The sequence below is a fragment of the Lemur catta genome, chromosome X (assembly GCF_020740605.2).
Source record: "Lemur catta isolate mLemCat1 chromosome X, mLemCat1.pri, whole genome shotgun sequence".
Lineage (NCBI taxonomy): Eukaryota > Metazoa > Chordata > Mammalia > Primates > Lemuridae > Lemur > Lemur catta.
In genome coordinates, this window is record NC_059155.1 from 6,055,265 (window position 1) to 6,193,777 (window position 138,513).

The 138,513-nt window shown below is 56.3% G+C and overlaps 5 protein-coding genes across 5 annotated transcripts; 2 read left to right on the forward strand and 3 right to left on the reverse strand.

Annotated features, from left to right (window-relative positions):
• Window positions 1–30,919: 30,919 nt before the first annotated feature.
• On the reverse strand, window positions 30,920–33,376 carry LOC123628831 (paraneoplastic antigen Ma6F-like). Its single transcript, XM_045538791.1, has 3 exons — window positions 32,989–33,376; window positions 32,202–32,547; window positions 30,920–31,961 (listed from the first exon to the last, which is right to left on the reverse strand). The coding sequence occupies exons 1-3, from the start codon at window positions 33,374–33,376 to the stop codon at window positions 30,920–30,922; spliced, it is 1,776 nt and encodes a 591-aa protein (XP_045394747.1).
• Window positions 33,377–51,915: 18,539 nt separating this feature from the next.
• ZFP92 (ZFP92 zinc finger protein) lies at window positions 51,916–67,228 on the forward strand. Its single transcript, XM_045538163.1, has 6 exons — window positions 51,916–52,085; window positions 52,363–52,410; window positions 59,217–59,267; window positions 59,533–59,659; window positions 61,029–61,133; window positions 61,503–67,228. The coding sequence occupies exons 3-6, from the start codon at window positions 59,235–59,237 to the stop codon at window positions 62,498–62,500; spliced, it is 1,263 nt and encodes a 420-aa protein (XP_045394119.1). The 5' UTR covers window positions 51,916–52,085; window positions 52,363–52,410; window positions 59,217–59,234; the 3' UTR covers window positions 62,501–67,228.
• A 9,222-nt stretch (window positions 67,229–76,450) lies between these two features.
• On the reverse strand, window positions 76,451–78,212 carry TREX2 (three prime repair exonuclease 2). Its single transcript, XM_045538164.1, has 2 exons — window positions 78,179–78,212; window positions 76,451–77,426 (listed from the first exon to the last, which is right to left on the reverse strand). The coding sequence occupies exon 2, from the start codon at window positions 77,391–77,393 to the stop codon at window positions 76,683–76,685; it is 711 nt and encodes a 236-aa protein (XP_045394120.1). The 5' UTR covers window positions 77,394–77,426; window positions 78,179–78,212; the 3' UTR covers window positions 76,451–76,682.
• A 1,560-nt stretch (window positions 78,213–79,772) lies between these two features.
• HAUS7 (HAUS augmin like complex subunit 7) lies at window positions 79,773–97,228 on the reverse strand. Its single transcript, XM_045538165.1, has 10 exons — window positions 97,097–97,228; window positions 96,041–96,156; window positions 94,284–94,351; window positions 91,727–91,788; window positions 89,814–89,905; window positions 89,172–89,330; window positions 88,945–89,041; window positions 88,278–88,487; window positions 87,092–87,206; window positions 79,773–80,012 (listed from the first exon to the last, which is right to left on the reverse strand). The coding sequence occupies exons 1-10, from the start codon at window positions 97,202–97,204 to the stop codon at window positions 79,942–79,944; spliced, it is 1,098 nt and encodes a 365-aa protein (XP_045394121.1). The 5' UTR covers window positions 97,205–97,228; the 3' UTR covers window positions 79,773–79,941.
• Window positions 97,229–120,651: 23,423 nt separating this feature from the next.
• BGN (biglycan) lies at window positions 120,652–134,469 on the forward strand. Its single transcript, XM_045538166.1, has 8 exons — window positions 120,652–120,871; window positions 129,510–129,761; window positions 130,095–130,207; window positions 130,739–130,952; window positions 131,467–131,577; window positions 131,721–131,814; window positions 131,929–132,067; window positions 133,198–134,469. The coding sequence occupies exons 2-8, from the start codon at window positions 129,521–129,523 to the stop codon at window positions 133,393–133,395; spliced, it is 1,110 nt and encodes a 369-aa protein (XP_045394122.1). The 5' UTR covers window positions 120,652–120,871; window positions 129,510–129,520; the 3' UTR covers window positions 133,396–134,469.
• Window positions 134,470–138,513: the final 4,044 nt, after the last annotated feature.

Genomic DNA, 138,513 nt, shown 5'->3' on the forward strand with positions numbered 1-138,513 from the left:
CCCCCACATGTTAGATTGTCAGCTCTTAGAAGACAGGCGTGGCCCTTCATGTCTGATCCCCTACCAAATCTAGCACAGTGCCTTGCATCAAGTAGACTTCAATAAATATATGTTAAATGGCATTGGTCTCCTTGACTTCTTTTGTCAACACCTCATTTATCAGTTCTTCCCTCTCTCCTTTCTCCACGCCATGGAGTTCTGCACTTGTCCTTACACTTGGAGAATTGCCTCCTCCTGGGGTCCGTGTGCTGCCTCTGTCCCTGCTGGCCTCCCTTAGCCCTGTGCTGGCTGCACACCTGGAGGGTGGAGGAGGTACCCTGATGAGCTAGGCGGGTGTGCCTGGAACTCTACCCCTGCCTCAGCTAGGGCTCCCCTGAGTCTGGATTCCAGATTGGAGCAGAAAAAATGGCCAGACCCTGAGCTCCTTTGAGGGACCAGAAATAGGATGACAAATGGCCTCTGGGACTTGAGAATCAGCCCACCTCTCCGAGCTGGGCGGGGCTGGGAGCTGGCTCAGTGCTCCTGGTGACCACTGCCTCAGAAAAGGTGGGAGTGGGAGCAGGCCCCTCGGTTTCCTGACTTTTCAGATGCCAACAAGGCTGTCAAGTCAGCTGCCCAGCCGTTAAAGGACACACACAGAGGGCTCTAGGATGTGAGCCCGGACAGGGAGCCCAACAAGAGGAAGGGCCTTTCCTCGTCAAGGTGCAGCTCTAGGCACCCCTGGGGGCTGCTTTACCCGCTAGACAGGGCAGCCGCCTGCCCAGCCCTCCATCCCCAGATCTCATGCCTGCCCCACCCCCAGCCCCACCATCTCTGTTTGCAAGCTGGTTAGTTGTCGGGAAAGTACCATGATGTACTTGTTAACTGAGAATCCACCTATTCTGGAAATGTGTGCAAGCTCTTCCAGCAAGCCTCAACCGTGCATGGTTCTGTTTGCACAGTTACCACTATACCCAAGGGAGAGGGGACAGCCTGGGGCTTCCCCCAGGGTCCTGTGGGCCCTGGCAGGGGTTTGGGGGTATTCCTTCCTGCCCCTCGCCTAGTGCCCCTCTCCTAGTGCCCCTGCCTTCCTGGGCCCTGTAGCTCATCTAGCACCACCTTTTGCAGAACAAACAAGAAGGTGTCTGAGGAAATGGGACCTGCTGCTTCTTGTTCCCCTTTGGTAGAACATTCAAAAATCCAGAGGTCCCCTAGAAGTCTTTTGCTGGCCTGAGAGTTCATGGTCCCCAGACCTGCATCTCCTGGGCCAGTGACGGGACACACCTGATTTCCTCTAGCCCAGGTTCCCCACCACACCCCTCTGCCCCGGGACACCCGGCTCAGCTAGCAATGTGGGCTTCTGCTTTGTTGCTCACTGCGTTTTAGCTCCCCCGGCAAAGTCTCCCAACCCATTTTCCTGAAGCTTCCAGAGCCGTGTCTGTCCACCCTCACTAGTCCTTCCAACAGACACAGCACCTTGCGTGTGCCAGCCTGGGCCGGCCCACGGCAGCACGGGAGTCCTGTGCTAAATACGTTTCACTCAACAGCTGACTGCACAATAAAAAAGAGGGCCCCCGATTTTTTTCAGGCAATGCAGGTCAGAAAAACCTTCTGCTCCCTCATCCCTTTGACCTTTATTCAAGAAGCATGTATTGAGCGCCTGTTGTGTGCTGGGCCCCAGGGATGCAAAAGCAATGACAAGGTCCCTGCCCTCAAGGACAGAATGCCAGAGAGAGAGAGAGACGTGTAGCCCTACAGGAACAGTCACCAAGCTGTGCTTCCAGGATGCGGGCACTTTAGTAGATGCAGGTCACACTTCAACTAAAAACACTAAGCCACACACACACACACACACACACACAATATTAGCAAGTGAGTCTTCTCCCTCATCGTCAAATTCTGTTTATTTTACGTCCCTCTGGGGCACCTCCCCATCCGTGCCCTGTCCCGGCCTCTGGTGGCCTCATTGGCTCTCTGCACCCAAGGTGAGCTCTCTCCTGCCGACAACCTGGGGGAAGGCAGGGCCAGGAAGCAGCCCCACTGGGCTGGTTCCCACCTGAGCGCCAGAGCTCCATGCTGCCCAGCAGGCCCCACTGTGCTACAAGGACAGAAAGGTCTGAGCACTTTCGAAAGTGGGGCCCTGCCCCGTGCTGTGAGCTACATCGCTCTGGGCTATGGTGCTGCTAGTTGTCTGTCCACCCCTCTGCCCCAGCCTCTTGGACAAGCCAGCTTCCCCCCGAAAGTTCCAGTCTGTTCATCTCTTTCTTCCATGCTGTAAATGCTGTGGAGTCCAGAGACCCCATGGCTCAGGGGCTTCTGGCAACACTCCCGCAACTTAATACACTGTACTGTCATGTGTCTACAGTTGTCTCCCCTCCCCCCAGAAATCTCCTTCACGTCTGACCCCCCATACTGCCACAGGGGTCCTGGGCAGAAAGGGCCTCCCCTCTCCTGCCCCCACCCCCTAGACTGAAGCGGTGGAGATGATGGATCAGATCGTCCACTGGGTGCGTGACGACCCGTCGGGGCTGGGCCGGCCCCAGCTGGCAGGGGCCCCGGCCTCGGAGCCCATGGCGGTGCCCATGATGCTGCTCAACCTGGTGGAGCAGCTCGGGGAGGCGGACGCGGAGCTGGCGGGCAGATACGCCGAGCTGGGGGACTGGTGCGCCCTGCGGATCCTGCAGCACGTGCAGGTGGGGGTGCCCCCCACTGCCCCTCCCCCCGCTCCCCCGGCGCCTCCTCCGCCCACACCCACCCTCCAGCCTTACAGACCCGGAGCCGCGGGGAGGCTCGGCCGGGGTGAGCTGCGGCCCAGGCCCCTTGGGAAGGTGGGGGGGCCCAGGGAGCCCATGGCAGAGAGAGCCCATGGGGCTGAGGGCGGGAGATCCGGCCAGACCCAGGCCCCTCCCAGGCCTCTGTGGGCAGCTGCTGGGGCAGAGGTGCTGGCCTTCTGGTTACAGGTGGCAGCTAGGGGTCAAGGTGCCTGGAGGATGAGGATGGGTGAGGCCTCAGCCATGGCTCAGAAGGTCCCAAGGCCAGGAGCTGCCAAATGGGAAGGGTCAAATGGTGGAGGTTGGGGAGCTGTTGACCTCAAGAAGCCTCACAGCACCAAGCCCTCTTTGGAAGGGCATCAAAGACACATTTGGCTTATGCCAAATGGCCAAGGCCAGAGCCCAAATTTCACCATCAGGGAATGAATCTCCAAGACTTAATAATAATTCTGAAATTTATCTCAAAACATAACTGTTACTATAATTTTATCCATTTTCATCCTCCGACTTTCAGAGCTGGCCTTCTGAAAAGTGCAGGAACCAGGGCCTCTCAGTGCTGTCGCCTACAGTTGGCTCCTGGGGACACTAACCACTGCAGGATACCTGGTGCTTTTCTAGCAGCCAACTAGGTTTCAAAAGGAAATTTTCAGCGGTATGTTTTCCAGAACGAAGTTTGTGCCTAGGATTAACAGTTTGGTCAAATCTCGAAAACCCTTTTCCTTTAACTACTGAAAACCGTTGGTGTCTACAGCAGTCATTGTGACAAGACTTCCTTTTTGATTTTTTGAGACAGGGTCTTGCTCTGTTGCCCAGGCTGGAGTGCAGTGGCGTGATCATAGCTCACTGCAACCTGCAACTCTGAGGCTCAAGCAATTCCCCTGTCTCAGCCTCCCAAGTAGCTGAGACTGCAGGTGTGCACCACCATGCCTGGTTATTTTTTGTTTGTTTTTTTTATTTTTTGTAGAGATGGGGTCTTGCTACATTGCCCAGGCTGGTCTCAAACTCTTGGCTTCAAATGATCCTCCCTCCTCAACCTCCCAAAGTTCTGGGATTACAAGCATGAGCCAGAACGCCTGGCCAAGATTTCAAGATTTTCAGCAATTGTTTTTCTAAAGCATTTTATAAAGTCTTTTGAAGTTTCTTGAGATAAAAATGTGTTTGAGAACCTCATTTTCCTCTTACACTTAATTCTTTTTCTCTATATTTTCATATTCTTTTTTATTTTGGGATCAGAGACAATTTATCAAAGACACAATTGTACATGACTTTTCGGTTTTTCCTCCTGGAGGGTCTGCTTGCTTTCTTTCTTGTGAGATGAGAATTCCCCAGGGGACTTTTTCTGAAAACACTCATAACCTAAACGGAGTCAAACAACTAAAAATTCAACTCCATTCTTAAAGTTCCTTTATTTAATGCTATGAATGCTGGTGTACCAAGCCATTGAGTAAAATTATCATTCTGTTTTGTATTATTACTAAAAGCGTTGAGCATTGTCTATTTTATATTCTTTTAAATTTATTCTTAATTACACAAACAAAACATGAATATAACCTCATTTAAAAATATTAAACAAATGTGGATAAAATAAAAGCCCCTTTTAAACATTCTCTGGCCCCTCCCAATCCCCGCCTTTCCAAGGGGATCCGTCCTGCCATTTTGCTGCATATTTACATCATACATGCACACAGACAACGGAGTTTATCACACCATCTGTTCATTCTGCAAGTTACTTTCTCTCCATAGCTGAGCATGCCTGGGGGGATGTTCTTAACTACAGCTCAGTATTTCACAGCATGGATGTAGCAAGGCCTACCTGACCCTTCCCTTTCTCAGTCTTTTCCAGGTTTTGCTGTTGGAAACAATGCTGCATGGGCAGCCTTGCCCCAGCCCCTGTGCACAGGTGTGAGCTGCAGGACAGGTGCTGAGTTAGGTAGGGTGAGGCTAGAAGGCGTCAGCAAAGAGACCTGCAATAATGCAGGGGCTTAGAGGAAGGTGAAGATTGTGTCTGATCAGTCTGAGCCGAGCAGTCCAGGACAACGGGGCAGCTCCGCTCCGCACAGTCACTCAGGGACCCCAGCTCCTTGCGTCAGCTCTCTCCTCTCTCCCCTAGGGCAACGCTTCTCAAACCATCTATGGTGAAAAGACCAGTTGACTTCCTCCCAACCCATTGCGGAACAAAATTTTTCTAACACACAATAACGATCTCGTGGCAATACTGAGTTGCTATAAAGCTTCAAAAGTCTCCCTCTCCGTACCCGCACTATCCTGGTCGTGGATGGCTGGCAAATAGCTGCGGCTCTGCGGTGGTCCGGGGACCTGCTCCAGTAGCTCGGCTCCAGGGCACCACCTTCACCACCAGGTCGAGCCTCCACACGGGCACATCTGTGCCCTGGCTCCTCTGAAGTGCGAGGGGAAGAAAGGGGCCCCTCCAGGACAAGCGCTTTCCCTCCCAAGCAGGTGAGGCAGAAGTGCGACACATCCCCACTACTCCATTCCACTGGTGAACTACACATGGGCACCCCGCCTACCCCAAGGGAGGCTGGAGGCTTAGTCCAGCTGAGCAGCCCTCGGGCAGGGGCAGTGAGCCATCTCTCCTGCAGATACCCAGAAGGGTATTTACTGGGTTCGAAGGATACAGGCATTTTTTTAAAATAGGTACTGTCAACTTTCGCTTCAAAGGAGCTTGTGCCAAGTGCATTTTACAAGAGCTCCCGTTTCTCCACCCCAGCCAACAGCCATGGGCAGAAATGCTAACTGTCGTGTTGTTATTTGCATTTCCCTCATTACTAGTGCAGTCAGGTGGAGCATCCTCTACAGGCCATTCCAACGGACTCTTCTGGGAACTGCCTGTCCATGTTCTTCCCTGTTGACTTGCAGTTCTTTTTACACGCTTGATAATAACCCTTCGTCTGTTATACATGTTACAAATACTTTCTTCCACACTTGTTTTTAACTTACTTTATGGTACATTTATTATCATGCAGAAGTTGTATTTTTCATTGTTATGCTGTCAGATGTATTGGAGTTTTCTTTTATGGTGTCTGCATTTTCTGCCTGGCTTAATAACATCCATATCTAAGGACCAGAAAGATATGTTTCTCTAGTCTTGTTTTTATAATTTTGCTTATATAGTTTTTATGTTGAGATTTTTTTAACCACTCAGGAATACTTTCTCACCTATGATATCTAGTTAGAATCTATGATTTTGTTTTCCTTACACAGATAGCCAGTTGTCCTAACACCACCCTTTCCTGGATTATTTGAAATGCCAGTTCATCGTGTAGAATGTAAGCTCTGTGCTTCCATGAAGGCAGAGGCTTTGTTTTATTCACCCTTAAAACAATGTCTGGCACATCATAGACAGTGAGTATTTGTCAGCTGAACGAATGAATGAATACTAAATAGCCAAATTTTCATGGGTGTGTTTCTGGAATTTCTGTTGTGTTAACAATTAACATACTGATTCTTGCTTCAATACTCTACTGTTTTAACTACTTTAGCTTTGTAATATGTTTGGATACCTAGTAGGTTCTTCTTTTTTTGGCCAATCTTGTACATTTCTCTTCCAATTGGATTTAAGAATCAGCTTGTTCTGGGCATGGTGGCGCATGCCTGTAGTCCCAGCTACTCGGGAGGCTGAGGCAGGAGGATCACTTGAGCCCAGGAGTTTGAGGTTGCTGTGAGCTAGGCTGATACCACGGCACTCTAGCCCGGGCAACAGAGCGAGACTCTGTCTCAAAAAAAAAAAAAAAATCAGCTTGTTAGTTTTCATTAAAATCCTCTTGGGATTGTCAATGTTGAGTCTTTCTATCCAAAAACATGATATATCTTGTCATTTACTCAGGCTACTTTTATGATCTGCAGAGAGGTGTTTTTTTTTTTTTTTTTTTTTGAGACAGGGTCTCACTCTGTTGCCCGGGCTAGAGTGAGTGCCGTGGCATCAGCCTAGCTCACAGCAACCTCAAACTCCTGGGCTCAAGCGATCCTACTGCCTCAGCCTCCCGAGTAGCTGGGACTACAGGCATGCGCCACCATGCCCGGCTAATTTTTTCTATATATATTTTAGTTGTCCAGTTAATTACTTTCTATTTTTAGTAGAGACGGGGTCTCGCTCTTGCTCAGGCTGGTCTCGAACTCCTGACCTCGAGCGATCCTCCCGTCTTGGCCTCCCAGAGTGCTAGGATTACAGGCGTGAGCCACCGCACCTGGCCTGCAGTGAGTTTTTATACTTTCCTTCACATCAGTCATATGCAATTTAACATGTTTTAGTACAAAGCATTTTATAGTTTGCATTTATTTGGGGATTAGGAGTTTTTAAAAAATATTATGTTTGTGAATCAATCATTGCTGAGAAGATAGAGCTTGTGAAAACCTCTTAGATGGGCTCTAAGGATTTGTCAGGTACTTCTTTTAGATTCTTCAGAAAATAAGCATAGCATATCTGAATAGTTATAGTCTTTTCCCTTCCAATATTTTTATGCTCTTGCCTCACATTGATCGGGATGAGTTCATTACAGAAGATTGGCAAGGACGGCATGAATAGATGTTGAATTTTATCAAATGCGTTTCCTGCATCAATTGAGATAGTATATTTATGTTTCCCCTTTAACCAGTAATGGAGACAATTACATTAATAATGCTGTTCACATTGGTTTGTTATTGCATTCTTGAAGAAAACCATACTTGGGCATGACAAGGGATTCTAGCAATGCCCTCATGGATATGATTTAGTCTCTGTGTTTTTATTCATGAGAAAGATTGGTCTACACAAGTGCTGTCACTGTGCTGTCTTACTAAATTTTGGTATCAGGATTATAATTGCCTCATAAAATGGATTTGTATGCTTTCCATCTTTCCCAGTGCAGAGAAGGGTTTGTACTATATGAGAACTACCTATTTCTTTTCAGGTTTAGTAGAATTTAACCATAAAACCACCTGGCCCTGATGCAGTATCGAAGGACAGATCTTTGACCACCTTTACATTTCTTCTGTGGATTGGTTTATTCCGATTTTCTACTTCTTCACCAATTATTATAGTTTATGTTTTCCTAGGAAGTTATCTATTTTATCTAGATTTTCAAATTTATTCCTACAAAGATGTATATAGTATTCTGTTATAAGTTTTAGAAAAATTGGCTCTGCATCTGGAGTTACACCTTGTCTTGTTTCTTTACCTTCTTTTCTCCTCACCAAAATTGCCATGAGTTTGTGCATTTTTTTATTTTGGTCTTTTCAACTATTCTGGACTTTTTGCTGTTTATTTATTTTGTTAATCATTATTTTCAGTACTAGGGGCTTTCCTTTGGTTAGTAATTTCTTATTCTAATGCTTTGGATTCAATAAATATGAAATCTGCCTTTGAACTTGTTGAGATTTTGTTTGTGACCAAATACAGAGTCACTTTGGGATAATGTTTCACGTACATTTGAGAAGAATCTGTATTATCTGATTGTCACACGCAGTTATATACACTGTATGTCTGTTAGGTCAAGCTCCTGACTCGTGTCATTCAGATCCTTTTTATTCTTAATTAGTTTTGTCCATCAATTACTGAGAGAAGTATTAATACAGTAAGTCTGTTTCACTCTGTAAATTTGTCAATTGCTTTTTGAACTTCTATCAGTTTTTGGTTTCACATATTATGAAGCTATCTCGGGCACAAAGGTTTATGCCTGTCATACCATCATTGAGCTTGTGTCTTTTACATACAGGAATATTCATATTTGTCCCTTTGGAAGATTTTTGCTTTGGGTTCTATTTTACATGATAGAAATATTATTGTATCTTCTTTCTGTTAGTATTTTCCTGGGATTTTTTATCCATTTATTTTGACCCTTATCATTATTTGTTTTGCAAAAAGACCCTGAGTTTATTAGGGGTAGCAGTGTTGCAAGTTTCAAATCTATATTTCCAAGCCTCTCTTACAGATAAGGGTAGCCAATAAAATGAGAGTGAAAATCACTGGGGGGGGGCTCCCAGAAAGTTCTTTACAGTGGGCTCAATTAGTGGGAACTGCCTCCTTTTGGTCCCCCCACCCCTTTCTCTTTCTCCTAACCTGGAACACATGTTTGATGGCTGGAGCTTCAGCAGCTATATTGGTACAGTTAGGAAAGTGCAAAAAAAAAAAATTGTAAAGACCTTTCTCTTAACATCCTTGAGCAACTAACCAAAGCCAGTAACTTCCAAACATCTCAATACATGAGAAAATAAACTCTTTGTGTTTAAATCCCCATTGTTGGGTGTCTGTGACTCCATTGAACACAGTTCCTAATGAATGCATTACCTGTGGAGGCAACCAGTATTATCAGTTTCTTGTGTATCTTTCTAGAGATATTCTTTTTACTGTCATTATATTAAGTATATTTCTAACTTTTTATTATGGTAATTTTCAGACATACACACAGAACCACAAATACTATAATGAACCTCCACATACCCATCACCCAGCTTCAGCAATTATCCATTGATATTCTATGCATGTACATGCACACACGTACACACATGCCAGCACTCTGTGCTTTGCCTTTCTTTCTTAAATTAACAATGTACGTTGGAGATGATTTTATATCAGCACCTAATTTCTTCATTCTCTTTGATGTTTATCTAGTATTTCTTTATCTTTTCACACACGTGCAAATATATTTGTAGAATCAATTCCTAGATGTGAAATTGCTAGGTCAAAAGGTACACGGATTTGTAATTTTGATAGATGTCACCAAATTACCTCCACAGAAGTTGTACCAGTTCCAACTTGCAAAGGCAATGCATGGAAGTGCCTATTTGCCCACACTCCTGCCAGCATTGAGTGCTTTTTCCAATTTGATAAATGAAAACAAGCATCTCACTGGAGTTTTCATTTCAATTTCTCTTAATTACAAGTCATCTGTATTTCTCTCCCGTGAGCCATATTCATAGTTTTTGCCCCTTTTTTCTATCACATTGTTGGTATTTTTCTTACTGTTTTATAGAAGTCATTTATATATTAGGAAAATTAGCCCCCTTGTCTCAGATATAAGTTGCAAATAATTTTCCCTGTTTACCGTTTGCCTTGGACTTTGCTAACGGTAATTTCTGTATTGAAGAAACTTTTTGTTTTTGTGTATTGACTTAATCAAGCTTCTCTTTTTGTGGCTTCTGAGGTCTATGTCATGGTTTGAAAGGTCTTCCCTGCTCCAACATATTTTAAATGTCCCACGGTTTCTTCTAGCATTTCTATGGTTTCATACTTTTAATCTTTAAATCTGATCCACCTAAAATTTAGTTTGTTGCATGTTGTGAGGTGAGATTCGACTTTATATGTTTCCCAAATGGCCACCTAGTTGTCCAAACATCATTTATAGAGTAACCCATTTTTCCCCAGGGAGCTGAAATAACATTTATATCATACTCTAAATTCTTGTTTGCATGTATTTGGCTATATTTTAGACTTTCTGGTTTTTTTCTATTGTTCTGTCATTCTGTTCATACACCAGTACTACATTGTTTTATAATTACTGTAAACTTATTATGTTTTAAGAGTTGGTAGAGCTGGGTGCAGTGGCTCCTGCCTGTAATCCTAGCACTCTGGGAGGCCGAGGCAGGAGGAGCGCTTGAGCTCAGGAGCTCGAGACCAGCCTGAGCAAGAGCAAGACCCCGTCTCTACTAAAAAAAAAACAGGGAAAAAAATTAGCTGGACAACTAAAAATACAAACAACAACAAAGAAATTAGCCGGGCATGGTGGCACATGCCTGTAGTCCCAGCTACTCGGGAGGCTGAGGCAGGAGGATCGCTTGAGCCCAGGAGTTTGAGGTTGCTGTGAGCTAGGCTGACGCCACGGCACTCTAGCCAGGGTGACAGAGTGAGACTCTGTCTCAAAAAACAAAAAATAGTTGGTAGGACTAGTGCCTTTCTCTTTAGTCTTCCTTTTCAGATCATTTCTGGCTATTTTAACTCCTTTAGTTTTCCATACTAAGGTCAGAATAATCTTAAGTTCCAAAAAATTCTGTCATCATATTTTGGGGATCATATTTGATTTATAGATTGAGATAGGGAGATTTTGCCTCTTTATGAAGTTAAATTTTTCTATTTGAGAACACAGTAGACCTTTCCATCCATTCAGGCCTTTTGTGATGTCCCTCAGGACCATTTTCACATTTCTTTACATAGATCTTGCATATTTCTTATTAAATTTACATCTAGGTAATTTATCTTTCTTGTTAAATGGAGTTTTTTCTTTTATTATGTTTTCTGATGTGTGGTTTGTCTAAATGATTTTGTACTTAACAAACTTACTGATTTTTCCTTACTCTTTGTAACAACATTTTTTACTAAATTTTCTTGGATTTTCCAGATGTAGAGGCGTGCCATCTGCAAATAGTCATTGTTTTAATTCTGCTTTCTAATGCTTTAACTTTTTGAATTGTGAAGTCCACACAGACACAGAGGAGGGTGTAAATCATATATGTTTGGCATGAATTTTCTGCACTTTATAACTCTGCAGTTAGAAAGTGAACATACTCACCTAACCACCCCAGGTCAAGGGTGAGAGCCCCCCATCCCGGAGTGTGTCCCTTGCAATCACCTCCCTATCGATCCTTAACTTTTGTGGTAACCATTTCTTTGCTCTTATGCACACATCCATTCATAAATAATGAGGTTCAATGTTGCCTAGTTTTGAATTTTATATAAATTCAATTATATTTATGTATTCTTTTGTGTCTTGCTTCTTTCATTCAACACTATGTCTTTAAAATTCATCCATTCTGTGGCATATGTTGAGATTTTATTCCTTTTTATTTCCATAGGGTATTCCATTGTATAACTTTACCATGGCATATTTGTCTATTCTGCCTCACATTTGGTTTGTTTTCAGAGACCAAATGCAGTAATAGGGCATCGTACGAGTTTCCTATGGCTCCTGTCACAAAGCACCATAAATCCGGGGGTTTACAACAGGACTGTATTCTCTCACAGTTCTGGAGGCCAGAAGTCCAAAATCAAGGTGCCCTCAGGACCACACTCCCTCTGAAGGCTCTAGGGGAGGATCTTTCCCGCCTCTTCCAGCTTCTGGTGGCTCCAGGCATTCCTTGGCTTGTGGCCGCATCACTCCACTCTCTGCTTCCGTATTCCTCTGCTATCTGTCTCGAATCTCCCTCTGCTTTTCTCCTATAAGGACTCTTGTCATTGGATTTAGGGCCCACTTGGATAATGCAGGATGATCTCATCTCAAGATCCTTAACTGAATTACATCTGCAAAGATCCTTTTTCCAAATAAGGTCCCTTTCACGGGGTCCAGGGGTTAAGACGTGGATGTATATCTTTTGGTGGTGGTGGGGGTGGGAGGGGGCCCCATTCAACCCACCGCAACTGCCTACACTTGTTCTCTCGTGCCCACATACACAAGCTTCTCCAGAGTTTGTCTACTTGGCAGCACAACTGCTGGCCATGCGGGGAGGGTGTCCTCAATTTTACAACAGGATGCCAGCCCTTTTCCCAGTGCACACGTCCGTCAGCAGTGTGAAATTTCCCATTGCTCCGCCAGCTTGCCAGCCGGGAACTGTCGTCCTTGCTCAGTTCCCAGCAATCTGGTGTCCCGTGGCAGTGGTGACCGGCAGTTCTGCAAGGGCAGGTGTGGCCGAGCACCTTGCCTGTGCGTGTGTGCCATTTGGCTTTCTTCCACTGTGAAAACGTGTGTTCAAGTCTTTTCCCATTTTTCTATGGTGTTATTTGTCTTTCTCTTGTTCTTTTGTTCCTTCTGTCTTCCAGTTATGAGAACTTTGTCGGTTGTACCTGCTTCCCTTCTTGTCTCCAAACCTCCCATCAGAATCTCGCATGGGGCCCATGTAACTGAAACCCGCAGGAAAGGGAATTCTGGCAAATGCAGTCCAGGCCAAGTTGACAGGTTACAAAGCTACCCCATCCCTTTATTTAACGCTGCTCGGATTACTTGGTTTGCATGTGCCATCTGCCTCCTGTCAGCCAGCTGACTCACACAGATGGACAGCATTTTTTATCATTCAGTAAAATATTTCCTAATTTCCATGTTACTGTCTTTGAACCGAGGATTATTTAAATGTGTGTTTCTTCATTTCGAAACATGTGGGGATTTTTCTAGTTGTCTTTTTGCTGTGCTGATACCCTCCTGCCAAAGACTCCCAGGACGTACCTATAGGGGAACACACTGGGCTTGTTCCTCTCTGCAGTGGGAGACACATACCACACGGAGCTGCGGAGCATCTCACAAGGGTATGTTAGAAAAACCCTACTGAAGATTTGGACCTTGGTTAGGTATTTTGGGGAGGGTCCAAGGAAGCTGGGGTTTGCTCTAGATGCTGTCAGAAAGCAAGGACAATTCTATTGAGTATTTCAAGAAATCTCCCTAGGGAGGGCAGACTAGAATGAGGCAGCCAAGGTTGTCATTGGTAAAGAAGCCACACTCACCCACGTTCTGCAAGCAAGACGGGGATGTTTGATATTTCGTAGGTTGTACACTGGCCTTGTTTCTATCTGTGCTTAGACAAAATAATGAAGTGGCCTTGTTTTGTCTCATTTTCCCATGGTCTCCAAGTAACCTTGTCCGAGTTGGTATTCTGTGAGATGCTTTATGTGCTCTCGGAGAACAACATGGCCTGGCTGTGAGTGCCAGGCCAGCTTCCAAATGTCAAGGCCTGCTCTGCTCATCCTCCCTTTCGCATGGCTTTCTAGCTTAGTTACCCTGCGGTCAGAGACCATGCTCTGAATGCTTTTAACCCTTGGAAATGCGGGAAGACTTGCTTTAAGTTCCAGTGTCAGTTGGGTTTTGTGAACATTACATGTGCGCCTAGGAGAACGTGCAGCCTGCAGTTGGGTGTGATGTTCTGTGTGGCTTCATTAGGTCAAGCTGCCAATCATTGTTCTGGCATTTTGTCTGCTTGATCTACCAGTTACTGAGAGAAGTATGTTAATGTCTCCCAATACTACGTAGGAACTAGTCTTGCTAAAAAGCAATGAACCCAAATCTGATGAACCCTCTCGATCCAGCTCCCAATGCAGAAAATATGGAGTTCAAAGGAACCCATTAAACTGCTCCCACAGGGCTGCAGCCATCCACATCCACAGCACAAGTAACATCATTTCTTCAACAAATAAATGTCAAGGGAAAAAAAGATATAGAGGGAAAACCTGTAGACTAAAAGACACTTAAAAACATATCAATCAATGTATGGACCTCAGTTGGCTTATGATTCAAACAAACTGTAAAGAAAAATATATGACAATAGAGAATTTGAACCCTGACCAGCTATTTGACAATATTAATGATTTATTGTTAATTCTTAGTGTGATAATGACATTGTAGTTATGCTAAAGAGTATGTTTTATAGGTCCATACAATTCATGAGTGAAATACTAAGATGTCTGGAATTGGCTTCAAAATAATTCAGGAACTTCTGGGCAGATGACAGTGGCACCGTTCTTTAGTCTCCCCAAATCCTCACCGAAAACAGAGAACCAGATGGCAAAACTGAAACTCCATGGGCGACATTTACAACGATGCTAGGTAGAAAGGCCTTCCTAAAACATCTGGATTCAGGACTTCCGGCCTCCTGAACTGTGAGAGAATCCACCTCCGTGCTGTTTAAGCCCCCAGCGTGTGGTGCCTTGTTATGGCGGCCAGTGTGAGGGAACGAACTGAGAGCATGCGGGGTGGAGTGCAGGATCTACCTACCGGAGGTGCCACCCAGTGGGAACCTGCAGCAGGCAGAGGGGGTGAGAGCCAGTCCGGGGAGGGACAGGCTGGGGACACCTACAGGGAGGTTGCATGAAAGAGGTAGAATTGGGCTTGATGCTGAAGGAAGGAATGCTTTGAACAGACAAAGAAGTCGGAGCCAATGCCGAGTTAGGCAGGTGCAGGGTGTGTCCAGAGAAGATGCGTGGCTCACTGTGGTGACTTTTGTGCACCCGAAGGAGGGTGCAGGTGAGGCTATGGAGGAGTCAGGCGTGGCCACGCTTGGCCTCTCCCCTGGGGCCACTTTCAGCCGGAGAGGGCAAGATGTAGGAGCATTTGTCAAGGTCTCTCTGGCTGGGGGAACAGGGTTTGGAGGGGCTGGCCTGCAGACGACTGTGAGAAAGCAGTCTCCGTGGGCTGGAGGAGGAGGACGGCCCAGGATGGAGACCTGTGGCCAAGTGGAATCTGCCATGTGGCGGGAGAGGAGGTGGGAAAGCAACCCTCAGGCCCACAGCCCCTATGGACAGAACGTGGGGCAGCTGGGAGAGATGCGGCCTGCAGTGTGCACGGCGCCCTTTCAAGACCAGGGGGACCTCGATTTTGTACTGAAGCTGACACTGCCTACTGTTTACTCATCCAAAGTAAGCAGAGAAAGCAACTCAAACAGCAAACAGGGCAGTTGTGAGAGTGCTCCCCACCCTGTACTCGGCTGAGCCCTGGGGTAGCTCCCAATGGACCAGTCAACCCGCCACCTTTGCACTCCCAGGGAAGTGCCGTGGCCTTTCCCTCCGGGCTCTGATTCAGGCTCAGCGGCTCCCAGCTGGGCCGGGGCCTTTCCGATCCTCCTCTGTTCCCAAATAAGCATAATTAAACTCTGGGTACATGAGACTCGCTGTCACAGGGATTAAACCTTCCAGGCGGGCTTCCCACTTCTTACATTCCATTCGGATTGTGCCATAAATCCCTTCAGGGAGCAGAATTTTCCAGAGGGGGCAGGCTCAGCCCTGGCTCTGCTCCCAGGCTTCTGTCCCTCCTGTACTGCTCAGGGTCCATGGGGCCAAGTCCGCTGGATATGTGGTGGCCCCCAAAGATGTCCATGTCCTAATCCTTGGAACCTATGAATGTGACCTTATATGGCAAAAAAAAAAAAAAGGACTTCACAGACAGGACTTAGTTAAGGACCTTGAGAGCCGGGGAGATTATCCTGTGCCGTCTGCGTGGATCCTACATGCAGTCACAGTACCCTTATAAGGGGTGATCTGAAAGACAAAAAGAGAGAAGCCCAAGTGAAGAGGCAGAGGGTGGAAGATGGGGAAGCAGCCAGGAGCCCAGAATGCAGGGACGCAGCCCTGTGGCCAGGCGCTGGAAGGGATCCACCCCGGGGCTGAGAGTGCGGCCCCACACACACCTCAAAACTGATTTTGGACTCCCGAGCCCCCCCAGTCGTGTAACTTCAGGGCCCCTCACTCACAGAGGCTCTTTTTCTTAAAGAGGGCCCTCCAAATTCCTGAACTTCAGGCTCCACAAACCATGGATCTACCTCTACCCTGCGTAAACCACCCACTGGCAAATAGAATGAGACCCCCACAAGAGGCTGAGGTTGTCGGCAGGATTCTAAGATGGCCCCCAATTCCTCGACCCCCGCGGTTCCTGCCCGTGTGATACCCCAGCCTGTGAATCTGATTGGCCATCACCCCGTGATTGGGTCATGTTATAAGACACAGGTGACTTTAAGAAAGGGAAGCTCTCCTTGGTGGGCCTGACCTAATCACATGAGCTCTTGCAATCTGGGTCTAGATGCCAGAGACAGGGAGGCCGGAGATTCCAGGTGAGAAAGGGATTCAAAGAGAGGGAAGCTGGGGAAGCCACATGGCAATGAGTGCAGCAGCCTCTGGGAGCCAGGAGCCCCCTGCTGACAGCCAGCAAGGAACCGGACCTCAGTCCTAGGGCCACACGGGAGCTGAACTTGCCCAACAACCTTAATGAACTTGAAATTGAGCTCTCCCCCAGAGCCACCAGATAGGAATGCAGCCTGGCAACACCTTGACCATCAGGGCCCTGTAGGACCCTGAGACGAGGTCCCAGTCAAGTCATGCCCGGAGCTTCTGCCCAGTGAACTTCTGCCCTACAGAGTTAATAAGAGTGTTGGTGAAAGCTGCTAAATTTCTGGTAATCCGTTGTGTGGCAGTGCCTAACCAATACCCTTACCCATGGCAATTCAACTCCTGGCTGCAGGGCCGAGCACATGGCCACAAGATGTGGACCCTGCCAACGAGGGAGACAGAGGGAGGGGGGAAAGCTGTGGGTTGGGCAACAGAAAGAATTCACCCCAAATGCATATGGGACCACTGCAGGTCACAGTGCAAATGTCACTTCCTCAGGGGTCCTTTTCTATCCCCTCTCCTCCTAGACCACATCAGGACCCTTTCTGCTCTCAGAGCACCCCTCATTGGCCTACCCATCACTATCTCCATTTGTAATCGTCATGTAACTGTTGCATGCACAAGGACGGGAGGCTGGTTGATCTGAGCTAACTGTCGGGGTGCAGGACGCAGGGGCATGCTGGCAGGAGTGGACAAGGTGAACCAGGTGGTCCTCAGCTGTAGTTTCGTGGAGCAGCCACGTGGAAGGCAGGGGTGCGAGGAGCAGTGGAGGTGTGAAAATGTGGTCAGGGGGCAGGACTGTGAGGGGCCGCAGCCAAGGCAGGTGAGGGCAGGGGCTGGCACTCTCTCCCATCAAGGTCACACGAATGTAGAGGAGGACAGGAGAGGGTGGCTTCCACTTGGACAGGCCACTGGGTGTGAGAGGTCGAGGGGGGTCAGGTCCATGGTGTGCCTATGAGAGCAGTGGACCAAGAGGACACCAGAGATGGGTGTGACTAAATGGGGAGGAGTGCAGCCACAAGAAGTGACACTGTAGGGCCAGGAGGGTGCGGCCTTTACTCCCGCCCCCGGTGGTACTTGGAGAAGTGGACCCTCAAGGCGTCCAAGTGTCACATGAAGCAGGAGGGGAGAGCAAAGGCGAGCATGCCAGTGTGGGGAAGGAGCCCCACCCGCCAAGGGTCTGGGGGTGAGGTGGGGAGATATCTGGGGTCGCCTGCGGAACTGGCCATGGCACACCAAGTGGGAAGGGTGGAGTCTGCAGGGAGCTTTCTGTCTCCCTCGCTAAACCCTGAGCTCCACGTCTGTGCTATGGACCTCTAGCCCGTGGCTGGCCCAAGTGGGTGCTCCACGAATGTCAGCGCTGTTGAGCGATGCCCACTGTGCACAGGCGAAGGGCTAGGAGCTACGGAGTCCTCAGGGAGCCCTTGTGGAGTTTGCAGTCTTGAGAGGGAAAAAAATGGGATCATGCCAAGAAAGAAGTGAGTCTGTGAAGTACCTGTTCTGGTGATGGGAGCCCCAAGGAAAGCAGGACTGTCACCAAGTCCCACATGGCAGAGCCACTCATTGGTGCTGTCTCAGACTCACCATTCAGCAATGTGAGCCTTGGTTTCCTGATACGTCCAGCAGTTTCAACCCTGCACACTGCACAAGGCCTTGGCACCTGTCCCACTTCCCAGGAGTACTCTCCTGCCCCCTTTGGGCTTCACATTCAAGGTCGCCTGCTCAGAGTGCCTGCCTCGGGCCTGATCCCCGTTCATCTTTATCCTGTTTGTTCACTTCACAGGACTCCTTTCTAATGGCCACCTCCCCACGTCCCCTGTGCTCTCCAGAGCCACATGTGTCCAGCTTACCAACCCCAGGAGCCCGGCCTTGTGGAAGTGGTGAAGGGAGCGGCTTGTGACGAGGCGATGAGCCGCAGGGAGGGAAATGCCCGGCACTATGGCTGCTACAAAGTGCTCCTGCCATTTCCTCGAGCCACTGAGGTGCAAACAGAATGTGAGTTCAGGAGAGGCTGTCCCAGCAGGCCACGCAGGTTGCCTCCGGCCCTTCCCAGGCAGCCGTGACAGCACACGTTTCCCTCGGTGGAGCTGCCCATCGAGGACGGCTGCCCTTGTGCCCACCAGCCACCCTCCCGGCTGTCACCCTCAACGGCTAGGGGCTCTGTGCTAGAAATAGGTCCCACAGCTGGAAGAGAGGTCAGCTGGGCTCCAAGGGGCCTCAAGGGAGGCCCTCAGGGCAGTGGGTGAGACAGAGGTGGCCTGAGAGGTCACCAGCAGTAACCAAGGCAAGAGCCTTTGGAGGGCGTACCAGAGGGTAGGGGTCCTATGGCAGGAAAGGGCTCTGGGTCTGAAAGTCTCAAAGGCCTGAGGAGGCGAGGGCGCCAGGCAGCCAGTGGGCCTGTGCATTGGGCGGTTTGATTCTTTTGACAAAATATGTCACCTGGCTCCTCTGGGCCTGAGCAGAAGGTGAGGTAGGCGTGGGGGGTGATCTCTGGCTCCTTTCTGGCTGGATAATGGGGACATGAATACAATGGAGCCACCCAGAGACCCCATCACCTCATCTGGGAGGGGGACTTAAAACTGACCTTCAAGGCCTCGGGCAGGCACAAAGACCTCCTCACTTAGGTGGTGGGGTTGGGGGATACCCAAAGGAGACGGTTCTAGGTGACGTTCACCTTCATGAGGACCTCAGCCCACAGGTGTTTGGGACTCCCAGCTCCCTCATCTCAAGCAGGGGCCCTTGTGGATGGGTGGGTGGGTGCTGTGCTCAGACCCACAGACCTCATAAGGGTGCCAGGCACACGCTTACGGAAATAGGGAAGGCACCGCCACCTCTCTGATTCCAGGGGGGCCAAGAACAGAGGCATGGGCTCGGGGGTGACTGACAATTGGCCTTGGACCAAGAAATTAGGAACAACATCAAATCCTAATGTTTTGTTCATTCATCTGTTCATTCATTCATTCATTCATTCATTCAATGTTTTGTTCATTCATCTGAGACCCACAGGGAGGCCGTGGCAGAGTTCATCGAATGCTTCCATTGGTTTGGAGCAACAGAGCTTGTTTAAAGAGGGAATGCTCCTGCACAGGGGTCAGGTAGAACGGCTCCTGTTATGACACGTTTGTTTACCACTGGCATCATCTCCCTGGCTGGCTCTGTCTCAAAAATTACATATGTTGAACTACAAGGGACCCTGTGCCTCTTGAGCACGTGGATTCCAGACTCCACTGGAGTCAAACCTATTTCGTGGTGCAGAATCGCTGGGCAACCAGCAGTCTGCATGTGGTTTCCATTGCAAATCCCATCTCCTGTGTCAGATAAGTAGTCTGCTGTTGCCGTGGTGAATCGGTATTATCCTGTGACCTTGATTCCAAGCAGAAATGTACGTTGCCTTGACCATGATTACACAAAATGCGTTGTCTAGGAAACAGCACAGTTCCGAGAACAGGAAGGGCTAGATAATTCTTGGCTTTGACTGGAAGCCACACAGTGTTACCTTGTACCCAGCGGGGTCTCAGCTTTGGGAAGGAGGGGAGAGCTCCACTGGCTTGGTGTTTGTGTGTGCGACACAGACTGAGAGAGCACAAGCGGGGACAGATGGGAGGGAGAAGAGTGCTCCACATCCCCCTCCCCACATAGGAAAGTCACTGAGCCCCAGCCAGAGCACAGAGGAGCCTCTGCAGCTGCTGTCTGGAAGTGTCGCTACCCCTCCCATCTCTCCATCGCTGGGAGCTGCTGCGGAGGGGGCTCTACCTCCCCCAGCACTCCCACTCCCCAGCTAGGGGGGAGGCGGGGGGGGGGGCCACGGGGAGTCGGGGGGGCAGCCGCTGCCTGTGCCAATGCTGGCTGCACCGAAAGCATGGCCTGGCTCCTCTACGGCATGCTCCTCAAACACACGCAGGCACCGCACACACAACACACAGCACGCACTCCACACACTCCACACTCCACACACTCCACATACCACGCACTCCACACACACCACAAACTCCACACACTCCACACACACCACACACCACACACCATGCACTCCACACACACCACACACCATGCACTCCACACACCACACACTCCACACACTCCACATACCACATGCTCCACATGCTCCACACACCACACACTCCACACACCATGCACTCCACACACACCACATACCCCACACGCTCCTCACACACCACACAACCCACACACTCCACACACCCCACACACACCACACACCACACACCACACACAACACACACCCCACACACTCCACACACTCCACACACACCACACACCACACACTCCTCACACACCACACACCACACACAACACACACCCCACACACATCATAGACCCCCACACATACACACACCACACATACCACACAGTGTGCACGAGCATGTGCGCGTACACACACACACACACACACTCTGTGCCAAAGGCAAAGTGACAGAAGAGTCACTAGTGGGGCCTGGTGTCTATTTCTCTCCCAGTGTGAACCATGCACTCTGTCACAGCTCCCCCGACAGCCACGTGAGCCACCTTGACCTAGAAAGGCAGGGGAGGCTGGGCCCAGCAGAGGAGAACGATGAGGGGGGCCTTGGGCACAGGCTGCTATCCCTGCGACTTCCGGTCCCACAGCCCCCTTGCCCCCTCCACCAGCACCCTTCCACCCCCGACAGCCCAAGAACAGCCCAGCTGCTCAGGCTGGACCCCGGCATCCTGCAGACAGAACATCTCGCCTTTCCTTAGGCACAGCCCCGGGCCGTGGCCCTCTGTCAGGAGCTCGTCTTGTCTCAGCAGACCCCGCCATCCACCGCTCCTCTCCACACTGCCCGCCTCCTCCTCAGCCCAGGCCCCCAGTCCCACTCGCTCGCCAGCTGCACACAGGAGCGCCGCAAATACTTGTGGAACCAGTAACTGAGAAACAGAGAGAGATCACCATGGGGCAACTAGCCAGGAGAGAAGAAGAGAGAATACACGCTGGCAGGAAAAGTCACATATTACAGATAAGTCCAGAGACAAGACTGAGGCTACCCAAATCCCAGCACCCAGACATACCCACCATCAACATCATCCCAGACCCAGGAGCATGAAAGATAGAGAGGTGGGCAGGTGCAGGAATGGGTGGGTGAGACGAAACTATTTCCCCCAAATGGGATCATCAAATGTGCTCAGTGAAAGAAGCTAGACACCAAGGTCTGCATATCGTGTAATTCTATTTCTATGAAACGTCCAGAGGAGGCCAATCCGCAGAGATGGACATAAATAAGTGGTTGGCAAGGGCTGGGAGGAGTGAGGAGTGACTGCTAATGGGAACACCGTCTCCTCTGGGGTGGTGAGGATGTTCTGGGAGTAGATAATGGTGATGGTTGCACAACTTTGTGAATATAATAAATACCACTGAATTGTGCACTTTATAAGGGTGAATTTCATGATATGTTTATTATATCTCAACAAAAATAGGATTATTATATATACATTGCATTTAATCTAAAGTGTTACACTTACAGAATGGGGAAAAATTTTCGCATGCTACACATCTGATAAAGGACTGATAACTAGAATCTATTTAGAACTCAGGAAAATCAGCAAGAAAAAATCAAACAACCCTATCAAAAAGTGGGCAAAGGACATGAATAGAAATTTTTCAAAAGAAGATAGAAGAATGGCCAATAAACATATTAAAAAATGCTCAACATCTCTAATCATCAGGGAAATACAAATCAAAAGCACAAGGAGATATCACTTAACTCCAGTGAGAATGGCCTTTATCAAAAAGTCCCATAACAATAAATGTTGGCGTGGATGCAGAGAGACAGGAACACTGATACACTGCTGGTGGGACTGCAAACTAGTGCAACCCCTGTGGAAAGCAATATGGAGATACCTTAAACAGATACAAGTAGACCTACCATTTGATCTGGCAATCCCATTATTGGGCATCTACCCAAAAGAACAAAAGATATTCTATAAAAAAGACATCTGCACTCAAATGTTTATAGCAGCACAATTCACAATTGCAAAGATGTGGAAACAACCCAAATGCCCATCAGTACATGAGTGGATTAATAAAATGTGGTATATGTATATCATGGAGTACTACTCAGCTATAAGAAACAATGGTGATATAGCACCTCTTATATTTTCCTAGATAGAGCTGGAACCCATTCTACTAAGTGAAGTATCCCAAGAATGGAAAAATAAGCACCACATGTACTCACCATCAAATTGGTTTCACTGATCATCACCTAAGAGCACATTTAGGAATAACATTAATCCGGTGTCGGGCAGATGTGAGGGGGGAGGGGATGGGTGTATACACACATAATGAGTGCGATGCACACTGTCTGGGGAATGGACATGCTTGAAGCTCTGACTCGGGGGGTGGGGGGGCAAGGGCAATATACGTAACCTAAACTTTTGTACCCCCATAATATGCTGAAATAAAAAAATTAATACATAAATAAAGTGTTACACTCATTTTATTTGTGAACAAATAAAAAGAAACTGAAATAAGGCTGAAAGAGTTGTTGAACTTCTAATAAATGTTTCTTCAAAACAAGTATTAGTTCCTAAAAGGCACCACTAAAGTTAAGGAATCAATGAAAAATGCTAAACTATTTGAAATATTATGTTTAATTGCGTATTCCAACACAGTATCTACTGACTTCTTGCTTAACAGATGAAGGAATCATTACACACTTCCTCCCACCGCCTCAGTCCTCCACCTTGGATTGTTGTTAATTTTATATTGTCAAGGTTTCTAACATTTATGTTCCATGGTAGATGTGAATGTATAATTGCACAGTTATTTAATATTAGTTCTGTATATAAATGGGTTCAGTGTGCATGATTGTTCTTCCATTTCTGAGTCCTTTATTTGGATACATCTTTTAGTTGGCTAGATTTTATTGTCCAGTGGTGATTTCTACTTTTTGCTTTTAGGCTTGGAGGACAAGTTGGACAGATGTAACACTCTTGAAGCAAACTGTCATTTACTCAGCAGTTTGTAAGCTTGTCCCACTGTCTTCTGGCATTGAGAACTGACGTGAAGAAGGCTGAGCCAACGTGACTTTTTCCAAGACTGCTTTCTTAAGTTATTTGTCCTCGTGTTCAGGGCACCATTTATATGTGTGTTGTGTCTCCTTTTCTATCCCCCGTGGCTGTCATCTTGTCTCCAGTCCTGGGATTTCTTCAAGTCCTGCCATTAAGTCCCATATGTCCAGTATGTATGTGGCTTCCTTGGTCATGTTTCCTCAAATTGTCATTGCTTTTAATATCACTTTCATCTTGGTAATATTTTTATTTTTCTCTTCCATTTTTTTCCCTGAACTCTGCTACCTTAATTTCATGTACGCATGTTTCCTTATAATCTCTTCTTTGAGCACTGCATCACTTCTGTAAGTGCTCTTTGGTCTTGAGAAATCATGTTTTCTGGAATTTCTCTGAGTGTATGGTGAATTTCTTTTTTTTGTCTACAGTCTTCGTATATTCTTTGTGTAATTCCCCTTGCAGGGTGTTTTTCATCTGCTGTTAGCTTCTCTTCCTTTCCTGCTCTTATTAGTTTGTAATTGTTGCTGTTGCCATTTTCTGTGTGGAACCCACACTGGTCTGTGAATGCACTGCACTGCACCAACATCTTGATGTCCCTCCCACTTCCACATCATCTCACTGGGATGCTCCACAGCTCCAGTGGCCACTGGTCTTAAATTTCATTAATCTAATCGACTTTTCTATGACTTTTGGGACCGTGCCTCTTAACTTGGCGGCAATCCGATTTCCGCAGCAGCCCTGAGGAAGCATTGTTGGCTTGGCTTGCTCCCTGCTCCCTGGCCAGACTTAGTAATATTTGGCTGGGCCGCTGGCTTATTTGTGGTTTGGGGGTGTAGCAGTTTCTGATGGTATTTTTCTCTTTGAAGTTGTATTTGAAGCAAGGCCAGCTCATCATTTTGCTGTATAACTGGAAAGGAAAAAGAGCCCAAGGCCTTGAAGGAATGTGCTTTCTTAAGTCTGTATCTTTTGCAGGTGGATAATATCACAGGCCATGAGCCAGTGCCCCAGCTCCATCTGTCCCCAGGCCAAGGCAGCTACTGGGAGGAAAATTACAGGGAGCCCCTGCTTGGAGCCTGCCCCAAGCCAGGAAGATGTAGCCCATTTGAGCCAGGGCTGTCTGTGGAGAAGACTGAGCCCTGCCCTCTGCCAGGGTCATGCTTGTGAGCGCACATCCACTGTCATCAGTGCAGTGCTCCAACTGGCCTCTGGGCTAGGGCTCGCAGTGCAGCGGGAGCAGGCGAGCTGGGAGCCGGTCCTCACCTGACTGGCCTGAAGAGGCCTCCCGAGGGAGATGAAGACAGCGCAGAGATGGGGGTGTTCTCATCTCCCCAAGTGTCACTGAAGTGACTGACATGCAGGGCTGCGCAGATGAGGTTTCTTGGGCAACTCTTAGCTGCTCCTTAAACTGGGCCCTGGGACACTTCTCAGTCCCTTGGAAAGAAGTTAAAGAGAATGTGGCCTGAAGTAACCCCTGAAAGGCGGAGCAGAGCCAAGTGCCCTGCCTGCAGGCGGCTCAGAGAGGGAGAAACGATGCACAGGAGGCACAGGCAGCCCCAGGCTGGCATGGCCAGGACAGGGCAGTCCCCGGCGGGAGGCCCTGAGGGTGAGCAGACAAAGGCTATAGTGACACAGATTACAGCCACCGAGTTGTGGCTCTGTGCCTGCTGCCGAGAACCAGAGCTAGCAGGTGCGGGTGGCTGGGAGGAGTAGGGAGAGCCACAGGCCGCATCTGCCTCCTGCCACCTCAAACCACCATGACGGGGCCTTCCCCACCCAGCCTCACCGCAGAGTCCTGGCACTCCGAGAGGCAGGAGGTGATTTGGTGGGAGCAGCGGTCAGGTGAGGTGGGAGATCCACGGCGCCAAGGACAGTGGCAATGGCTCCTGGCCTACGCCACCTTCAGAACATTAAAAAAAATGGCTTGGGCTTCATCTCTTCCTTCCAAATCTCATGCAAATTTCTCCTGTGGTCAACCCTAACCCGGGAACATAAAGGACAGGGAATCCTGCGAAAACTCATCCCAGCCTAGCCCGATGGACACAGTGCACATGAAGCCTGTGGATGCCCCCTGCTTCCTCCCCCCTCCCGCTATGCACATGCACCTGGGGACATCGCCTTACCCTTCGGAGGCATGCACTGCCCCAGCCCCGCAAGCCCCCACGGCCCTGTGGGCACCTTGCAGGACACGTAGCCTGCTTTGCTTGGCTGTGCCACATACGCCTCTCAGCTGACAGCCCAGGAGGGCAGGGCTGGACTGATGACCCTCACCCACCCAAAGAGGATCCAGAGTTCTTGGGGAGCCACTGATGAGGAGCTGCCCAGGCCCAGGCCTCTTGGAGAGAGAAGCCGGGAAGACAGCTTGAGCGCTCACAGCAAGGCTGGCACTTGTCCGTTCTGGGAGCAGGGCTCTGGCTGCTTCTCCAGCCCTAAACCCTCTGGAAGATGTGAGCTCTGGGGCCTGCAAGGTGGTCTCTGGGAACACCAAGCACTCCCTCCAGGCCACCCTGAGCCCTGAGTGTGCCTGGCTCACCCAGAAGTCTCTGGCTCCCTTTACTTGGCTGCTAAGAGGGTCTCTGGAGCCCCGCTCTGGTGCACTTGTCCCCCACAGCCCAGTGTGGCCTCCGAGTCAGCTCGCCGAGCAGCCTCTCTAATTGCTCAGGGTCTCTCCATAGAGGGGTCCCAAAGGCCATTTGCTGAATAGAATCTCCCCCTCTGCAGACAGGAGCCAGGGAAGGCTGTCCACTGGGCACTGAGGGGCCTGCCACGCTCTACGTGGTGGCCTCTCTGCCTGTGTTGGCCTTGGCATCTGGCACTGTCGGTGGACAGGGTGGGATGGGTGGGGTGGAGGGGCCACAGGCGGGGGCAGGAAGGGGTCACGTGGACATGAATGTGGACCTCGGACCCAGGTGGAGGGCACAGCAAGGAGTCTGAGAAGGAAACACGAACGGTATCGTCATGGCCTGTGGGGAAGGCTCTGACCTTGTCTCCACTCCCAAAAGCTTCTGGTGTTTTGCTCATGTCCCAGAAGCTTCAGGAAGGGGAGACAGGGTGGGGAATTGGTGACAGAGGTGCCCCCAGCGGCCAGTCTACTCTGCCCCTCAGTTGGCGGAGCCTTGCAAGGCAAGTGCAGCCCTCGCCCGGGCCAGAGTCAACTGATGTGCTTCCTTCCACTCGTGGGCAGAGGGAAACCGCTGCGGTCTCGAGCTCCCATCAGAGAAGGGGAGGTTGCCTGAAACAGGAACTGCCCTGCCCCACGTGCATGCGCACCTGCACCACACTCGCACCCGTGTGCCCGTTCTGATGACACACGCACAGCTCAAGGCTTCGCCAGGCAGCCCTCTCCATGAGCAGGCGGACCCAGCTGGCGGGAAGGTGTCAGCTTTGACTGGGGCTGGGAGGGCTTCTCAAAGCCTGGCTTGCTGCTCAAGCCAGGTCGGGAGCTCCCCTCTGTCTGCCAGGCTCCCCCTCTTAGCCTTTGGCCAGAGCACCTGGTTCCAAGGGACAGGAGGCAAAGACCCACTCCCCCAAGCCCTGTCCCCCCACACCTTAGGCCCCTTCCGCAGCCTGCTTCCCCAGACCCGCCCACCCCATGGGCCTGAGCACCAGCGTCCCACACCAGGCCACGGGTGAGTAGCCGTTCTGCAGTCCACAGTGGCCTTGGGGTGGCTGTTTGTCCAGATTCCTTCCAAGGCAGAGGAAAGTGGGAGGAGCCAGACCACCAAAGGAATTGAGTTGTTCTTTCTTTTCTCTGAAAGGGTGAACTTGGGCATAGGTGGGGCCCCAGACTTGAAAATGGAGAACTCAGCATTGGCTCTGTCACTAGACTCATCCCACGGTTTGAGAAGTAGAGACCCCACATAAAGTAGTAGAGATGATTGTTGTGAACTTGGTCGTGACTAGGGGATGGGGGGCTTACCCATCCCCCAAACTTATTCCCTGGCTGATTGGTAATACTCCTGTGGAAGGCCACTGGGGAACATGTGGCACTGGGGGATAGAAAGGTGGGGGACCTGGGCCCTAGCATGGCCCAGAAAGAGGGCAAGACAGGGGAAAAAGTTGGCCACATGGCTCCGAATGAAGGCCATTAAAGGAAACAGTATTGGAGGACCTTGGCAGCCCCAGGGATACCTGTAGCCCTGGAGGCAATGGACACAGGGGCCCTAACTGCTGGCCGCTGGGAAGAGCTGCAGTACCGGTGTCTGCTCCTGTGGGAGGCGGGTGCTATCTTCTGCAACAGTCATGAGAAGGCCCCTGTGGTGTGTGGGGTGATAAGCAAACACATCTCACTATGGCCGATGGCAACACAGAGGGAATTACCTAGAGGGCTGGAGAACCAGACTTGGAGGCTTTGCACAGAGGAGCAGGGTTCCAAATTCCACCAGAGTGCTGGGCTGGGGGCTCCCACCGATGACTGGGCACAGACACTGTAGGACTCAGGGTGCTGCCATGAGAGCCACGCCTACCACTGCTCCTCAGGAAACTGGTGGCACTGCCCCTGCTGCCAGCAGCCCAGCCCGAGTGGGATCTGTGAGGCCCTGCTTCTTCCCAACTCGCCCTGAGACTCAGTTGGCAGTGAGTGCATCTGACTGCTAGAGCCCAGGTCACGTGCCTGTACCCTAGCTGCAAGGGAGGCTGGGCGAGCTCAGACCTGGCATGTTCTGCCCCTTTCATGGCAGGTGGACTTAACCTCATAAAGTGGGAACTTCCTGGAACAGAAAGATTGATTGGTGCCCGCCAGGTCCAACAGCATCCTGCTGCCCTTGGCATTAAACCCAACTCCTCCCCATCCCCGCAGGGCCCAAAAGGTCTCATCTTCTGCACCCTATGTCCCCAGTTTTCAGTACCACCATGCCAAGCTCCAGCCCTTCCAAGGGCCAGGATACATGCTATGCTCTTGGCCTTGTTTAAAAACATTCATTAGGAGATCACTAGCATGAGACAGCTCCACTGCCTTGGAGTCTTGCGTAAGCAAACTGAAGTCCAACGTAAACACTAAAACAAAACGTAAGCTTAACCAATCAGAAACTGCCAACTCACCTCTGCCTAAGGACCTTCCACCAAGTCGTACCCAATAAGGCAAACACCTAGCTGTAGCCAACTGAGTATTTCTTTACCTTGCTTCTGCATTCAGTCTCCGAAAGCCCGCTGCTGGCTGCTGCCGTGGAGCTCTCCGAACCTCTTCGTTTTGCACAATGCCCAAAGCATGAACCCTTTAAGGCTCGGCTAAACCTTGTCGAATCCATTTAGTCGAAAGCTTTTCTTGGAACAGGCTGCTACTCCCACTCGCAGCCTAAATGTCACCCCTTTGGAGAGCACACCCCCCTACACACACACCAGTGATGACAGGCCCCCTTTCGTTGCCCCCCTCCCTGGCCTGCTCTTCTGTTCTTTGAGAGAAGTGTCACTTTACAGGTGGAGGTTGTATGGACATGTGTGTGCCCATCCTCCTAGAAGCCCCACAGGTGTCAAGAGATTTTGAGTTGCTCATTAAGTTGTTCTCATTACTTCATGGTAAATTTTTCAAGACTAAGATTTCTCAAATTTAAAAACATTTGGGGTTTTACAAAAACCCTATCACTCTAATATTGGCTTTCTCATCAGAGTGTTATTGGCCTTGTGGACAGGACTGTTCCTTGTTGCATGGCCCCACCGCATCCATCACACGCACTCAGCAGCCCTGAACCCCAGGCACTGCGTGCTGGTGGCACCTCCCCCAGTCTGGGAGACAGCCAGCATCATCTGTACGAATGTTTTAAAGCCCCAGGGAACAAGATGAGCCAAGTTTAAGGACCACTAAGATCTCAAAACATTACAACACACCTATAAAATATAAGAAATGCAGTCAGACATGGTGGCTGATGCCTATAATCCTAGCACTCTGGGAGGCCAAGGCAGGACGATTGCTTGAGCTCAGGAGTGCGAGACCAGCCTGACCAAGCGCCAGACCCCGTCTCTACTAAAAATAGGAAAATTAGCCCAGTGCCATGGCACACACCTGTAGTCCCAGCTACTTGGGAGGCTGAGGCAGGAGGATCAGGTGAGCTCAGGAGTCTTAGGATACAGTGAGCTATGAACACACCGCTTCACTCTAGCTGGGGGAACAGAGTGAGACTGTCTCACAAAAATTGAAAAAAAAAAAGAAAGAAAGACAGAAAAGCCCTCATCATGTCATGTCATGTCCTGGTGGTCAAAGTGTTCACCCTCTCACTGGAGATGCCTCCCATGGTTGCTGAGCAGGGGTCTTACTTGTCCCCTCCACACCCCAACCATCCCCAGCGGACAGCCCCCCTCAACGGCCCAGAGCAGAAACAAGATTCAGCTGGAACATGCAATGAAATTTATTGAACAGAAACATTTACTGCAACCACTGGAGAGAAGGGAATGACAACAGGGACAGCAACTGATGACGGCCACTGGAGGCCACAGGTCCCAGGGCCCTCCTCCTGGGCTCCCTGGCCAGGTGCCTCCTCTGCCAGGTCCCCGCTGTGGCCCTCCTGCCATGAGCTTCCCTCCTGAGGGCCCCCGCATCTGCCCCTGGCCGGGAGGCTGGACTCTGGCAACGTCCACTCCCTTCAGGGACCCCCTCCGGTCCACCCGCTGGGGCGTGGCCCTGCCCTATGGCCGGCAAAGCACAGTCACGGGACACTGGAAAACACAGCAGGACACACCCCACCGCATCGAGGAAACTGAGTCACAAGGGACAGCAGGGGTGGACGTCAAAGCACAGTCCCTGGTCCGTCCCTGGTCCAGCTCTTCTCCCCGAGGTCACGGGGTGCGCGTCCCTGCTGCCCTGGTCATCGTCCTTCCCGCTGCCTCCGGGGACTGTGCTCCGGGTCTCCGGGGAGGAGCTGCTCGGGTAAGAACACACACATCTCCGCGAGGACAAGCTGCGGTAGGCCTAAATCTACTCGGAGAAAGCAGAGGCTGAGCTCACGACACTGCACGACAGCGAGCAGAGCCCGGGCTGGCACCGAAGCCCACAGCACGTGCCCGGGGCCGAGAGGCGGCTGGCCGGGCAGGCCGGGACGTGGCCCCCGGGGCTGGCGCACACACAGCGGCTTTGCACAGGAACGGTGGCTGGTGGCCGGGGGGCGCGTGTGCTTGACACGTGGGTCGCTACGGGGCCTACACGGATAAGGGTGGGCCTCCCAGAACAGGGCTCGGCCTGTCCCGGGGATGGTAAACGGGGGGGCCCCTCTGGGGAGGCCCAGGCAGCCGGCACCCTTGAGACGGCCTCTGTCCCTCTAAGGTCTCCCGGTCCAGTGCGGGTGGCAGACGTCTTCGGGTGCCCTCACCCAGGCCGCTCACGGGTGCTTCCAGGCCGGCTGCCCGAGTTGGCAGGGTTTGGGGCTGGGGCCAGGTGCTGTGGTGTCACGGCAGGGGTGGCTCTCCCCTCCCCATTGGGTGGCAAAAATTGTCATTTGGGATCACCAGGAACAATGGGGGATGGCCGGGGATGGTGGCTGGGGCCCCTGGGGGAGGTGGGAGGCCCCTGGGCCTTCTGAGCCTGTTTGCCTGAGGAGGACTTGGGGCGGCTCATGTCCCCTGCCCTGTCCTCCTCTCCCTACTCCTCCCCATCCAGGGGGGCCTCGTCGGACTCCTGGTCTCCCGCCTGGGCCCGGCTCTCGGGCACCCGGCCAGGACCTCCTGGGCTCGCCCCAGAAACACTGCATATGTGGGCTGTGGGGGGAGTCCCAGGGGCCTCAGTGGGTCCTGCCTGACCCAGGCCCGCAGGGGCAGGGACACTGTCGTCTTCCTGAGCGGCAGGGGAGGCCTCGGCGACCTCTTCAGGGGCAGGGGAGGCCTGGGCGGCTCCCGGGATACCGGCAGTAACCTGGGCAGCATCTGCACGGACAGGAACAGCCTGGCTGGCACCGTCACGGGCTGGGGATGCCTCAGCTGCGCCTCCCGTGGCAGGGGCGGCCTGGGCGGCCTGGGCGGCAGCTGGGTCTCCACCATCCCCAGGGGTCCCTTCCTCTTTTGTGCGTAGCTCCTGCTCCATCACATCTAGAACCGCCTCCCAGGCCTCGGTCTCCCGAATGAGTCGCAGCAGCCCTAGGAAGCCAGGCGGCCTCCTCTCTAGCCGCATCCTCCGCAGCTTGTCCCGCAGCGTCGCGTTGGGCCGGGCCTGCAGCAGCACCTGCCGGGCTCGCACCTGGTCTGCGATGGCCGGGTGGAAGGCCCCCTTCTCTATGGCCTCATGCAGCAGGCGTTCCAGGCGCACCACGTAGGCAAACAGATTCTCCTCGGGACGCTGCGCGCAGGTCAGGAACATCAGCCGTGCCCTTACCCGGCTGTCCTTGCTCCCAAACACCTGCACGAGCTCGGCCAGGCAGTCCTGCACTGGGGTGTCAGGATTCTCTGCCAGGAGGCCACACATGAGACCCAGGGCAGGGCCCCCCAGGCTCTCCATCAGCCGCCTCCTCCTCTCCCTTTCAGATATGTTGCGCCACAGGTACAGCATGTCCTTGGCATGGCTCAGCCAGCTCTCAAAGAACTCTTCCCTGCGGCCTGGCTCTTCCATTCCAGTAAAGGTTCTCAGTGGCTGGTAGGGCAAGTTTTCCAACATAGCCTCCAAAGCCTGCCTCAAGTGCTCGGCCCAGCTTCTGGCCCCATTTGTTTCTTCTGCCAAGTGCAAGACTTCTACCTCACCTAGAGCTCCTGCCTCACCTGCAGCCCCTGCCATACCCACAGCTCCTGTCACACCTGCAACTCCTGTAACACCTGCAGCTCCCTCATCACCCGCAGCTCCTGCCTCTCCTGCTGCTGCTTCTCCACCTACACCTGCTGCCTCTCCTACAGCTCCTCCCTCACCCGCAGCTCTTGCCTCTCCTGTAGCTCCTGACTCTCCTGCAGCTCCTGCCTCTCCTGAAGCTGCTGCAGCTCCTGCCTCACCTGCAGCTCCTGCCTCTCCTGCAGCTCCTGCCTGACCTGCAGCTCCTGCCTCACCTGCAGCTCCTGCTTCTCCTGCCTCTCCTGCACCTCCTGCCTCTCCTGTACCTCCTGCCACTCCTGCAGGTCCTGCCTCTCCTGCAGCTCCTGCCTCTCCTGCAGCTCCTGCCTCACCTGCAGCTCCTGCCTCTCCTGCACCTCCTGCCTCACCTGCTGCTGCTTCTTCACCTGCTGCTGCTTCTTCTCCTGCAGCTCCTGCCTCACCTGCAGCTCCTGACTCACCTGTAGCTCCTGCCTCACCTGCACCTCCTGCCACTCCTGCCTCTCCTGCAGCTCCTGACTCTCCTGTAGCTCCTGCCTCACCTGTAGCTCCTGCCTCTCCTGCAGCTCCTGACTCTCCTGTAGCTCCTGCCTCACCTGCAGCTCCTGCCTCTCCTGCAGCTCCTGACTCTCCTGTAGCTCCTGCCTCACCAGCTGCTGCTTCTTCACCTGTAGCTCCTGCCTGTCCTGTAGCTCCTGCCTCTCCTGCTACTGCTTCTTCACCTGCAGCTCCTGCCTCTCCTGAAGATCCTGCCTCTCCTGAAGATCCTGCCTCTCCTGCACCTCCTGCCTCTCCTGCACCTCCTGCCTCTCCTGCAGCTCCTGCCTCTCCTGCAGCTCCTGCCTCAACTGCTGCTCCTGCCTCACTTGAAATATCTGCCACAACTGCAGCCCCTGCCATGCCTGCGGTTCCTGCCTCACCTGCCCATCTGGCCACTGCTTGACCCTGGGGCCTTGCAGGGAAATCGGGTCTGTCCTGTAAGTCAGCATCATGGGCCTGGGGCAGGAAGATCACAGTCCAGGGTCCCCCCTTGCCTGGTATCTGTCGCGGGATCACACTTCGGTTTAGATAGTCTGCAAACTCGACCAGGGCTGCCCTGGCCCCCAGCTCCTTTCTGAAGACCTTGCCGAGCACTCGGTACCTGCCCAGGGGCCACAGCGCAGCCTGCACGGCCTCCTGGAATTCGTCCTCCCGGCAGTCGTCAGGGATGCCCAGGATGAGCAGGGAGCGCTGCGCATTCACGCCCAGGCAGCGGCACCAGTCCTGCAGTGTCGCCAGCGCCATGGCCAGGGACTCGGGGGAGTTCATGGTACAGAGGTGTGTGCTGATGGTTGCTGACTGTCTGTCGCAATCTCTGTGGAGGCCTGAGTGTGCAGGGGAGAGAAGCATGTCTGTGCCACACACCCACTCCTACTGCTCAGCTTCCCCCTACCTAAGGGAGGAGGAGCCTGCAGCGTCTCCCCACTTGTTTTATTTTGTTTCTTTGATTTTAGGGAACTTTTAAAATAACAAATTAAACTCATTTACAAGATATAGGGCAGTTATATTTTCTGTTTTATGTGGTGTCAGTTCTAGTAAGTTGCTTTCTGTCCCCCAAAGGTATTTGCAAGTTTATCTACATTTTCAAAAGTTTGGGCATAAAGTTGTTCACAATTATTCCCTCATCTTTGTAATGCCTGCATGATCTGTAGAAACGTCCTGTCTCTCATTCCTGATATTGATTAGTGTTCATTCTCTTTTGTCTTAACTAGGCTTGCTAGGGTTGATCAATTTTGTTACTGTTTAAGAAGAGCCAACATTTGGGTTTATTAGTTGTCTCTATAGTTTGATTTTACCATTTCTTTCCCCTCTTATCTCTATTATTCTTCATTTGCCTCAGTTAGTTTACTTTTGCTCTTCTTTGTCCAGCTTCTTCAAATGGACCACTAGGTCCCTGATTTTCTGCCTTTCCTTTTGTCTAATATAAACATTTAAAATAAGAAATTTTCCTCTGATTGCTTCTTTAGTGGCCTCCCAGTGGTTTGGGTAAGTTGTATTTTTTTAAATTCGTTTTGAAACATCTTCTAAGTTCCTTTGTGATTTCTTCTTTGACCCACACATTTCAAAATACTTAGAAATATTTATCATCATTGACTTCAAATATGAATGCACCACGGTTAGAGAACTCAGCGTAAAAAGCACAGTCCTTTTAAATTTACTAACACTTTTTAATGGCCCAACATGGCCTATCTAGGTGAATGTCTACTTTTCCCTCGTAATGGATCTGTATTTTGTGAAGAGGCCACGGCCCTGCCCCCTCCAAACCACTGCAAGCCTGTGGCCACCACCCACAGAGGAAACCTGAAGCATCTCCAGTTCCAACTGCAGAGGGCCAGAGCAGCTCACCGAACGCCCCCACCCCCTGACTCGCCTTGGTGGACAACCACCGCTAGGGGGCCCCCGTCATCACCTCCACCCTAGGCAGCCGGGGGCCTCCCCTTCGGAGCCCCCTACACCCTGGTTGGCAGCCATCCGTTCCAGCCCAGCCCCTTCTGGCCGCAAGGCGTCCTCCCCTACCGGGCGCCCCAACACACAGCTGGCGGCACTCCCCTCTAGCCCCAGGAAGCAGGGTGCCTCCACAGCAGGGAGCCCTCCGCCCCTGCCCCCACCCCTCATGCGTGCCCCCCGGAGCCCGCCCCTTCCACACCGCAGCCGGGCGCCCCACAACCCGCTCCCTCCCCCCACCTCTGCTCCCACGTTCCCCACGGCCGGGAGCCGCAGCCCACAGCCCCAGAGGCCACGCGCCCGCACTGCCGCGCGCCCCGCCTGCGTAGAAGCTAACCCTCCCCTCCCGGCTGCCCACACCGGGCAGCCACCCTTCCTGCAGGTGGCCAGGCTGCCTTCCCCTCCAGCTCATCCCCCATGGCGGTCCTACCGCACTCCTCCCATCACCCCCCCCACACGCGTGCGGCCTCGCTCAGCTCACGCGGGCCTGCCCAGGAGCCCTCCCTTCCCTCTCCGTCTCTTCTAGTCCCCCACAGGGGGCGCTCCCTGCCCCCCAACCTGCTCCCTCCCCCTCTACCTCCACCGGTACCCCACTGACTCCCTCTCCGTCCCCCACCCGATCCCAACCTCCGCCACCCCTTCCCCCACCCCCGGCTCCCTGCCCTTCCCCCCACCGCTCCCCCACCATCTCCCTCTCCCTCCCCCCACTGCATCCCAACCTCCGCCACCCCTTCCCCCGACCCCCGGCTTCCTCCCCTTTCCCCCACCGGTCCCCCACCCTCTGCCTCTCCCTCCCCCCCACCCGATCCCAACCTCCTCCACCCTTCCCCCCACCCCGGGCTCCCTCCCCTTCCCCCCACCGGTCCCCCACCCTCTCCCTCTCCCTGCCCCCACCGGGTCCCAACCTCCGCCACCCTTCCCCCCACCACCGGCTCCCTCCCCCACCCGCTCCCTCTCCCTGCCCCCACCGGGTCCCAACCTCCGCCACCCTTCCCCCACCCCCGGCTCCCTCCCCCCCGTGCTGCAGGTAGCCCTTTCCTCTCAGGCCCCCCAGCCAGGACCCTTCCCTCCGTCCCCACCCAGAGGCAGCCGGTTGCCCTGCTCTCTGGCCCCCACACCCTGTGATGCTCCTCTGTAGCCCTCCTCTCATGCCGCCCACGCTTAGCCAGTGGGCCCGTCCTCCCGTCTCCCCACACCGGAGCACCCCCCACCAGTCCCCGTTCCCTCACCCCTCCGGCCGCCCCACGGTAGGGAACAGTAGCCTCTGCCCTCCTCTCCGGCCTCCCCTCACAGTGGCGCCTTCCTCACAGGCTTCCGCAGCCTAGAGCCGTCCACTACAGTGATGCCCACGCAGAGAGCCGGGACCCCCCATCCGCTTCCCCACAACCACACAGGGAGGCCCTCCCCACTCCCTCCCCCCACCTCTGCCCGCTCCCCCCACGCCGGCTCCGGCTCCGCTCCCACCCAGGCAGCTAACAGGCCCCTGTGCGGGACTTCCTCCTGGTAACTGTGGGGCCTAAGTCCCAGCCAAGCCCCGGCTTGCTCACCTTCTCCAACTCCGTGGGCTGCTCTGGAGTCCCACCTGGAAGGGTCTGAAGGACTCCGTCAGACCTGCATGCCTGGAGCTCTGAGGGGCTCCCAGTTCCTCCGTGCTCAGGCACGCGGGCTCCGGGAACCGTTGTTCTCCCAGAATCCCCAGGTGAGGGAGAAAGTTCTTGGCGCCTCCGTGCGGGGACATGATTGGGTGGAGGAAGCACGTGATGCGAGCACAGGAGGCGGTGCCAATGACCAACCTTACTTGAATGGCAGGGGCTTGGTGCGGCAAGGCGTGGAGCCTCCCTATTGGCTCTCCACCCACAAAATGGCCTACCAACAAGGAAGTAGGGTTGGGGAAGTAAATTGGCGGAGGAGAAGTTCATTTTGTCAGATTGCTCCAATTTGCTCTACTGTTTGCTTTACATTGTAGTTGATAATGTCCAAAAGGTGCTATATATGTTTACTGATTTCTTCAATAGTATCAATTACTGAGGCAGGATTGTGAAAATCTCCAACTATGATTGTGAAATTTTCTATTTCTCTCTTAATTTTTTAAATTTTTAAATATATTTTGAAACGGTTACTGGGTGCAAACACATTTACGAATTCTATGTGTTCCTAATTAATTGACCTTTATATCATTATCACCTTTTATTTTAGGTGATACTCTTTGTCTTTAACTCTACTTTGTCTGCTTTTAATATAGCCATCCTGACTTTCTTATGTTTACAATTTGCATGAGTAAACATAAGCACATCTCTTACTATCAAGCCACCTGAGTCTTTAAATTTAACTTATGTCTCTTCTAGGCAGCAAAAGCCTTGGTTTTTTAATCCATTCTGACAGTCTCTGCTTTTTCATTGGAGTTTAGGACATTTACATTAAATGTAATTTTTATGTGGTTGGATTTAGGTCTGTTTTTTTACTGTCTGTCTCATACATTTTCGCTCTTATGTTCACCCTTTCCTGCCTGGGTTCATCAAATATTTTTTAGAATTCCATTTTATTTATCTATTGCCTTTTTAGAAATACCGTTCTAAATTGATTTTTTGTGATTGCTCTAGACATTAAAATATATATATTCTTTACTTTTTACTGTCTACTTATGGCTTATATTGTACCACTTCACATAAATTTAAGAATCTTTTTTCACCATATTGATTCATTCCCTCTCCACCCCATCTTTTTATGCTGTGATTGTTGTATGTATTATATCTGTTATAAACCCTATAATGCACTATCATAATTTTTACTTTAAACTGTCATAACTATTATAAAGATTGTGTTCTTCATTTCTATCCAAAGATCAAGGTTTCCCTACTCTTCTGAGAAGTGTTATCTTCGTAGATGGCACCAAAAGTCACCCAGTGAGGCATCATCTGGTGGGGTTTGAGAGACTGTCATCTATCCGACAGGTCATATGAAGTCTCTAAACATTCATAACTGTGAACAGACACGAACCACAGAGGAAGAATGGAGTAAGAAGAGCCAGCAAAGGACTCTGTGCAGAGCAGCCCCAGTTCTAAGAAGCAAACCAAGGGCCAGTGGTGTCCCTGAGCCTGGGCAGGGGAGCCCCTGAAGCAGTGCGCAATCAGACATCATCTGCAGAGACCCAGTCCATCGGGTGGGCCCTGCTTCCCACCTTGGCTTCAGACTCAGTTGGCAGTGGGTGCATCTGACTGCTGGAGCTCAGGTCACGTGCCTGTACCCCAGCTGCAAGGGAGGCTGGGCGAGCTCAGACCTGGCACGTTCTGCCCCTTTCATGGCAGGTGGACTTAACCTCATAAAGTGGGAACTTTCTGGAACAGAAAGATTGATTGGTGCCCGCCAGGTCCAACAGCATCCTGCTGCCCTTGGCATTAAACCCAACTCCTCCCCATCCCCGCAGGGCCCAAAAGGTCTCATCTTCTGCACCCTATGTCCCCAGTTTTCAGTACCACCATGCCAAGCTCCAGCCCTTCCAAGGGCCAGGATACATGCTATGCTCTTGGCCTTGTTTAAAAACATTCATTAGGAGATCACTAGCATGAGACAGCTCCACTGCCTTGGAGTCTTGCGTAAGCAAACTGAAGTCCAACGTAAACACTAAAACAAAACGTAAGCTTAACCAATCAGAAACTGCCAACTCACCTCTGCCTAAGGACCTTCCACCAAGTCGTACCCAATAAGGCAAACACCTAGCTGTAGCCAACTGAGTATTTCTTTACCTTGCTTCTGCATTCAGTCTCCGAAAGCCCGCTGCTCGCTGCTGCCGTGGAGCTCTCCGAACCTCTTCGTTTTGCACACTGCCCAAAGCATGAACCCTTTAATGCTCGGCTAAACCTTGTCGAATCCATTTAGTCGAAAGCTTTTCTTGGAACAGGCTGCTACTCCCACTCGCAGCCTGGATGTCACCCCTTCGGAGAGCACACCCCTCCACACACACCCCAGTGATGACAGGCCCCCTTTCGTTGCCCCCCTCCCTGGCCTGCTCTTCTGTTCTTTGAGAGAAGTGTCACTTTACAGGTGGAGGTTGTATGGACATGTGTGTGCCCATCCTCCTAGAAGCCCCACAGGTGTCAAGAGATTTTGAGTTGCTCATTAAGTTGTTCTCATTACTTCATGGTAAATTTTTCAAGACTAAGATTTCTCAAATTTAAAAACATTTGGGGTTTTACAAAAACCCTATCACTCTAATATTGGCTTTCTCATCAGAGTGTTATTGGCCTTGTGGACAGGACTGTTCCTTGTTGCATGGCCCCACCGCATCCATCACACGCACTCAGCAGCCCTGAACCCCAGGCACTGCGTGCTGGTGGCACCTCCCCCAGTCTGGGAGACAGCCAGCATCATCTGCACGAATGTTTTAAAGCCCCAGGGAACAAGATGAGCCAAGTTTAAGGACCACTAAGACCTCAAAACATTACAACACACCTATAAAATATAAGAAATGCAGTCAGGCATGGTGGCTCACGCCTATAATCCTAGCACTCTGGGAGGCCAAGGCAGGACGATTGCTTGAGCTCAGGAGTGCGAGACCAGCCTGACCAAGCGCCAGACCCCGTCTCTACTAAAAATAGGAAAATTAGCCCAGTGGCATGGCACACACCTGTAGTCCCAGCTACTTGGGAGGCTGAGGCAGGAGAATCAGGTGAGCTCAGGAATGTTAGGGTACAGTGAGCTATGAACACACCGCTTCATTCTAGCTGGGGGAACAGAGTGAGGCTGTCTCAGAAAAATTGAAAAAAAAAAAAAGAAAGAAAGACAGAAAGAAAAGCCCTCATCATGTCATGTCATGTCCTGGTGGTCAAAGTGTTCACCCTCTCACTGGAGATGCCTCCCATGGTTGCTGAGCAGGGGTCTTACTTGTCCCCTCCACACCCCAACCATCCCCAGCGGACGCCCCCCTCAACGGCCCAGAGCAGAGGCAAGACTCAGCTGGAACATGCAATGAAATTTATTGAACAGAAACATTTACTGCAACCACTGGAGAGAAGGGAATGACAACAGGGACAGCAACTGATGACGGCCACTGGAGGCCACAGGTCCCAGGGCCCTCCTCCTGGGCTCCCTGGCCAGGTGCCTCCTCTGCCAGGTCCCCGCTGTGGCCCTCCTGCCATGAGCTTCCCTCCTGAGGGCCCCCGCATCTGCCCCTGGCCGGGAGGCTGGACTCTGGCAACGTCCACTCCCTTCAGGGACCCCCTCCCGGCCCACCCGCTGGGGCGAGGCCCTGCCCTATGGCCGGCACAGGACAGTCACGGGACACTGGAAAACACAGCAGGACACACCCCACCACATCGAGGAAACTGAGTCACAAGGGACAGCAGGGGTGGACGTCAAAGCACAGTCCCCGGGGAGCCTCGCACAGCCGCCCCGTCCGTCCCTGGTGCAGCTCTTCTCCCCGAGGTCACGGGGTGCGCGTCCCTGCTGCCCTGGTCATCGTCCTTCCCGCTGCCTCCGGGGACTGTGCTCCGGGTCTCCGGGGAGGAGCTGCTCGGGTAAGAACACACACATCTCCGCGAGGAGAAGCTGCGGTAGGCCTAAATCTACTCGGAGAAAGCAGAGGCTGAGCTCACGACACTGCACGACAGCGAGCAGAGCCCGGGCTGGCACCGAAGCCCACAGCACGTGCCCGGGGCCGAGAGGCGGCTGGCCGGGCAGGCCGGGACGTGGCCCCCGGGGCTGGCGCACACACAGCGGCTTTGCACAGGAACGGTGGCTGGTGGCCGGGGGGCGCGTGTGCTTGACACGTGGGTCGCTACGGGGCCTACACGGATAAGGGTGGGCCTCCCAGAACAGGGCTCGGCCTGTCCCGGGGACGGTGAACGGGGGGCCCCTCTGGGGAGGCCCAGGCAGCCGGCACCCTTGAGATGGCCTCTGTCCCTCTAAGGTCTCCCGGTCCAGTGCGGGTGGCAGACGTCTTCGGGTGCCCTCACCCAGGCCGCTCACGGGTGCTTCCAGGCCGGCTGCCCGAGTTGGCAGGGTTTGGGGCTGGGGCCAGGTGCGGTGGTGTCACGGCAGGGGCGCCTCTCCCCTCCCCGTTGGGTGGCAAACATGGTCATTTGGGATCACCAAGAAGGGTGGGGGAAGGGCCGGGGATGGTCGCTGGGGCCCCTGGGGGAGGTGGGAGGCCCCTGGGCCTTCTGAGCCTGTTTGCCTGAGGAGGACTTGGGGCGGCTCATGTCCCCAGCCCTGTCCTCCTCTCCCTACTCCTCCCCATCCAGGGGGGCCTCCTCGGCCTCCTGGTCTCCCGCCTGGGCCCGGCTCTCGGGCACCCGGCCAGGACCTCCTGGGCTCGCCCCAGAAACACTGCATATGTGGGCTGTGGGGGGAGTCCCAGGGGCCTCAGTGGGTCCTGCCTGACCCAGGCCCGCAGGGGCAGGGACACTGTCGTCTTCCTGAGCGGCAGGGGAGGCCTCGGCGACCTCTTCAGGGGCAGGGGAGGCCTGGGCGGCTCCCGGGATACCGGCAGTAACCTGGGCAGCATCTGCACGGACAGGAACAGCCTGGCTGGCACCGTCACGGGCTGGGGATGCCTCAGCTGCGCCTCCCGTGGCAGGGGCGGCCTGGGCGGCCTGGGCGGCAGCTGGGTCTCCACCATCCCCAGGGGTCCCTTCCTCTTTTGTGCGTAGCTCCTGCTCCATCACATCTAGAACCGCCTCCCAGGCCTCGGTCTCCCGAATGAGTCGCAGCAGCCCCAGGAAGCCAGGCGGCCTCCTCTCTAGCCGCATCCTCCGCAGCTTGTCCCGCAGCGTCGCGTTGGGCCGGGCCTGCAGCAGCACCTGCCGGGCTCGCACCTGGTCTGCGATGGCCGGGTGGAAGGCCCCCTTCTCTATGGCCTCATGCAGCAGGCGTTCCAGGCGCACCACGTAGGCAAACAGATTCTCCTCGGGACGCTGCGCGCAGGTCAGGAACTTCAGCCGTGCCCTTACCCGGGTGTCCTTGCTCCCAAACACCTGCACGAGCTCGGCCAGGCAGTCCTGCACTGGGGTGTCAGGATTCTCTGCCAGGAGGCCAGACATGAGATCCAGGGCAGGGCCCCCCAGGCTCTCCATCAGCCGCCTCCTCCTCTCCCTTTCGGATATGTTGCGCCACAGGTACAGCATGTCCTTGGCATGGCTCAGCCAGCTCTCAAAGAACTCTTCCCTGCGGCCTGGCTCTTCCATTCCAGTAAAGGTTCTCAGTGGCTGGTAGGGCAAGTTTTCCAACATAGCCTCCAAAGCCTGCCTCAAGTGCTCGGCCCAGCTTCTGGCCCCATTTGTTTCTTCTGCCAAGTGCAAGACTTCTACCTCACCTAGAGCTCCTGCCTCACCTGCAGCCCCTGCCATACCCACAGCTCCTGTCACACCTGCAACTCCTGTAACACCTGCAGCTCCCTCCTCACCCGCAGCTCCTACCTCTCCTGCTGCTGCTTCTCCACCTGCACCTCCTGCCTCTCCTGCAGCTCCTGCCTCACCCGCAGCTCCTGCCTCTCCTGTAGCTCCTGACTCTCCTGCAGCTCCTGCCTCTCCTGAAGCTGCTGCAGCTCCTGCCTCACCTGCAGCTCCTGCCTCTCCTGCCTCACCTGCAGCTCCTGCTTCTCCTGCCTCTCCTGCACCTCCTGCCTCTCCTGTACCTCCTGCCACTCCTGCCTCACCTGCAGCTCCTGCCTCACCTGCTGCTGCTTCTTCACCTGCAGCTCCTGCCTCACCTGCAGCTCCTGCCTCACCTGTAGCTCCTGACTCACCTGCAGCTCCTGCCTCTCCTGTAGCTCCTGCCTCTCCTGCAGCTCCTGACTCTCCTGTAGCTCCTGCCTCACCTGTAGCTCCTGCCTCTCCTGCAGCTCCTGACTCTCCTGTAGCTCCTGCCTCACCTGCAGCTCCTGCCTCTCCTGCAGCTCCTGACTCTCCTGTAGCTCCTGCCTCACCAGCTGCTGCTTCTTCACCTGTAGCTCCTGCCTGTCCTGTAGCTCCTGCCTCTCCTGCTACTGCTTCTTCACCTGCAGCTCCTGCCTCTCCTGAAGATCCTGCCTCTCCTGAAGATCCTGCCTCTCCTGCACCTCCTGCCTCTCCTGCAGCTCCTGCCTCTCCTGTCCCTCCTGCAGCTCCTGCCTCTCCTGCAGCTCCTGCCTCAACTGCTGCTCCTGCCTCACTTGAAATATCTGCCACAACTGCAGCCCCTGCCATGCCTGCGGTTCCTGCCTCACCTGCCCATCTGGCCACTGCTTGACCCTGGGGCCTTGCAGGGAAATCGGGTCTGTCCTGTAAGTCAGCATCATGGGCCTGGGGCAGGAAGATCACAGTCCAGGGTCCCCCCTTGCCTGGTATCTGTCGCGGGATCACACTTCGGTTTAGATAGTCTGCAAACTCGACCAGGGCTGCCCTGGCCCCCAGCTCCTTTCTGAAGACCTTGCCGAGCACTCGGTACCTGCCCAGGGGCCACAGCGCAGCCTGCACGGCCTCCTGGAATTCGTCCTCCCGGCAGTCGTCAGGGATGCCCAGGATGAGCAGGGAGCGCTGCGCGTTCACGCCCAGGCAGCGGCAACAGTCCTGCAGTGTCGCCAGCGCCATGGCCAGGGACTCGGGGGAGTTCATGGTACAGAGGTGTGTGCTGATGGTTGCTGACTGTCTGTCGCAATCTCTGTGGAGGCCTGAGTGTGCAGGGGAGAGAAGCATGTCTGTGCCACACACCCACTCCTACTGCTCAGCTTCCCCCTACCTAAGGGAGGAGGAGCCTGCAGCGTCTCCCCACTTGTTTTATTTTGTTTCTTTGATTTTAGGGAACTTTTAAAATAACAAATTAAACTCATTTACAAGACATAGGGCAGTTATATTTTCTGTTTTATGTGGTGTCAGTTCTAATAAGTTGCTTTCTGCCCCCCAAAGGTATTTGCAAGTTCATCTACATTTTCAAAACTTTGGGCATAAACTTGTTCACAATTATTCCCTCATCTTTGTAATGCCTGCATGATCTGTAGAAACGTCCTGTCTCTCATTCCTGATATTGATTAGTGTTCATTCTCTTTTGTCTTAACTAGGCTTGCTAGGGTTGATCAATTTTGTTACTGTTTAAGAAGAGCCAACATTTGGGTTTATTAGTTGTCTCTATAGTTTGATTTTACCATTTCTTTCCCCTCTTATCTCTATTATTCTTCATTTGCCTCAGTTAGTTTACTTTTGCTCTTCTTTGTCCAGCTTCTTCAAATGGACCACTAGGTCCCTGATTTTCTGCCTTTCCTTTTGTCTAATATAAACATTTAAAATAAGAAATTTTCCTCTGATTGCTTCTTTAGTGGCCTCCCAGTGGTTTGGGTAAGTTGTATTTTTTTAAATTCGTTTTGAAACATCTTCTAAGTTCCTTTGTGATTTCTTCTTTGACCCACACATTTCAAAATACTTAGAAATATTTATCATCATTGACTTCAAATATGAATGCACCACGGTTAGAGAACTCAGCGTAAAAAGCACAGTCCTTTTAAATTTACTAACACTTTTTAATGGCCCAACATGGCCTATCTAGGTGAATGTCTACTTTTCCCTCGTAATGGATCTGTATTTTGTGAAGAGGCCACGGCCCTGCCCCCTCCAAACCACTGCAAGCCTGTGGCCACCACCCACAGAGGAAACCTGAAGCATCTCCAGTTCCAACTGCAGAGGGCCAGAGCAGCTCACCGAACGCCCCCACCCCCTGACTCGCCTTGGTGGACAACCACCGCTAGGGGGCCCCCGTCATCACCTCCACCCTAGGCAGCCGGGGGCCTCCCCTTCGGAGCCCCCTACACCCTGGTTGGCAGCCATCCGTTCCAGCCCAGCCCCTTCTGGCCGCAAGGCGTCCTCCCCTACCGGGCGCCCCAACACACAGCTGGCGGCACTCCCCTCTAGCCCCAGGAAGCAGGGTGCCTCCACAGCAGGGAGCCCTCCGCCCCTGCCCCCACCCCTCATGCGTGCCCCCCGGAGCCCGCCCCTTCCACACCGCAGCCGGGCGCCCCACAACCCGCTCCCTCCCCCCACCTCTGCTCCCACGTTCCCCACGGCCGGGAGCCGCAGCCCACAGCCCCAGAGGCCACGCGCCCGCACTGCCGCGCGCCCCGCCTGCGTAGAAGCTAACCCTCCCCTCCCGGCTGCCCACACCGGGCAGCCACCCTTCCTGCAGGTGGCCAGGCTGCCTTCCCCTCCAGCTCATCCCCCATGGCGGTCCTACCGCACTCCTCCCATCACCCCCCCCACACGCGTGCGGCCTCGCTCAGCTCACGCGGGCCTGCCCAGGAGCCCTCCCTTCCCTCTCCGTCTCTTCTAGTCCCCCACAGGGGGCGCTCCCTGCCCCCCAACCTGCTCCCTCCCCCTCTACCTCCACCGGTACCCCCACTGACTCCCTCTCCGTCCCCCACCCGATCCCAACCTCCGCCACCCCTTCCCCCACCCCCGGCTCCCTGCCCTTCCCCCCACCGCTCCCCCACCATCTCCCTCTCCCTCCCCCCACTGCATCCCAACCTCCGCCACCCCTTCCCCCGACCCCCGGCTTCCTCCCCTTTCCCCCACCGGTCCCCCACCCTCTGCCTCTCCCTCCCCCCACCCGATCCCAACCTCCTCCACCCTTCCCCCCACCCCGGGCTCCCTCCCCTTCCCCCCACCGGTCCCCCACCCTCTCCCTCTCCCTGCCCCCACCGGGTCCCAACCTCCGCCACCCTTCCCCCCACCACCGGCTCCCTCCCCCACCCGCTCCCTCTCCCTGCCCCCACCGGGTCCCAACCTCCGCCACCCTTCCCCCACCCCCGGCTCCCTCCCCCCCGTGCTGCAGGTAGCCCTTTCCTCTCAGGCCCCCCAGCCAGGACCCTTCCCTCCGTCCCCACCCAGAGGCAGCCGGTTGCCCTGCTCTCTGGCCCCCACACCCTGTGATGCTCCTCTGTAGCCCTCCTCTCATGCCGCCCACGCTTAGCCAGTGGGCCCGTCCTCCCGTCTCCCCACACCGGAGCACCCCCCACCAGTCCCCGTTCCCTCACCCCTCCGGCCGCCCCACGGTAGGGAACAGTAGCCTCTGCCCTCCTCTCCGGCCTCCCCTCACAGTGGCGCCTTCCTCACAGGCTTCCGCAGCCTAGAGCCGTCCACTACAGTGATGCCCACGCAGAGAGCCGGGACCCCCATCCGCTTCCCCACAACCACACAGGGAGGCCCTCCCCACTCCCTCCCCCCACCTCTGCCCGCTCCCCCCACGCCGGCTCCGGCTCCGCTCCCACCCAGGCAGCTAACAGGCCCCTGTGCGGGACTTCCTCCTGGTAACTGTGGGGCCTAAGTCCCAGCCAAGCCCCGGCTTGCTCACCTTCTCCAACTCCGTGGGCTGCTCTGGAGTCCCACCTGGAAGGGTCTGAAGGACTCCGTCAGACCTGCATGCCTGGAGCTCTGAGGGGCTCCCAGTTCCTCCGTGCTCAGGCACGCGGGCTCCGGGAACCGTTGTTCTCCCAGAATCCCCAGGTGAGGGAGAAAGTTCTTGGCGCCTCCGTGCGGGGACATGATTGGGTGGAGGAAGCACGTGATGCGAGCACAGGAGGCGGTGCCAATGACCAACCTTACTTGAATGGCAGGGGCTTGGTGCGGCAAGGCGTGGAGCCTCCCTATTGGCTCTCCACCCACAAAATGGCCTACCAACAAGGAAGTAGGGTTGGGGAAGTAAATTGGCGGAGGAGAAGTTCATTTTGTCAGATTGCTCCAATTTGCTCTACTGTTTGCTTTACATTGTAGTTGATAATGTCCAAAAGGTGCTATATATGTTTACTGATTTCTTCAATAGTATCAATTACTGAGGCAGGATTGTGAAAATCTCCAACTATGATTGTGAAATTTTCTATTTCTCTCTTAATTTTTTAAATTTTTAAATATATTTTGAAACGGTTACTGGGTGCAAACACATTTACGAATTCTATGTGTTCCTAATTAATTGACCTTTATATCATTATCACCTTTTATTTTAGGTGATACTCTTTGTCTTTAACTCTACTTTGTCTGCTTTTAATATAGCCATCCTGACTTTCTTATGTTTACAATTTGCATGAGTAAACATAAGCACATCTCTTACTATCAAGCCACCTGAGTCTTTAAATTTAACTTATGTCTCTTCTAGGCAGCAAAAGCCTTGGTTTTTTAATCCATTCTGACAGTCTCTCCTTTTTGATTGGAGTTTAGGACATTTACATTTAATGTAATTTTTATGTGGTTGGATTTAGGTCTGTTTTTTTACTGTCTGTCTCATATATTTTTGCTCTTATGTTCACCCTTTCCTGCTTGGGTTAATCGAATATTTTTTAGACTTCCATCTTATTTATCTATTGCCTTTTTAGAAATACCATTCTACATTGATTTTTTGTGATTGCTCTAGAGATTACAATATATATTCTTTACTTTTCACTGTCTACTTATGGCTTACATTGTACCACTTCACATAAATTTAAGAATCTTTTTTCACCATATTGATTCATTCCCTCTCCACCCCATCTTTTTATGCTGTGATTGTTGTATATATTATATCTGTTATAAACCCTATAATGCACTATCATAATTTTTACTTTAAACTGTCATAACTATTATATTATTATACTATTATATTATTATATTAGATTGTGTTCTTCATTTCTATCCAAAGATCAAGGTTTCCCTACTCTTCCGAGAAGCGTTATCTTCGTAATTGCCACCAAAAGTCACCCAGTGAGGCATCATCTGGTGGGGCTTGGGAGACTGTCATCTATCCCACAGGTCATATGAAGTCTCTAAACATTCATAACTGTGAACAGACACGAACCACAGAGGAAGAATGGAGTAAGAAGAGCCAGCAAAGGACTCTGTGCAGAGCAGCCCCAGTTCTAAGAAGCAAACCAAGGGCCAGTGGTGTCCCTGAGCCTGGGCAGGGGAGCCCCTGAAGCAGCGCGCAATCAGACATCATCTGCAGAGACTCAGTCCATCGGGTGGGCCCTGCTTCCCACCTTGGCTTCAGACTCAGTTGGCAGTGGGTGCATTTGATTTGTGGAGCTCAAATGGGGTACTGGTGTGCCTGTACCCCAGCTACAAGGGAAGCTGGGCGAGCTCAGATCTGGCATGTTCTGCTCCTCTCATGGTACGTGGGCCCTCCATCAGGTGAGAGAACTGCATGTGCAAAGGTCATGGTGCTAGAAGGAACATGGTGAATATTGGACTTCAAGAAAGCCAATGTGGCTAGAGAGGCCAGACTGTGCAGGAAAGGGTTGGTCTTTATCCCAAAAGAGTTGGGAACCCATTGAAAATCTTTAAGCCAACACATACACATGTGTTTCTGTGAGTGACATGATCTTATTATATTTTTGAAGAGCTTTCTTTGATTTCTTTGTGGAGAAATTACATGGGAGCAGAGTGGATAGGGGAAGACTAGTGAGGGGTGCTTGAGGTTGCCCTGTAAGAGATGATCATAGCCTGGACGATAGTAATAGTTAATGGAGCAGACAGGGCAGATTTAACAAACCTAAAACGTGTGGAGAACTAACACAAGTCCATGAGTGTTGGGATGTGGAGGGTGACCAAGGGATGCATCTCCGTGTTCTGGCCTTTGAACGGGTGCATGGAGGTTCCAGTCACTGTAGCTGTGGGGTTAGGGACCAGCTCCAGTAGGAAATTATCAGTTCAGTTTTGGCTGTGTGCACTGGAGCATCCAAGTAGAGGTGTGAAGAAGACAGGTGGATACAAGAGTCAGGAACCCTGAGTAGTTGTCTGCACTTGGGACAGAAATAGACATTATGGAAAGCTCCAGGTGTCCCAAGGAGGAATGTACTCACTGACATGCCTCACTTGCCCTTCCTCCCCAAGCATGGATACAGGCCAGGGGAACAGGGGAACGTCGCCACTAGTGGGGACAGGCCGTGGGGAGAGGTGCAGCCCAGCTCTGCATGGCCTTGGGCTGGGCAGCTGTCCTGACTCACTGGACGACTGAGCCTTTCCCTCTGTCAGGAAGTTTTGGCAAGGCTGTGGTCCCTGTCACCTAAGCAAATGCCTGGAGACTGAACACTGCTGGCTGCCCTTTCAGCAGCCATCTCCCCTTCTTCTTTGCTAAGAGGACATATTTTTGTTCAAGCGTCTTTCCCTCCCCCATGTGGGGCATGGTAACCCATCCACAAATCAAGAGACAGCTCCTGAATGGTTCAAGTGCAGCTGCACGTTGTCGTCCGTGGGTTAGTGATCCAGGCAGCCCATGGCCCAAATGGCCCAGTCGGACCAAAGGGAAAGATCCCGACTCTGCCCACAGAGAAGAGGCTTCTCTTTCCTTGGGCAGGAACAAGGAAGCCTGTGGTCTCGACTGACGCTGACAGACACTCTCAAGTGCATGGGGGCACATGAAGCCAGAGCCACGGCCTCCTTGGGCCTGGCTGCCCCCCACTGGCTCATACCCTCTGCGGGGGGGGTCCATCACTTCCCACGGGCGGCATGGCTTCACCCTGGACCTCCCTGCCAGGGCCCCTGGGGACCTGCTGCAGCTGCCCTGCGCCGGGCAGGGAGCTGTTTCTGTCCCAGCCAGCGCCCAGCACAGAGGGCAGCTCCACGGCCGTGGGACAGTGCCCGCTCCCCTGCACCCCAGCTACCTCGCCTGCCTGTCCCAGACCAGCCTTGGACGAGGAGAGGGCAGGACACCGGAGCTGGGGGCAGCCAAGCCAGCCAGAGCAGGAGACGGTCAGCTGGGGAGCCAGGGCTCCAGGGAGGAGAGGGGGACTCCCCCTCCCAACCCCCTAGTCTTCCTCCCCAGTTTCTGAATCTGGGTGTGCTGCCCTGGAGGCCCTGTCCCTGCCTAATGCAGATGAGGATGCCTCTCTCGGAGGAGGTCCAGGGCCTCCTGGCCACACAGTAAGGGGAGGTGGATGGAAGGAGAAGGGGAGGCAAGGTGGCCCTGTGGACATCGCTGTTGGTGCTGACAGGAGGTTCGTGCACTTTCACCCTCTCCAGGTTGGGCGTGTGTTTCTGTCTGTTTTCCGTCCCTCTAACAGAGTACCTGAGATGGGGCAATGTGGAATGAACAGAGGTTTATTTAGCTCACATTGCCAGACCTGGGAAGTCCAAGAGCACATCGCCAGCGTCAGCAAGGGCCTTTGGCCCACATCATCCCGCGAAGGCAGGGGAAGGGCAGGTGGAAGAGCAAGACAGCACGAGCAAGAGCACGATGGCTGGGCTCACTGTTATTTCAGTCTGCCCTGAGGTCCACTCCCGAAATGACATTAATCCATCCCTGGAGGCTGCGCCCTGGCGACCCAATCACCTCTTATTACACCCCACCTCCCAACACTGTCACATTGCAAGTTAAGTTTCCAATAAGTGCATTTGGGGCGACTTATTCAAACCATAGCAGCACATGTCTGAAATTCTTCATCATAAAAAACTGAAAAAATTCTAGAGGGGAGACTAATCTCCCAATATAATTGTGGGCTCATCAACATCTCCCTCATTCTGCCTTAGGTCCGGGGTGCTCCAGACTGACCACTACCACCCCCAGTGTGGGCAGCGCAAGTGGTCACACGCAATCCTGCCCACAGTGTCCCCTGGGCCCCTGGTTCCAGGCTTGTGTGGGACCTGCATGCTCGGCACACAGCCCCCTCCTGCAGTGGGTGTGGGGTGCACACCCAGAGCCCCCGGCCTGAGGCTTTCACTGCCCGGCTCCCGTGAAGGGTGGCTGCTTGCTCTCTGGGGACAGCCCAAGGCCAAAGGGAGCTGCCTTCCCAAGGTTGCCCCAGCCCCCGCCAGGTCCCAGATGATGTGGGTACACAGCACCCCCCACCTCAACTGGCCCAGAAGGACTCCGGGCTCGGTCTGTTCCCCCGTGTGTGTGAACGAGCGTCCTGGGGCTGCCACGGAAAGTGACCACAAACAGGTGGCTTAAAACAGCAGGAACTTATTCTCTCAGTTCTGGAGGCCGGAGTCCAAAATCGAGGTGTTGGCGGGGCCTCGCTTCCTCCGAAGGCCCTAGGAGAGGGTCCTTCCTGCCCCTTCCAGCTTCAGGGGCTCCCCTGTTCCTCGGCTGTGGCCACATAGCTCCAGTGGCCACCTCCCTCCACACGTGGCCTCCTCCTCCGTGTCTCTCTCTTCTGTCCCTTACCAGGACACCTGCCATGGGATTTAGGGCCCACCTAGATAATCTAGGATGGTGTCATGTGGACATCCTTAATTCAAATACGTCTGCAAACACCCCTTTTCCATAGAAGGTCATGTTCACAGCGCCTGGGTGTAAGGACGTGGATATATTTTTTAGGGGGCTACCATTCACCCCACTGTAGCTCTCTAGCCCAGGCCTGCCCAGCCAGAGCACCAGTGAGAGGACAAGGTCGGGCATCGGGGCCCACAGTCGGGGGCCACAGGGGCCTCCTCGCCTCTGCTCCAGGAAGGGGCACCGAAGCTGTGCCTGAACTTGGCCCCCTGGGAACCTCGCTCCCCTGGCCAGAAGCCCCCTGCGTGGGTGTCCCAGCCCTTCCCCGAGCCTGGGAGCACAGGCCTGCCCAGGGCTCCTTGCTGTGGGCCAAGCTCTCCTGGCCAGGGCCCAGGGTCGTCTGAAGAAAAGAAACCCCTAGCAGCTCTGGTGTTGTAAGGACACGTACCCCTCAGAGCGTAATGCCTAGTTTCCAAGGGCTGGGACTTCCTGTATAGCTATTTTTTCCTTGTTGCTTTTCTTTTAAAGTGTTCTTCATACTCGTAAGTTTTCTTCAAGGAACTCATAATTATCAACAGAGCAGTAGCCCAGTCAGCCCAGGATTTCAATCCCAGTTCTACCAGGTGGACCGTGACCTGTCGGAAAATGGCAACCCCAATGCACACCCTGAGGGACTGGCTTGCAGGTCACACGCATAACCCAAAGGAGAGACTGATGCACCCATCAGGTCTCCTCTTCTGTCCCTGCCCTGGTCTCCTCCTTCCCCTCCATCATCTCCACACCACTCTCCCCCAAGTCACCTTTCACCTCCCCCCAACTTTCTGACTCTCGACATCCTGGCTCACCCGGGCTGGTCGCTTACTGCGTGACCATGGCTCAGACACTTGGTGCTAGCTGCCTGGCAAAAGTCCTCGGGGCCCCAGAGAGATGCACGGATGAATGGGTAGACGTAATGCCCAGGGGTCTGGCCCACAGGAGGTGCTTGGCCAACAGGGCTCCCTCCCGTGTCCCCTTGGAGCAGCCCAGACGGAAAGCGGAAGCGCCCTAGGTTGCGCGGGGAGCGAGTCGGCGGCCCCTGTGGGGCGGGCGCGGGCCGGGCCGCCCTCCCGCCGCGCCGCGCATGCTCCATGCCCCCCCTCCGCGCCCTGTTCCCACGCCGCCACCGCCCCGGCCCCGCCCGCTCCCGGCCCGCTCGTCGGCGGCGCGGGACAGACGGACTGCCGCGCGGGAGGCGCCTCCCGGGCGCACCCGGAGGCGAGGGCGGGACCCGGCCGGGAGCCCCCGCCTCCCGGGGACGCCGCCCCCCGGAGGGCTTCTCGGAGGTGGCGGCCTTGGCCTCGGGCCTGCCGGAGGGCAGGAGGTGAGGCCAACTGCTTTGGCCCCCGGCGGAGCCCAGGTACGTCGGCCTGGCGGGGTGGCGGAGGCGCGGGTGCGGGGGGCTCATCTGGGCAGGGTGCAGAAGGGCCGGCACAGGTGGTGAGGGCAGACGAAGGAGCGGCGGCAGCAGCGACACTCAGGGACGCTGTGGGAGACGGGCGAGTGCAGAGAGCGGCCGGACCATCCCTCAGGGCTGCCCCTTCCAGGGGCATCAGGGGACATGAGCCAGCCTGGGCCAGGCACCGGGGGAGCCACAGCCTGGGCTTTACAGTTTTCCTTTTCTGATTGGTTTTCAGCTGCTGATCCTGGGGCTTGCAAGAGAGCACCCGTCGCTGATCCGCCTGGTGAGTTTGGATTTTGCACCTCTGAGTGTGGGAATGCCAGGCAGGCTGGTTGTGGCACTGCTGCCCAGGGGACACCTGGCGAACTGTCCACAGGCACTGGCCCTGAGGATCCCCAGATGGGAGCAGAACGCCCAGAGTCGTGTTCCTGTGGCTTTCAAGAGTAGGGCTTGTGCCCCTAAGCGGTTCGGGGTGTTGACCTGGAGACTGGCATGCCAGGAAAAGGCATAAACTGCAGCAAGCCAAGGAAGAGGAAGCAAAGGGCTGGATGGGAGGTGGGCAAGGGCGAGAGAGAGAGGCGACGTCTGTGCAGGGCTGATCATGACTGGTTCCATCCAATGCGTATCTGCCGAGCACCTACTATAGGCCAGGCTGCTGCAGGCATTCGAGATGCACCATGAACAAGGTGGCAAAAACCCCTGTTCTGTGGTTCTAGTTCTAGTGGCTGAGCACAGACAATATAAACATAAAATATTTTAAATTCATAATTACAGAGCACGTTACAAGGTGGTAGGAGCCAGGGAAGGGAAGTCTGGCTGCAAGTAATGTGCTAGAATAGGTCTCCTTTCAAAGGCAACATTTCTGCAAAAACAAAGGTGATGAAAGAGCAAGCCATGTGGTTATGTATTGGAAGAGCATTCCAGATAGAGGGAACAGCCAGTGCAAAGGCCCTGAGGCAGGAGTGGCTTTGCTCCTGGGAGGGAGAGCTTAGAGGCCAGTGTGGCTGAAGCTGAAGGAAGGGGTGGGAGGAGGGGAGTCCAAGGTCAGGAAGGACTGTGTGGGATTACTCTGAGAGATAGGGGCATTCCAGGGAGGACCGTGAGCAGAGATGGACAGGACCCAACCCACCTGTTAGGAGGATCCCTCAGTGGCCCTCTTTATGTCTGGGTCAGCCTCTGCCCCCATAGGGTAATCCTCAGAGGACTTTGCTGGACCAGGCTGCATGGGGAGCCTGGGTTGATGTATGGGAGCACCCAGGCTGGACAGTTCTGGGCTCCTCTGGTTTCCCACCCTGGCTATTCCACCAGGTGGGTGGCAGGTGACTAGGGCCCCCAGCCAGGGAAAGCTGGTGGGGCTGAGGGGAGTAAGTTGGGGTGTTGAGCTACAGGACCCCAGAGGAAGATCCACCAGGAAGAAAGAAGCCTGAGCAAAGCAGCCCTGCCTGTCCCACCTTGTGGATGAAAAAGCCCAAATTCCTGATCCCGCCTGAGTCAGATTGCTTTTCTTGATGTTGTTTGTTTGGTTTCTTTTTTCTTTTTCTGGGGAAATCGCCCCATCTAGTGACTGTCGAAAGGAATTGTGCTGAAGCGGGCAGGCTTCACTGGAGCTGGCAGCCCCACTCCCTAGCCGCACCCCCCCCCATGCTGAGTTTCACGCTGGCTACGGTCAGCAACCAGGGGTGGGGTGGCTCCTCCTCTCAGGAGGCTGGGATGGCACCTGCTTCCCCAGGCTGATGGGCCTTCCTGGTTTCTTACCTGAGGCGCCGTGGTCTAATAGTCCCTCACCTGTGTGCCCGGCGTTTTGTTTGGGGGAAACCTGAGCTTCAGGGACAATCATCTCTCAGCTTGTCCTCTGGTGGCCCACAAAGCTCAAAGGGTCTTGCCAGTGCAGTGGAGGAAGCTGCTCCCCAGTTCTGCCGGGCTCCTTCCAGGAGCCTCCTTGTGCACATACTCAGAAGAGCCGCACTGCCTGCCTGGGGTTAGTCGCCTTCCGCTCTGTGAGGACAGGGCTTGTCGTGTCTTTCTTTCCAGGAGCTGAAATTAGGGCTAACTTTCACAGACTAGGTCTTAGGGACAGGTACTGTTGGGTGTGACCACTCCACGTGGCTGGCATCTCCGCTGGGTCTTCTGATGTTGAACTTCAGCGCTGATCTCTGCGTACAGGTGGAATCCTGCCAATGGGGTGTTGCACCCAGGCGGTCACAGCTTGAAAGCAGCCTGCTCCCTTAGGGGCTAGAACCCCCCACTATGTCTTGGGGTGGCGCTACTAGAGATAACACCTCCTCCTTTCAACTTTCCCAAAATGGACAGTGAACTTACAGTACTATTATGGTAGGGGAAAAATAAGCTTATGCTGTTTTTCAACACAATAATATTATACTAGTCCAAAAATACTTGCAATTATTGGTAAAACCCCATGCACCGTTAGTTTTGCAGGGCTCCCAGTGACTGGCAGTGTTATAATGGGGTTTATGTGTGGCCTGTGGACATTAGAATGATTACTTTACAGTAACACTTCTTTCCCCTCCTGTTTAAAATTGAGGTGAGGGGCAGGCACAATGGCTCACACCTATAATCGCAGCACCCTGGGAGGCCGAGGCGGGAGGATTGCTTGAACCAAGGAGTTTGAGACCAGCATGGGCAACATACTGAGACCCCCATCTCTACAAAAAATTGAAATATTAGCCAGGGATAGTGTCCTTGCCTGTAGTCCCAGCTACTCAGGAGGCTGAGGCAGGAGGATCACTTGAGCCCAGCAGTCTGAGGTTGCAGTGAGCTGTGATGACACCACTGCATTCCAGCCTGGTGACAGAGTAAGACTCTATCTCAATAAATAAATAAATAAATAAATACAAGTGAGACTCACATAACATAAACATTAACCATTTTAAAGAGAACAATTCAGGGGTCATTTAATACATTCACAATGTTTTGTGACCACCACCTCTATCTAGCTCAAGATCATTTTTATCACCCCATAAGGGAACCTCCACACCCATCAGCAGTTCCCATCCCCCAGCCCCTGGCAACTACCAATCTGCTTTTTTTTTTTTTTTTGAGACAGAGTCTCACTCTGTCGCCCTAGGTAGAGCGCAGTGGTGTCATCATAGCTCACAGCAACCTCAAACTCCTGGGCTCAAAATGATTCTCCTGCCTCAGCCTCCCGAGTAGCTGGAACTATAGGTGTGTACCACCTGGCTAATTTTTTCAGTTTTTGGTAGAGACAGGATCTTGCTCTTGCTAAGGCTGGTCTCGAACTCCTGGCCTCAAGCAATCCTCTCGCTTCGGCCTCCCAGAGTGCTTGGTTCACAGGCGTGAGCCACCGTGCCGGGCCTTGCTTTCTGATACTATGGATTTACCTATTCAGATATATCACATGTTTTATAAGAGTTAAAGATTTTTTTGGATGGCAGGTCAAAACGCAGTGACGCTAGGACAGATGAAAGGCAGAATTCTTTGTTACTTAGAGCTCTGAACAAGAGAAGGCTGCCACACAGGGCTGCATAGGGGGTTGCACTTGGGGACAGGGTAATGGTGAGCTGGAGCTGTGGGGACAGTTTTGGTATGGCCAATGGAGTGGGGGTGGGGGCTTCTTGGGATCCCTGTGGATTGGCTAATTGGAATGATTTCATGGGCTCCGGGGCATAGAGGCTGTCCTTAATTGTCTGGTACCTGGCCCCAGAGTGCGGGAGCCCAGTAAAGGGGGCATTTGGGTGTGTGTTTAGTGGCCCCGGAGAGAGGGACCCCGATAGGGGAAGTGGTGGGGGTGGGGGCTTAGCAAACTGCCCTCAAAGGGCAGAGAGAAGAGAGTTTTTAGCCACAACTTCAGAACGAGGTCAAGACAACTCTTGTGAAATGCTATGTTACAGCACAGCGATGGAATTACACACTCTGTGGCCTGTGTGTCTGCATCTGGTGTTTTTCACTTAGCATGACGTCCCCAGGGTGCATCCGCACCGTGGCATGTGTCAGAATTTCCTTTCTTTTTTTTTTTTTTTTTTTTCTTTTTTTTTTTTTGAGACAGAGTGTCACTTTGTTGCCCGGGCTAGAGTGAGTGCCGTGGCATCAGCCTAGCTCACAGCAACCTCAAACTCCTGGGCTTAAGCGATCCTACTGCCTCAGCCTCCCTAGTAGCTGGGACTACAGGCATGAGCCACCATGCCCGGCTAATTTTTTTGTATATATATTTTTTAGTTGGCCAGATAATTTCTTTCTATTTTTAGTAGAGATGGGGTCTCACTCTTGCTCAGGCTGGTCTCGAACTCCTGACCTCGAGCGATCCACCCGCCTCGGCCTCCCAGAGCTAGGATTACAGGCGTGAGCCACCCGCCCGGCCAATTTCCTTTCTTTTTGTGGCCAAAGACTATTCCATTGTATGCAAGGACCACGTTTTGCTGTTGAGGGACCTTGGGCTGTTTCCACCTCTAGGCTCTCGCAGAACACGGGTGTGCGCATTTTTGTGTGAACACTGTTTTCAATGCTTTTGAGTCAATACCCGGGAGTGGAATTGCAGAGTCATCAGGTAACTACGTTTAACCCACTGTGGAACCACTAAACTGTTCTCCACAGCCCTTTTTCCTTTCTACTGTTGCACCTGGCCAGTGTACAGACGAGTAGAGCAGTCGAGGGAGGCCCAGGCACCTCCCCCAGATTAGTCTTATTTGCTTCCCCTTCTTTTTATTTTGCCGCCTGCCATTTCCTCCCGAAACACTTCAATGTGCATTTCTTTAGCAGAACATTTTCTTCATGACCCAGTGCCATCATCCACGCAATGTACAAGCACCAACAGTCCCCTGCTGCCTTCTGCTGGCCACCCCATGGTCACCCTGCCGTGATCCCCACTGCCTTTGCCGAGGCTTTCCTTCATGCCAGCATTTCATCGAGGACCCCTGTTGCTCTTGGGTGTTGGGCCCCTTAAATCTCTTTTCATCTAGAATAATCTTTCTCCTTAACCTCCTTATGTAAGTTGCTCCTTCGTGGTGTCTAAGTGGGTCCTTTGTCCCCAAGATCCTCTGGACACTGGACATTGGGTCTGAAGGCTACATTAGAATCCAATCAGATGGCTTTAGCAGAGCTCTTCCCACCCTCTGTCCCACTGTTAGGTTATATTACTCTCTTGTGACCAGCAAATAATCAGGGGATGACATTTTGACATGTGATGTCCCTTTCTCCCTCAGTCTTTTACCTAATGCTTCTAGCATCCATTCTACCTTAAGGGATTCTTTTTTTCTGATTAATATAAACTTGTACATCAGAAACATGAGTTTATTTATTTTTGGCTAATGTTGATTGGCAGTTCATCATGGATGATAAGGGACTTTGGGGCAATTTAAATGCCAAGGGAATACTATGGCTGTCCTTCTCCACGTTCCAGGGACCCTGTCCCCTCTCCTTCCCTCCCCTGACCTTACTGTTGGCACAGTCAAGCTTTAGTCACCCATCAGAACATAAAAGCTCACTCAGCCTACTCCCGTACCAGCCACTGCCTGGTGTCTCTGTTCCTTGCCGGGACTTCCATGTTGCTGTCTCTAGTTGGATAGAAATGGCATTCTTAGAGCAAATGGTCTTTTATCTGACTGTCCTAGCCCATTTTGCGTTTCTCTAAAGGAACACCTGAGGCTGGGCAACTTATCATGAGAAAAGGTCTATTTGGCTCACGATTCTGCTGGCTGGAAAGTTCGAGATTGGGCATCTGGTAAGGGCCTCAGGCAGCCTCCACTCACGGCAGAAGGCAGAGGGAGCTGGTGTGTGCAGATCATATGATGACAAAGGGGAGGGAGGTGCCGGGCTCTTTTAAATGACCAGTTCTTGGGGAAACTAACAGAGAACTCGTTCATTACCCAAGCCATTTTTGAGGGATCTGCCCCATGACCCAGACACCTCCCACCAGGCCCCACCTCCAGCACTGGGGGTCAAATTTCAGCATGAGGTTTGGAGGGGAAACATCCTAGCCATAGCACCATCTTCTGGCCTTGAGAATGAATGTGGAGAAGTCCTAAGGCCAGAGTGATTTCTGCTTTGTCAATTCCATATTCTCTCTGTCCTTAGCATGAGACCCAGCTCCCCACTCTCCCTAAGGGCCCCACATGGTCTCATCTTCTGCCTCTGTCACCTCGGTTTTCAGCACCATGAGCACCAAGCTCAGGCCCTTTGCTCGCTCGCAGCCTCCAGCTGTTGGTCTGAATGTCACCCCCTCAGAAAGCACCTCCCAGCCTGCCCTTCTTTGCCTTCAGAGCAGGTTTCCCTTTGTGGCTGGAGGGTGCGTGTGCACTGGGGGTGTCTATAAGAACCCCTGCCTGAGGGGAGAAGGGGCTGTCAATGGAGCTTGCAGGAATGGCTGGAAAGCTGGGGTCGGGGGTGCTGGCCAGATGGGAAGAGAGGAACGAAGGAACAGGCTGCCCCGCAGGAGAGGTGGGCATGGGGAGCTCAGATGGGGAACGTGTTTCGAGCTGCATTATGTCCCCACAAAGATATGTTGATGTCCCATCCCCCATATCTGGAAGAGGGGTCTTTGCAGATGTAATCAAGGTAAGATAAGGTCATGTATTCTGGAGTACGGCGGGCCCTAATCCAGTGACTGGTGTCTTTAAAAGACAAGGGAAGTTTAGATACAGACACAAGGGGAATAAGGCCACGTGGAGACCGAGGCAGACTGGAGTGATGAGGCTCCAGCCGAGGGAGGCTGGCAGCCGGCAGAAGCTGGAGGAGGCAAGGAGGGAGCCTTTGGAGGACATGTGGCCCTGCCTGCACCTAGATCTTGGACTTCTGGCCTCCAGAGCTGGGAGAGGATAAATGTGTGTTATAAGCCACCCAGTGTGTGGTGCTTTGTTACAGCAGCCCCAGAAAGCCATATGCATGGTGTGGTGGTCAGGGCCCTCGGTGAAGCTACAAGAATGACAAAGCCATGGGCTCTCCTGGAGAGGAGGCTGCTGGTGGCCGCTGTGCTCGGCAGGATGTCCAGGCCACCAAGCCTGTGGGCCCCTCCCTGCTCGCCCTCTCACTCCCCAAAGCCCTGCCCTGCTGGGACCATCTGACAAGAAAAACTACAGAAGTTTCCTCATCTCACGCGGGCTCTTTGCCCTTCCCTAGCTCCTCCGCACCCTGGTGATGGCAGCCATTCTCCTGACGTCAAGACCCAAGGTGAGTGGGGCCCCTGCCCCGGCGTCTCCCTCAGCCTCTGCAGCCAGGGGAACAGGGCTGCCCGAAGTACCATTCCCCTTTCCTGAGGCTCCAAGCTAGGTGTCCTGCCTTCTGTCGGCTCCTCTTTCCAGGAGCAAGTGCATCCCTGAGCTTCCCCCACCTGCCGAGCTCTCCAGGGCTCCGCACCCCGTGTTTTGTTGCTGCCAGCTTGTCCTGGGACCTGCAGCTTGAACTCCCCTGTGGCCATGGGAATGGCTTATTTCAGGTGCCAGTGTCTTTTGAGGACGTGTCTGTGTACTTCACAAAGACAGAATGGAAGCTTCTGGACCTCAGACAAAGGATCCTCTACAAGCAGGTGATGCTGGAGAACTATGGCCATCTGGTGTCACTAGGTAAGTGACCCCCTCACCATGCACATCCCCAGTCCCACCTCCTCTGTCTCCAGATTCAGTTATTTCTGAGTTTCCTCATTTGTTGCTTACTATGAGTGTAGGAGTAAATGCACTTCTCCATCAGCCGGGTAATCTGCCGTAGGCCAGCTGTCATCTCAACAGAACGCTCTGGAGCTAAGCAAATGTTAGACGTAAACGCGTAGGCTTGCAAATTTCAGTCACGCCCCATCAGACTTATTTTGCAGATAAAATCACACATTGACTAAATGTCTTTCTACGAAAGATAGATGCAAATTATGCTCAACATTTACATGTGCTATTTTAGACTTAATTCATTTTTTCAATGGTTGCATTTTACCTTCATTCTACTTTAGAGAATTTAGCAGCATCTTTCCTTGCATCAGCCACGGAGGTCCTCCACAAGGACCAGGTGTGTACTTGGATTTCAAGCCTCAAGAAGTCCAGGAAGGAGCTGGGACAGTTCTGAGCAGGCTGCTCTCCCCCTCCTTTGCCAGCACACCCCTGCTGCACAAAGGGGCATCTGTTTTGCCAGTTGTAGGGCAAAGCCGGGATCCACAGGCTGGGCAGGTGGGGGCTAGTGACTTGCCCTGCCCCACGCAGCTGCCCAGTGGTACACTCCAGGGAGATGCCCAGGAATCGTCCTTTCCCTCCAGCCAGCCCGGCGTGCTCCTCTACCTGGCCTGGCAGGGGCGCTCTCTCTCCAGGCATCCTCCCGCTGCCAGGAGTGGGCTATCAATCCAGAGGCGGCTCCCCCGCTGCACCCACTGCCATGCGGGCGTGAGGGGCCTGCTTGAGACTGAGCCCTACTCCCTTTCTTCTTCCAGACTCTACAGATGCCACCTCTGTAATCTAACCCCATAGAGAAAGACCAGTTCCTTCCCCTGCGTTCTTTCTGACCCTCAGCAGGCAGATCTGGGGTTCCAAGGAGAGTTCTGGAATCCTCAGTTGAGTCTGATGGTGAAACAGGGTGCTTCAGCTTTCTGGGCACATGGCTGTTGGCCTGCCCCCTGTGGAGTCCCTGCTGCAGCCCTTTGTCCCACGGGAGCTCCACACAGATCCCCCACTCCTCGCAAGCCTCTCAGCCTCCCTGCAGGCCACGTGACAACATGGTTGTCCCCTTGGCCCAAGTCACCACCTGCTTAAGACGCCCTGTGTCCACCTGGCCCCCGGACACTCAGAATCCCTTTGCTTCCTTAGAGGGATTCTGCCCTTTCTCTGGACCTTCCAGTGGCACTTTTTAGAGAGTTCTTTGTTTCGTGTTACCTGTAGATGTTAAGGGTGGCCTGAGTTCAGGAGTGGCCCTGGCCTTAGCCACAGTGGTCCTGACCCACTTCATTTCCACCGACAGGATTTTCCTTCTCCAAGCCTCACCTGATCTCCCAGCTGGAGCGAGGGGAGGGGCCCTGGGTAGCAGGCATCCGCAGAACAGGGGCTGCCGCAGGACCGCAGGAAGGTGAGTGATGGGCGCTCAGCCGGCTGCCTAAGTCGAAAGGAAAGAAATACCTGTGGCCAAAGGAGGGCGATGCTGCCCCTTTGGGTGAGAAATTCTGTTTAGTGGCAGATGTCAGCCTCCCAAGGAGTGCTGCAACAGTGCCAGGTGTCACACCAGCTCCGCTGTTTCCAGCCTGTCCCCCTCTCCTCTGGCTCCAGGCTGCCTGTGTGATGGCTTTCTGCCCTGCAGGCCTCCTGCTCCTTCCCCCAAGTCCTCGTCTCCTGCTCCTCTCTCCTCCGCCTTGGCACGAGGATGAGGAGGGCAAAACCCTCAGTATAGACCCAGGGAGGGCCGGCATTTGTGGCTCTGGTGCTCTTCTATCTTTTCCAGGTGACTGGATAAAGAGCAAGACGTCAATTTCAAAGCAGAAACATTCTCAAGGAGAACTCCCAGGCGCTGATCTTCAGGGTGCCAAGGGGGGTCAGGTAGCGAGGTCGCCTCTGCCGCAGGGCCGTCCCGCGGGAGCCTCGGCGCCACGAACTGCCCAGGGCGGCGGGCAGAGTTCGCTTGGCCAGCAGCAGTGCCCCAGTGGTGCCGAGAAGCGGTACCTGTGTCAGCAGTGCGGGAAGTCCTTCAGCCGCAGCTCCAACCTCATCAAACACCGGGTCATCCACAGCAGCGAGAAGCCCTACGCCTGCCCGGACTGCGGGAGGCTGTTCCGGCGCAGCTTTGCTCTGCTGGAGCACGCGCGCATCCACAGCGGCGAGAAGCCGTATGCGTGCGGTGAGTGCGGCAAGGCCTTCACGCGCAGCTCCAACCTCATCAAGCACCAGGTCATCCACAGCGGCGAGAAGCCCTACGCCTGCCCGGACTGCGGGAAGCTGTTTCGGCGCAGCTTTGCGCTGCTGGAGCACGCGCGCATCCACAGCGGCGAGCGGCCCTACGCGTGCCCGGAGTGCGGCAAGGCCTTCAGCCGCAGCTCCAACCTCATCGAGCACCAGCGCACGCACAGTGGCGACAAGCCCTACACCTGCAGCCAGTGCGGCAAGGCCTTCAAGGGCGTCTCACAGCTCATCCACCACCAGCGCAGCCACAGCGGTGAGAAGCCCTTCGAGTGCCGCGAGTGTGGCAAGGCCTTCCGAGGCCGCTCGGGGCTCAGCCAGCACCGGCGCGTGCACAGCGGCGAGAAGCCCTTCGAGTGCAGCGACTGCGGCAAGGCATTCGGCCGCCGGGCCAACCTGTTCAAGCACCAGGCAGTGCACAGCGGGCGAGAGCGAGCAGGCGCCAGGACTGCCAGCCGGCCCGGGAGCAGCCCAGGCGGGAGGGCCGCAGCGGGAGACCCTCCGCGGGCAGGCAGCGCCACCCGGCCTGGCGCGAGTCGCAGTTGAGTCCCTGGCGTGGGACGGCCTGCGGGGGGAGGCCACAGCTGGATGATGCCCTCGCAGGGGAGCAGCTGCGGCCACCAGAAGACTCAGGGCAGAACCCAGCCCTGAGGCTGAGACACAGGCCACAGACTCAGAAGGGAGCTCCGCAGAGCCTGAGCCCGGCGCAGTGTGCTGCCACCCCTCCCCTGATGAACTACCGCTGACAGCTGATACATAGGGACTTCGCCGACCACGCCTGCGCCGCTGCGGAGGGCACTGTGCTGTGTGCGCAGGCGCGTGAGTGTGTGTGCAGGGGACACGGGAGCAGGTTTGCGCATCGTGCCGGGATCCGCTAATCTGCACTCTCGTCTGCTGTGCAACAGAATTGCATGCCACGGTGTAGGGCAGGGAGCACCAGTAGAGCCAGCATGGGGCGGTGGCCCTTGAGTTTACAGAGGACTGGGCCATTTCCCTTCATGGGGTCGCTCCCTCCCCCTGAGAGTTGTGGGTGTTCCCAGGTAGGGGACACTAAAGCACTTTAGTTCTTCCAGCACTCACAGCTGGAGGGGTCTGAGGCTAGCCTGCTGCTCTGCTCTCCCAATTCTGGCATGGGGCAGGAGCGAGCCTGCGGGTGCCTCTGGGTGGGCCAGCACCCAGCCCACATCACCCCCCAGGGTGGTTATGGGGAGTGGCTGGCCCAGGCCCTGCATGCAGGACCAGGCCCAGGGCTCTCAGCTGCTCTTCCTGGGAGAGGAGCCCTTCACCCTGTTGCTCACGTTTCCTGCCAGCCACCCCGCTGGCTTCAGTCTCCTCCCCGCCCACCCACTGCCTTCTGCCCCAGATCCCACCAGCAAAGGCCACCTCGGCCTAAAGCTTCAAACTTACCTGCTCCTCCTCTCAGGCAGCCTCCCCTTGTGGCTGGTGACAATTAGGAGGAAAGCATGATGGATTTGGAATTTGCACTCAGGTGGCCCTGCATTGCAACAGAGCATGCCCAGCATCTCCCATTGACTCTTTCACATGACATTTCTTCGAATTGGGGAGGCTCAGTTGCTTTGAATGTTTTTGTATTCAGGGTTAATGTAGATTGAAACACAGAGCTTTGCCATATGAGCGTGTCAGGGAATTACCCCCCCTAATAAGAATCCCCCCAACCCTCTGAGAAGACCTCAGGCAGGAGAAAAGGAGCCACCCCAGGCCCGACACCTGATGAGTGTGGTGGCAAGCCTGGCCCCTCCTCTCCCCGTGACCATGCAATCCACCCCTCTTCCCCTCAGCCCTGCGGAGACAGGGCAGGCCCTTTGAATGGCACTTTACTGAAAGCCAGGGTTCTCAAGGAGAAAGCTTGCGGCTAGCTAGAGGCAGCTGCTGGCAGGCCCTGCCTTATTCCACCCATGCTGTCCCCAGAGCTAGGCCCAGGAGTTCTGCCCCTGGGTGCTCTCAGCCCAGCAGACTGGTTGGCAGTGCCACCTCCTTCCAGCCCTCTGTGCTCCCAGTGGAGAGCAGAGCTTTGTCATACACAATGCCTGAGGGCAGGTAGGTCGTAGGCAGATGGAGGCCACCCCCCGGGTCTCCAGGAGCTGCGCCTTCCCTGCCGGAGGGGCGAGGTTCAAAGACAGCTGCCTCCTATCGGGAGAGTGTGGAAAGACCTGGAAATACAGAGCTCCCTCTGAGGACGCTGCTTGGAGCTCCAGTCACTAGGAGAACTCCAATTGTATATAGATAGATACACACACATACACGTATGTAAGTGTTATACACGTATAAATGTCGTGGGCAGTCCTAGGGTTCTTGTAACTTGCTCTTGTCTCGTAGCCTCCTGCATTGGGCTCCTGTACTCCTGTCCTATGGTTGCCTTCTTGTCTGTAAGCCTGCAGCTGCACGTCGTGTTCCGTCCCCGTGTCCTCTGTGCTGAGCCCAGTGCCCGAGTTTAGTAAACACGTGGGAAAGGAACGTGGCACTGCTGGCCCAGTGAACTCAGACCCGGGGCCGTAGTTTCTCTAGCTTTACCTCGAGGCAACCCAAAGCATCTGCAATGTTGGGTTCCCAGTGGGAAAAAAAGTATTAGGAACGGCGCGTTGAAGTCCCTGGTGAGGGAGTTGGGAGGGCTGGGTTCTTCTGAGGCACAGACAGTCTTTGCTGGGCTGACACGGCTTCAGGAAAGGAGTCCCCCTGCAGGGAGGCGCCAGTGGCAGGAGGCTGTGCTCTTGGGCTCCAGCCTCACTTTCTTCAAGTGAACCAGGCAAGGAAGAGACTGGCGCACCCTGACGCCACTTCCATCACCCTAGTAAGTGAACGATGCGGTCCCTGCAGGCCACACAGTAACCCACCTTCACTAAAGTGCGTTGTATCTCTGCGTTACCACGCCGTTCCGTTGGCTCTAACTTATAAGCTAACTGCTTTGAACGTAAGCTCCTTTTATCACCTAGGGACCTACACTCAAGGACGACTAGACACAGGAAGGAAAACGTACAGGTGTTTTCAGCAGAAAGTGGATTTGCCAGGACAGATGCTGGACACTTGCAGTCTGATTTTGGAAAAGCTCCAGGGTCCCCAGTCTTACACTTAAATTACACTTAAAATGTCAGCGCAGCCTTTTGTTCGTTCTCAGTCTGATTTTTTAAGTATTATTTTGTTTTAGGCATGGCCGTCAGGTATGCAATAGGAACTGAACGGGTTTGGCATGGAATAAAAGAGTGCCCAGAGGGGACACTCGCGTGTTTCCTTCCATGGTGCCTTGACGTTGGGCCCCTCCCCCTTGCCGAGTGGGGAACGGGGACGAGGCCCACACTTGTTTTCTGATGGACAACTAGTAATAGAATGTAAGAGCTTAAACTATTGGGGTGAGTCCTGCCTGCTTTGCCCCTGCCCCAAGAACTCCCCTGGATACCAACCTTGGGCCCCTTCACCTTTGGACCATTTGCCTTTGGAAACTGGACTTTTCAAGAGCCATGTAAGTGCCCTGGTGGTATCTCCGTGTAACTGGTACGTTGTCTGACTGAATTCATTGTCAAATAGAATTGTTCCCATTTACTTTGGTTGCAAACAAATAAGGAATGTTTGCAAGCGTTGGCTTGAAATGAGCCCTCTAGTGCACAGGGGCTATTCTGAGGGTTAAACTAGCCGGACAGACAGCTGGGTTCAAGGGCTCAGGAAAGGCTATAAGCGTGGAATTGTGCGGAAGAGCCCAGCGCCCGTGCTTGGGTGTTCCTGTGGGCCCGCGCGAGGGTGAGACAGAAAGGCCCCGTGGCGAGCTGCGTCGGGTCTGCCGAGTGTGCAGGCTCCTCTGACCGGGATCGTGGGCAGCCACCGGAGGCCAGGTGGACACTGTGACTCTGAGACCAGGAAGGGAGGCTGGGCCTGGTCCCATGTGTTCCTTAGCAAAACGCCACATCAGTCTCCTGAGAAATGCGCTGTGACTTCCTTCCGGTTGTTTTTGCTGCCAGACTTCGGGCAGCATGGCAGCATCCACACTTGGCATTGTGGGTGCAGAGGGCAGCGCTCAGACAGGAAGAGGAGGTAGAGGGACTTGGTGGCGTAGTGGGGGAGCTAAGAAGTGCTTGGGTTGAGACGGGTGGGTGGAAGAAGGGGGTGTTCTGGGGGACCCTAGAAGGGTTTCTGTAGGACAGTTACAGGTTAAAGGGTCAGTTAGAACCAGGGTGTGGAGAGCCTGGGATGCCACCTGCAAAAGTTTGGGCTCTAGCTGGTTCCTAATGAGGAGCAGTTTTCCTAAACATGAAAGAACTGTTCTACGACCACCACAGATTGTATACACTGTAGTCATCTAGACGGTTCTGATTCCCCCGAGGTGTGGATCTGTGGGTATGGCTGGCTGAGTCCCCCACACATGTGAGAGGCCATAGCTTCAGCACAAGGGGCCCCCTCCACAGTTCTCAGGAGTTTCGTCTTACGCTAGACCCAGTGTGTCTATGACTTCTCAGGACAGGGGCCCTCCGGGATTCCTGGATGGCTTCAAGTTCAAGACCTTGGATATTCAAGAGTGGTGCAGTGATTCCTTTTGTGTTCAGGAATGCCAAAGTTGGCCCTTCTCCACCACCTGGGAATATTCGTGTAGGGAAAAGGCCTGTGGATTTGGAGGTTCCTGATATTTTAACCTTTCTTTGGCAGCCTTATGGAGGTATAACGGGCATGCCTTGCACATCTTTCAAGTGTATAATTAGATGAGTTTTGACCTGTGCATACACACGTGAAACCAGCCCCACACTCAAGACAGTAACCTTGTGGTTCCCCTGTCCCCATCCCCACAACCGCTGCTCTGCCTTCTGTCACTAGACAGTGTCGTTTTTCTAGAGTTCTACATAAATGGACTCGTACAGTATATGTCTGGCCTCTTTCACTCAACATCGTCATTTTGAAATTTACCAGGTGGTTGTGTGTATATCAATACCGCATGTTTACTGCTGTCAGTATCCCATTGTGTGGATGGACCACAATACCTGTTAACTACCTGTTGATGGACACTTGGGTTATTTCCAGTTTGGGGCCATAACAATTAAAGCTGCTATAAATGTTGTGTACATGTTTCTGTGGGGACATGTTTTCATTTCTCTTGGGTAGATAGCCAGGAGCAGAATTGCTGGGTCATGTGGTAACACTGTATGTTTAACTTTTTGAGGAACTGCCAAATCGTTTTCCAAAGCAGACATGCCGTTTTCTGTTCCCACCAGCAGTGTATGAGAGTTCCAGTTTCTCCACGTCCTCACCACTACTTGTTATTGTCTGTCTTTTTTATTCCAGCCATCCTAGTGGGTGTGAAGTGGGATCTCGTGGTTTTGATGTGCATTTCCCCGCTTGCTAATGATGTTGAGCACCATTTCATGTGCTCGTTGGCCATTCATATATCTTCTTTGATGACGTGTCTGTTGGAATCTCCTGTGCATTTTTAAATTAAGTTGTAAGAGTTCTAGACACGAGTACTTTGTCAGATATGTGTTCTGCCTTATTTTTCTTCCAGACTGTGGCTTGCCTTTTGAAGAACAAAAGGTGCTATATCTTGATGAGGTCTAACTTACGGATTACACTTATTAGATTTATTTCACGGTTTGTACTTCTGTGCCGTAGTTAAGAAATCTTTACAAAACTCAGGTCACTAAGACTATAGCCTATATTTTCTTATAAAAACAAAGATATATTTTCTTACAGAAGTTTTATAGTTTTAGCTCTTACATTCAGGTCTATGATCCATTTTGTGTATGGTGAGGCAAATTAACAATTCATTTTTTTCTACGTGGATATCCAGTTTTTCCAGCATCATTTGTTGAAAAGATGATATTACCCCCAGTTGAGTTGCCTTGGCACCTTTGGGGAGACTCAGTGGCCATGTGTGTGTGAGTCTACTTCTGACCTCTTCATGGTGCCCCATCAGGTGGTGCTGTGGGCTGAATGTTTGTGTCTCCTCAAAATTCATACGTGGAAGCCCTGACCCCCATGGGATGATATTGTGGGGGGACCTTAGGAAGTGAAAGATTTAGATGAGGTCATGAGGATGGGGCCCTCACCATGGGATTAGTGCCCTTAAAAGAAGAGGAGGAGACACCAGAGCTTTCTTTCCCCACCATATGAGGCTACAGTGAGAAGGTGGCCACATGCAAGCCAAGAAGAGAGCCCTCACCAAGAACTGAATCGGCCACCACCTTGACCTGGGACTTCTCAGCCTCCAGAACTGTGGGAAATAAGTGGCTGTTGTTTAAGCCACCCAGTCCGTGGTATTTTGTCATGGCAGCCTGAGCAGACTGAGGCAGTCAGTTTGTCTGTCTCTGTGCCAATGCCACACTCCGTTGACTTCTGTGGCTTTATAACATATCTTGAAATCAGGTAATGTGAGTTCTCCAACATTGTTCTTTTTCAAAATTATTTTGTCTATTCTAAGTTTGTCACATTTCCACATGAGTTTTAGAATACCTTGCCAATTTCTATGGGGAAAAAAAGCCTCCTGAGATTTTGGTTGGCGTTACATTGAATCTACAAATCATTTGGGGGAGGATTGACATCTTAGCAATATTGAGCCTTTCAGTCCATGAACATGATACTCCTCTCCATGCCGGGGGCCTTCCTTAATTCCTCTCAGCAGTGGGTTGCAGTTTCAGTGTCCAGGTCTCGGACTTGCATTGTTAGATTCACACCTACATGTGGTTACTGATTTTAAGGTTATTGTTCCAATCATCCTTCATAACCCTGCATTCTCATTTACTCATTCATTCAGCCAACAGACATACACTGAACATTTAACTGTGTGCTGAGATATAAAGACGAATAAGACATGTGTCTTGCGTACACTCAGAATCAGGCTACACTCAGTATTTGTTTGTTCCTTTGATGTTTATGTTTAGCCCAGCCCATGTTTGGCAATGACCTTGACCACAATATAAAACATGTCCCATCCAAGTTAATGGTTATGAGAACTTAAAATTATTCTAAGAATTTTTTTAAAACCCTTTCTGGAAAAGTCTTCTGACAGAAAAACAAAATCAAATCAAAACAAAGAAGTAAGAATCAAATTAGTTTGGGTTTTTTTCCCAATGAAAACATTCCTTATTTAATTTATCGTGTACTTTCCTTCCACATTCTAGTTCGTTAAGTGAGAAAAAGGCGAGAGGAGGCAGAGGGAAGTGAGCCAGGCAGGCAGAGGACGAAGGAGGAAAGTGGAAAGCACAGCTGAGGAGAACGAGAGCATCTTTGATTGTCCTGTGATTATGGGAATGTGATGGAGGAAGAAACAAACACAGCTTATCAGTTAGGAAAGTGGCCACAAGTAGTAGAAAAGCTGGCTGTGATAGATTAAATAATTAGAAGTTTGATTTTCTCACATAGGGACTCTGGGGGTAGCTTTCTGGCATTGGTTCAGCAGCAGAGCTTTGGGCGGTGCCCAGCATCTTTCTGATTAGCTTAGCTTTGCCACATGATCACAAAAAGGCTACTGAAACCTGTTAAATCCTGCTCTGGGGAAAGGCTCTGCCCATCCCTCCCAGTCTGGGTTCTCACTGGGGGTCGGGGGCCTTGCAGCAGTGCCAGAAGTGCTCTCTTTCATCCCTGTGCCACCTGGTCCCTGGGGACGCCATGCACCTTAGCTTCCTTTCTGTAAACCAAGGGCGCCCACAGCTCCCGGTTGTGATAAAGAGGAAAAGAGTCTTCCCGTCCTTCAGCACATCCGCGCTGGGGGCCCGCCTGTGCCGGGCCCTGGCCTGGTGCCGGGGAGCAGCAGTGAGCAGGACCGAATCCCTGCCCTTATGGAGGTGGCCTGCTGTCCAGCGAGGGGACACAAACCAAAAGGAAGCTGGAGTGTGACCCGCTGTGTGCATAGAAAGTGTGGGAGTGGTCATACAAGGTCTCCGTGGGGGGAGGTGACACTTGAGCAGAGACCTGGGGGGATGTCAGGAGCAAAACAGTGCAGGAGGGCACGGCCAGTGTGGAGGCGCTGAGGCAGCGAGCTAGTTTCCTGTTAGTTCTGCTACTAACACAGTACCACAAACCAGGTGGCTGAAAGCAACAGAAATTCAGTCTCTCCCTGTTCTAGAGGCCCGAAGACCAAAATCAAGGCGTCAGCAGGGCCCTGCCTCTTCCAGCTCCTGGTGGCCCTAGGCATTCCTTAGCTTGCGGCAGCGTCGCCTCAATCCTTGACTCCGCCTTCACGTGGCCTCTGCCTCTTCTCCATGTGTGCCCCTCCTCAGTGTCTCTTCTAAGGACACTTGTCAATGGACAATCCAGGATGACCTCACCTCAAGATCTTTAACACAATTACATGTGCAAAGACCCTTTTTCCGAATAGGGTCATATTCAGAGGGCCCAGGGATCAAGACATGGACACATCTTTTGGGGGAGCTCCCATGCAGCCCAGTACAGGCAGGACATGCTTGGTGTGTCCGAGGCCTGTGTGGCTGGAGCCCAGTGAGCCCGGGGCGGTGGCGAGGGGTGCAGGCAGCAGGGGCTGGGCAGCGGTGACGAGAAGAGTATGTGCCTAGCACCTAGTACAAGGCCTGGAAACGAAGGACAGCTGTAGTCACAGTTGACGTTCGCTGCACCGTTGACGTTCATCTGCTGTGTGTTGGGCCCTAGTTGTGATCCGTCCTCGCAGGAACACTGATTGTCTTCATTTTACTGCCGGGAAAGCCAAGGCCAAAGTGTGAGGTCGCTTCTGCCAGTGACAGAGACGGGCAGTCGGAGGGGCCAGGGCCTGGCCCCTCTCTCACTGAGAAGTCTTACACTGCCGACTGCTGGGTCCAGCCCAGCCACATCTGTGGGGCCTGGGAAAGGCCAAAGGTTCTGGCTCTTTCTGCACGAGGCGGCTTTCCAGGTTCCCTGGCAGGACGGGTAGAATGCTGCACATGCCCGGGCTGCCAGGCTCGGACACAGGACGGAGACATTTCTAGCTGTTAGCGAGGCAGCTGGCTTTCTAGGACCAGCCTGCCCCTCTCGCCTCCAAACTTGCCGCTTTCCTCGCCTCCACCCGCTTCCCTTGTGCCCGTCCCGTGCCTGTCTCCGAAGCTCAGGGCCGATGGAACGTGGCCAGATTTCCCGAGCGGAAGGAGACCTTTCTCCTTGTCACTTTCCTAGAGCTTTGCCTTGAGCATTTCCCCTTTAGGAATCCTTCCTCTGGCCCTTTGAGATGTGTGTCAATCTTTGAAAGTGACATGGAGGCATCATCACTCTGAAATGCAAACGCAGAGCCGGGGCCCTCATCCCTGCCTCCCTGGGGTTTAGCCTGGGTCGTGGCTCCCTGCTCCAGCCACCGAGAAAAAGCGTTGCTTTTCCTTCAGATAAAGGCAATTCACTAGCCAGGTAGCCACGCAGATTCCCAGGGGCACCTGTACCAGTCACAGGTTACTTGAGAAGGTATCTGCCTCACTACAGAAAAGGCGGTGTTTCTTTCCCCGTCTTTGCAGTCTCATTAGCAGTTCGCTTTACCGTTTGCTTTCTTTTCCGCATGTGTGGAGGGGACTCTCTGGCTTGGCAGGACCTTTAGTCTTTCCCAGTTCCGTGCAAGGGTGGAGTCCCGAGGGTGGGGACAGGTCCAGAGGCGGGGGTGGGGGGCCCAGCGGAGGCCATGCATCAGGGCCGGGACTTGGGGAGAGCTGGGCCCGAAGATGCCAGGCAGGGCACCGCCAGCCCCTCCTGGCCTCCTTGAGGAGACTGGCCACCCAAGAGGCTGGGGCTTCAGCTGGGAATGTGGTGACCGTCGCACTTCAGCGGTTGCTACACTTCTGGAACCCCCCATCTGGGTCTTGAGGGTGGCTAGAAATGAAGAGATGGAAGTTGGGAGGATGCTGGCCAGGAGCCGAGAAACAGGAGCAGGGTCGCGGGCACGCCTGTTAACAGCGAGGGAAGGACGGCCCCGGGAGGCAGAGGCCTAAGCGTCAGGGGGGCTCCCTGAGCTCCCAACCGGCTGCCACAGACCTGGGCTTTGCCTGACAAACACTCCTGAACTTCCAGGATGACAGGGACATCTTGGAAGCCTCCAAACAAAATGAACCAGCAACAGCAGGAATGAAGCCGGAGTCGCAGAAAGGTCTGCAGCCCGTGGCCCCAATCCCAGCACATACCACGCACCCGCGGGGGAAGGGAAGCAACGCAGCCTCATATCATTATCCAGTACAACTAAAATATGTAATAAAAGATGACCGCAAAATCTTCACTCAGAGGTTAAGATGAACTATACTATATAAGCATTGGATTGGGAATGAAACGGAAAGCAAAATTAGACGGTAACTCTACTGCAAAGCGAAGAAGAATGTGTAATAGCAAATGTATGGGACACAGTAAAATCCACGTTTAGGGGGAAAGTGCAGCCTTTGAGTGCCTTAGTCGTTCAAGAAGGAAAATGACAAAGGGGATTAGTTTTCATCTTAGGAAATTGGAAAAAAAGAACAAAAGCTAAACCAAAAGAAAACAGAGAGATGGAATGAATAAAGGTAAATGGGGAAGTTAACAAAGCAGAAGATAAAAGAAGGACAAAGGGACAAAGGATAAATCAAAGTTCTGGGGTCTTTTGCTTTGAAAAGATCAATGAAATGTACAAATCTCTTACGATCCTTGTTAAGGACAAAAAACTACACATGACTAGGAATGAGAGGGAGATATCACTACAGATACTGAAGAAATGAAGAGAATTGTGTCACTTGAAAACCTAGAGGAAATTAACTGCAAAATGACTCCTAAACAACAAAGGTATTTATGATTTTTTTTAACAGCATCACCTAGTAAGGTCTCATTTATGCAAAATCCTAAGTGAGTGTGTGGGAGTTAGGTGCATATAGGTATGTGCAGGGTGTGTGTGGTGTTGCACAGGCAGTTATGTGCGTGGCACACATGTGTGAAGTGTGTGTGTGTGTGTACGGGTTGTGGGGGTGGGGTGTGTGGTGTGTGAGTGTGGGGATGTGTGTGGTGGGAGGGAGCGGGGACTTGCGCATGTGCCTGTGTGTGTGAGTGCTGGCGTGGTATGGTCGGAATGTTTGTGTCTCTTCAAAATTCACATGTTAAGACCCAATAGCCAAAGTGGTGCTACGAGGAGCCAGGGCCTTTGGGAGGTGAGTGGGGTTACTGCCCTTGGGAGAGACCCCAGGGAGAGACCCCAGGGAGAGACCCCACTGCACGCACGCATGAGAGGGCCACGTCTAGGAGGCACGAGCCCTTCCCAGACATTGAACCTGCCAGTGCCTGCATGGTGGACTTCCCAGCCTCCAGGACTGTGAGACACAAATGTCGTTCATGAGCCACGCAGTCTGTGGCATTTCTGTTACAGCAGCCAGCATGGACTAAGACAAGGTGCAAGTAACATGTCCCAGGTCCTCATCCCTGGTGAACCACTTAGGAGAGGTTGATGCTCCAGAGACATTAAAAGGCAAATGCATGTCCTGAACAGAGTGTGTGAGAGTGGGTGAGTATGTGAGTGTGTGAGTGTGTGGGACTGTGTGTGTGTCAGTGTGTATGTGTGTGTGTGTGTGAGTACGTGTATATGTGTGAGTGTGAGTGTGTGAGGAAGTGTGTGAGTGTGAGGGAGTGTGCGAGTGTGAGAGAGTGTGCATGTGAGTGTAGGGGTACAGCCGTGTGGGGGTGTTTATAAGCTGAGCTGCAGGAAAGCAGGGTCCCCACGATGCTGGGGCTGTTTCCCGGGAACAAGGTGAGGGGCCTCTGCGCAGCCAGGCTGAGACTCCTTGTCCCTTTCACATTGTCTTCAGCACAAAGAGGAGCTGGAGATGCTTATGGCCTTTTGTTTTAGTCTTTGTCACTCTCCATGAATAATTCTGTTTTCAATTGGCTCATGTCATATGTCCCCCAGGTATACTCCTGTGATCACAGCCATGTCCCCATTGGCCGCCACCCTTCGTAGCCTAATATGGCTCATTAGTCAGTGGCACAGTTTGACCAGGGGTGGGCAGCTGGCCAGGGACGAGCTGGAGCAGCGGAGCTGGCTCGTAGGACAGGTCGCAGCTCTTTGGGGTCTGGGCCCTTTTGTTCAGTCCCATCCCAACCCTTGTGGATGTCAAGAGCTCGCTTGTTTCTTGCCAAGTGGCGTTCCACGGTGTGGACGCCCGACGGCTGGCGGTGAACACTCAGGTGGTTTCCGAGGTGGGGCTGTTGGGAACACAGCCGCTGTGGACACACATTCCTTTCTCTTGGGTAAATACTGAGGCCTAGGCGTGGACTGGCTGGGCCACCTGGTGGGCGCACGTGTGACATTGTGAGACACTGCCAAACTGTTTTTCCAAGTGGCTGCACTATTTTACCTTCCCACAGAATGAAAGAGCATTTCTGTCTTCCCCAGCCCCACCCACACCTGCCATTCTAACAGATGCTAAATGTTCAGGAATTTTGAGAACTAATTATTAAATACGATCATTATTAAATTATAAAAACTGGCAAATGAAATATTAAAAACAAAGGAGATACTCAAAATTCATCACATCGTCATGGCGGTGGCTTGGGGCTGGCCCACCAGGGTTTGACTCACTACTATTTTTTGTTGATGGCCTAAACTTAAACGGGGGAAACCTTACTAATGCAGAGATCACATTTAAGAATGTGTGTCTGTGGCCATGCGTTGTTAATAGAAAAAAAAAAAAAAGACTTTTCTAGTATTTGAAAACTATTATTCAATTCAGCAAAGAAGCTGTTCATCTTTGTTGTTTCACTTTTGTCTTACTCATTAATATAAACAGTGACGTGGGGAGCACACTCGCCCACCCGCCGGGACCACGCGCGGGGTCCAGGCACGCGTCAACAAAAGCATTTGTGAGAGCAGCTGGCCGTGTGGGACGCACAGTGAAAAACGCATTGTACATTTCATTGTATACATTGTGGATTTCATTATTTATAAGATGTGTGCTCACATCCTTTATACGAGCACAATTTATAACGAACGTGTGTGTGTGCCCACTCGGGCCAGACACACCTACGTCCGTGCACACGCTCACATGCGCTTGCCCGGACAGCCGCTGGCTAGGCATTTATGAGCACGTGGCTGCTTTGAGGCGGCAGAGGCAGGTCGCAGCCTGTCTGTGCAGCACAGTAGGCAGACGCTTGGCATGGCCAGTCCCAGACAGGCCCAGGGAGGATGCCTGGGCCAGGCCACTGTGAGGCCAGGGCAGCCCAGAGTGCCGCGGGACAGGCGCTGCGGCCTGAGAGAGGCGAGAGGGCACAAAACCAGATCCCTCATCTGTGTGATCCTGGAGTTGAGCCCCTTCTGGCAACCCAGTTGGTGTCACCTGCCCAGAGAGTCAGAGGTGAGGCCAGGATTTTAAGGGCACCACCTGCCAGTTGAGGGCACCAGGGGTTCTGGGGGACTCTATACCCCTGTGCCTTCTGCTCCTGCCTGGAGCAGGGTCCTGCACTCAGGCTCAGCCCTGCTGGGCCAGCCCCAGCCTCGTGACACTTTCCCAGGTGGGTGCTCTCCTCACCAAGCTTGGCTGCGACAAGACCTCTGGTTACCAATCTCATTCCCAAACTGGTCCCTGCAGGGCTTCCCTGACCACACACCCTGCTCCACCCCCGCCAGGCCACGGTCCGTCCCACCGCACAGCCCTGTATCCGCTGCTTCTCCCTCCCCGGCCACCGCGCTCCCCGTCGCCCTGGGGGGCAGTCCTGCTCTGGACCATGAGGGCGGCCTGATGTGGCCGCTGCCCGTGCTTTGGCCTCATCATCCTGCCACCTCGCGCACGCTGCAGTGGCTCTAGTCATTTTGACCTACTTAGGGTTCCCTGAACGGGCCTGGCTGGCTCAAGGGTCGAGGCTTTGCTCATGAGAGTCACTCTTGGGTGTGGCCACCCAACCTACCCTACCCCTTCTTACCTGCCCTGTGTTTGGTGACACAAGTCTCTCCTCGCCCATGAGGCCTCCCCACGAGACTGGGAGTGCCTCAGGGTGGGGGCCCGAGGCAGGTTAGCCAGTAACCCCAAGCCAGTCACAGCTGCCATGCCACAAGGGACAGGCAGCCCAGGACAGACTTGTTTCCAGACATCGTCCTCACCACCTCTCCTCTGTGCCTGCCTCAGTGCCCCCCACCGCACACACTGTGGCATACCCTTCTGCCACTCAGCATGCATGTGTGCGTGTGTGCACGTGCATTTCACCCTGCTACCACTTCACAGAGCACGGACAGAGGTTCCAGGTCCCCCAGCGGCAAGTGCTGGAGCTGGACTTTGCACCCGGCCAGGGCCAGGCTTAAGGCCCTATCCATGGATTTCTTAGGTCTCTGGGGTGGCAGTGCAGGGAGGGGCAATGCTCAGGGGACTGTAGGAGATCAGCCAGGGAGGTGGCCTGTGGCTCAGAGGCCAAAGCCCCAACCCACCAGCCCCTCGGACCAGCCTAGGAGCCCTGATGTTCCCCCACCTGTGGTCAGTGCAGGCATGGGCCACAATGGGGCGGCCCTGGGAGTGTCGGCTCTGGTCTCTGCAGGCCGGGTGTCACGGGAGCTTGGCTCCAGTGTCTGGCCAGTAAGTCAGCTGTGAGTAGTCTGCAACGTTTATTGAGAAACAGGATGAAGGGCAGCAGTGCGGCCCTGGGGTGGGGCCTGGGGAAGGCTCTAGGCTGCATGGCTGGTCGGGCCAGGCCCGGGAGGCCCGGCAGGTGTATGGACCGGGGGTTGTCCACCAAGAAGAGCTGGGGGAGGGGCAGCGAGGCTATGCTCAGAGCCCAGCTGAGTGGTGGACGCTGGTGCTGCCCGTGGCGCAGGGAGCATTTGTGCCGCTGGTGCTTAGGCCTCCAGGTGCGGAGCATGAGGCGGCAAGTACATGGGCTCGACATGGGCCCAGCTGCGGGCCTGCTCGTCCGCCCAGGCGAGCAGCTCAGCCGCGCGGTGCAGGAAGATCAGGAGCAGGGTGTGCACGTCGCCCTCAGCCGAATGGGCCGCAGTCGGCTCTGTCTGGAAGTAGCGGTGGAAGAGGCTGCCCAGGCTGTAGCCCTTGCGGCCCTGGGCCCGGGTGCCATGTCTGTGGGCACGGTCCAGGCCCCGCAGCGCGGGCAGCGTGTCCAGGCAGATGGTGTCCTGGGGCAGGCGGGCGCCCAGGCGCTGCAGCTCGGTGCACAGCAGGGGGAAGTCATAATCGAAGCCATTGTGGGCCACAAGGCAGATGGGGCCCGCCTGGCGGCTCAGGAAGGCCTGCAGCGTCCGCACCACGGCGCGGTCAAAGCCGGCTTTCCGGCAACGCAGCAGGCCTTCGCTGCTCAGGCCAGTGATCTCGCTGGCCTTGGTGGTGAAGGCGCGCTCCGGGCACATGCACAGCGTGAGCTTGTCCAGGATCCGGGGCAGCATGGGGGCACCAGACTCGTCGTGCTCCGGGTTCTCCAGGCAGGAGCGGTGGACGGCAAAGAGGGATATCTCGGCAATCTCAGGCTCCACATTGGGGAGCCCTGTGGCTTCCAGGTCCAAGAAGACAAACGTCTCGGCCCGGGGTGCCTCAGACATGGCGATTTCTCACAAGGATGGCAAGGCCTCAAGCTGCCAGAGCAAGAGGCACAAGGGCTGAGGGCTGAAAGGCTGGGGACACGTGGGCCCTCTCTCTGGCCAAAGCTCCGACCCCTCTGGGCCTCATTTCCTTTTCTTTCTTTTTTTTTTTTATTTTCTGTACAGACGGGGTCTTGCTATGTTGCCCACGCTGGTCTCAGACTCCTGTCCTCAAGCCATCTTCCCACAGCACTGCGCCTGGCCTGGCTCTCACTTCCTGCCACCCCCACCCCACTTTGGGCTCTACGAGTGGTTTCTCAGGCCCATATCCAGGGAGACTCTGAAGGGACCTCCAGGGCTGGGATCCAGCAGCCAGGACCTGTAACTTCTGTCCAGGATGGGACTTCCTAGGGAATCATCACCCCCCTCCATTCTGCCCCTTGGGTCCCTCCCTGGCCAGCCCCACTCCTGCCACCTAAGAGCAAAAGGAAGGCCTCAGAGCCCCTTGCCCTCTGCCTTCAGGTATAGTCACAGTCCCCATCAGGGCTGTGGGGAGGCAGATGCAGCCCAGTGATGGCACCTTGGCAGGGCCCAGCCCCTTCACCCAAACACCATGGCTGGGGCCTCAGGCATAGTACCCTTGGGTCTCCACCCCTGGAATTAGCTCATATGCAGTGGCCCCGACCTCTCCCGGGCTCAGTATCTCCTGGCCTTCTCCGTGGCACACAGGTGCCAGCCCCAAACTGGCCTCTGCCTGCCCCAGGTTCCTGGCGGCCGTCCTCACCAACCCTGGCGCACTGGCTTACCTGGGCGAGCACTGGCCGGCTTCCTGGGCTGCTACTGGGCACCTGTCTCCGCACAGGCTGCTCCAGGCGGCCTTTAACCAGCAGCCGCGGCCCGCCCCCAGCCGCCTGTTGGGCAATGAGGAGCCTGGGGCTGCAGGACCTGTGCAGCCGGCTTGCTCGCCGCCCCCTCACTCGCTCACAGCCACTGGGACACACGCCCCGCATTTACAGACAGGACTGCAGGCTCCAGGGCCATGCGGGCTCCAGGGAGTTCCTCACAGGCACAAGGAGGAAGCCCAAGCAGGGCAGAAGGCCACGCCCTCCATTGAGCCCACCTCCAAGTCTGGCAGGGGCCAGCCTGTGACTTCCAGGCCTGGCGGGCCCAAGGTCAATGCCTGCCCCATGCTGGGATGTGCCACACAAAGGCCAGGCCTCGGTTTCCCCCATCACTGGAGATCAGGCTGCCCCTTGGGAGGCTGAAGCAAGCTCAGGAGTGTGCTCAGCCTACAAAGGGGAAGGGGTGCTAAGGATGGGGGCCTTAGTGTCACCCCTGTGAGCAGCAGTGACTTCAGGCCAGCCCACACACTGCCCGGCTACAGCTTACCCACCTTGTGGGCTCATTTTTCCACCAGGAAGGAGATGGTATCTGCTTCAAGGCTGTAACGATCCCTAACGTCTAACAAGCACTTAGCAGAGGCTGCCAGGGGGGCAGGCAGCTGGGATGAGAATGCAAGGGGGCGGGCGGGAGCCCCAGCTCTATAGGAGCGGCCGCTCCAGGTGCAGGGCCCTGGCAGTACAGGAGGGGGCCAGGTACAACCCAGCGCAGGAAGTGGCGGCGTCCCGAGCACCTCATTCCACAGCAAGATGTACCAGCACTTGGGGCACAGGGAGGAGACCAAAGTGAGTCCCTTGGCCTGTAAAGCAGTTGGCGCACGTGGACAGTGCTGACCACAGGCCTGCCTCTCCTCCCAACTCCCATCGCAGCAGTCTGGAGGACGCCCCAGGAGACTGGGCAGGAGGGGCCTGGTGCCCGGCTCCCCGTGCTCTCCTTGCCTTGAGTGCCTGCAGGGGAACCTGGGGAAGCAAAGGCGACAGTGCAGGGAACAGGTGGGGTGGGCAGCAGCAGGTGTGAGGGAGACCCTCCCGCTCCTGGACCCACAGGGGCCGAGGGAGGCAGAGGCCCCACTGGTCGTGCCTGTTCCTGGGATCCCAAGGAGGGAGGTGGCTGTGATGGGCACACTGCTCAGGGAGGTGCTGGGTCACCCTGCGAAGCCCAGAGAGCAGCTTCCTGGACAACCAGTCAGGCCACGTCAGGAATTCCCCAGCCTGTGCTGAGCACCCTGCGGGGGAGGTAGGGGAAGGAGGGAGCAGGTGCCCTGCCTGCCAGATCCAGGAGCACGGGCCTTGCGCGGGACCCCGAGGCCAGCCGGGGAGGGGGGCGGGCGGCTGGCAATGACAGGGAAGAACGGAAGCAACATGGAGAGGGCACAGCCCAGACATGCCAGGGCAGCCGGAGGGCTGTAGCCAGCTGGCCTGGACCTGGGACACCGGGCAGCCCTGGCCAGAGGGGAAGAAAGTGATGCGGAGCCGCAGACACAAAAAGGCTGGAGGCAACTTCTTAGAACCTGAGGTTTCCTTTGTGCAGTTTGAACCCCTCTGCTCAGCCCTGCCAGCTTCCCTCCCTCCCAGAGCGCCTCGGGCCCTGCCCGGAGAACAGGAACCGCTTCTCCGCCTGGCTCGGCCGCCAGCCGCCCCGGGCTCTGGGAGGGCTTCCTGCCGCCGCGCTAGCCTGTGCCCTTCTGCAGGCTGTCATTGAAGACCTTGTATTTCTGCATTAGTTCATCCAGTTTGGCGGCTGCAGAGGAAAGAAAAAAACACAAACAGCAAAGTGAGTCTAGTGCTTCCCGGCCCGAAAGAGGCAGAAGTGGGCAATCCACGCAAGGGTAACCTCCTGCCCCTTCAGCCCACCCCAGCCACGTGTCCTCCCTGGTGGACCCTTGTCAGGCTCCAGGCACCACCGGCAGCAGGGAAATGGCTGAGCGGGGAGCTGCCACGGGCATCCCTCCTGGGAGCCAGGCCGGCAGCTCAGGGGCCCGGGCCGCGGTCCCAGCCGGCTGCCCATGGCCCGGCAAGGAGCCAGGGGCTGTTCTGATGTCGACAGTGTATTCAATTTTAACCAGAAGAACAATATGCATACAGTGACAAATCCAATGACACGGAGCAGCCCTAAGGCCTTAGCGGAACAGCACCAGTCTCCACCACCCACCCAACGCCAGGGGCCCCTCCGCTGTGACCCGTGCCGCCTGGCTCTTCACGGGGAGGAGAGGGCACCAGGGCTGCCATGACACCTGCCTCTTGAGGCAGCAGCCTGAGACAGTGACTGCGGGATGTGACCTGAGGGGCTTCTGCTCGCTTCCCTGTCGCCACAGAGTCAGCTCTGCCTTTATGTTTTCCACTAAGTACAGGACTCCTGGTCCTGCTCGGCCTGTCCCCTTCCACAGCCCGTCTGCCGCACTGCCTTTTACATGTCATGTCATTAACACTGACATTAGGTGCTGTGACAGCCTGAATGTGTCATCCTCTGCCCATCCCGAGGGTGACTCTGAAGCTAGGAATCATGGGTGTGCCTCAGGGCAATGGGCCTCAGGGTGCTGGGTGGGCGGGCTCCTCCCTGCACAGCAGGGGCTGTGCTCAGCCCAGCCTGAACTGCACCCCCAGGATCTTCTCCACTTGCCATCAACGTGTCCGGTGGCGTCCCAGTTTCGGGGCTTCCTCTCGCGACCTGCAGTTCTCTAGTCTCTCCCTAGGTGCTGGACGGCCTTTGCTTTGGGTGGCATCTGCCTTCATCAAACCCTCTGGCCGCCCCCAGGGGCAGCTGTCAGTTGTCACCTCTCCGCCCTGGCCCAGGCCTTGTGTGTCGGCCTTGTGTGTCGCCCTTGTGCCTCGCCCTTGTGCTTGGCCGAGCTTAGGGGAAGCGCCCCCAGGACTGCACCTCTGAGCCAACGGGTTCTTTCTCGAAGCTCTGGCTCCAGAGCTGTGACCCTGGTCCTCCAGATCACAGAAGGCTGGATTCCGGGCCACATCTTGTGTGTTCCATCTGCCCCGTGCTTGGAATCTGAAGCCTCACTCAGCTGACTCAGTCTGCTTTGCCTGTCACTTCCTGGGCAACCCACGCCTCCATCTCCCTTCCTCTTTCTCTGGCACGTTTGGTCGCCACCTGGATTGGGCCTCCATGTCGCTTACCCATGTCCATCGTTCTGTCTCTGCTCTGTACTCTTACAGTTGCCGCCTCGTTTTGTTTTCCAGTCTTTGCTCGTTGCTGGGTTTTCACAGCTTTGCAGGCACATCTGGATGTCACAGTGAGTATGTTCACTCACATTTCCCACTCACCCAGGTCTTTCTTCTCTCTTCCATGGTGCTGGTTCTCTTCCCCCAGCCCTGGACAGCCGCTGGGGTTGGGAGAGGGGGCCTGGGTAGCTGGCGCTGCCCCTGCTCTGCTGTGGTGGGGCCCCCGCTTCCTGCAGCCTCTTTCCTTAGCAGAGCTTTGGAGGAGCCTGGGTTTCCTCATTCGTTTCAATCATTTTCTTTGCTTCCACCCTCTGCTTCCAGTCCACTCACCACTGCCCCTCCCAGCGCTCCCCAGCTGCTCCCTGGGGCTGTCCTCTCGCTGCAGCGGTCCCTAGCCATTGTGCTGTTCACTTTCTGCCTTCCAGAACCTGTTAACATCTCTCCTGCACTGGTGCCCTCAACTCCCCTCTGCTCTTCCCAGCACTGAGAGGGTTGCTTCGCTTCCAGAACACATCAATATTTTCACGGCAGTGAGGTCTCAGGGGCCCTGGGAGGCAAACGGGACTGCAGGTCCACCCGATCAGGATGGCAACACCCAGTGTGTGGGGAATGACAATGGGACAAGCTGCCAGCCCACACCGCCAAGACCCTCCCTGCTCACATGAGACCACACCTCCAGCCACGGGCCCAGCGGGCACACTGGGCCCCTCTCTTCAATACTTGGGGACATGCCACCAACACAGCCTGGCCGCTGGCATGCAGATGGGCGGGAGGAGAAATAGCACAACAACACAGACCTTCCATGGTGGCAGGTCTTGAGGAGGTCATCGAGACCAAGGCCCTCAATGTGTCAGATAGAAAAGGGACAAGTAAAGGACGGTTCCAAGTGGCCTTTGGAGTGCATTTAATGCTAGCTCCCTTCTTGGGGCGTGTCTCAAGCCTAGGAATTCGTTTCAAACCAAATCAGGAAGGTGCCTTGACGGGAGCCAAGTCTGGAGCCACAAGAGAGGTCGGCGTCCTGCTGGCCCTGCCCCCCTCGCATCTCTCCAGACCCCAAGGCGGCCCACAAAGTGCTGCAGGTTCGCAAGCCTGACGCACACAACCCCTATCTGAAAAGCAAAACCTGTCACCAGCCCCATGGTGCCACAGTCCCAGGTAAGACGGCACACTGTTCAGACACTAATGGTCATTATTATAATAATGACAGCACAGATTACACACAGTTTATTAACAGCAATTCTATACACTAGGGTGAGAGTCCTAGTGGCAGTGGTGACTAGGATAAATGCTAGAATAAATTTTAAAGTGGAGGATTCCGGTGCAGTTCAATCAGCAAGAAGTGACTCCTGAGTGCCCATGTTGCCCTCATGCGACAGGCATGTGCCAAGGCCAAGAGCAGTGAGAAGGGAAGCTGCCCAAGGAGAGGGTGGGCTGGAGAGTTCATCCAAAGACAGTCACCAAAGCAGGGCTCAGGGGCTATATGACCCAAAGCCACTACTTGAGGGCACATCAGTGGAAAATATTTCTAGGTAAATGCCTTGGTTGCTGCTGCAAACAAAAGACTGACCGAGAAGCCGGGGAGGAAAGGCTGGGGAAGGAGCTGTCCACAAGGGCTCTGAGAAGCTCTGACATAGTCTTGGGACCCAGGAAGGCCATATGCATGCCCAGGGCTGTGAAATTGCCCAGGAGAGACCTGAGTTCACCTCCAGCTGCCCTTGAGGCTCTGAATAAGCACAAAGTAAAGAAGAAAGAGCTGTCAACTGCCCGGCTGAGTGTCGATGAAAAATATGAGTCTCCACATTGAAAAAGCTCAAAAAGCTCCAAATGGGATAAACTCAAAGCCATTCGCACAGAGACATTATAATCAAACTATCAAAAGCCAGAGATCAACAGAATTTTGAAAACAAGTGAAGAGATTTATTGTGTACAATGGACCTCAATAAGATGACGAGCTAATTTCATGTCAAAAGTTATGAAGGCCAGAAATAGTGGAATAACATATTCAAAGTACAAAAGAAAAGGACCGTCCACCAGGAATTCTATATCCAGTAAGATTACCTTCAAAGACGAAGGAGAAGTTAAGATATTCCCAGATAAACAAAAACTGAGGAAGTCCGTCACTAGCAGACTTTCCCTACAAGAAACACTAAAGGTATGCTGCAAATGTTGTGGATGTAAAGAAAAAAAAAAGAAACACTGAAGGTAGTCCTCCAGGCTGAAATGAAGGGGCACTAGACAGCAAGTGAAATACACGTGAAGAAATAAAGAACTCCAATAAAGGTAGCGACACAGGCAAATACAAACGTAAGTATTTTTATTTGTGATTCTTTTTGTCCCCTACGTACCTTAAAAGGCAATTATATAAAGCAACGATTATAAATCTGTGTTGACAGGCATACAACACATAAAGTTGTGATTCATATAAAATAACAGTACAAAGGAGGGAGAAGGAAGAAAGCTGTGTTGGAGCAACGTTTCTGTGTACTGCTGAAATGAACTCGGTACTCGACTGTTTAAGATGTTACCTATAATTCTAAGGGCAACCACTAAGAAAATAACTTGAAAAAATAGTTAAAGAAACAATAAGGTAATGAAAATGGTAAGCTAGAAAACATCTATTTAACACTAAAGAAATAAGAGGAATAGAGAATCATCGGTGTTTACGTTAAGTGTAAGTGGATGAAACAGCAGGTGAAAAGGCAGAGATTGGTAGATGGATAAACAGTCTGGCAGTACCTCAAAAAGCTAATTACAGAGTCACCACGTGACCCAGCAACCCCGTTCCTGGGCATGTACCCCAGTGAACGGAAGACCTGTGCTCACACACACTCGTGCGCACGTTCATAGCAACATTCGTAGCTGCCAGAAGGTAGGAACAAGCACATGTCTACCAACAGGTAAACGGATAAACAAAAGGTAGTGTATCCAAACAAGGGAATGTTCTTCAGTCCCAGAAAAGAGTGGAGTATGTGGAGAAAGCCTAGAAAACATCATGCTCAGTGAAAGAAGCCAGACACAAAAGGCCACATGTCGTGTGATCCCATTTATAGCAATGTCCAGACAGGCAAATCCGCAGAGACAGACGGTGGATCGGTGGTTGCCAGGAGCTGGGGTAGGGGAGTGGGGGCTGGCTGCTAATGGTCTGGGATTTCTTTTGGGGGTGATGAAAATGTCCTGGACTTAGATAGCGGTGATGGTTACATAACGCTGTGAATATCCTAAAAGCTGCTGAATTGTACACTTTTCAAACGGTGTGCATTATGTTATGTGAATTATAACTCGGTAAAGCTGTTATTGTTAAAAATGAAGAAGAGCAACGTAGGAAAACTGGCTTTACCTTCTTTCTTTGGATTTATTTTGCCATTTATTTTCTAACCTCCTGAAATGTGGTATTAGTGCAGGGATTTAAAAAAAAATGAATCGAACAGAGAGCCCGGAAAGCCACGCGTGTGTGGGCATGTGGCAACTAACAGAGGTGGCAGTGTTGCAGACCAACGGGGAGAGTGAATTCCATTCGGTGGTGCTGAGACAAATGTGGGCCCCCTCACACTGCACCAAGATTCAACGCTTGGAAGATTACTGACCTAACTGTAGAAGGTCAGACTATACAGTTTGGGGAAGACAATGTAAGAGTATCTTCAGGACGCTGGAGTAGAAAAGTATTCGTCAGTGAGACACAGGAGGCCTGCCCACGAAGAAACGATGGCTGCATGTCACTACATGCAAATGGAACGCTGCTGCACGGCAGAGGACCACAGAAAGACACGAAGCGCTAAGCCGCACGGTGTAAGCAGATACATGCGATACACTGAACGTGCAAAAACTCAAGTCCAGAACATAAAAAGGGCTGCAAATTGATGAGAAAGAGACGAGCAACCCAACAGAAAGATGAACAAGACTGAAACAGGCACTTCACATTAAGAGAAAACTTCAATGGTCAATAGAGGTATGAAAAGCTACAACCTTGCTGGTAATCAGTGAAATGCGAAATAAAGACGCAATGCAATACAGAACATACCCACCAACGAGGTGCCGGTGAGGAAGCTGGAAGCAGCAATGGGATGGCTCACGCACTACCAGTGGGGGACGGGCAACACAGCAGGACCAAGTCGTGCTGAAGACGCTGAAACAGCCCACACATGCACCGAGAGTGGCACGGCTGGGCATGGGGCAGTGCAGGCCGCTGATGGAACACTACGTGGCACGGGCTGGCAAACTACAGTCCACCACCTGCTTTTATAAGTCAAGTTTTCCAGAAACACAGCCAGACTCTCTCATCTATGCATCCTCTATGGCTGCTTTCCCGCGACAACAGCTCAGCTGAGTAGTTGCCACAGAGACCATGTGGCCTGTAACGCCTAGAATATTCACTATTGGACCCTTTACAGGAAAAGTTTCCCGACTCGTGCTAAATGGCAATGAAAATGAACAAATTACATATCCACACGATACAGGTGAATCTCACAAAGAAATAACTGTTACCAAGTCAGGACAGCAGTCACCTGGAAGCAGGAGAGGATTACGACCGAAGAGGCACATGGGAGGTGCTAGGCATGTCCCACTTCTCGACCTGGGCTGCGGGTGACACAAGTATTCACTTTGAAATCATCTGAAGTAGAATGAAGGAGGTTTGACATAGCACAGGGAAAATACCAAACCAGTTCGTATTTCTGGCCCTATAAGTTGAGACTCCTCCTGAAATGCTATTTTTCTTTTTCTTGTCATTTGTATACTGGATATTCTTTATTTTTATAGACAAAGGGCTTTAAAACAATATTAAAAATATGCTCAAGAAACCAACAGAAAAAATTTTTTCTTAATGTAGATTTCCACAATTAAAAAAATTATTCAGAAGAAAAATTTAATTAAAATTGAATTCAGATACAATTGTGCATCTACACACTGGCAAAACCATGGAAAGGATCGAACACAGGGCTGCCGAGGACACAGTGGAAGGGAAACCATTTGAGCCTAATGGCCTGGCCTCATAACCCCGCAGGAACTCTGTCTTAAGGACATAATTAGATGAATGTCTAAATATATTCACAGTGCACTTTTTTTAAGATTGAAAATCAAGGAGAAACGACGCAGAACCCCGCCGTGTAGACACAGCATCATTTGCCCAAGCATTGCCCGATGTCAGAACTCAGGATCATCTCCGTTTTCTCACTACTGCAAATCCTGCCATAGCAGTATGTGTAATAGTAAAAACTAAAAATGACCTACAGATCCAGCAATAGAAAATGTTAAGCAAATGTTAGCAGGTACCTGACTAGAATAATATTTGACAGTTAAAAATGTTACTTAGGAAAAATGGGAAAACACCTCAAATGAAGTCAAAGGAAAAGAACACAATATAAAACATAATACCCATCTTATGAGTACATTTAATTTAAAAAGAACCAGTAACAGGACAAATAATGGAGAGAAATAGACCAAAATACTAATACCAACCGCTCTGCAGGCCTTTGGGTTACCTGAATTTTCTGCAATGAATATATTTATTTTATAATCCATTGAAAGTACTTTTTTTCAAGGACAGGAAAAGATGCTTTAGAAAAAGAAGAAAGAAAGAAGGGGCCAGTCCCCAGATGTTCCCCAAGTGCTGGTGCACACAGAAAAGAAGCCGAGAGGGCGACCACATACCTAGACTCATCACAGAGCTGTCACTGCCCCAGCAGATCTGCTTGCCCTGCTGCTTCCTCACCATCTCGGTGGCTTTCACAGAGGTGTCAGCGACCTCCACGACTGCCTTCAGTAGCTGGGGAGGGAGGGCGTGTGGGCATTAGATGCTGCTGGTCTGACCTGGAGACAGCATCTCCTGCTTCCCACCCAAGTTCACACCGAGCATGTAGCATTCGCCCCCAAAGACAGAGTTCTTGAATCTAAGTCCCCTTCCTCCTGGCCTGGTGGGGATGCCACACTATGATGCTGCTCTGGTAACCTTCCGTACCTAGCGACATGCCAGCCAGCACTGCACGTCCTCCCAGACCGAGTAAGGCAAATGGCCCAAGAAAAAAGGGCAGGAGAGCCCTGTGCCCTAAATATCCCTGTTGGAGGGTCTCACAAGACAGGGTGGTCAGAGGTTGTGAAGTCTTGGAGCCTCTCCATGAAAAAAGCAAAATAAATGGCGTGAAACCCTTGAGCCAAGACCAGAGTTCTGCATATGGCAGGTGCGATAATCATAACTAAACCCAGCTTTTCAGGTTGGCCTCTGGGGTTCTGGAATGTGGAACAATGAAACAAGTAAACACCTACTCAGCGTGGCAGTGGGAGACCGCTTTCTCCTGTCTTGCCGGAGCCGGTCATGGGCACAGATGGGCAAGCATTTGTCTGCCTGTCTGGCACGGTTCTTGGTCATGTACAAGAACGAATGGATCTTGATTTGTTTGGGTAGGATGTGGAAACAGAATGAGACCAATATAAAGATGGAAGCTGGAGGCTGGGATAAGGTCAGGTACCACGGCAAGTAGGACCTAACACGGGCAGTGCGCAAACCTCTTCAGGGCCCAGGGTCTTGACTTAGTTAATATCCGCTGAAGTGCGGTGGGTTTGGGGGCAACACCCACATCGCCCCTCCACCACACAGGTGCCCTCCCTCCATGACACCAAGAGAAGCATCTGGCCCAACCCACTGAAGGTCCCAGGCCTGAAGCCCAGAGCCTCGCCATGTACTGGCTTGCAGGGAACCCAGGCCAAGCCCCTCCCGGCCCCTCGGCCCAGCCCTCAGGTCCCTCGTCAGGGGCTGCTGAGGCCCCTAAGCCCAGGGAGGGTGTGAGCTGTCTGTCTGCGTGGGCAGCGCAGGGCAGGCGAGAGGGAGGACCATTCTTACTTGGCTGCAGGAAGTCAGAGACTGGTACACGGCCTGGATGATGGGGCCGCACTGGTGGAGGTTGGGGCCTGGGCGCTGGCAGCACTCACTCAGCTCGTTGTCGTAGACTTCAAGGAAAGCCGAGATGAGCTGGTGGAAGTCAGAGATGGCCAGGCGCAGCTTCTGGTCCAGGGTGCTGATGCTGGCCCCTTGCTTGTGCTGTGCAAGGCACTGCAAAGGCAGAGGCAGAGTCCCTCGAGACTGTCCCCGCCTGGCCAGCCACACCGTGCAGTCGGGATGGGGAGACAGAGGCGCTGAACGGAGCAAGCCAGCTTAGAGCAAGACCTTCTTTCTGGCTGCGGGCCTCAATCCTGCCACGTACGCTAGCGTGGGCCTCAGTCTTTTTCATAACCATATAAAGAGGCCGTGCCAAGGTGACGAGGCACAGGCAAGCAGGGAGCTTGGGCAAGCTTCCCGGCTCACGTGCAGACCTTTGCTCCCCAGGCCCAGCCTCGGCGCCCCTCACCTCTGCGTGCAGTGAGCACCTGCAGCGTTCTAGAACCTGTCAGGCACCGTGCACGAGCCACCTCCCTTAAGCCTCACATGCTGGGGGAGGTGATGTCACTTGCCCTAGGACACAAAGAGGGCCCCCCAAGCCTCACCACCCCCGGCAGGAGGCACCCCTCACCTCCACTCTGAGCATCTGCAGCTTGGCAGTGCTCTCCTGCAGCTGCCTGGCCAGCTCCGCCACCTTCTCCTTCTCAGACTTGGCCGAGGGGCTGTGGCTGCAGGGAGAGAAAGGGGGACATTTCCAGCTCCATACCGCCATGGGTGCCTGTGGTAACGGAACCAGGTGGGGCTGGAGCTGGGACAGGAACCTGCGGCACTGCTGCCAAGGCCTTGTGGAGCACATACCGCTGCCAGTCATCACTCTGCTTGTAGAAGAGGGACCGCATGTCCATGGGCCACGGGTCACACCTGGGGTTCAGGAGCGTCTGCAGGTGGGGGCTGGAGAAGAACTCCTCTAGCAACGCCTCGTTCTTCTCCATGGTGTCCCTGAAGTACTCTTTCAGGCTGCAAAGGCAGCCCCCAGGACCCCGCCATCACAGGCTGCAGCACTGACCCAGCAGGCCCCGGGTCCCACATGGAAGATCCAAGACGCAGAACAAGACCAGGCCGAGGCCAGGAAAAGGAGCCCCACTACTTCGGGTGCTCACCCACCTAGAACGTGCCTGGCCCATCTTCTCCCAGACCCATACCACTCCTTCCAACTCACACCCGGGACCCTGGGCAGCAGCCCAGCATCCTCAGGACACAGCCACCCCTTGCCCATACACTGCTTGGCCCAGACTGGCCAGCCAGATCCCCGAGGGGGGTGTCCTGCCTCAGCCGGCATCCCTAGCTCCTGGGCCAGTAGGCGGCTGCTGCCAGCAAGCTGCTGCCCCCAGAAGGGGAGTGAGACCCCAGCTGCAGACGTACCCCCAGTGACACAAGCTCCAGATCTAGGACCAAGACAAGACTGTCCAGGACACCCATCTGGACCATTGGAACCTTTACCTCGAGCACCTGGAGTATCCAATGGTCAGGCTCCGGGCTACATCCAGCAACTGGTCCATGAAGTATAGCTGCTTCTGGGCACAGGCACAGCCCTGGGTAGGGAAGGCCACACACATTCACTGGCTAGACCTCAGCTTAGCAGAGGCAGCTGTTCCAGGCACCCCTGCCCCACGTGCCACCCTGTCCCTGCCTGGCCACATCTTGGACTAGCTCAGGGACTTTGGCCTCAGAGGCTTCTGCCATCAAGTGCTCCTTGCCCAGCCCCCACCTCAGGCTGCCATGAGGCCTAGGACCACACTTCGGAACATGCCAGGTGCTGCAGAAACATACAGGGCTGTGTGCTTACCACAGAACTAACAGCACAGCCTATTGAGTGGGCGTGTGACATGCAGCAGGGCCTGCTGAGACAGAACACAGCCCACAGGGACCTGATGGTGGCCCACTTGTCAGGTTGACCTCCAGGACAAGGCCAGGGACAGCTGAAAGCGACATGATGGGGCAAGGTGCACGGCAAACCACTTCCACCTCAGCACCCACATTAGGTAGTACCCCTCTGCAAACCATTTTCAGGCCAGGCGCGGTAGCTCATGCCTGTCATCCCAGCACTCTGGGAGGCCAAGGTGGGAGGATCGCTAGAGCTCAGGAGTTCAAGACCAGCCTGAGCAAGAGTTGAGACCCCAACTCTACCAAAAATAGAAAAATTAGCTGGTCATGGTGGTGCACGCCAGTAGTCCCAGCTACTCAGGAGGCTGAGGCAGGAGGATCGCTTGAGCTCAGGAGTTTGAGGTTGCAATAAGCTATGATGAAGCCACTGCATTCTACCCAGGGCGACAGAGTGAGACTGTCTCAAAAAAAAAAAGTACTTTCGCAAATTCTCATTCCATTTTATTTTTCTTTGTTTTAAAAAACATAAAATAATACATGCTATTTGTTTTGGAAAATTCAGTAAAGTTTTAAACAGTTAATGCAACTTACTACTTCATTTATTTTATTTTTTTTTTTTTGAGACAGAGTCTTGCTCTGTTGCCCAAGGCTAGAGTGCCGTGGCGTCAGCCTAGCTCACAGCAACCTCAAACTCCTGGGCTCAAGCGATCCTCCTGCCTCGGCCTCCCGAGTAGCTGGGACTACAGGCATGCGCCACCATGCCCGCCTAGTTTTTTCTGTATATATTTTTAGTTGTCCATATAATTTCTTTGTATTTTTTAGTAGAGATCGGATCTCGCTCTTGCTCAGGCTGGTCTCGAACTCCTGACCTTGAGCGATCCTCCTGCCTCGAAGCCAACAGAGCTACCATGTGACCCAGCAGCAGTTCCAGACGTGGCGACATACCCAAGAGGTATGCAGTCGGAAAATCACACAAGAACGGTCACAGCACCAGTATTCATAATAATCAAACAGTGACAACAATTATTTCAAAATTCAGAAATGTTAAGGGCAGGCAGGAGGTTCCTGACTGGCTGCGGGTGTGTGAGGGTGGGCAGCACGTGGGGGCCTGGCTCTGCTACCCTGCAACCTCAAGTGAGATGTTCGTCACCTCCCCTACCGCCGAGGGTGGCTGTGACAATTACTGTCAAAGTGCTGCGCAAGAATGTAGTCATCAGCCAAGGACAGGACACACTCTCTGTCCCTTTGGTCATCATCAGCCAGAGATCTGCCTCCACCTCCATAGTCGCCCTCTCCCCTGTGCCCAAGGACAGCTAGGGTCTGCCCAAGAGAATCCTATCAGCTCTTGCCCCAGGGACACCTCAAGAAACAGCCTGCCCAGGCACGCAGCTGGCTCGGGGGCCTGAGGAACCTCAAAGGCACCGGGGTAAGAAACTGCTCCCATCCCCATGCCGGCATCACCCAGGTCCCCAGCCCAGGGCAGAAAGTGTGCACGTCCTCTGTGGGGACAGATGAGCTCCCTCTCTTACCTTCAGGAGCTCCTGGTCGTCTGGCGCGCACAGCATCAGCTCATGGCCTAGTTTCACCATCTCTGTGGGAGCACAAAGACCCTGTCACTACAAGCACCCACCCAACCAGAAGATGACACCAGATACCCAGGGGGCTCACGACACACAGGGCACCGAGGCTCCACGGTGAGGGTGCTCCTGCAGCCCAGCACACACAAGGCCAGGACCAGGGTGGACCAGAGGCAGTTGGAAGACATACCCCGGTGCCAGAGCTGCCTGTTGCCTTGTGACCCACACTCTCTGCGTGTCAGTTTCCTCACCTGACACTAAGGGGTTGTGCCCACACTCTTCCATGCGTGGGCTCTCTAACTCTGGGTTTAGCAGAAGCCAGCCAAAACACGCTGCGTGCCACCCTCGGAGACCCCGTGAGGCCAAAGCAAAAGGAACCACCACTCACATGTGTTGATGTCCTAAAGGTCTTCCATGTCACCATCTCCTACCATCTTGCCAGCAACCCTAGCAGGTGGGCCTTGGTTCCATTTTACACATGGGGAACCTGAGTTCCCGCATGGCACAGAGCCCACCCAAACACATCTTCCAAGTAACCGCCTGGTACACGGAGAAAGGCCAGGACTTGGAGCCAGGAAGCCTGGGGCAATGCCAGCCCTGTGCCCCCACCTACCCTATGGCAACACCCTCAATCCCCTCACGGGCAAGACCCTTCTCCAACCTCTACGTGCCACAATGACAGAACAGGTGCAACCTGGCACAGCGCCTGCTTTGGAAGGTGTGTCGCGGGAAGCAAGCAGAGCGTCCGTGTGAAGGCACTCAGCAACCCTACAGATGCTGCACAAAGGCCAACTGTACCCCCCAAGGAAGCCCGCCCCCCACAGCCCTTAACCCCAAATCCTCATGACCTCCCTGACCCCTCTTTCCCCCACAGCGAGTCCAGCCAACCCTCCCCTCACGCTAAACCCAGGATCTGACCAGTGCTCCCCCTCCACTGCCCCCCAGCTCTCGCCTGGATCAGCCACTGCAAGAGCTGCACTGGTGTGCCCGCCTCTGCCTGGGGCTCTGGGGCTCCTATTCTTGCCACCGTGGACCCAGGGGTCCTGTTAAGCCCAACATCCGGCATTAGCCTTCCTCAGAGTGAGAGCCAATATCCTTCCATGGCCCACAAGGCCCAGCCTGACCTCCCCCCTTGCTCTCCAGTCCACTCCAGCCACACGGACCTCCTCACTAGTCCTCAAAGGTGCCAGACACAAGCGTACCTCAGGCCCTTTGCACACGCTGCTCCCTCGCCCTGAACACGATTCCTCCTGCCACCTGCCCAGCTCACTTCCTCCCTTCCTGCCACCTTACCTCAGTAGTACCACCCTTCCCCCAAGCCACCCAGGCACCAATCTGGCCTCGCCTGGCTGTTCACAGCGCTTCCCATGGTCCAATGCTCTGAGGATCTTCCTGCCTTGCCTGTCCCATTGCCTGTCTCTCCCGACTAGCACGGAAGCTCTGGGAGTGCAGCACAGTTGGCTGCTACACCCCCAGCACCTAAAATAGAGCCCTGTATACAGTAGGTGCTCCTTTAATATTTGCCAGATGAATTCCAGAACTATCCTAGCTCCATACTTGTCCTGGTTTCTCTCACACTCTTTGACAAACCCAACACTCAGCACACTCTAAAGAGGTAAGCAACACTGGGATTTTCAACCCCACTTTACAAAAGAGGAAACTGAGGCCAGGAATGGTGAGGTCAAGGCTGTGGCTGGACTAGGGCCCCGCCTGAGGGCCAAGGTCAGGGTCAGCATGTGTGTCTGTGTGTGTTAGAGAATTCACGTGCCATCTCATGGCCTCTGGGTGGTCCCATTAGTAGGCAAGTATCAGACACAACAGCTCCAGGGACAAGGACAGTACTTCTGTGTGGCCCAAGCCAGGCTACAGGCCGTTGCAAGATACAACATCTGGTTCTTCTGGCCCAGTTCAGCTGCAGGGACTATCTGGATAATTAATTTGGCAATGCCAGCTGGGGCATGGATCAGGGCTCTGGGGGTCCAGTTTATCCACCCTGGAGCGGTCAGAACAAACACAGGCCCATGAAAAATTTGACCTTTGAAATTCCATCGACTTTTGGAGATGAAGGTGAAAAGTTAGCCAACTAGCAGTCATTACTGGGTTAAGGACAGTTTCTACCAAGAAATGATAGAAAAGAAGAGTTAGAAAACAAGCCCCGGCACAAAGCAATAGGCATGCTCCCAGGAGCGCCACGTGCAGAGGGCATGCACACATGCCGGGGAGACAGAACCACCAATGGTGTCAGCAACAGTCACCATCTCTGCCTACCAGTGCTGCAGAGGACTGACATGCTCTTGATCCCTGTGAGAGGAGCTCTTACACTCACCATGCCTAGAATCAGGGGATCGTGATTCTAGAAGGCTCTAGCAACATCCACAGAGTGTGCACCACTCAAAAGAAAACTCCAGTCTGGTGCAAAATTCACTACAACTGAGGAAGGAGACTATAAACAAGCTCAGAATTGCCCAGAATTTACCACCAAATTCCGCACTCCCCTAATGAGACCTACCTTGGATCTTCACCTCTGCCGGGGCTCCCTGTAGTGAGCTGAATTTGTCCTGCAGGGCGGGGCAGACCCTGCAAGGCGACAGCAAAGCCAGTGAGTCCTGAGAGGGCTGGAGACTCCCCCTCACCACCCCCTGTGTCCACTTGCTCTCAGGAGTGAACTGCTTGTGTATATGTGCTAAATGACACTGTAGAATGGTTAATTTTATGTCATGTTAATTTCATCTCCACAAATTCTTAGGGAAAAACACTTGAAAAAGTTTACCTCAGAAATGTGCATTTGAATACTGAAACGAAAATTCCTCTCACAGTTAAAAAAAAGAGACCACGCCAGGGGAAAAGAGAGAACTCCTCAACACTCTGAGCTCTTTCTTGAAACAGTGGTGCCGGATGGCTTTGGGGGTGCAGACCGGGCCCTCTGGCACTGGCCCCAGGCCAGCACTTGCTCCTCCGGGGTGGGGCACTTTCTTCTCTTCCAGCCCCAGTGTATCCAGCCGCCAGCTCCCGGAGGACATGGCCTCCCCTGGGTAGCTTGCAGCCACCTTGGCATCCCTCTATCCCAGTGGGGCCGGGCACCGTCCTTCTACTGAGCTCTCACCTCCCAGATTACAGGCTTGCCAAGGCCAGGAGCTGGCTTTCCATTCTGTATTTCTGGGGCTTAATACTGTGGCCAGTTAGTATCTAATGAATGAACAATCATCACCTCTTGTTGCAGAATAATCTGCCATTAGCGAATGCCAACACTTAGCTCTTCCCAGAGAGGGGTCAGCCCATAAGCAAGCCCCATTTCTGCAAATAAAGTTTTACTGCCATTCAGCCTTGCCCATTCCTCCACATGCTGTCTGTGGCTATTTTTGTGCCACAATGGCAGAGATTGACAATATTGACTGTCTGGGCCTTTGTAAAAAAGGCTCACTGAGCCCTCCTTTAAGCCATTTGGGGGCTCCTGCTGTGACAGACTCTATAGTCACAGTCACAGTTATTCACCCTTGGCATGGTGCAGCCCTGCCTTGACAGCAGCACACCAATACACATGACAAGGGCCACTCGTAAGCACCTTGCCTTAAAAGTGATCTGGTGGGCAGAACAGGTTCCAGACGCAGACTGTATGGAAGTCCCAGACATGTGTTGTAAGCCACACACAGCTCAAGTCTCCCACTGGCTCTCCTCCTTCAGGGCGACACAGTCCAACTGCTGTACCCCCAGCCCCGAGCTCCATGCCTGGCACAACACTGAGGTCCTGGGGATGTCACCCCAGCTGCTGAGGCCTCAAGCTCTCGCTAGGGAGCCCTAGGAGCTTGCCACTATGGTAGCCCCCACACACACCATGCAGAGAAAGAGGCTCTTCCACAGGGCTGCTAGAGCCTGAGCTCCACCCTGCCATGGCCCTGGTTGTCACTCCTGCACTGCAAGACCCGGGACAATTCATGGCTCCAGCCTGACCCTCAGCTTCCTAGTCTGAGACTGAGAGGACTGACGTAAAGCATTTCCAGAGTGGTAGTTAAACCAAGGAAAACCCTCCAAAATCCAGCTGAGCACAGCATCGAGGAGGCGGGTGGACTAGCCCGGCACTGCTGGAAGCCACTTCACCCCCAATCTGAGCATGGCTCAGTAGTCAGCGCTTCCCACCTAACCAGCTGCTCTCAGGGAGGCCTCTGGGAGGATAGCTATCACAGAAAGCACACACCCCATCTTCCCCAGGTGGGCTGGGAGGCGTCGGTGTACCCCCCAGATGGGAAGAGGAAGAAAACAGGGCATTACCGTACACACATCCACTCCAGAATCTCCAAGCGACGCTTCGAGGGGCTACACAGCATTTCCTGAATCGTCTCTGGTCCTGTGACATGCACACCCTCTAGAAAGGGGCAGTTTAGGTCCTAAGCAAGGAAAGGGCAAGCCAGAAGCTTTAGGAAGCACAACCACTGAAGGGTGCCAAGGTGCTTCTGTAAGCGCTCATGACGCCTGCCTTCACACATGCCCTGCAGCTCAGCACCCCCTCCCCAGCTCTCCTTCCATCCTGCCAAGAGTTCACATCCCCTCAGTATCAAATCCACCTCCTGAGGCCTGCTGCCCCCATGCCTTCAAGTGTGTCCGTTCTGGGCTACTGTGGCAGCAAGCCCTAGGAGCAACACCTAAGACATCAGATCTAGGCTCCCAGGCAGAGGGAAAGGGGAGGGAGAGAGGGAGAGGAACCACAGAGCCTGTCGTGGAGGGGCGGGGGATGGGGGCGGGGCAGGCAGAGTGAAGAGGAGTGAGGAAGAGATGGAGGGGAGGGAGAGGAGCGGGGGTGTGGGAAGGGGGAAGCGGGGCAGAGGGAGCGGTCGGTGGGCCAAAGGGACCTGGGACAGCTCCCTGACCTTATGGGTCCCGCTTCCTCACTGCTGCGTTGAGGGGGTTTGGAGGCCAGCCCTGGCATCTGACGCCAAGCCCCCGTCTCGCTGATTTGACAGAGTGGCACTGGGCTCTGCCCATGTCTCCCCCAGACCCCGCAAGCTCCCTGAGGCCAGGCCTCCCTCAGTCCTCCTCCTCTGCACTTGCTCCTAGCGCCCAGCCCGAGTCTTGCAGAGTTCCATCCGTGGCGCTGGCCCCAACTACCAGACACGGGACGTGCAGACGGCAAGTGCAAAGGCCTGGGGCACCCCAAAGAGCAAAAATGCATGCTCCACAAGCAGCCCCTTGCTGCAGGGTAACAAGGCGCAGCCAAGACCGGCCACAGAGGCCGCGTGGCGCCGCCGACTTCCGCGGCAAGCCCGCCCCGACCTCGAGCAGGGCCCCGCCCGGCCCCCCGCCCGGGTTGGCTCCCTGGGCCCGCGGCACCTTCAGCTTCCTGAACACCTCCATGGCCGCCTTGAATACGCTGTGGTCATCCTCGTCCTCGTCGTAGTCGCCGCCGCCACCGCCGCCGCCAGCACCCAACCCCGCCATGTTTCGCGCTCGCAGCCGCGCCCCGCCCACGCCCTGGCCCCATGGGTCGGCCCGCCTGCCAATCACGCGCCACGCCGCGGGCGAGCGCCGCTGCGGGCCACCCCTTCCCGCCGCAACTTCCTATTGGGCCGCGGCTCGGCGGGAGGTGCCCGGGCTCCCTCGCCGGCGTCAGCGCCGCCCAGGGGCCGGGCCACGGGGAACGGGGCGGCGCTGGAACGCAGGCCGAGCTGGGGCTGGCGCTGGCTCTCTGTCGCCAGCCTTGCTGGCGTCGCCCTGCCGGCAGCCGGGAGGAGGACACGTCGAGGCGATGCTTGTCCAGGAGGGAGCGCTCCTGCCTCGCTCGGGTTCTCCTGGGCCACAGCTGCGGGGACCTTGGTCCCCAGCAGGAAGAAGGGGAGCCTTGGATGCAGTACGGAACTGGGAATTCAGCTTCCCTCTCCCAGCGCGGGGCTCTGTCTCCTGTTTACCATGCTCACGCCATAGTTAAAGGGAAGTTGAATTCCAATCCCATGCCTACACGTTAGCTGTGTGACTTTACCTAACCTGTCTGTGCCTCGTTGCCCTCACCTATTTGGGATAATGAAAACACCCACTTCATTGGGTTGCTAATGAGGATGGCATGAGGTAATAATTCTATGAGCTGGGCACGGTGGCTCATGCCTGTAATCCCAGCACTTTGAGAGCCGGAGGCGGGAGGAACACTTGAGGCCAGAAGTTCAAGACCAGCCTGGGCAACATAGTGAGACCCCATCTCCACAAAAAATTTAAAAATTAGCCAGACGTGGTGGTGCACACCTGTAGTTCTGGCTACTTGGGAGGCTGAGGCAAGAGGATCGCTTGAGCCTAGGAGTTCAAAGCTGCAGTGAGCTATGATCATGCCACTCCAGTCTGGGCAACACAGCAAGGCCATGTCTCTAAAATAATAAAATAATTCCTATGAAATACCCAGGACAGTGCCTAGCCTGTCAAAGCACCATGCAGATGTTCACCATCATCATCATGCTGGGTGGCCCTGCTCCCCTTACTCTCACCCCATCGCAATCTATCTGTGGCTCCTTCCTGCCCTGTCCACTTACCAACTGCTTTGCATGTCTCAGGCCCTTCAAACTCAATGAGTGTGGAATGAAATTCATCAGCCCCACCTCGCCCAAGCGTTCCAAGCCCCCAGCTCACTGAATACCCCCACCCCTGGCACTGCTGATTGGACCTGGCAGGAAGGAGCTGCTGCCGGACTCTATGCCCCTCTGCGCCTGCCCTGCTATCTCCTGGAGGGGGTGGTTCAGAGGCAAGTCCAGAGTCAGGGAGACCAGGGACCAGCTAGGAGACATTTAAGTCATCCAAGTGACAGGAGAGGACTTAGCTCTGTCCTAGGAGGAGTGGGCAGGATCTGGGGTAACAGGAAAGGACCTCAGCCTGGCCTTGGGAGGCCCTGACACAGGCCCCGCTGGGGTGGGGCAGGGCCTTGTTCCCTATTGAATGTTCCGATGACATGGAGCCTCTAAACTTGTGCTGAACGGACATGGAGAGAAGGCCCAACAGCCCCAGCCAGGGGCCCAGCCACCTGCAAAGCACCTCTCCACCCTTCCACGTGGCTGCTGCCTTGGGCCCTTCTGAAAGCTGAGGGCTGACAGGGGCTTTGGGTTGTTTTTTTTTTTTTTTTTTTTAACCTTTTCTCTCTCTTTTTCTGTTTTTGTTTTTCTTTTTAGAAAATTTCATTTCAATCACAGCCCCAGCTCAGACATTCAAATTCTTGTGGGTTTTTCTGTGGATCTTTCCTAGCACTGGGGAATTTGGCAGGAGAAACCACGGCAGTGTGGCAGCCTCCCCCCACCCTCCCCATATCCTCTGCTCCTGAGGATCGGGAAGAAACCAGCCTGTGTATTCTGGAAGAGCATCTCCCTCCTCCACCCAGCCCGGTGGAGCCAGTGCGCCGCTCTGTCTATGGCATAGGCTGGGACTTGGCCTTGAGGGGAGAAGACCATCTCGAGAGGTCATGCAGGCCATCCCCCTGCATGGAGGACCTGTTGGCCAGCCCTGAGCCCGTGGAGATGGCTGCTGAAGACACGGCCTCCCTGCCCACATCACCCTGAATCATAGCACCTCTCAGGCCTCTTCCACTGGAAAGGCTGGAGGCTGGAGTGGGAACAGAGGCTGCTGGGCCTCTCAGGAAATGGGGAAGAAGGGGCCCAGCAGTAGGAGCTTCTGGAAATGTGGACTCCAGCTCAATACAAGGAAGCACTTCTCCCAGAAAGCACTTTCTAAACACCAACTGACTGCACAGAGAGGAAGGGAGCTCCCTGTCTTGGGTGGCATGCAAGCCCAGGGACGTGGGCAGAGATGTGGCGGGGTGGATTCGTACAATGGGGAAGGGGAGGAAGATCTCTGAGGGGCATTTTAGCCCAGAGACCCTGGGTTCTGTGAGGAAGGCCTGGGTGGGTCATGGGCCAAAAGTGGAGCCGAAGGACCCATTGACCTGCAAGTGGGGCATTAGTGGGAGGCTGTGGGGCCCTGGGCCGAACTGCGTGTCACACACAGCAAGAGCCAACCTCCCGATCATGGGGGAGACTTGGCCGTGGGTCCCAGCAGGCCCTTAGCCATGTGTTGGTGCTTGGAAAAGAGACTGGAAAATGAGACCAGTTGACAGGCGCTGGCCCCACCATGCCAGGGATGGGTTGGTGGGTGGTGGAGGCAGGTGAGGCCTCTCAATTTGTGTGGTGGGCACAGAAATGTAAGGCCAAGCAATTGGGTTCACTCAATCAGCTGGCCTCCCTGCCTTGTGGAGGGCATGGGGACAAGAGAAAGTCCTCGTGAGCATCTTGGCCCTGGGGTTCACACTGCTTTTAGCAGCAGACCCCAGAGTGCAATGGGAGTCTTAGCTGGGGCCCCCAGTCCACACCACTGATCAAAGACAGCTGAAGTCCAAGGGCTTTCCTCTCCACCCAGAAGGCAGCTTGGCTTCTGCCGCATCTGACAGCTGTTGGAGTTAGACCTGAGGAGGCGCCGCCTCCCCCCGGGGCGGGGGAGGCACGGCCAGTGGGATGAACGTTGTCTGAGCTGAAGCCCTTCATGGGGCCACGTCAACCCTGAACCAGGGAGCCTGGAGAGCCTTCGAGGGACTAAGGCTCCCTCCACCCCTCCCCTCCCCACCCCTGAAGCTCCCCATTAAGGGCAGAGAGCACCAAATTCAGGCTCCGTGTGTGTGAGTGTGTGTGTGTGTGTGTGTGTGTGTGTGTGTGTGAGAGAGAGAGAGAGAGAGAGAGAGAGATTGATTTCAGGGGGAGAACTGAGTTATGGGGTGAGAAGCTCGGCACATCCATGGGAGAAGGAAGTGGCCATGCCTGCCATGGGACTAGGGGAGAGATGGGGCAGAGGAATGATGTCAGGCTGAGGATGGCCTGAGTTTGGGACTCCCCAGGCAAGGCAAGGCCAGGGGCCTGCCCCCTCCTCCCCTCCCTCTCCCTGCCCCTCCCCTCTTCTTCCACCTTCCTTTTTCTCCCCCTCCTCCTCCTCCTCCCTCCTCTTCCTCCTCCTCCCCCTCCTCTCCCTCCTCCCTGGGCCTCTCTCCTCTGCTCCTGAGCTACCATGCTGAGCTGTTGACCACCCATCCACCCAGGCACCCTGGCGTGCAGGCTCGGTGCCCAGGTCTTGCAGCCAGCCCACGCCATCTGGGCGAGCCAGGAGCACGCTCAGAAACCAACCCTCTTAGTGCACATGGAAGGAAGGATGGAGAACATGAAAGTGGGGCCTTGCAAATGAGATCAGGAAGAGCCCCAGGCTGCAGGGACCCCAAACTTTGATGTAGGCAATGAGACCCAAAGGGTGCACAGAGTAAGAATGACACTGACTTTCCATGAGGTGGCTGTCATTCACTTGCCCTGTGGCCGGGGGATCGGCCTGGCTAAGCACACGCTACTGGCATCCCATAAGTCCAGAGGACTCCCGCGCTGCCACTATGGCCTTACAGAAGTGGGCCTGCTGTCACTGTAAGCTTGGAGGAGTCCAGTGGTCTCTGGTCTTAACCCTGGGTGGACAGCAGTGCCCACCTAGGAGCTGACTGCAAACTGTCAACTCTAAAATGTTCTCATCCTAGGCCTCTGCGTCCACCTTGAGAGTTTACTGGTATATGAGGATGGGGAAGCTGCCATAGGACCTTGGCCTCCTCTTCCTGTCACTTCTAGTCCCTATGCTGGGGCAAGGACCAAGGCAATGCAAGACAGTGCCACCTTCACACCCCATGATGCCCCTGCCCTAGGCTTCCTGCTTCGGGGCACCACCCCCACCTCCTTCAGTTGAGAGGTGCTCAGAGCCAAGGGGAATCACCATCACTTCCCCCCACCCCAGGCCACAAGCTCTTGCAGGAGCACATTCCACAGGATGGGACCTTCGAGAGCCTGTGTCTGCACCCTCTTCCCGCAGGGTGAATCTTGCTCCAGGCCTGAGGCACCTGTGAGGGGTGTGGGCAGAGCCTGGCTGGATGCGGGAAGGCAAGGGCTGAGGGGTCTTCCTCTGTCCTCTTGCCCCAGGTCCCATAAATGGGGGGAACAGTCTGGGCCCCTGGGGACCTGTGGGTTTCCCGCTCGCTCATGCCCTAGCACTCCCAGGCACGCAGGCGGTGGTGGGGGAGGGTCGGGCGCGGCAGCCCTGGGCGGCAGCAAAGGAAACGGCGGCAGGCGGGCTCACCCCCTCCGCAGGGAGACACTCGGGTCTAGACGGCTTGGCAAGGCCGGCAGGGCTGAGTCACATGCGTCTGGAGCTGGAGACGCGGGCCCCAGGACTGGAACGTGAACATGCCCGCTCGGAGGGCTCGGCGGCGGGAGGGGTGCTCAGCCCGGCCTTGTCGCCCCCAGCCCCTGAGCTGGGCCTGAGCTCAGGTTTCTGCTCAGCCTCTGGCCCCAGCCTGAGGACCTCGATGCCCACCGGGAGTTGGGTGGAGCCCACGAGATTGGCAGAAACAAACTGGAACTCCAGGTGGGGAAAGAGGATGGGAAAGCGGCCCCCATGGTCCCCCATTGCCACCATGCCCCTGCTCCCTGTGGGCCAACCCTGGCTACGTGCCACCTGTCCAGTCCACCTCCCAGAGGCGTGCTCCGCAGTGACGCCACAGCCCAGGGGCTGAGGGCCTGGAGTCCCCCGCCGCCCCGACCTGCAGTGCTCCTTACTAGCCTCGGCTTAGCCTCGGCTGGTGTGTCCGGTGCTCACAAAGCATCTGCAAGAAAAGTTGTTTAATTGGGACCAGATCCTCCGATCTTTCAGTGGCATTAAAACAAGATGAGATGAGTTTTAATGGAAAGGGTTGTTGGCAACAGTAAGGGGCCACAGAAAGTTTGGCTTTTTTTCTTCTCAAACCTTTAAGGGGAAAAAGGCCCCTGTACCTTCATTGACATACCAGATAACTGCATGCGCAGGTACCCAGAGAGACCCCCATGTGCCCACAGGGGCAGACCCAGCAGCCCTGCACCCACATGCACACACACTGATGTCAGTTTTACTCAGACAACATGTGGAAGGCTCAAGATTGGGTCTGTTCCCTTTCTCTGGGGATCACCCCAAGGGTGTATTCTTGGCTGCCAGACTGCTGTTCTGCCCTGGGCCCTGGCAAAAGGGCTGAAACATAGTAGGTGCTCCATGCACTTGGCAATGACGGAATTCCCTGTAGATAGTGGGAGAGCAGGGACACAGATACACATGTGAAACTAGCTTCTAGATGTCAGCTTGGCTATCTAACAACCAGCCTTACAGTCCAGCTCCTGACCTGTCAGGTGTGAGGTTGGCTCACTCCTCCCACCATGTTCTGACCCCACCCTGGGCCAGCCACTGTCCCCTCTCCCCTCGATGGCTCAGCTGCCTCCACACTGGCTCCACCTCCTGACCTCGTGCCCCCAGTCAATCTGTGCTCCACTCCACAGCCTGAAGGACCCCTGAGGGTGTATAAATTCAATCATGTGACTCCTGTGTGGAGCTGTGTGCAGTGGCTCCCTGATTCCTTCAAGGGCAAAGGCAAAGTCAGTCTGCCACCTGTCCACACCCTCCACAAGCTGGCCCTCCTGTCCTTTCACAGCCTACTGGCCCACTCGGCCCGCTCCACCACAATGGTCCCCTCGCTGTTTCTCAAATTGGGCCAAACCCTTTCCTGCCACAGGACCTTTGCACTGGCTGTCACTCCTTTTTTGGAAGACTCTTTACTGGAGTTCTTTTTGCATGACTATCTCCCCTTCATTCACATCTCTGCCCAAATGTCACTTTCTCACCATCTTCATCTGATCCCCTGTCAAAAGTGTTTCTCGCTCCAGTTGCCACGGCCAGCCACTTTCTTTCTGATGGGGTGCCCATGCTCCCACTAGCAAGGACTCAGCAGTTCCCAGTGAGGAAAGAATCCATTCTCCAATCCTCCCTTAACAAGAGGAGAGCTCTCAGCTATGCGGCTCTAAGCAGCCTGAGGGACAAAGAGCATTGCTTTGGCATCCCCCGGGCTGCCAGCCTGAGTCCTGACTTGCAGAGGGCATGTGTGTGCACACGTGTGCACGTGTGTGGGGAGTGGGCCACCTGGAAGGGAAAGGGAGGAGAAAGGGGGGAGGGAAGAAGGAACAGGAGTCCCTTCCTTGCCCTGAGAGTCCTGGGATTGTGCAGCTAGAAGCAACCTAGATCATCTAATGCAGCATTTCTAGGCTCCTTCTGGCTGTCAGATTCTAGAACTTTCTAAGGAGGCAATGTCCACCATATTGAGATGGGGAGACCGAGGCACTGAGCAGGGACACTTGCTCCCAAGATCACATGGCCCGTCAGTCCATGGCAGAGCTGGGAGCCCAAGGCTCTTTCCAGCAACCCCCAGGCTGCATCCCTGGTTCCTGGAAAATCCCAACACCCCTCCCACCCTCCGCTCCAGACACCGGGCTCAGGATTAATGTTGGCCTGGGGCCCTGCCTGTCTCAGCACAAGTCCATCAGTGAGCTCTTGGAGGCGGGTGAGGGCGGGAGGCTGAGGAAGAAACTTGCTGGAAGCCTCTGGTTCTCCTGGGCCCCCCAAAGGCTGGCTCTGCTCCGTGGGGGTTCCTTCAAGGTCCCCACGATGGCCGGGAGACTCAAGACTGGACAGAGTAGGCAGCAGGAGTACCATTCCCCAAGTGCCCACCAGGGTTGGCTGCTGGGCCCCCAACCAGCGGAAAGGCAGCAAGGACAGGCCTCCATGGGAGCTGGGGAGCTGAGAGCACCCCAGGCCTCGCCCCTTCCTGCCTAGGTGGGTAGGAGTGGGGTCCCTCCCTCCTTCGCGCTGGCCGTGCCAGAGAAACCTGGGAGCAGGCTTTCCCCCACCCCCAGCCCAGCTAATGGGAACCAGATGGCAGGATGTTTAGTCAGCGCCTGGGGAGCGGTGCAAACAGGGGAAATGGGTAGGGGGCCAGGATTCCAGAATCCATCCCCAGGCGGGGGGGAAGGGCAGAGCCAGGGCTCCCATCACAGTCATCTCTAGGGGCCCAGGCACTAGTCCCACCTCAGGTAGGGTCCTGCCCCTTGTTCAGGAGGCCTGGCCTCTGGTGTCCTGCCGTGGGTGAGCCCAACCCCTCTCTCTTCCTTCCCTGTAAAATGGGGGGCTGGCTGTGCTCGGTCTGCCAGGATCCCTGGGCAAGCCTCACTTGGTCCTGGCGTCACACCTCAGGCCGCCCGCCTACGTGCTCCCCTCCCCCAGCTTCAGCAGCAGCCCCCCAGGTGGAATGCTGTGCCCCGGCCATCCTGTGTCACCCACGGGCGCACAGGCAGACGGTGGCCTCATCCCTGGCTCCCGAGGCATTTGCTCACTCTCCAGACAGCCCCTGTCTCTGGTCTGTATGTGGCACGGTCCCAAATTCAGGTCATAAACCAGAGCCCTGGACGGCAGAGGAGGGGTGAGGGGTGATGGTGGGCCAGGTGTGGCTCATACGGGACTGTCAGCTGGAGTGGAGGCTCCTAGAGGGCAGCAACTCTTGTGTCCCCCCACCATAGCCCACATGCTCAGGGGCTCAGGCCACTCCCACCCAAGTGGGCAAACACTGAGGAGCCAAGAGAGACCCACTTGCGGGGCTCCTCCCCACCCCCACCCACCCCCACGTCCCTGCCTGGTCACACGCTGCCCCTTGCCCCAGGAAAGAGCCTTGGACACACAGATGGAGACGGGGCCTCCTTCTCGACGGCCCTTCCAGCCCCTGTTCTTCCTCCCCTGCCCCCCTCCCTCCACCCAAGCCTTGCCCGCAATTAACTCATTTTTTAAGGTCGCTTCCAAACATAAGTCAACGCTGGACAGAGCTGTAGGAAAAGCTTCCTCAAGCCTGGCCCAGAGGAGCTGGCCTCGCGGTGAGATCAGCACTCCCGCCAGCCCCCGCCGCCTGCCAGCCCGGCTCCTCGCGCCGGCCGTGGGACTAGGGCCGATGGGACACCCTGGTTGGGCCCTGGGGCAGGACACCCATTCTTCTTTGCCTCTTGCTCCACCACCCAGCAGCCTCCCACCTCAGGCCCAGCCTCCTCAGCCCCTCGTGCCACCCCGGCCAAGAAGGGTCTGAGGCTCGGGGGTGTCTGGGACACAGGACTCCCGGCCAAGAAGTCCGGAGATCTGAGGGGGGATTGCCCAGGCAGGGCCTGGTGCACACGTGCTCCAGGGCAGGGCATGGCACTGTCCTGTCCCCCGTTGTACAGAGGAAGAGGCGGAGGCCAGCAGGAAAGAGAGCTGCCAGAGTGAGGTGGGAGAAAGCCGGCACCAGCCACGTCCCGAGGCAGGTCCGTACCCAGGTAGCACTGGGCTCTTGAGGCCCAGGGGTCCACACTCACTGCCCTTGCTCCGCCCACGTGTCCTGTCTCCTCTGGAATTGGGAGCCTCAGCGCTGGCGCCCACGGCAGAAGCCCACAGGCTTGGCAGGTTCCATAGGGGCTGGACCCGTCATTGCCCAGGCGGCCCTGGCAACTGCCCCCTCTCCCAGGGACCCAGGAGGCCCGGCCCCTCTCCCCTCCCCACCGTGGAGGTAGGACCTGGTGGCCTGGTGGCCAGCCTGCTGCGTGGTGGGCCTCACAGGTCCGTGGTGTGTGGAGACAGAAGCCCATTCACGGGGCCGCTGGGCCCGGGCCAGTGGAGAATAAATGCAGGCCTTGCGGACAGAGAGCAAGAGCGCCTGGGTCCAAGAAAACATGTCTGTCTTTCTTCTCAGGTGGGAGCAGCGGATGTTGGGGGAAGTCGGGGTCAAGGCCTGGGAGGCGCTTGTTTGGCAGAAGGGGGGCCTTCCTGGGGAAGACCCAGGGCGGGCAGGGGAGGCTCCAAGCACCACAGTCAGGGCCAGCAGCTCAGGGAGCGAGACTGTCTCGTGCTGTCCCGCCATCATACTGTGTGTCCGTGTACCGCGTCCCACCATGGCCACTGCTGTGCCTCTCACAGCGCTTCCTTCCCTCCGCCAGCCTGCAGGGCCTGCCCACGGTGCCCATGAAGAGTGTGCTGCTCCCCATCCTGGCCCTGTGGGTGGGGTGCTGATCTGCAGGGGCCCTGGCCAAGCCCATGGGCTCGCCCACATTGCAGCTGCCAGCCAGCCCACCGGGGGCCGCCGATGGTGAGTAGCCGACACCAGCAAGCAGAGGAGCGCCCGAAGCTGCCCACCTGGTGCCCACTTTGGGCACTTAGGCAGGGCTGGGAGGGGCCCCTGGCCCTCAGAGAGCCCTCCCTGGAGGGCAAGGCGGGTTGCAGACTCCGGAGGCCTTGTGCCCAGTGCCTAGGATGGGGGCAAGAGAGGGGAGAGCCCTCCCTAGGAGTGGACGCCACGGGGGAGCTAAAAAAAATGGATCAGGGTTTACTGGGTACAGCGTTGATCTGGCCGCCCCAGAGCCTACTGGGACAGGAGAATCTTGAGAGGCTGGAAGGGCAGGGCCTGCCGGTGGGGTGGGGGAGCTGGCAGCCAGGGGCTACCTGTGTGGCCTTTGTTTCATAGACCAGTGGTTGGAGCCATGCTTGGTGGCCCTGCCTGAGGCCTGGGAGCGGGACCAGAGCGGCCAGTTGGGTGGGTCCGGGCCTCCATCCACTGCAGACCATCAGTGCCCCCTGGGCTGCTGGGCTGTGGGGACAGAGGAGGCCCATGGTCAGTGCTGGCTAAGGAGGAGTTGCCACGCAGTGGAGGGGAGGCCCTGGGCCTTATCACCCCTCCTTGAAAGCAGCTGGCAGCCCCTCAAGGTGGCCTCTAGGCTTGCCTGGTCCCCAACAACCCCACTTCCCAGCAGGGCTAGGGCTTCTACCTCTAAAAACAAACTGTGCCAGGTGGCAGCCACCTCTCATCTCCCAGAGGCACACAAGAGGCCCCTGCTCGCCGCTGTGTATGGGGCCAAGGGGTTCTGGGGCAACGTCCTGCCTCCTGTCCTTGGGACACTAGGGCAAGTGAAGGGAGGTAGGACCCAAGGTCCCTTGAGCAGGCCCGGGCTCTCTTCCCAGGGCTGCTGAAAGCTCTCCGGGGCCCAGCGCCCTTGGTACCAGGGGCTTGCCTGTGCCTTGTCCCAAGGGCCTAGAGAGGCCCAGCAATAAAGAGCTGCCTCAGCTCTGAGAGGTGGCGGGGACACTGGGCCCTGGGGGCCGCTAACCTGCTTATGCCATTGGGCAGCGCTCTGCTGTCCCTTCAGTGCTCTTCAAGGATGAAGGGGAAGGCAGGAGGAGGCCTGGGTAAAGAGGAGTGGGGCAGCGGGCTGGCCTGCAGCTGACACTCCACTTGGGAGGAAGGAGGCAAGGCCCTCAGCTATGTAGGGGTCCCTGCCACCCCAGCCCACATTGGCTCCTTCTGCAGGTTAGGGCGACCCATCCCCAGGAATAGCAGCCCGGACAGCCCTGAGGATGGGCAGCTGGACTGGACACATGCTTGGCCCACCCCCAAGGAGGGAGCCCATGGAGCTCCCAGCCAGCCCCTCACCCCTGGCCGGAAGTCACCCACCAGGCCAAGGCTGGCTCAGAGGAAGATGTCACACCCAGCAGCCCCAGAGTAGGAGCAGGCTCAGCCCCAGGCCACGGCTGCCACAGCGACTGGGGCAGGGAAGCTTAGGCCCTTGTGGGCCAGCAGGGCCCCTCAAGCCCAAGAAGGGACAGTGGCCACTGAGGAGGGCCAGGGCAGGAAGGCAGGAGGCCAGGAAGACAGGAGAAGGGGCTCAAAGCCCAGAAGGCCCCCAAAGGTAAGGATTAACCAGGATAGGTGGCCCCCGGCTGGGGGTGATGGGACCACACAAATGTCCAGAGTGGCCAAGGCTTTGTCCGGCCTCCACCAATCACACCAGTGTCACCAGCCTCTCAAATGCTGACCCATTCTTAATGTGCCCAAGCCAAGTGCTCTTGTGTGTGGGGCAGGAGGGGGACCCTCCAAAGTCATGTCCCTTCCCCAGCCTCAGAGCCCCCATTTGGATCTTTGCCCTTGGTGCAACTTACTGTTCCAGCCTAGGCTGGCCGCGTCACTGGAAGGTCCTCAGTGGGCCCCTGTTGTGGTGACAGGGCTGGGGCTGTCCGTCTTCCTCCAGGGGCCTCCCTCCAATCGAGGCCGGGGGCCCAGCACTGACAAAAGGACTGCAACAGAGGCCGGCGGTGGCAGCAGCATCTCGGAGACCACTGGCCATGGGCGGAAAAGGCCACAGAGCAGGTGAGGGCACGGGCTTGGGCAGCTATGGCCTGTGGTAACGTCCCCACCCTGACTGACCCTGGCCTGACCACACTCCACCTGGCAGGTGGGTGGCCTCTCTCCCCCACATCCACCCCTGCAGCAGGGGTGAGAAGGCCGCACACTTGAGCTCTCAGCCTGGCTCCCCCTCGGGTGGGTTCTGGGCCACTGCGCTGTGGTGACCGGGACTGGCTTCCTTCCTGTGGGTCCTGGTCGGCAGTGAGGAGATGCCCCGACCTGGGGCCAGAGGCACTGGCTCCTTCCAGCCTGAGTGTGGGGGTGCAGAGGGGCATAGGATATGCCACCCCGTGTGCACAGAGAACGGAATTGCCCAGATTCCAGCCCACACGTTCCTGGGGCTGCCCAACCCCGAGTGGCTGGGCCTGCACCCCACGCCTTCACGGCCCACCGTGGCTTCCCGCACCCACTCCCGGGGGTTCTGGGCTGGGAGGGGGCCGGCAGGTCCCAGACGGCCCAGGGTGTCCATCGCTCTGCATCAGTCTGCAGGGCGACACTGCTTGGGGAGGGGAGGGGGTGAGGCCTGAGGGAGGCACCGTGGTGAGCACCAGCACGGCAAGGTCTAGGATTTGGGGTGACAGGAGCAGGGAGAGCAGCACAGGCCCCGGGGCCCCATGCAGCAGCACATGGAACCCCCTAGCCGGGCCTGCTTAAATGGCAACAAGGAAGCCACAGTAACAGGGTGCCCCTTGGCCAGGGCAGGCCCAAAGCCATGCCCTGAAAGGCCCCCGGACTGCCTCTGTCCCTCCCGGAGAACCTGGATGGGAACTCGCTGAGAGGACGCCCTCTAGGAGCTCAGACTCAACGACAACCTCCCGCAGGGCCTGCAGCACAGCAGCTTCCAGGGTGCGCTGGCTCCAGGGACAGGCCGGGGCCGGGCCTGGGCAGCCGGGGAGGCAGAGGAAAGGCGCAGGCAAGGGGAGGGGCCGCCTGTTGCGAGGCTGCTGGCTGAAAGGCGGCGGGAGCGCCAGCCCGGCTAAGGGGCTCTAGAGCTCCTACAGGGAGGAGTGGCTATGGTGCGCCTCTGCCCACCCTGCGGGGCTCAACCATTTGCCAACGCTGGAGGTGGAAAGGAACCAGCTATGGGACAAGGACACCTCCCCCCTGGCCTTCCAGCCCCTCTGCAGCCTGCTCTACCTGAGGCTGGACCAGAATAGCTGTGGGCCATCTCATCTGGCCTGCCCACCCCCCTGCAGGTGAGCCGGGAGCCCCAGGCGGGAGAGGCAGTGTCCTTACAGTCAAAGGACCAGAGCGTCTGCCGAGGGGCACAGAGCAGCTCACAGGGCTTCGGAGCCAATGACCCGGCCTTCCAAAAGCCCAGAGTTGGACATCCTGAACTGTTCTGGACCCACCGGGTGGCCCTGAGTAAGGCCTGTACCCTCTCTGGCCACACAGTTCCCTGAAAAGTCCACCTCTGCTTGGCAGTGTTCTCTGGGGCTGTGTCTTGGGGACTTTGAGAAGCCATGCACAGCTGGCAGGTGCCCCCAGAGGCCATGACCCTGAGAGTCACAGACAGTGGCGCCTGAGTTGCACAGATGGGGCTGGGTAGAAGGGAGCCAGGCTGGCAGCAGATGGGGACAACCAGAGCCAGAATCTGGCCCAGCTGCCATCAAGGGGCAGGTGGACCCCTTGCCCTGACCCTTGACCCTAGCAGCTGCACCTGGGCGCCAACCTCATCGAGGAGGTGATGAAGAACATGCTGAAGGACAGCCACAGCCTCAGCGCACCGCTGCTCGGCAACACCTGGCTCCAGGAGTGTCACCCGACAGGCACACAGAGGCCAGAGACAACAGGTGGGCCCAGAGGAACCCAAAGAATCTGGCAGGGAAGGCAAAGAGGGCAGTGTCGCGTCATGAAGCCCCGATGGGGCCAGGAGATGCAGGGGCTCCTGGGGGAGGACTTGTTGCTTGGGCCTGGCCTCGGGTGCGTCACTTGGATCATCTCCTCCCCCACTCCCAGGGCTCAGGGCAGCCTAAGCCCTCAGCTACCACCCGCTCCCCAAGATATTGCCAACTTCCAAGGCCTTCCCTCTGTCCTTTCCACACAGCAGAATCACTGTCACCACCCATGCCTAGGCCAGCCCTGCTGGCCCCCAGGACGCCCACCTGGGAGATGCTGTGGCCTGGATGGGGGCGGCAGTGGTGGGGAGAGCTGGCCCGGTGCCAGGTTTCATTAAGAGGTGACAGGGGCAGGAAGTGACGTGGACGGGCTAGGCATAGGGAAGAGAAGCATGCAAGTGTTCTGGGGCTGCCATCACAAAGCACCAAACACTGGGTGGCTTCAAACAGAAATAGATTCTCTCCCAGTTGTACAGGACAGACACCTGAAGTCCCGGTGTTGGGGGCCGTGCTCCCTCCAAAGGCTCTAGGCGAGGACCGTCCCCTGCTCTTCCAGCTTCTGCAGCCCGAGCTGTTCCTGGGCCTGTGGCCGCATCACTCCAGTCCCAGCTCCGTCTCCGCATGGCCTCCTCTGCTGTGTGTCTCCCTCTGGCTCCTCTTCTGTCTCTCAGGACTCCTGTCACTGGGTCAGGGCCCATGGGGTAATCCAGGGTGAACTCACCTTGACATCCTTCCCCGCATCACATCTGCAAAGACCCTTTTGCCAAATAAGGTCCCACTGGCAGGCTCTGGGTGGACATACGTTTCAGGGGCTGCTATTTACCTCAGTACAAGAAGGGAGTAGGATGAACCCCGGGTCTGGCTTGGACAGCAAGCGGGGGTGCTGGCACTTACAGGCCTCTCTATCGGTGACTAGACGCTGCAGGGCTGTGGAAGTCGGGCTGAGGAGTCAGGACACGGTCCCAGGAACTGCGGGGAGGGCAGGGGTAGGCCGGGTGCCAGGCCAGAGGCTGAGGAGGGTCTGATGCCCACCAAGGCAGGGTGGGGCCGTGGTGGGGAGAGGAGGTGGGGGTCGGCAGTCTGACCTGCCATTCCAGGCCCAGAGCCTCCCGCCCTGCATCCTCGTGTTCCAGGAAAAAGTTACCAGGACGTTTGGGTTTAATTATTCCTTTTTCCTCTCCCCCTCTTGCCAAAGGGGCAAAGGAAAGCAGACAGCAGCCTGGGAGGGGCCGCCCGCACGGGGCCTGGGCAGGGGCTGGAGGCCAGTCCAGCCGGCCAGCTCAGCCCCTGCCTCTCCTCACCCGGCGCCCCTCTCATCCGGCTGCCGCGATGGGATGGCGCAGCCGGCCCCATCCACGGGGCGGGTGTCGCTGAGAGAAGCCACTTTCCCCGTTCTGACCCATTCCAGAAGCATCAGCACCCTCTCCTCTTGCAGACCTGCCAAGGGGCCTGCCACGGAGTGACCAGGGGCTCGTGGGGGCCTTGTGGAAGGTGGTGGCCTGAACTTCGCCATCAGCCTCCCTGCCTGGTGTGGAGCCTGGCTTCCCTGCACTCCACAGGCCACATGATCCCTCAGGGGCCCCGGCCCTGGCCCTCTGGGAGCTTGATTTCTCCCTTCTTACCCGTCTGGTTTCTTCAGGTCCCCGAGAAGACTGGGCAAGGCAGAGGGAGGACAAGAAGAGAGTGTCAAGGGCAAAAGGAGAGGGCCAGGAGACTGAGGGCTTTTCCGCAGAGGTCAGGCACCTCCCTCTGCGCCTCCCCTTTCAGGTGTCAGGATGAGGCACCCAGGGGGCCTAGTGACAGATGCAGAGGGAGGGAAAGGAGTAGGAGAAGGGTCCCTCAGTCTCTACACCGAGGGCTGGTGTCGCTGGCCTTCAGGGAGCAAGGAAGCCCCCTAGATCCTGTCTTCCCAGGCCATGGGTGACAGGGAGGACACAGAAGCCATACAGGAACTGTGTGAGCGCCAGCTGTTGAGAGTTCCGGGCCATAGCTGCCGTCTGGGAGAGAATCCCGGCTCTCCAGCCCCCATTTGGGGCTCCAGCCTCTGGACTCCCCCTCCAGCTATTTCCGTGGTCCCAGCTGGGCACTGGGCACTCGAGCCATCAGCTCCCTCTGCACCTGTGTGCCCCACCCTGCAGGAAACTGGAGACCCTCAACCTGTCCCACAACCACGTCGAGCGCATCCCCGGGTACGGCCCCGTGCACATGAAGCCAGGCCTGGAGTTCCTGCAGCTGTGTCACAACAGGCTGCGCGCCGACGCGTCCATGCGTGTCCTTCCTCGATCTCAGCCAGCTTCAGGCCACCAGCACCTGAGCCACAACGAGATCAGGTAGGGCCTCGCCCATCTGCTGTCCCCACCCTCCCTGCCAGCAGCCAGGTGGGCCTTAGCTCAGAGGCCTAGGAGAGGCCCTGGCAGGAGCGGAGGGCCATTCTCCCTCCCCCGATCTGTGCATTCCTCCGTCTTGGTTGACATGATAGAGGCTGTGCCCTGTGGCTGGCAGGCCTGGGAGGCCTGGGAGGAGGGTTGCAGACAACAAAATCAGGGCAGGGCATGGACAGCAGGGCTAGGGCTGGGATCCTGGTGCTGTGCCCCAAGCTGGGAGGGGCCGGGAGGCCACAGCAGCGTCAGGAGCCTGCCTGGGCCTCCTCCCCGGTTCTGGTCTCTCTGTCTGTCTTACTGCTCCTTTCGTCGTGGTACTCCCTCTTCGTCTCTTCTTGTCTGATGCCTGCCCCTTATTTCCGAGGTCTTCTCTCCTGTGCTCCACCTTGCCACCCTTTTCACAGACATGTGCCCCTGAATTCCCTCTGTGACACACGTGTGGCCCAGGACTCCGACCTCATCGCCACACACCTGGAGAACAACCTCGTTGTCCCGCATCCCGCCCACGGCCTTCTCCTGTATCCAGGCCCACCACAGCGAGGTCCTCCAGCCCGGGAACAGGGAGGGAAGGGCCTAGCCTGCCCTGCCCACCTTCCTCCAGCACATTCACTGTTTATGGAGGGGGTGGGGGAGCCAGCCGAGCTGCACTTGATCTTTGCAACACTGGGAGGAAGATCTAGAAGCCCCTGCTGATTCCCCTGCGTCCGCTTCCCATTGACTGATGAGGTCCCTTCACTTAGGAGATGGGGGAGGGTGGGGGCGGGAGGGGGGCAGCACTGGTTTGTGCTTGAACGTAATAAATGCATCTCATCCACGCCCACAGGCCTCGCTCCCTCCTGGATCTCAGCCACATGAGCTGGCTCTCTGATGTCCTTGGAGTTCCCAGGCCATACCTGAGACTGCATCAGCAGGGGCTTCAGAGGGCCTGGTTCCCATAGCTTCTCTGAGAGCCTCGCCAGCCCCACCCGTCCTCGCCAGGGTCCTGAAGTCCCTTACAGCTCGCTCACCCAGGGAGCGTGCCTGTCCCGGGCCTGGGCCCACGGAGGCAGCTCAACTCTCAGCAGGCTGGTTCAGAGGCCCAGGGCACCTGCCTTTGTCCTGGAGAAACCCACACCTGAACTGAGGCAGGGGCTGGTGACCTCTGTACAGTGGCACCTCTGGGGGAGCGCCTTTGCCTCTCCCTCTGCCCCCATGCCTGGTGCCAGGACCCTGCCCACCCCATGCACAGCCACACACAGCTCACAGAGGAGAAGCTGAGGTGTGGGCAGGGCACGTACCTTTCCCGAGGATGTATAGTTCTCTGGCTGTGGGACCAGGTTGTGCCCCCATGTGACGTGGTGCCAGGGAGGGCCGAGAGTAATGTCCATTTAGCAACCACTGAGGCACGAGCACTTGGTCTGCGGGAAGCCAGGCCCAGCCCTGGGAGCCCAGTGGTGACTGCCCCCTGGCCAAAGCTCCTGATCTTGCTGTGTGCCACGAGCCTCCAGGAAATGCCGGCTCAGCCTGCTGAGCCCTGAAGACAGGACCGGCCAGCTGTGCTGGGGGTACACGGGGACTGCGGAGTCCCCTGAGGCCACTGAGGCAGTTGCCCTGCCTGTGTGAGGGGGCTGGCGGGAACGAGGTAGGGTCACTGGACCAGCCTCCACAGCTCTCCATGTCACTGGCCCATGCTGGGGACAAGGAGAGACAGGAGGGCCATCACCAGCAGGGAGCATGATGGGCCCAGCCCCTGCCTCTGGTGGGGGTAAGGGTTTCACAGTCTGGGGGCCAAGAGATAGCCAAGTGACAGGGATTGAGGATGTAGCAGAAGCAGCGGTGCAAGGTCCCGACCAGGTCGCTGACAGGATTTAGGCCCAGCCCCAAGGAGTGCCTGGCTCCCTGCCCCCCTGCTCCACTGTGCCGGTCCTGTCCTTATCTCAGTCCCACCCCCGTGCCCTTAGTATGCCCATCTCCATCTGGGGGTGGTCTGCATGTCCCCTGCCCTCCTCCACCCCTGCAGGGACCCCTCTCTCTCCCCGAAGCCTTCAGGGCCGCTGGGTATGGGCGGAGCCGGGCAGGAAGGGAAGGATGGCGCCTGCAGAGGAGACCATGCCCCGGGGCCCACTCCGGAGCCTGCTCCCCATCCCCTCCCCACCCACATTCTCAGCAGAGAAAGCGCCAGGCTTGGGGGGGTCGGGGAGAGGCCTGGGAAGCTGCAGAGTGTTTGCTTTGGACGCATCCCCGCATTCCTTCTCCTCTAGGCCTGAGCCCTGCAGATATGGCACTTCCTGTTTGGGCTGGGTCAGGGGTCAGCAGCCCTAGAGGCACTGGCCTACTTTCCCAGCTCTCACGACCCCTCCTCCCCTGCCCCTCCTGCGTGGGTCACCCTCCAGCCTCCACAGTCCCCCGAGGTCAGGCCTGTGAGGCACAAGAAGCGTAGGCTGGTGAGTCCCCAGTTACTGCTTGCATGAGCGACAGCAGAGGCAAGGAAGCCACCTGCTTGTCAGGGCAACCTGGCCCCAGGCTTTCCCCTGAGGGGGGGAAGGAAAGGGGAGAGGGGCCCCTGCCAGGTTGGAGGAAGGCAGGGGACAGGCAGGCCACCCGCTGGTGGTCGCCCAGGCTCATTCTGCTGCTGGAGCAGCCCAGGCAGGGGGTTGGGGGAACCAATTCTTCTGTGACCTTCCCAACTCAGAGGCACGGATTAGCATTCCGGAAATGTACTGCTGGGCTCTTGGGGTCACCACCAGGCCTAGGTAGAAGCTGGGCTGCATCTGACCATGCAGGCCTAGCCAGGCCTCAGCCAACCCCAGGGGCACTCTGAGTTGGGATAAGGGGACTGGGCTTTTCTGTCTGCATGTCATCATTAGCTGGGGCATGGCTTGGGTCAAGGGTGCTCAAGAGGGCTAGGAGCTCAGGGCCGGGGGTCCCAGCAGCTGGAGGCTGGGGGCTCAGTCCTGCTGGGATGTGGGAGGTGCTGGCTGGCAGCCAGTAACCAGAGTCTAGGTTGGCACTGCAAGGGACATTCCTAGACAGAGCCCTAGCTTGGGTAGCAAGTGTAGCCCAGTGGGTGCCCGGTGGCAGGACAGAGCCACCCGGCACCCTGCACCCGCCCCTTCTTCCCCACATGCCAGCCTCCTGCATCCACTACTCACTGCCCCAGGTGCCTGTGTGGGCAGTGGCCACTGTGCACCTCTTTCCGGCAGGCACCGCTGGCTCCATCCAAGGCTACAGCAGTGGGTACAGCCCAATTGGGAAACCCAAAGCACTGGGCATCTGAGAGGACATTGTAGTGACAATTGTAATGGTGATGACGACAGGGTAGGAGTGACTGGGGCAAGAAGGGAGGCACTCATCAGTCCCCAGAAAGACATGGGGGTACTGAGGTGACAGGAGTAGGACTGAGGGTAAGCACAGTGGGGACCAGGAGGAGCATGCAGAAGGCTGACAAGGTCAAGGGTGGAGCAGGGGGACAGGGAGCCAGGCGCTCCTTGGGCTGGCCTGTGTCTCCTGCCGGGGACCTCAGGGGGAACTTGCACCTCTGCTCCCCTTCTCCTGGCCAAAGTCCCAGAATCCTGCCCCATGGCTGGGCTCCCTGCCGGCCCCCACATCCTGTTCCAAGCCCCCCTCCTGCCTCACACCTCACGGCTGGCAAGCTTCGTTCAAGCCCTCTCCTCCCGGAGAAGGAGGCCCGGGAAGAAGTGTCCAGCCACACAGGGACCATCCGGGAGACACTGGGCTGTCCGGCTCTCAGGCAGGCGCTGGCCTCTGCTGGGCCACAGATTGCTCCAGGCTGGAGTTGGGGCTCAGGACAGGGCCCAGGCCCTCCCTGCCTCCACCCGAGCCTCGCAGCCCCACAGGCAGCAGGCAGAACTGGGCGCCGCTCCTGGGGTCTGGCCTCCCCAAGGGAAGGACACAGGGCCCCCAGGTGCCTCATGGCCTCCCTCTGGCTCCTCGGCTTTGAAGGCACCACCTTCCAGCCTCTGGCCCTGCCCAGACTGTGCCTCGCTAAAGATAGCCAGGCCCGCAGGCCGGGCCTCCTCGGGCCCTGAAATTACAGCCCTAGTGGCCCAGAGGGGAGAGATGCTGTGTGATTATGTTCTCAAGGGAAGGTCAAAAAAAGCTCCTGGCATAGAGAGTGCCAGCTTTCACCAGCCACGCCTCGGTCATCCAGCACCAGGAAGCTTCCAGATAGCAGAGGCTCGGCCCACTCAGCACCAGCTCAGCTGTCCCCCGGGCACGTCCGTAACTGCCCCGGCCCCGCACGCAGATGCCCCCGGAGCATCACTTTCATAGGTCGTCACTCAACAAACCCTCTGCTGCCCGTGCCCAGCCCTGAGCATGCCGGCGTTGGGCAAGGACAAAGCCAGCAGGCTGAGAGTGAGGCCATTCTGGGTGGAGTCACTTGCTCAAGAAGTAACCTTGATGTGTGTGTGGCACATCCCTGGCTGGGCATTTGTCCTGGAGGCTGAGACATAAGGCCACTCCCATGAGAGAAACCCCTTGCTCTGGGTTGGAAGCCCTCCCTGCCCCAGGCCCCTGCATGCACTCATCATACCTGGTCACCTGGTCACACCTAGTCACCTTGCTTTTTGAAGCATGGCTCCCTGCAGCTCCCTGCCTGCCTGACTCTCCCTTCTGTCACTGTGTCCCATCCCTTAGTGCCACCAGGATGGACAGGGAGGGGGAGTAGTCGTGTGCAGAGGCAGAAGGATTCTAGAAGTAGCCACCCATGGAGAGCAGGTGAGCAGAGCAGAGGGCCCCTGAAGCCCAGGGCCGGGTTGTTCTTCTGGATGGGCTGGGGCTCCAGCGGGAACTATCTCAGCTGCTGCCACTTCTGTAGGGGGCCTTCCATGAGCCCCTGGGAGCCCCTGCACACTGCGCCACCTCCTAGGCTGCTAGGTCCTGCCCTCTGGGTGCCCTGCTTCTCTCTGGACCCTGGGCCTCCCCCCACTAGTTTGAGGCCAGGCTACAGACAGCTGCAAGCCAGCTGTGGGGGGACAGGCTGCAGCTGACTCGAGGTCTTTCTCCCAGCACGGGACAAGGGGATGGCAGCTGGCTTAGATTCCCCTGCCTGGGGGAGGGGGCCCTCTGAGAGCCGCTGGCCCTCCCTACCCCCTTTCCTCCCACCCCCCTCCCAGGCTGTCTCCCTCCCTCACACGTGCCCTCACCCTGCCTCCTGTCTCAGGACCGCCCCCACCCGCTGCCACCAGCACCTGCCCATGGAGGGCTAGGTGAGGGCTGGCTGCTCAGAGCCACTCAGGGCTGCCCTCACCACAAGCTGGAGGGGGCGGGCTCCTCAGGTAGAGAGTCCTTGGCTCCCTCGGGCAGGAGAAGGGCGATCTGGCTGAGAGGCAAGGACCTCCTGGCCCTCTGCTGTCCTCTGGGGGAAATGTCCTAGCTAGGGCTTTGGGGGCCTGTCCAGCGGTGTCCCCCAGTCACACACAGGCAGTGCTGGAAGGGGCTGGGCTCTGCCTCCCCAGCTCCTGTGCCCTGTCTGCCCCGTTCCGTTCCCGGGGAGCTAAGACAGCTGTGTGTGTCACCTCCTCCCCAGGAGCCCTGGGGGCCTCAGGAAATGCCTGCTCTTCCTTCCTGCCTGCCCCCCATGCCTGCCCTCCCCCTTCCTCCCCTCAGCGTCTGAGAGGCCAGAGGGCAGGAGGCGGCCTGAGCCACTAGCCAGCAAGGACCGGCTGTTCTCAGCGCCCACTGCAGCTGGGATCCAGGTTGCTCCTGCAGAGAGCTGAGGCCTAAGGAGGGGGAGGGGGAGGCCCAAGGAGTGAGGTGCTGCCTGGCCGGTCTGGGAGCGGCCCCCAAATTAGAGGGCCAGGCTGAGTGACTCAGTGGGCCCTAGGCTGGGCGGGCAGTTATGGCTTATTGCAGACTGCAAACCACAGACACAAGAATCTTCCAGGCACAAGAACCGTATTTACAGAAGTATTGCCCCAGAAGCAGCCCCTGACTATAGCCAAGGGCTCCAAGGTGCATAATGTGTCCCCGTACATCCCGCAGGAAGGTGCCTGGCTGAGACCTGAGGGTGAGGTCTGTGCTCCCACAGCCGCCACACCCTCTGCACCTTGCCTGTGCTCTTCCTTCCAGCCCGATGTTCCTCTTCCCTACCTGCCTGTTCCAGGTCACCTCCTCCAGGTAGCCTTCCTGAGCCTCTGGCACTGTGCGTGCCCTGGGGAGGCAAGAGCATCCCAGCACCCCTCACGCCTCGGGAGCGCCCAATGCCTTGGGCCTTTCCCCAGCCAAGCCCATCCCCACCGCTGGGGCGGGGCGCAGTCAGGGGCCGGAGGCTCCCGGGCAGTAGGCATGCCTTACCTGGGTTTTTGCCTTTTCTAAAACAGCTTTGTTGAGATAGACTTCACACTGCAGACAATTTGTCCGTTTAACAAGTACAAGTCAATGGTTTTTATTTAGTGTAGTCACCCGGACTGCCAGGCAGCCTGCACCGCCTGCGCCCCGTCTCTAGCAGCGTATTCACCCGCGAACGGGCTGGCCTCTGGATCCGAATCCAGAGGGGCAGGGGGAAGGGGTGGGGGCAGAGACGCAAAGACTTTTGAGCTTTTTCTCTCTATGTGCAGTTGTCTCTCTCGGTCCCCAGTTCTCCTTTTGCGGACCTCAGTGTCGCTCCCTACCTCAGTTCCTCACTCTGTCTAAAGCCTCGCCTTTGTCTCTGGAAGCTGCTTTTGCCAGGGGAGGAATGGGGCACCACTGGACAGGGAAGACATGTCGAGCTAAGGACCTGGGCTCTAGATGCAGCCAGGGCCGGACTCACTGGGGCCCTCAGCAAGCGGCCCAGCCGGGGCTTGGCTGACCCAGTCAGCCCCCATAAATGACCAGCTCAGGGCTCAGCCCAGAGGAAATGCCCACCCACAGAGCGGTTATCGAGTCCTAGGGGACCTGCAGGGATTGAGCAAGAAGGATTACTCCCGGGTTCCTCTCGTCTGAATCAACTTTCCCACTCAGCGCTCCTCGGGGGCCTCGGAGCAGGCAGGCTACGGAGACCCCAGAGTCTGTGGAGCTGGAGCCCATCCTGCGACCACGCAGACAAGACTATTTCCTCTCTTTAAGGGAAGAAAGGCTGGGTGGCAGGGAGGGTGTGTACAGCGCCCAGGAGCCTAGATCAAGCCCTTCGAGAAGCCCACAGCGGCTACCTCTCTGATCCCAGAGGAACCACCTCCTTGCTTACGCCCTGGTGAGGCAGGTTCCAGGCGGGCTCGGGACAGAATCCCAGAGACCACTCACAGGCCTAGCAACCCAAGGCCACCTCCCCCTCGTCTTCCTTCCATTTCTGCCCTGTCTCTTTCCTCTGCCTGGCGGGCTGCCAGCAAGCGCCTCAGTGTCCCCATCTGGGCAGTGGAAAGTTTGACTCTCAGAGGCTGTGCCTGCCCAGAGACGCCAAGGGTCCTTGTGGGAGTGAGCATGAATGTGTGTCCGTTTGCTGTGTGCCCGAGGCGGGGGTGGGGCGGGGGAGGGGGCGCTAGCCCAGCCAGCCGTCTACAAGAAAATTGCTCCCTTTGAAGCTGCCAGGGGGGCCGGGAAGCCTGCCCCCTCCCTCCCGCCTCCGACGACCGCCCTCTCCGCCCCACCAGCCCCCTCCCTCCTTTCCTCTCTCCCTGCCCCCTCCCCCGTCCCCTCCCGCCGCCGGCCCGCCTGCCCAGCCTTTAGCCTCCCGCCCGCCCGCCTCCGACTCCCTCTCTCCACCAACTGCCCAGGAGTGAGCAGCTGCTTTCTGTCCGCCCGACGACGGACAGACGCACGGACGGCCGCCATCGCAGCCTGCCAACTAGCCAGCCTGCGCCTGGCCTCTTCCCCTTCCCAGGTAGGGCCCCCGCACCAGCCCCGCACTGCCCCAACTGTCCCCACGCTGGCCTCAAGCTGCCCCCTCGGCAGCCAGGAGATGCCTCCCTCTCCCGCCCCAGGCCACCCTGTGGCCCTCTGGCTCCTTGTCCTTTCTGCCTGCCCCCCACCCTCCAGGCACCTTTCCCCCAGCCCTTCCTTCCCTTCTCCCCTCTGACCTTGCCCAGCCCTGTCCATTTCTTGTCCCTCTGCTTCCCTCCTCGGGGTCCTTCCATTCAGCTGCCACCCCAGAGCATCGCTGGGTGGCTGGCACCCTGGTTTTGCCAACAGCCCTGTCCTATCACTGCACATCCCAGGCGCACCCTCCATTCCCGCCAGCCTCGCTCTGCCCAGGCGCCTCCTGGCTCTGGGGCTTGGCGCCTGGCCGGGTTGGGGAGCACCGCCGACTGCCCGCTGAGCTCAGCGCCCGGAGCCCCCGCTGCCCGGGGCTAGACTTTGGTGTGGGCTGAGGGACTTGGTTTCCCAGGCACGCCCCAGGCACCCTGCCCAGATGTTCCTCGCTCACCCCAGGCTAATGCCCTGCCTCTACTCCCTCCTGTGAGATGTTGGTCCCCGGAGCCCTGGCTGCAGGGGCCCTGAGTGTGGCTGACTGGGGACTCAGTCCTGTCTGTCCCCAGAACCCCTTGGACTGGGACTCAGAATGGGCGGGGGAGGGGGGGGAGAGAAAATCAGGCAAGCATGCCACGGTCCCTGGGGCAGACCTGGCTTGGGGCCCCAGAGGGGCCTGCCAACAGACCCAGGAGACAGAGCACTGAGGGTGTCCACTGAGTGCCCTGGAAGACTGGGGGATGGGAGCGCCCCTCACTGCTCCGTGAGCAGGGCTGGCTGCCTGCACGCCTGCTGAGCAGCGCGGGGACCCGGGGTCCTGCAGGGCAGATGCGGCAATCTCACTGAGGCCATGGAGGTTGTCCTCCAGCGGTGCTTGTAGATAGGCCTGCTCTCCTGTTTCCCGGCCGGCCAGGCCACACAGGTCATCCAGGGGCCTCCCACTCCTCTGCCCTTGCCCCTCCCTGGCCTGCCAGCTGGCTGCCTTGTAGCAGCTAATTGGGACGGAAGAAGCTGAGATGTTGGGGGCCTCCCTCGGGGCCAGAAAGGTTCCCGGGGACCTGTGTCCAGGGGTGCAGGTGAGCACCTCCTATGGACGTGCGGCCGCCTGTGCCAGGCACACCCTGGGAGAGCCGGTGGGCAGGCAGGGGCGCCTTCGTGTGGAGTGTGCCCATGTATGGCTACTGCGGGCCGGGCTAAGTGAGCCGTTGAGGGCAGGCCTGTGTGGGCGGACTGAAAGGAAGGCACAGGACTGCCTTCAAGCCACCAGGGCTGGGCGGGGGAAGCAGGCTCTGAGCCAGGGAGCAGAGAGGGCTCCTGTCGCAAGCTGGCCAGCTGTGAGTGGCAGCCCTGGCCTCCCTGGGCCACCTGCCTACCTCCAAGCCCCAAGGACCCAGGTCGCAGCGGGCATTGCTCTGCATAGGTGAGGGGTCTGAGGCCGGGCTCTTTCCCAGCAGCACTGCACTGGCTCATTTTACGGGCGCAGAGAGTTGGGGTGCCAGCCCCTGACCATCATGTGGGGCGACGTATGAGCAGTGGCCAAACCTCCCCCCAGTCCCTCCAGCAGCCCGCTGCTATTGCAGGATCATGCGTGGGGAAGGGTAGAAGGAAAGGCGATATCCTCAAGGCAAGGAGGAGTTTCCTTTCTTTACCAACATTCCGTAGTCACTCAAAGAAGGCCACAGCCGTCCCTTCCGGTGATAACATCAAGTCCCCAGAGGAAGAATTTGCAGTGAGCCCACACTTAAAAGTTTGCACCTACAGCCTTCTGAGCGGCCTTCTGATTCCTCGGCGCCCTGTGCAGGGTGGGTGGGGATGGGAACACCCCTAGTCTCCCCTACTTCCCAGGGCCCCCACTCTCCCTCCTTCGCCCCTTGGAGACAGCACAGCATGGGCCTTACCCAACAGTCACTTGTCCACAGAGGCACAGGATTCCCAGCACACCGCCCACCCCCGGGCATCATCCCAGCCCTGGGGCCTCTGACGCCCACCTGTGGGGCTCTTCCCCTTCCTTGCTCAGCCCCTGACACCCCGATTGTCAGAAAGCCCTTCTCATGCCCACCACGACCCCCTCCGGCTGCTCCTCATTGGTTACCCCAGGGCAAGTGAGCTGGGTCCCTGCCCTGAGCTGTCCACTCCGCCAGCTTCCAGGCTGCCCACTGAGCCCGACAGCCCTAGCGGCCCCACTGGTGGGAAGGGGACACATTAGCCAGGGGCCTTGCTCAGCCGAGGGGCTGGGGGCTGATGGTGGCTCTCCCCGGCACCCTGCATGGGCCGTGGGCCGTGGGCCGTGGGCTGTGGGCCGTGGCTCCCTCCTAAGGCAGGCCCACGTGGGATCCTGATGGCTCTGTCCCCACCCCGCTGTCTGGGGCCTGGGGCAGTCTAGTATCCCCCCTTCTTGTCCTCTTCTGCTCAGACACTGGGCTGGGGGAGAACAGGGGGCCACACCTTGGTTACCCACAGAACCCTTTCTGCAAATCTTAGCGGGACCCATGGGGGTGGGGTGATGTATGAAGAGGGGGCTGCCCTGGGAGGGGTGGCTCAATCCTGCTCCTGGCCTGAGGCCCACTGAGCCTAACTAGATGGCAGGACCCATGGCCAGACCTTTGTCCAGCCTTCCAGAAAGAACCAGCTTTCCAGTGTCCCCTAGGGAAAGCATGGGGCTCCCTGGGCCACCTCTTCTGGAGGGTGGGGGCTGTGTATCACGTCCCCTTCACCTTCTGGGCCAGCAGGTCCCTTCCCCCACCTGGACCCACAGCTAGAGGGGCCTTCCCAGGCCTCCTTCATGACCTCTGGGACTCCAGGCTCCCGGAAACCACCCCAGCACCCCCACCACTGTTCGCCTTCTTCTCCCACCCCTCATTGCTCTGAGGCTGGGCAGCCTGGAGTGGTGTGGCCATGGAGGGGGGCCACCGGCCCCAGCTCTTCCAAATGCTGCAGAACAGCCCCTGCTTCCCACCTGCTCAGCTCCAACCCCGTCCTTCAGAGCAGGGCCAGCTCTCTGCTCACGGCAGGACAGCATCACTGACGTTGCCTGGCCCAGTGAAGGTTCCTGCCCCTCCCTGTGGTTTGGGGACCTGGGGGCTCTAGCCAGCCTTCTTGCACAGAGCCCTCCAAGTCCTCTGCATCTTAAACCCACGCTCAACAGAAACACTGGCCTGAGCTGAGCTTGAGGGGCCCAGCCTGGACTCCGTGGGACCCTTGAACTTGCCCCTGCTTCCCCATGGCCTACTTAGGTATTCCCCACCCGTTTGGTCTCTGGGGGTCAGCAGGCCAAGGAGAACACAGCAGGCAGGGGTCTAGGTGGCCACGGGATTAGGGATTTTGCGAACAGAAGTGGGACTCGAAGGAGGGCAGCCTTGTCCCTGGAGATGGGGGGGGTCTGGGAGGCCAGTGCAACGTTTTTCCTCTAGCAGTCTGAGCCCCTGCTTGGCCTGCAAGGAGACACACCCCACGGGAGCCCAGCGGCCAGCAGATGAACAGGCCAGATCCCAGGGCAGGACAGTGCAGGGGTGGGGCTGCTGGAAGGGGTGGGGCTGCTGGAGACTCCGAGCCCTCCCCCCCCCCCCCCCGCAGGTGCCTGGCTGCTGTCTTGCCGGAGGGCAGAGCCAAGCCCCCTTGCCATGGCTGGGCTGGACAAGGGAAGGAGGCAGGCACGGCCCCAGGCTCTGAGGCCAGGCTGGGAACATCTCCTTTGGGGTACTGAAGTGTTCAGAGGTGGCAGCTCCCTGGCCCAGCCAAGATGATGGCTTTTCCAAGAGACTTCCCTGCAGACAGAGGCAGAGGCAAGAGGACCGGGGCTGGTCTGGTGGGTGTGCTGGGGCTGAGGAGTTTCTGGCTTCGTGGGCAGTGGGAGCTATTGATGGTGGCAGCCAGAGACAAGTGCCATATTTCCAGCCAGGGTGAGGGAGCTGCCAAGGAGTCTTCTCCCGTAGCCCTGGGGACTGGTAGAGCCCCCTGCACAAGCCAGGCAGTGCGAGACATTGCAGCTTTGGGGCCTGCAGCAAGGTCTGGGTGGCGAAGGATGGGTCTAGACGGACGGACAGCTCTACCATTTCCCCCTCTGCGGCCTTGGGCAAGAGTCATGGGCAAAGTCTCTGAGCCTCAGTTTACTTCTTTATCAAGCGGTAAAAGTGCCACTTCCTTCTTACAGTCAATGGGGGCAGGCTGGGGCTAGGTAAAGAAATCACTTGAGTCCCCTGCCCTGCCCTGCCCCTGGTAGGTGACAGCACCTCCTTCTTCCTCACAGTTTCTAGCACATGGCAAGTAGGAGCCTGGGATTTCTTCAGTGAGGAGGGAAGAGGAGGGAGGGCACGCAGCCCAGGTGTGGAGGGACCGGGAAACCTAGGGCTCCCAGCTGACCAGGGTCATCTGCTGCTACCTGACTCATTTCCAGAGGTTTCCTGGCAGGGTAGGGGCAGGGGTGGATGCACCCGGCCACCTCACCACCTCCCTGGTGCCAGCCCTTTGCAGCCTCTGACACTCACATCAGGCCCAGCCTGTCCTCAAAGTACAGGACCCAGATCTGTGGCCAGGGCCACAGCAGGAAGGAGCTGTCCTGGCTGTGCTTGGGCAGGGGCTGCCCTTGCACCCTGAACGGCACGCCGGGGCTGTGCCGGGGCGCAGAGCGCGGCTGGGGTGCGGCTGGAGCAGTGCTCAGGGTCCCGCCTCCCCACTGCAGCCCCCAGCCCCTCAGGCGGCCTCCCCCACGTCCACACACACAGGGGCTTCGGCAGAGCCATGAAAGGCACACATTCCCTCTCTCCAGGTGACACCCAAGTGCAGGCTAGAGCCACTGCAGGCAGGTGGGCTGGGGCCTTGGCTGGGTGTCAGCCAACACATGCGCGCCTGTCTGCTGGTTGAAGCTGGGCCCGGAGGACTTTGGTGGCCAGAGAGGAGGGAGAAAGGGTGCAGTCCCAGGGACCCTGCGGGGCTGCTTGTGTCAGAGTTCAGGTCGGGTAGCTTGGTAGGGCCAGACGCCCTGGCTGAAGCCGCAGAGACAGAGCCCGGCGTCCACTACTTGGCAGCCATGAGCCACACATCTGCAGGCGAGCTCCCGGGGCCTGCCAGACCTCAAGTCCTGCTCCCGCCACCCTTGGCCTGGCCTGAATGCCTGGCACAGCCCCTCCGTGTTCTCGGAGGCTGCCAACGCGTCTTGTTTGGCAGTGACCTGGAGCAATCCTGCGCAGAGGACTGCGCTGGCTTTCAGAGGAGCAGACAAGGAGGGCCCTATTGGGGTGGCAGCGGCGGCTCCAGGAAGCCCAGCCTCTTCCCCTGCTCACACCTGCGGTCACCAGGCCCAGGGCTTGCCACCATTACCGCTTCTTTCCTTTGCTCTGGGGCGGTGGCATCCAGGGAGCTCACAGCACACTTTGATGGGGCTAGAAGCCCTCCCCGAAGTCCTTGGGGACACACCCAGGGAGGCTAATGAAGGGAAACTGAGGCCCAGAGGCCCTGGCGGTGATGGGGAGATGGGGATGGGAGGGCCCTGCTGTGGCACTCACGCATCTATCCACAGGGTACTCCTGCTCCCTGGGCCGCAGCCCACCTGCCTCCTCAGAGAGAGGGAGTGTGAGTGTGTGCGTGCGTGTACACGCATCGGCACGGGCGGGCGGTGTGAGCTGCTGGGCACATCTGTGGCAACCTCCCCAGCCACCACCAGCAGACCTGGGCGCTCCTCCCCCCCGGCTGTCTACACTGCCCACTCTCAAGCCAGCTAGTCCCAGAGACCCCCAGGAGCCCCCGTGGCTGAGGAGCACAGCTGGAAGCTCAGGGCCTGGAGTCGCCAGAGCCAGGTTCCAAGTCTCAGGCTGAGTGACTTGAGGAAGTCAGTTCCTCTCTCTAGGCCTCAGTTTTCTCATCCATAAAATGGGGATCCTAATGTGCTGGCCACAGGGGAGCCCTCCTCCTCTGGCTGCCTCTGGCTCCCTCTGGCTCTGTGGGCTCGGCATCTGGCCTGCCTCTTCCCCTGCAGAGTTCTGGGTGCTGAGTTCTGTGCCAGTTCTCTGAGGGGAAATGAAGGTTGTGCTGAGAAGCCTGCCTGGCCCCCCACCCCTCCAGCCTGCCCACTGCTTGGGCCCAGCCATGAGCCATGGAAAACCAGCCAAACCTTGTCCTCCTGCCTCTGTCACAGGGCCCTGCTGTATGGGCCTCCAAGCCCGCAGCCTCTCCCCCCTCAGGGTGAGCCCGAGCGGGAACCAAGCGGGGAGAGCTGGCCTCGCCCCCCAGCCCCTCTCCCAGACTTACGGCTGTGTCGGGCACAGCGGCTCCGAACTGGAGCACTTCCTCTATAGCCCCCGTCTCCCCAAGGCTTGTCCCATGGACACACCTGGGACCCCAGTGGCCAGTCTGGCCCTGGCCTGCCCTCCCAGGGTCCTCCCCCTGGTGGACAGTCCTCCCTAACAGGCTGCCTGCCCTCACAGAAGTGCCCTCGAGGAAGCCTCGGCTTCTGAGGGTCTGGGAGCAGTGTGCAGGTAGGTGGTCCTCTGTCCCCCCAGCCCCCCCTCAGCCCCAAGCAGGCCTCTCCCCACAGCCTCCTCTGCGCCCGGCCAGAGCACATCCCCCGCCTTTGTCCAGGTGAGCTGTGAGCCCCAAGGCCTTCCAGGGCTCGGCTGGGCGTTCCAGCCCTGACTCACGCCCCCTGTGAGGTAGCCGCGTTGGCAGGGGCGTCGGGCAGGGAGGAGGCCGGGGAGTCTCCTCCCTCTCTCCCATTCCATCTTGCTCCCTGCCTTCTTCATCCCCGTCCTGTTCTCACCTTCTCCTCCTCCCCCCAGCCCTCCGGTGTCCAGCGGCACCTGGGCAAGGGCCCTGTGTGGTGGCAGCAGGCACAGGAGGCCCTGGCCTGTCCTGCCCTGTCCTGGTGGTTGCAACTGAGGGGAAGAGAAGGGAGAAGCCGTGCAGGTAGGCGAGCTCAGGTCCTTCTACCTACTCTGGGGCCAAGATCCTCTGGGGACTCCCCCGGGTGCTTCTGGGCCCGCCTGGGGCTGGCAGGCCCTGGGATGTGATCGTGGGGTCCCAAGGCTTGGAGGAATGAGGGAGGCTGGGCACTGCCCGGCACCCGGTCCAGCTCTCCTGGTGAGAGGGACGCAGCTAAGCTGCCGGCTCTGACCCCGTCTTGCTGTGCGGCCTGGGGCCATGGGCTGTGGGGCCTGCGGGGCTCGGGTGGCTGCAGAGAGGCAGCAGCTGCAGCCCCAGACTCACCACAGGGCCCTCTGCCCCCAGGCACGGGTGTGGGCCGGGGCATCCACGAAAGCCTCTCAGGAGATGTGTGTGCGTGGGTGCCTCCCCAGGGTGCCCAAGGGACCCCAAAGGAGCGGCAGGACAGGCCTCCACCCCGACCTTCTCCTGGCATTGATGGAAGCCAGAGGGGCAGTGGCTGTGTCCAGACCCCTCGTAAACTGGGCTGCCTGGGAAGCAGCAGGCTTCCAAGCTGCTTGGGGGTGCTGGCCTGGGGTGCAGCCGGCGGTTGGGCTCAGGAGGCTCACCTAAGTGGGGGCCTCCTTGGGTGGGGCTGGTTCGGGTCTGCAAGAGCCCCTGGTGCCGGCTGGGCTCCCTGTGCACAGATGCACCTGGGCAGCCCGGACAGCCCAGCCTGGGGGGTGAGCAGGGCAGGCATGTTTATTCCCATTTAACAGATAAGCAAATGAGGCTGGGACAAAACCTGGGCCTTTGCCAGGGAATCAGGGTAAATGGGGATGTAGGAGGGGCTGCAGGGGGGCTGTGTCTGAGGAGGAGGAGGGAGCAGGCGCGTGTGGGTGCAGGGGGCAGGCTCGGGCAGGGCATCTCGGCCTGGGGGGCCTCCAGACAAGCCTGACCCTGCCCTGCCACCCTGGCAGTAGTCTGCTCCCCTCGGGGGGCCTGTCTGGGAGCCCAGGCCGTGGGCAGAAAGGAGGGGCTCTGTGGGCCAGGCAGGGGGAGCAGTGGGCCCTCCGGTCAGAGCCGCCTTGGCCAATTTTGCCCACAGCCTCAAAGGACACCCCTCTTTCTCCAGATTGCTGCCCCTGCCTCGGCCTCCAGACCGCCTCAGAGGAATGTGGGCACAGGGGAAGGGGGACAGGCAGGGAAGGAAATGACTCATGGTCGCCTAACTCAACTAACTTCACATTGCCCTGAGCCTAGAGCTCTCAGGAGAGGTTGGCCAGGGAGGCCACAGTGGTCTCCGAACTGCATGCTTCAAAGCCTGGGACCAAGTGCTGAGTCCCCCCTCTGCCTCCTCCTTGGCCTCACTGACCCCCACCGCAAGGCAGGCCGACTCCATGGCATGGATCCTACAGACTCGCTACTTGGGAAGGCATCTCCTTGCCCAGTGGAGCAAGTCCTGTCCTGGGGAGGGAGGGCAGGGGAGCAGGATGAGGTGCCTTCGGCCAGCAGCAAACTCCCATCCTGCCCCAGCCTCCCACCCTGCGGTCGGGCTGTCTCTGGTGAGGGACGGGGACACAGGGCCAGCACCCACACAGAACACCAGCCCCTTGGTGCTGGAAAGATGGGTGGGAACGTGTCCAGAGGGTGGGTGGGGGCTGATGCTGACGGCCGGCCCCTCCTGCCCCAACTCCCAGGCACAGCCACCATGCGGCCACTGTGGCTCCTCGCGTCTCTGCTGGCCCTGAGCCAGGCCCTGCCCTTTGAGCAGAAGGGTTTCTGGGACTTCACCCTAGACGACGGGCTGCTCATGATGAACGACGAGGAGGCTTCAGGCGCCGACACGACCTCAGGCGTCCCAGACCTGGACTCCCTCACGCCCACCTTCAGCGCCATGTGTCCTTTCGGCTGTCACTGCCACCTGCGGGTTGTTCAGTGCTCTGACCTGGGTCAGTTCCCGGCAGTAGGGGGGAGGTGTACAGGGAGAGCCCCTCCTTGGGGGGACGAATGACTGTCCTGTGGATGGGGAGATGGGGAGAGCCCCACAGGCTGGGGGATTGTGACGTGAGGGTGTGGGGGCATCCAGCAGTCGGGCTGCCAGGGAGCGAGGAGCAGCAGAGCCTCCATCTGCAAGCTCTGGAGCTTGCACCGATTTGTAGTGGAGTCCCTGTGTCTGCGCTGGTGTCCCTGAGTGTGAGTGTGTCCCTGGCTCTCCATACCAGCAGAGCTAGCAGGCTGGGTGGCCCCATGCTCATGTTGGGGACTGTGGTACTGGCCCCCAGGTCTGAAGTCTGTGCCCAAAGAGATCTCGCCTGACACCACGCTGCTGGACCTGCAGAACAACGACATCACTGAGCTCCGCAAGGATGACTTCAAAGGCCTCCAGCACCTCTACGTAAGTGCCAGCCTCTCCTGCCTCAAAGGGCCCTTCCTAAGGAGCTGGGAGGGGTCAACAGGTCTGCAGCCGGGGGTCGGAGCCAGACAGGTGTGTGGACACATATGTGTGGGGCATGAAGGCAGCCCGTGACCCACGGAGTTCTGAGAAAAGTCTGCAGCCAGCCATGGCAGGAGCTCCCAGGGTCATGGCTCACTAGCGTGGGTGTGAGCCACCATAGGTGCAGGCCAGTGTCGCTCAGCTTGGTTCCCTTTTCATCACGTTGATTCCTCCCAGCAACACAGGAGAACAGATTTCACTGTGGCCAGTGTGTACATGGGGAAACTGAGGCATGGAGAAGTGGCAGGCTATGCTCGGCAGCAGCGGCATTGCTGGGGCTCCCTGCTCTGTGCTCCCCGAAAGCGCAGGCTGCCCTCAAGGCTCAGACACCTCGGGCACCATCAGTAGCAAGCTCAGGCGCTCAGGCAGCAGAGAAGGGTGAGTGGGGGCGGGGAAATGGCACCTTCACCTCTGTCACCCAACCTGCCTCAGGCCCTCGTCCTGGTGAACAACAAGATCTCCAAGATCCACGAGAAGGCCTTCAGCCCCCTGCGGAAGCTGCAGAAGCTCTACATCTCCAAGAACAACCTGGTGGAGATCCCTCCCAACCTGCCGGGCTCCCTGGTGGAGCTGCGCATCCACGACAACCGCATCCGCAAGGTGCCAAAGGGCGTGTTCAGTGGGCTCCGCAACATGAACTGCATTGGTGAGTGCAGCCCCGGCCCTGGGACAGTCCCCACCCTGGTGGCTGGCAGAAAGGAGTCAGGGAGACTAAGCCATCCGGTACAGCCATGGAGGAGCCTGGTGGGCCTCACGGAACATTCTAGAGACTTGTCTTAGGGCATAGGGAAGGGAGACCAGTTCGAGAGTCTTTTGACACAGTCAAAAGAAAGTTGGATGTGTTTCTGAGCAAACCCTCTGCTGCAGGGATCCCTGTGGCTGAAGGGGGCATGACAGAAGGCCGGGCCTGGCAGGGTGGAGCCGGTGTTTGGGTAGCCAGCTGGAGACTGCCAGCGCTAGCCAGTGGGGCCAGGGTGGCCTCAGAGAGCCCCATCTTCACTTCTAGCCCTTCTTGCCCCCTCCTCCCCCTGGGGCCAGCAGTGTTGAACGGCTAGGAGTTTGCAATTAGCCCAGTAATCAGGGGAGGAAACGGGGAGCCGACAGGCCAGGGGGTGTGCAGGCAGCCGCTGGCTCTGGGGCTGAGGGGGCCTCTCTCCTAGAGATGGGCGGGAACCCCCTGGAGAACAGTGGCTTTGAACCTGGAGCCTTCGACGGCCTGAAGCTCAACTACCTTCGCATCTCAGAGTCCAAGCTTACCGGCATCCCCAAAGGTAGGAAGGCCACCGTTCCTTCCCGCCCTGCCTCACCTCCAAGAGCACAGATGGGCAGAGTCTACTTGGGGAAGGACTCGCCAGCCCCCTCCTGCCACCTGGGGCACCTGCATTCACCTCGGTGTGCCCCCTTGTCCTGGCAGACCTCCCCGAGACCCTGAATGAGCTCCATCTGGACCACAACAAGATCCAGGCTATCGAACTGGAGGACCTGCTCCGCTACTCCAAGCTGTACAGGTGGGGCCGGGGCACGAGGGGGCGCCAGAGTCCCCTCAGTGCTGTGCACCCTGGGGCCAGACCACTGCCCTTGTCCCCTCCAGCCTCTGAGTGATGTCATTTGCTCATTTGCAGGCTGGGCCTAGGCCACAACCAGATCCGGATGATCGAGAACGGCAGCCTGAGTTTCTTGCCCACCCTGCGGGAGCTGCACCTAGACAACAACAAGCTGTCCAGGGTGCCCGCTGGGCTCCCGGACCTCAAGCTCTTGCAGGTGAGGGCCGCGGTGGGGCAGCCTCAGGCGCCAGGTGCCCTCCGCCGGGGCTGGGGAGCGCGTGTCTCCGGGCTCCTTTCTCTCCTCATCCGGAAGGCGCAGGCCTAGCACGCCCTCCATCCATGCTGAGCGGGAGGAGAGCAGGGACTCCAGGGTGGACGCTGAGGAGGGTGGTGAGAGGTAGCCTGAGGGTCTCCCAGGTGGGGCGGACATCAGGGGGCTCAGGGAACAGTCTGAGCATCAGGGCGCGCAGATCTGTGCCAAGACAGGGACAGCCCAAGGCAGGAAATGGGCTGAAGAGGAGGTGCAGGGCCTTGCCTGGGTTCTCTCAGCAGCCCCCATCCCGGGCTTGGCTGCCAGCCACGTGGGGGAACTCAGCAGGAGCACCCCACCCGCTCTCTGGCCAGCGCCCTACCTGGCGCACCTGTGTTGGGGCCAGCCCAGCCCCGGCGGCGGCCTTCTAGCGCCCTCTAGCGCCTGGCGTCCTCTCAGCCACCACTGGGCTCCAACCCCTGCAACAAGTGCCTCGCTGGCCCCTCTCTGCCCCTGCTCAAGACAATGGCTTCAGGGAGTTGGGGAGTGGGTGCTCCCGAGGAAGAGAAGTGCACCCCGAAGGCTCTTTCTCCTCTTGTGCACTGCGGCTCTCTAGAGTGAAAGAGTGCTCTCCTGGGGGCAGGCCTGGAGCCCAGGGAACCCAGATGGAGGACCAGGGGCCCTCTGTGAGCCCACGGTGCCATTTTCCCTGGATAGACATCATGTCAGCATCAGTGTTTGCTTGCTACAGCCTCACTCCAGCAAACACACTTGCACCCCAGCCCCTACCCCCACACAGCCCGACCGGAGACCTTCATCCCAGTCCCAGACCACACCCCAGTGCCTTAGTCCCGGCCAACACCCACCCAACAAACACGCCCACGCCACGGTGCTCTGCCCCTTGTCGGTGGAGGCAGCATAACGCAAAGACTCCCGAGAGGCCGGGAGCCCAGTGTGGAGGGGGCCTGGCCCCTCCTGGCTCTGCCCTTCATCTGGCCTACGACCAGCAGCGCCCACCCCGGCTGCAATAGGCTGGGGAGGGCAGTCTGAGGTGACTGGGCTCTGACCAAGCCTTGGCCACGCCCCTCTGCCCCCAGGTGGTGTACCTGCATTCCAACAACATCACCAAAGTGGGCGTCAATGACTTCTGCCCCGTGGGCTTTGGGGTGAAGCGGGCCTACTACAACGGCATCAGCCTCTTCAACAACCCTGTGCCGTACTGGGAGGTGCAGCCGGCCACCTTCCGCTGCGTCACCGACCGCCTGGCCATCCAGTTTGGCAACTACAAAAAGTAGAGGCAGCTACAGCCACCATGGTGGCCTCCGTGGGGGTTTCTGGGGAGCACAACCAGATGTCCTAAAGGGGGGAAAGCGAGGAAGCAAGCCTGTGCCCGGCTGCATCCAGCCCAGACCCCTACCTTTGGTCCCTGACCCCAATTCGCCGCCCACCACGATCTCTCCCTGGCTCCCAAGTGTGCAAGTAGGCACAAGGCCCAGTCCCTGCCACACACCCCTCAGCTTCAGAGCTGCCCCTGCCACCTCCATGGCCACTCAGAGGCACCCTATGAAGCTTTCTTCCTATCCACTCAAAAGCCCAGTCGTCCAAGCTCCAGTCCTAGGAAAGTGACCCCGCGGTCTGTGGGGCGGGAGGGCTCATAGGAATGGAGACAGCGGATTCTGCCAAGGCCGGGCTTTCCTCCTCACTCACTTCCGGCATCCCAGCCTCCTCGGCCCTGCTGCCCCCAGACACCCATGCCCCCACTCAGCCACCTTGTTCTGCTGGCCCTCGGGGACCAGTCCTCTCTCTCTCTGTCTCTCTCTCCCCCCACCCGCCCCATCTCTATGTCTGTCTGTCTGTCTCTCTCCTTCTCTGTGTCTGTCATATGCTTCCTCAGATCTTTCTCGCTTCTGGGCTTGGCGACCTGTCCCCTCCACCTTTTTGGACCTGACTTCTCGTCTCTCTGTCTCAAGCTCCCACTGTGCAGACACACACATACACACACACCCTGACCCTCTGCCTTGGGCTGGGTCTGCTTCCTGTCTCACTGGCCTCTGGCCAGCCCCTGCCCAGCAAGCCCGGAGCAGCTGCCTCCCCAGCCCACCCTGGCCCCAAGCCCTGGATGAGGCCCAGCCCCCTACCCCACTATTGAGGGGGGAGCCTTAGGCCTGTTGGACCCTGGGACTTCCTGTGCCCAGGAGAGGCCCAGCACCCCACCAGAGTCCCACGCACCCCCATGATGGCTGGTCTCCCCCATCCCTTGCCTCCTGGCCCCTACTGTGGTGGGGAGCGTGGGTGATCACACCCAGTGCAAGGAGGGGCTGCTTCTGAGGTCGACTATTGTCTTTCCATTAAAGAAACACTGTGCAATATGGCTGGCTCCCAGGCTCTCCAGGCCCTCCGAGCCCTTGGGCTTCCCCTTGGTTGCTTTCCCTGCCCTCAGGTCCAGGGCTGGACAAGGAGGCCTCAGGACAAGGCTGGCCCCTTCCCCCTCCCTTCTAGGCACTCCTGTTACCCCAGCTGTCCTTAGACTGGGCTCCAGAAGCAGACCAGGCCTGAGGTGGCATCTGCCCTTCCAGAGTGGAGTGTTTGCCAAGAACACGCCGGCTGCGGAGCACCAGGCTAGACGCCCTCCCGCCAGGAGGGCAGCCTGGAAATCTAGGCGGGGCCCTGCCTGCACATCGCGGTGGAGTTCGGGGGCTCAGAACGATGCTAGTGCCAACACCCAGGGGCTCCGTGGGGTCAGGGCAGTGTGCTGTGTGTGCCCACCTGTGCTGGGCCAGCCTCGGCTCCCCATACATCCCCCAGCAGGCCACTGTGTGCCGGGAAAGCCAAGCTCAGGTTGCACGGCGCTGGCACTGGCTCCTGAGAGAGGAGCCAGGTCAGGGCTAGGGAAGCCTGCTCACTGGGGACAAGGGTCTGCCCCGGAAAGAGCAGCGTGCAGGGGGACAGTCTTCATAGCAATGCCCCCTGGAGGCACGCCTAGCAGGCTGAGGTGGCCACAGGCTGGAGCCAGGCTGCTCTTCCCTTCCTCCTACAGGAGGGGCCTCCGGAGCAGGAGGCAGGCGCTGGGGCTTCCCTAGGCAGCCGCAGGCTACCAGCAAAAATAGAGCAGGTGGGGCCGCTGTGAGTGACAGCCCAGGAGAGCAGAGCCCAGAGGCCGTGCATGTCGGCTCCTCACACACAGCCGTGCCCTTACGCCTGGCCTGGCTCTGGGGCACCCGGCGTCCCCAGGTTTCTCCTTTTTGGGATGGGAGGTGCCACTCCGTGTGGTGGCCCAGCGATAGAATGTCACCCGGCAGCATCATAGCACTATTCTGGGGCATGTGCTCCATGGCCCAGCACTCTCTGCTGAGCTGGGCAGGCACAAGGCAAGGGCACTGGCCGGGGGCCAGGAGTCAGGGCCTCGGTCAAGTCCCCTTGCTGGCCGGGAGGAGGGGTGGCCAGCGCCAGGGCCTGGCAGAGACAGAAAGATGGAGCCTTCTGCCGTCTTGTCTATGGGTGGGTCTGGGGCCTGTGTCCACGTTCTGCAGGTGCAGCCCAGCCCTCCTGAGTCTGTCTCCTCTCCCTGCCTTTCCTTTCCGCTCTGCCTCCCTCCCATTTCACATGCCTTCCCAAGCCCATACCCCCACATCCCAGATTAGGGACACAGTGGGGGTGGAAGTGCCACGACGAGCTTGTGGGACAAGTGTGATATGGGTGGTAAGTCCGAGCAGGAGCCCAGAGGTGGACAGGGCCACGCCCTGCAAGGACTGATGGGTCATGGTAGAAGGGCGGTTGGTCTTGGCCGCAGCGTGAAGATGAATTACTCTATTATCAAGGGTGTTGCAAACTATTAGATAATACTGCCAGTAAAGGTGAGACTGATTGGGCTTTGGAAAAAGTCCAGTGACATCAAGGTTATCCCTGCAAGCTGACAGCCCCCACAGTCCCTCTCAGGTGTTTGGGGAGTGGGGTTATGCTGGGGGCCCTGGCCATGAGCACTCTGAGCCTCTGGCCGTGGGCGGGCTGGGAAGGTGGGTGCAGAGGACAGCTTCTGGCCTGACCTTTGCATGAGTAGGAGCTCCTGGACTTGGGGACATAGTGGCTGTGGGGCGAGAGGAGAGGAGTAGGCAGGGTGGGCGTGCAGTTTCAGCAGGACTACCAGGTTGGTCGTGGTGCCCCTGTGGCCTGAGTCCCTTAACAGGCACAGCCTGGGGAGGGGAAGAGGACCATAAGAAATGCCACCCGAGGGCCAGGAGCACCTCAGAGCTGGGGGAGGGCAAACACACACACACACACACAAACACAAGCACACAGGCACACACAAGCACGTGCACATGTACACATGAATACACAAACACACACACAGCAATGAATGTCACGGGAGCGGCTTGCTTGGAGAGGGCTGTTTGTTCTGTGAAAGGGACAGCTGCCAAAGAGCAGGCTTTGAGGGGCATGGGCTTGGGGTGGGGGACATTTCCAAGCACTTATTATAGGTCAGGTGCCTCCTGGCTGTGGAGGTGCGCAGCTGGAGCCTAAGCCAAATCCACTGCTTGGGTTTAGACAAGTCAGGGCTTGTCAGAGGGGCAGCCAGCCAGGCATCTGCAGCCCGGGGATGGGGACGGAGCAGGGGCCTGAGGAAGATGACCCCTCCTTGAGGGGCCTGAGGGGGCAGGACCTGGAGCCAAGGCAGAGGGGCTGCTCTGAGCACATACAGGGTGTCATTCATCTAGCCATCACCACCCCTCTGCTGGTCTCCAGGCCCCGCCCCAGAGGGCTCCGGGCTCTGGTCTCCGGAGGGCAGGGACTACAGGAAGGGGCCTTGCAGGGCAGGGCACCATCACCAGCGCAGAGCCATTGTCCCCGTTGGCCTCTGGTAGGCACAGACCCTCTGGGGTCCTGGAGAACCCTGGCAGCCTGGAAACAGGTGGTAGTGCCCAGGGGACTGAGATGGCCCTTGAGGCTGGAGCCTTGATTGCGGGAGGAGTTGTGCCCAAAGAGCCATCCCCGACACACACACACACACACACACACACACACACTCCATCACCCACCAGAGCTTTCCAGAACCACCAGGCGTGGAGTCTATTGAGGCCAAGCAGCCTGGGAGGCCCACAGTGTGCAGTAGGCAGGGCTCTGCAGGGTGGGAGTGCCTCGGTGGCCCAGTTGGGGCTTATCCTGTGGCTGTTGTCACAAAGCATCATGGACTAGGGGGCTGACAACAAAAATGGCTCCCAGTTCTGGAGGCCAGAGTCCGAAATCCAGGTGTGAGCAGGGCCGCTCCCTCCAGAGGCTCCTTCCCGCCTCTTCCAGCTTCTGTTGGCTCCAGGCGTCCCTGGCTTGTGGCCACGTCACCCCGCTCTCCACCTCCACAGTCACATGGCTTCCTATTCCGTGTGTACATGTGTGAAATTGCCTTCCTCTTATAAGGACACTTGTCATTGCACACACGGCCTGCCTGGATGATTAAGGATAATCCTCCCATCTTGAGACCCTTAACTTTATGACACCTGCAAAGACCCTATTTCCAAATAAGGTCACGTTTCAGTTCATGGACATATCTTTGGGGACACTTGTAGCTTGTCCACAGGGCTACAAGTGGACGTTGACTTGGTGGCCCCCGAGGCCTTGGGGGAGGCGCCGTGACCTCAGCCAGGGAGAGAGTGGGCACGAGAAGACGGGGGCCCAAGGCCCAGCTGGAAGGGCCTCCACTTACGAGCAGGCCGAGGAATTAGTTGCTGTCCCAAAAGTGGCAGGAGGGAAAGCCAGCAAGTAGGGGAATGGCCCAGAGGCCCGGGGAGAGGGGCCTGGTGACAGGGCAGTGGCTGAAGACCTGGGACAGAAAACACTTAGGGGGCAGGGGGCTTAGCAGACAGGTGAGAGAGATGTATGAGGCTAAGCTGGCCAGGCTGGCAGGCAGGGGGCGAGGGGTGCTCTCCGCGACTTTTGTTCCTTAGGCCAAGACAGCCTAAGTGGTCATGGAGGAGAGCAGGGCGGGGACCAAGGCCTAGGGATGCCAGAAGAGGCAGGTTCAGGGTATGGTGGGGTGGGCTGGCTTGGGACCAGGTGGGTGCTGAGAAGCAGGGTGGCCTGGGCCACTTGGCCAAGTGCCTTGCCCCTGTCACATGCCTGGTCACAGCCATGACCTCCCTCGGGCTGGCTCCCTAAGTAATTCAGTGCAGAAGACAGGGCTTTGTGTAAGGAAGAACTTTCTAGCAAACTTTCCCCACCTACCTCCTTATAGATGGTGGAACCAAGAGCGGCTGGCCAGAGAGCAAGGGCCACCAACCAACTCGAACCACAAAAACAGGACCATCCTCTCTCCTGGCCATTAGCTGTTTAGGGACCACAGTTTGCTAGGGACTAGGGACTTTCATGACATCTAGTTCCTTGGCCATCTGACCTTGGCCTCAGTGGGACTGATCATGAAGGCA

What these genes read in the sequence shown, in the direction of transcription:
- LOC123628831 (XM_045538791.1), bottom strand. Translation starts at nt 33,376, where the DNA reads ATGAACTCCCCCGAGTCCCTGGCCATGGCGCTGGCGACACTGCAGGAC. An exon ending in AGCAGTGGCCAGATGGGCAG is followed by an intron (nt 32,548 to 32,988) that starts GTGAGGCAGGAA and finishes CAGGAGGTGCAG; the next exon opens with GTGAGGCAGGAGCTACAGGT. An exon ending in GAGGCAGGAGCTGCAGGAGA is followed by an intron (nt 31,962 to 32,201) that starts GTCAGGAGCTAC and finishes AAATGGGGCCAG; the next exon opens with AAGCTGGGCCGAGCACTTGA.
- ZFP92 (XM_045538163.1), top strand. Translation starts at nt 59,235, where the DNA reads ATGGCAGCCATTCTCCTGACGTCAAGACCCAAG. An exon ending in TGGCCATCTGGTGTCACTAG is followed by an intron (nt 59,660 to 61,028) that starts GTAAGTGACCCC and finishes TTCCACCGACAG; the next exon opens with GATTTTCCTTCTCCAAGCCT. An exon ending in TGCCGCAGGACCGCAGGAAG is followed by an intron (nt 61,134 to 61,502) that starts GTGAGTGATGGG and finishes TATCTTTTCCAG; the next exon opens with GTGACTGGATAAAGAGCAAG.
- TREX2 (XM_045538164.1), bottom strand. Translation starts at nt 77,393, where the DNA reads ATGTCTGAGGCACCCCGGGCCGAGACGTTTGTCTTCTTGGACCTGGAA.
- HAUS7 (XM_045538165.1), bottom strand. Translation starts at nt 97,204, where the DNA reads ATGGCGGGGTTGGGTGCTGGCGGCGGCGGTGGCGGCGGCGACTACGAC. An exon ending in TGCAGATGCTCAGAGTGGAG is followed by an intron (nt 88,488 to 88,944) that starts GTGAGGGGTGCC and finishes CTGCCTTTGCAG; the next exon opens with TGCCTTGCACAGCACAAGCA. An exon ending in CAGCTCTGTGATGAGTCTAG is followed by an intron (nt 80,013 to 87,091) that starts GTATGTGGTCGC and finishes TTTCCTCTGCAG; the next exon opens with CCGCCAAACTGGATGAACTA.
- BGN (XM_045538166.1), top strand. Translation starts at nt 129,521, where the DNA reads ATGCGGCCACTGTGGCTCCTCGCGTCTCTGCTGGCCCTGAGCCAGGCC. An exon ending in AAGGCCTCCAGCACCTCTAC is followed by an intron (nt 130,208 to 130,738) that starts GTAAGTGCCAGC and finishes AACCTGCCTCAG; the next exon opens with GCCCTCGTCCTGGTGAACAA. An exon ending in CGGACCTCAAGCTCTTGCAG is followed by an intron (nt 132,068 to 133,197) that starts GTGAGGGCCGCG and finishes CTCTGCCCCCAG; the next exon opens with GTGGTGTACCTGCATTCCAA.